A 144,179-nucleotide genomic window follows, 5' to 3' on the forward strand; every position below is an offset into this window, starting at 1 on the left:
CAAAAACTTGAAAAATTGAAAACGTAAGTCAATGACCTGTTAAGGTCACTAGAGGCCAGATAAAAATAGTCTCCGTGTCTATAATTAAACCTTAAAGTATGAGGATTATATGCTGAAACTTTCATGCATTAGTCATAAAATGCACAATTGTTTTGCCTATCTGTCGCACCACCATGTTACAAATCTAGCTTGTCAACATATAATGTTACAGATGTTAGCTTTTTATCTTCTGTATTAAAAGCACTAACTGTAGTGTGTCTTATAGCCGGTGTCATATAATGTCATCCAAAGTCGTGAATGTTTCTTAATACTGATGTGTTTCTTCATCTTATTTCTACTCCTCACAGGTGATGACCTCTCCTGGCGATGCGTCCAGTCTGTCCCACCAACCGAAGTCTTACTGTGCTAGGTAAGATTTTTATTAAGTTCTTTGAAAATCCACAGACCAAGCCAATTTAGTCAGCTCTTGTGGCAGTTGTGCTTGTTATACTCTGTGCCTGTTTTTAGACATGCTATATTAATTATTCTATATAAGGAGTATACTATACTATATTAGGAGTAAATTACATTGCTGGAGTTGGTTCAAAAGATATTGTTCATGAGTATTCTTACATCACATACTATCACTATTATTACATACTATTACATTACATTATATTCACATTAGTTTGACTTTTACTTCTCAATGATTGCCAAGATTACTATTAAGATGTCTTTAAAAGTTTGTTACAATAGGTAATTAAAATCTCATTAGGTGAAATCTATCTTACAAAAGCTCACTTGTATGTTTGATGGGTTTGATCATAGGTCACACTGACAGTAATTGTAAAATGTTGTTTTTCTATCATCTATAGTAGCTGTCATATTTTGCTGAAGAACACAAAGAAGCACTAGAAGATCAAACTGAAACCCACCTGCTGACCTACAAGGATCCAAAGCCTTTTGGCCCAGCAGACTTGTGTTGCAAAGTGGACAGACGTGGGCTTTTGGACTCTTTACAGACAAGTAAACATGCACAAACACCATTTTAAAGACTCTAAGGAAACCTGCTGACATTTCCCACAGTTGAATATCCATGTTTGAATTACCCAAGTGTTTCAGGAAGTTACAGTGTCTAGCATATTGTGAAGCTCAATGATTTGATTTTCTTTTTTACTTGTATTGGGTTTAAAGGACCAGTGTATAGGATTTCGAGGGATCTATCGGCAGAAGTGGAATATAGTAGTCATAATTATGTTTTCATTAGTGTATAATCACCTAAAACTAAGAATTGTTTAGTTTTTGTTAGCTTAGAGTGAGCCCTTTATATCTACATCAAGCCCGGAGGCCACAATGTTGCACTGCCATGTTTCTACAGTAGACGCACTGGCTCTAGACAGGGCCTTTCACATTTTTACATTGAAGTGTCAACCACCGTAGCTTCTCCTACACTCTTGGGAGGAGAGGGGAGGGGGGAGGGGGGTATGGGGGTATCCAGTTCGTTGCAATCTGCAATCTCATCACTAGATGCCATTAAATCCTACAGGTTGGTCCTTTAAGAAAAGGTGTCAGTATTTTTTGTGAGGATTTTAATAACTGTGACTACAGATTTAGTCAAGCTTTTTACATGTTGGATTTTGAATGCTGTCTTTGTACTACTACTACTTTTACTGAGTTACAGAAGGATTTTTACAGGACAAAAAGGTGTACATGGTCCCTGTTTCTTTTAGGGCTAGAGAAGACAGAGGAGAGGTTTAAAAAACGATGATAAGAACTAGAAGCACTCTGAAAAGAAAACGGTCTTATTTACTGTGTTGAATTGATGCCCATGCAGTCCACACATTTCCTGCTGTTGCTACTTCACATTAACAACTTCTCACTGGTGTACAACTGTGTGGCTTTTATTATGAAGCATGAAACAGGAAATTGACTGAACTTGTGCTATTGGTCAGTGAATATTGGTCTATAAGAATGTGTTGTCCTGTTTGTTTAGCAGATCAGATGTATATATATTTCAGGGGAGGATTGGTAAAAGAGGAAACAGCCCCAGTGACCTGTCAGAAGAAGAGCTGCAGGCTACAGGCTCTTTTACTGCAGTTTGTAAGATAAGATAAGATAAGATAAGATAAACTTTGTTAGTCCCCTAAGGGAAATTTGTTATGGGCACATAGTGCTACATGGTTGCATAGCAATGTACACTATTACAATTACACAGATACATACTGGTAGACAACACAAGACAGAATTACATCAGTTACATGAAGCCAGTCGTATGATGATTATAAGACTTCTGGACAAAGTATACTGACAGTGAGACTGAGACTGAGACCCAGAATATAACTAAGATAGATATTGTGTCAACCAGTGCACATCTAATATGTGATGAATGGTAAACAACTTATTTTGTTCCGCTGTCCCATCCGAGAGAAAACCATTTGCACTGTGCATTGCAGACATAATTCTGTCATATGGAAGAAGGCCACTAGATTACTGTAAATATGGTGCACAATGAAAATAAGTAAATACGTTTTTTAATGTTCAACAGTTAGTAATAAACAATTGTCATTTAAAGAGTTGGTTCTGTACTCATTTACTGAACTATAAGTGTTATTTGAAAGTTTAAAGCAATACATGAATAACTAATCTAATTTACGGCAAAATTCTGGTGCTTGTAATTCAATAAACAGTAACATAAGATTATAACACTGTATATTACTTACAGTTGTGTATGGCCAATGTAAATGTAGATACAGTATCATTATATCATTGTTTCATTTTCTAGTTACAATTGCAACTAAATATAAAAACGGGGTCACATTTCAGATTACGTATTGTTAACAGTTCTATCAAATAGTGATTTTTCCCTTTAAACTTTTTGCATGGTTTTACTCAAGAAATGTTCAAATGATCCAATATTTCACCAAAGATCAAGGATTTGATGAAAAATCCTAAACCTAAAAACAAATTTGTGCATCATAACTTTGTTTTTTTCTTTTTTACTCTTCCATTGATCATCTCTTGACCCCTCTGATTTATCTTTTGGGGTCAGGGGTGCCTGACCCTTTGGCTGGGAACCAGAGGACTAAACTAGCTAATTTAATATAAAGTCACTGTGACTTTCAAACTTGCTCCAACTCCAGCATCTACAACAGCAACATGCTTATTACACACTGTGCTTGAGTATGTAATGATGCCATTTATGCGAATAGCCTATACCTTAATATAACCTATTTAAGTATTAGCTGCGAATATTCATGTCTTTCTTAAGTAGGATTTTTCGTGCTTGTAATGGAGTATTTTTGCATTGCTATATTGGCACTTACTGAAGTAAAGGATCTGAACAGTTCTTCCACTTTCACTGACTGTAACTTATTTTAAATGAATTGCATTTTTCTGGCATTCAAATGAAAATGTTTCTGGTCTCATCCATTACAATCCATTAGATGTCCCTCGGCTGGTAGTAAAGCAAAGACAGACATGTGGTGCATCAGTATGACCCGGGACAGTGTGTGCTGACTCCTGCAGCATCTCCCGTTGTGTGGGACCATCATGTCACTGTGCGGCGGAGGGATACAATAACCAATGTCATCGTGGTGCTGAGGCTTCTGCACAGCAAAAATGTCTGCCTAAGGGAGACTCGTAACTGATATATAGAGGATATTTTCCCAGGTATAGCCGCTTAAACACACACTTTCACGTGTTTTGAGGCGCATTTCAAGAAAGCGAGTCTTCACCAGATCACCCTAGTCGGGATTTTAATCGGGAAAAAAGGTAAAATATCAATGTGAGTTTGGCCAAAGCTTTCGGACCTGTGAAAGAAGTTGGGAGTTGAGAAAGACCATCATTGCGTTTTGTGTGCCGGAGCTGCTTTATTTTTGGCTTTCTTACTAATGTGCAGTCAGTGTGCACTTTGTGGTTCTCTAGTTAGAAGGACACGGTCTTCCCTGTACTAAGTACAAGCTATTTTCAACCCATATTAGCAGAAACTGCAGCTAGTGATAGCCAGCTAGCTAATGACGTTAGGTGCCTCAGCTAACAGCAAACCATGGTAATCTATTCTTGGAAAATGTGCAACCACTGACAGCCTCTTTAGTGTGTTACATACATGTCTTTACAGCAGTATGCGGTGTTATTACAGAGAAACTGCAGCAATGCGATGCTGTGCCATCCATTCAGAGTGGTCCTACCTCTCTCTCTGTGTCTTTTAAAATCAGCGGATAAAACTAAACGTGCGCACAAAATGTTTGCACCATCTCATCAATTATAACATGTCAGGGTCTATTTGATGCAGCGCTGGCAGCCAACTTTACTCCTCAGTGATGGTCTATTATTTTGCATCCATAACAAATGCTTCTCGTGGCAGTCTGTCATTTCCTGTGGCACTCATCCGGCCGCTGTTAGATAAACCAGCCTGAGATGTGACCTGATGGACTGTGTGCTCTCTCCAGGTTTCTAAGATCGTCAGGATGAATCCTCAGCAGCGGATTGCCGCTCTCGGAACAGACAAGGAATTAAGTGACCTGCTGGATTTTAGTGCGGTAGGTTTTCTTTTTTCTGTTTTTTTTCCTCCTCCAGTGTCACCTCTTTAGTACCATGCAGCTCCCAGAGGTGTTTAATAGGCTACAACATGTCTAATTGATGATCAGTTCTTATTAGTGTTGACTGATATGATTTTACATGTGATTTTTTTCATTTCTGAAAATCATGCTTTCATGAATCATCCCTTATATACTACAGCTGAAACATTAGTCGATTAGTTGTCAGCTATTAAATGGATTGATGATCAATTAATTGCTGTAAGTCATTTTTAAGAAGAAGAATGTCTAAATGTTGTAAATTCCAGCTTCTCAAATTTGACTATCCTTTAGTTTCTTCAGTTGTCTTTGAGTAAACTGTATATTTTTGGATTATTTTTTGAGACAAACAAGACAGCTGATCGTCATGTTTCACCATTTTCATACAATCAATGACTGCGTCTAATGATTATTTTCTTGTTAATGAAAATAATGGTTAGGTGCAGCCCTAAAATGATCTCTCATTATTAAAAATCATGAGCTGCTTTTGAAAAAAACAGTATATATTGCTTCTCTACTATTTATTAGTTGCTCTAATGCTCTGAGTCTGTTCATATTCATCCTTTCAGATGTTCTCTCCACCTGTAAGCGGAGCGAAAAACAGGCCCACAACACTTGGAAGCAGCCAGTTCAGTGCATCAGGTAGGAACTGATCCCTCAAACATATATCTCAGTAAACCCTTTGAAATTACGTGTCTTTGTACCTGCTTGCATGACTCATAAATCTGCACCTCAAAATCAGTGGTTTAACTACTTCTGCCCTTGTTTAAATGAGGTCTGGATTTATTTATAAATGGAAGATGAAGGAAAAGAGTTGTAGCGTTTAGTCTTGCATGATATTTTTTTTTCCACCTCTGTGTGACGCTTGTGTGCGCCGTTCACATCTGGAACTAGAAACATGAGCTCTCCACCTGGAAGTGTAGTGGAGTTAGGATGTAGACCAAAGCACAGTGCAGGCCATAGACATATGTAAATGTTTTATTGATCTGATTACCATCACGCTGTAATTCAGTACTCATGTTTTACCTGCTTGTTAGAGGCATAAATCAAACATAGTGTATTTGCTTTGATTGAGGTGTATTGTCAAGTGTCTGTGCAGCAAGTGCTCATGGACACAATACATCTTTGTTCTTATCAGAGACTGATGTGCGTTGGAGGCAAATTTATGATCAGGTTAAAATCTGTGAAAGACTCGCTGTTAATCTTTCTAAATGTTAGTAGTTCATTGGGATTATGAGACATCCTCTCCTTGAGTTATTCTAAATATTGTGCAGTAATTTTTGTTTTCTTTGTCCATGCAGAAGCTTGATAATGGCTCAACCCCCATATGTACACAAACCTAATGGTCTAATTATTCTATTTTATCATTATTATCTTTGAGTGTCTCCATTGACAAACAGTGTGTGTGTATGGTTTGAGTTTGGCTGTTACAACCAGAGGTCAGATTCCCTGTCTCTGGACTGCTTCCTGACTATAGATGCTACAGGACATTAATCCGAAGCACATCTATTGTCTGATGTGCTACTAGAGAAAGTCAACAAACAAGCATTATGTTTCTGAAAGCACGTTTTGTGTGCATCCACAATGCCTCATTGTCCTCAGTTATCTATGAAACCAAAGACACAAGAACAGAGCTGTCGTACATGAACTATGGAGTTGGGAGTATGAGTTTTCAACACCTAATCCCTCCTCAGTAAAGTAAATGCTGAGGAGGAGTGATCAAGCCGCACCTTCGCACAAATATGTTAATTTCTGCATTAGTGGCACAAAGGTCTGGACTGTAATTCTCCTGCATTTTTCTCTCGCATTTAGAAAAGCTTCACAAATATACATATTTGAATGTTTTTATTATTCATTGGGCAAGATATTCTATAACATAAGAATTTGTTATACAATATTAAATGACTATAGCCTCCAAACTTACTGTACGCTTAAGTCAACTCTCAGACACAGTGTCAGCAAAAAGAAACTACTTCCAGAAACTTTTCAAATATTGGATTTTTTTTACTGATTTTGTACAGGTGTAATAAACTGGTAACCAGTGTATATTTTCTAATTGTGGATAATGACACGGCCAGGTTACTGTGTCAAAGCTAAAACACATCCATGCTACATGATGAAATGTTTGATTCTTGATGGTTTGAAGGTCTAAAGTGATTTAAAAAAACAGATACCAGTAAAATAGTGATATATGAAAACAGTCATACTGAAGAACTGAATAGAGATGGCTTTGTTGTGTGCATTATGATTTAATCTAGTGTGATGTGGACATCCTGTGGACAGCCACCTTTAGGCTGGGCTGTGCACTCTGTGACTTCCAAAATAGACCAGCATCAGCATGGTGCTTTTTGTGTGCAACAGAAAAGAAATGGAGACTGTCAGGAGAATAATGTGTTACAGCCAGAGCTCATTGTCATTGCTGTGTGTTGTCTGGTCACCAGCTTTGTCCTTTACAAATGAAAAAACAAAAACTGTAAATGTGTTAAACTGCTTTTTCTTTTAAAAGTATTTGAAGATTAGAAATGTACAACTACCCTGTCACCTTTGATTATAAAGTTTACCTTTAAACTGTAAAATATATTGGCATATTATTGTTTGTAACAACTGTTTATAATCTATGTTCATTTAACTATCAGCCAATACACTGTGTAAATATCTGATATTATTCAAATACCAATTGTCTGTAAATGCATCAAAAAACCAAATGTGTCCGGCTCCATCGTTTCTTTCTAGTTTTTAGAAGGCTGCCATAATAATCTTGACAATGTTTCGTAACACTTTTATCTCTTTCTTGCATATATGATGTTTGTATGATGGTGTATATGATCGTATATATATACTGTAGATAACACTGATGAACAAGATACACTTTACATGTGCATTTTTGAAGCCAATCACAACCTAATATGAAATAACTGAGAGGCAATAACAGTTAAAAGCTTTGACCTGTGGTAGCAGTGCTTTCAGCCTAGGATGTGCGCTAAATGGTTCTTTTATTAATACAGAATTCAGATATTAGTATGAAAGATGTATTGGTATCTTCTGTATTGGATTTATGGTTTTTTTCTGTTGTGGTGGTCAGAAAATGTATCAAGGGGTATCAAGGTAAGTAAAGAGAATGATCTTTTTTTTTTTTTCTGTTTTATTGCTTCATCCTGTAATCAATCAGCTGCCGTCGACATACTGGACCTTTGACTCTGAAGTGGATTATAGTGTAGATTTAAAACTTTGTTTGCCACTTTAAATTTTGATGGTGATAATGTGTTATTGAAGCGCTCACACCAATATGTCATTTATATTATGATAAATGTTTCAAAACTGAATTATGCAAAATGAACCCTTTATCATATAGGTTATAATGATGTGTTGAAGCCTTAAATGTATTGTGGGTAAAGCCCTCCTCCCCCCAGCCTGCAGCATGTCCTCCTGTGTCTCTGATCCTCAGGCAGGGGAAGAAGCACCTCCATAAGTGATTGTGAACATAAGGCAAGTGAGTGTGCAGACAGAAGTGTGAAAATTGCAGGGAATGAGAGTTTGGATTATTGCATCTCAGCTGGGCATAGCCAGATAATTGAGGCAGAGTGGGACTGGCAAGACCCTTCAAAAGTGTGCCAGAAAGATGGATTGGAAAAAATAGCCAAAGTGGCTCTGACAGAGATTCATCATCTCTCCCTTCCAGCTGTGTTGATAATGCAAATTTGATGAGACCATTGACTCGTCAGTGTAGTGGGGCAGTGGATGGCTGCTGGTAAATGGGTGAGTGTCCTTTAGTGGTGTGTAGTGTAGTGGTTAACTGACTGCTTGTTAGCTGCAACCAGTAGCTGGTATTTGTTTGGTTTGTCACTCAGTTGGTTTCCACAGTTATAAAGATACTCGACTACAACAACACTGCTGTCTCTGTTCAGCTTGGTGGGTAAATCAAGACTGTTCACACCAGAGACTCTGAGTTCATATTTATCCAATCATTAATTAACAGACCTATATCTGTATTTTTATGATCTTACTTGACTGATCAACATTTTCCATGTAAAATAAAGCAGTTTAATCCATTACAGTGAAGATAAAAGCCCTAAGACAACACGAGATAAATAACATTGTTCTCCCGCACTAAATATTTGAAAAAATGATGCTGACAAATCTTTTTCTAAGTTTGTATTAGATTGTCTTGTGTGTTTGTTTCTTAGGCAGTGCTGTGATTAGGCCATCTTCAGCTACACCAAGGGGCTGTCTCTTTCACTCACTGTGTCTCAGATTCTTTGGAAATGCCTCCTCATTTAAGAATTTAGGACCCAGTACAGAATCTAGCTCAAATTGACAAGCATGTTAGTGTAATTTAAACAGAGTAATGGAGGACTGTCTGACCTCATGTCCTAGTGAAAAGTGTTTGGTTCCTCTCAGTCCAGCTTTTACATCACATTCATTATTTGTACACAGGCACTTCATGCAGTCATTGGGTTTACCATTAGCACTGCTGTCAGTTCATTTATACAAGAAACCATTATGCCAAGTAGAGCCGAGGGCTCTCTGTAAGTCAACAAAACAAATGTGGATTTGTTTACATTAACATGCATATCAATTAAACTTAGCCGCATGTGAATGTTACATTATGTTGTTTTAGGAGGCAGGTCTTCAACTAATTACACTACAGTGTATATATAGCCCAAATACATAAATCTCAACATACATCAATCATAATCCTCAATATTTTTGGGAGAGAGATAAAATCTGTCCCTACAAATAAACTGTGCTGGGAATCAGGTCAAATAGTTTTTAAGTGACTGACATTTCTTTTTTTTTATTCAAGATGCCACTGGGATCAGACGTTTTTTAATTTTTTTATACCCCTTCAGGGCTGTGGTTTTGCTACAGGCTGTTGTTAAGTGATGGGAGGTGTGCAATCCCAGGGTTAATTGTATTTTATAGATTCTTCAATTTAAGATTTTTTTTTGTTGTATACCCATGTTGTCAGGACCAGTATTTGTAAGTAACTTAAAAGTACTGTAGAATTGTTCCAGATATGTTTATTCATGTTCATTGAGCCATGCGTGTGATCATTTACAGGAGCTTTTGACACCACAAGGACTCTAGAGACCCAGATAGCTGCAATCGTAATAACTGTCAAAGAATTAAATGCCCTAGTTTCTAACCCTAGATAATGTGATGTTATTTATATATTTTCACATCATTTTGGACCTACAATATTTAAAAAAAAAACCTCAAAACAACACTGGTTGTATTTTCTCACAGTATGAAGAAAAGTGAAACAAATATGCTCACTGATTAAATATGTGCTATGTCCTCAAGTAATCCTAATTCAGAACAGGATTAGTATTGATTTCTATTTTAAATAAACTACTAAATATTGTTTCAAGAGCAGCAACAGTAATGTTTACAGCAGCAAGGCCACTCAATAATATCTCACTGGAAACAATACGTCCATAATAATAATAATATTTCTGACAGGAAAAGACAGAGTTAAGTTTAGAGTTGAGTTTTTACTCTCCACATCGACTGTTAACCTGCATGCAATCAAAGCTCAAACGTGATTGGTCAATACGACTCGGACTACAAATGGAAACCAGAATGTTTCCGTTACCAAAATCTTGTCCCTCTGACTGCAGATTCTACATTCATATGCAGATCTTTGTTTGTAGAGATTACACATCAGATCATCTGATCACAAATAGATTGCTCTAAGTGCAGCTGGGAATGCACCTTTAGGACACATCGAGATCTGGTCCCTCAGACCAGACTCAGAAGTGGTCTGGGACACATATGGCCACATTCTTCTAGCAGTGTGTACATGAATGTGTCCCACATTGAAGGACAGCCTACTCAGCTGATGTCCTTCACATGACAACGGTGTCACTTAATAGTATGAAGCAAGAAGAAGAAGAAGCCACAACAACAGGCAAAATGGATTCTGGCAATATTTTGAAATCTCTGGCGGGCTAGGCACAAGAAGTGTATTGCTGCATTAAAAACAGCAACGTATTTGGTCTTTGGCGGTAGAAGTGAGATCCAGTCACACGTGGCAACGCCAAGCTAATGCCAGGTGTCAACTGATGTACTTACAGCTGTCCACTTGTGATAGGATCACCTCAGGCGCATGTTAAATCCAGAAGTTATGATAGTGAGGCTGTATGCATGTACTGCCCTCCACCACCACTCTTACCACAGGTTTACAAGAAGTCTTTAGTGGATAAGGATAGCATCATTATGAACATGTTACATGATGTATTTCACCTGTGTATCAAGGTCACTCGTCTAGGTTATGCTTCTGCATATGAACTGCAGATAAGCCACAGATTAGGAGACATGCTTCCCTCAGCAGACAAGGTTTATATTTTTATATACTTTATATATTTTGTATAGAATTGATGTAAAGTACAGATTTAATTCATCACACTTAAGGTTTTTGTGTGTGTGCTGAATCCTGAAATCTGGTTGTTACACCTCTACTCTAAAATTTGTCAGGGTCAGCATACTTTCCGGACATTCAAGGATACACAAACCACCATCTGGCCTGTAATAATAATAACATAAAATAAAAAAAAAATAAAAAATGTAATTTAATCTTAGTTTTAATAGGCCGGCACTCTGCAAGACCAGTTGTAAGTTTCATCACAAACTTGAAAGCTGCTGTAATACATTTTTACATATTTTAAATATCTCTATATTAATAAAAACGTATGTATAAATGTATAAATTGAGAGGTATCACTCATAGTGATGAACCTTATCACCCAACTTGCCAAAAAATATAACCTTGATGAAGGTGGACTGCATTGATTTTAAGAGCATGTGTCTCTGTTGTAGAAATTAGTCCATGTTTGTCACAGAACACCTAAGAGCAGCAGCGGCTCCCCCAATTCATTAGATGTATGTAACGTTGTAGCCTGTGTGTGTGTGTTATTGTGTGTGTATGTGTGTGTTTTGTTTTGCCCCTTGTGTCTCTGAGTAATCCTATTGTCCTGGCTGTCTGTGTAAAGGGAAGAGAGCGACCCTTGAGCCCTGGTAGGAGATGGTAATCAGATGAGATGACAGCCAGTGGCCCAGAGAGCAAACACTGACTATTGTTACTTCCAGTGTGTAAACGCTCTCAGTTGAGACACAATGTGTCACATTTGGATCTTCACATTACCAAAATTGGGACTTTGGATGAGCTATTAGGAAAACAAGTAGTAGTTAGCAGCCGTAGATAAATTAGTGTCACAGTTAAGAAAGTGATCAATAACTCAGATAAATGAACAAGACAATTTCAGTGTATTTTTTTATTCCATGAAACCACAGAAGAAGAGGAAATTAATCTTCTGTGTGCTAGCAACAAAACATGTTTTTACCACGATGACTCTGCTCACTGGAGCGTGATTTCTGGTTAGAAAAATGTCACCATATGTAAGTAGTATATAGTAAGTATATTATAAAATGTTCCATGATGCAAGTTTCTAAGACTTTGTTTTCATCATAAAAGTTAAAAATTGATTTGCAATACCAAAAAAAAGAACTGCAGTGTAATTGATCATATGTCATATTGGGTTTTGTTTCATTTCCTCAGATGGGTAACTTAAAACCATTGTCTGTGTTACTGAAGTGCACTGTGGTGTAAGAAGCATCACTATTGAACTCGGTGAAGTGAAGTGAGCTACACCTAAACTTTGTGAATCAGAGAAGTGCTCCACATATTTTGATCTGTGATTACAGGCTTGTTTTTTTGTCGTGCAGAATCCACTTCTGCTTTCAGGAGTTGTGTTATTTCAGTCATGTCTGATGTTGGCATGCCTAACTGCTGCATGGAGGGAGGTTCATGTCATTTGTTCAATTTTGAAAAGTTGTGTTGTCTTGCTATGTTATTATTTTTCTGAGCATACACACATTTCTAGAAATCAGATATTTTTTATTTGAAGTTGAAAATGAAGCAATGGTATTACATTTTACTGAGACAGATGAAATTATCACAGGGATGATCAATAACGTGGAGAAAGTTGATGCTTTACACGCTCTGCAATTACGTTTTGTTTTGTGGGCACTTTGGCTGTGACTGCAACACAATATTGTTTCAAACAGCAAGAACCATTGAGGCATCACATATTTTTACAGACCAGATCACATAAATGTAATTTTTAAAGATCAGATATTATATTTTTCAACATATGCCAGATGGTCCGGCTTTGCGGTTTGACTGGAGTTATTGATTTTATTTGTTTATCTGTTTGACTTTTGAAACATAGAGGTTTTCTTCTATTTGAAAATGAGTTTTATCACGTTTTTGTGCTCAGCTGTTTAGAAGTAGCTTGACATACATCAATGCCAAATCATAAAGTTGTTTTTTGGCACATGAAGAAAATACAGGAATGGTTATTTTTCTTCATGATTTATGTAAAGCAGATGAAAAATAGGTTTTGTGTCATGAAGTTTAAAGTTTTGAAAGGATTAGTCACTTTTCTCATTAATTCCAAATGGTATAAACATAGCTAATAGTGTTAAATGATATTTGTATCTTGCCAGACAAGCTTTGCATTATCAGTGAATCTACTGATGGTCTTCTTGTCAATGAAAGGTCATAAAAAAATGGAAAATGCCTTTTGTAGAGCCCAAGTTGACACCTTCAAATTAAATATTTTGTCAGACCAACAGTCTAAAATCCAAAGATATTCAGTTTACTGATATATAACAAAGCAAAGTGAAAAACCACTGAAATATTTGATGTGTTATTGGTAGTTGTCAACTAAGAGAAATCAACTAGCCTAATTGTCTCAGGTCCATTTGTAGATATAACATAAGGCTTTTATTTATCTGCAGCAATGCCAACATGTATGCACACTCTGATGAGAGCAAGTCGACTTCAGGATTTCTTTTACTGACTGTGTTTGTGATTCATACACAAGTGTTCAATACTGTCTGCATAGCTTTACTTCAGTTAAAGTTATGTGCTGAGCTGCTGGGTGTGTATCCCCAGCCTGATATATAGAACAGTATGTACAAAAACTATTAAAAACACATCAGTGCGTCACACCGTTGCACTGGGTGATATGTTTCTTCGCCCTGACGCTAATGGTTGCTGTTGCTTGTTTGGAATGGCTCCCCATGCTTTTAAAAGTTTTTTTAGATATTAACGGAGGTCTACAGAACAGAGAAATATGTTATATCCAACTCATACTTGCCTGTTTAAGGAACGTGTGGGTAACATTTCTTTGTTTGAAGTGTATCCACTTTGGAAAGTAACTATAACAGCAGACTATTTTACATTTATATCTATAGTTTTAAACAAAGGACTCAGACATTCTGTTAAATGCAATCATATGGTGAACAGTGTTGTTATTGTCATTGTAATTCCTATGTATTTGTGTGTGTGTGTATGTGTGTTAGTGGGGAAGACTGAATCTAGACGTAATATGTACATTGGACTGTGTGAGTAATCTTGACTTGCTGACTGAGTTGTGCATCTCTTCCTCTGACAGGTATGGATGAGCGGACCAACCAAGCATCCTGGGCCCCAGGTGGCGAGTCCAGTCCTTCCTATGAGTCCTCCAGGGTAAGATGACCCACACCTTAGCACCTCTGAATGGCCTTTCTGCTCCACAGCACTTCATTTAACACTCATTACATCAAAGTGGTACATTCACCAGGTTTTGGTCTCACCTTAGCCCGAGTATGATCTGCAGTAGACAAACTGTGTTTCTCTGACAGTAGGAGTTGGTTCATATTCTGATGAGTGGTGGAATAGATTTTATTAAAATCAAGTGATTATTTGCATATGCTATGCAGTTGTAAGGGAACCAATTACTGAAATCTGATGTTATGGTGGAACTGAGCTGTTTTTTAGTAAAAGTCTGTTTAAATATGGCAGCTCAAAATATAAAAAAAGGTGAACACTATGAATATATATTTTTTTACCATTAAAGTATTTTATTTATTTTATTTTATTTACTCTAGAGGAGTTTTTTCATCAGTGTGGTTTGTGTGAGAACAGTTGTTTATGTGGCAATAACTTGCTCTCAATCATTACAACTTAAACCAGTGGCTCTGTGTCCTAATAACGGTGAATAAGAGATAAACTAAAAACTAATGTGAAGATGCAGCTCTAATCTTTTTTCAGTTTCAAACATCAACAGTGAGTATAGAAGAAGGTTTGGGACTCATGGGTGCAGTTGTGTGATTTTTATGAATAAAGTGGGAAACATTGTTCTTCATTGTGTCCTAAAAGCAATGAAACAACTTATTAACGGCCATGTTTTCAAAGGTACTTAAAAACATAGTAGAAACATCCAGTAGAAACTCACTAAACCTAACCCAAATCACTTGATTCAATACTTAAAATTATATTATTCTTTTGTCCATGATCTACACAAAAGAAAAAACTATTAATTTGATACTGAAAATTGTCTCTAGTCCCCTAGAAGCATTGACATTGTCATACAAATTCATTAGATGCTGCCTTTTTTGAATTAATAATCAGTTTGAGCTAATTGCTGTTTCCATGGGGAACTCTTACCTTCAAAATATCTTCAAATGTTTAATGTAGCGCTGCAACATTTAAACTATTAATTCAACTATTAAATTAATCACCAAGTAATTTGATAAGATACTAAAAAAATTGAGTCATTTTTAAAGAAAAGTTAGAAGATTTGTATGGTTGCAGCTTCAAATGTGAATATGTTCTGGGTTGTTTGGTCCTCTATGACAGTATACTGGGTATTTTTGGGTTGTGGACTGTTGGTGAAAACAAGACATTTGACCTCACCTCAGGTTTTGGGAAACAGTGTGAAGATTTGATGCTTTTCTGTGCCATACACGATTGTAAACTGAACAACTTTGGTTATTTATTTGTTTTGTTGATCAAACTAAACAAAATATTTGAGAGTGTCACCATGCTCTCTAAGAAATTACAGCAGGCATTTCTGACATTTGAAAGACCAAACAACTTATTAATTGTGATGATATAATATACAATAATTGATGAATGATTGTTAGTTGCAGCCCTAGTATGATAATATAGAAGAAACTGTGGCAGTTAAATGCATGTTTAGACTGTATCTGTATTGTTTAATTTAAGTGAGAACACCTCACTGTTTGTGTGAGGAAGTGTGAAGAGCTCTCTCCTGTTTGTTTGTCCCTCACACATTGGTTGTTCTAGATGCCCTGTATGAATTTCATTTAATGTCAATCTCCTGTCACTTTCTATTACAATTCAGCTAAATGTCAGAGCCACTCGGGCTGCGTTACCTTGTTTATTTCTCTGTGCCCTTCCCGAATGAACATCTACAGGCTATGGTAACATAGGCAACTTGATTTGAATTATAAGACAGAGACGCTTGAGATATCTTTGCTCCAGGTGCATATAAATGAGTGTTTCTGACATTGCAAGGCACAGCATCAGCCAGCAGACAGCTGTTTACACCTCCATAAGACGTCCATGTGAACACTCACACACACAGCTGCATACACACACCTTATATTGATACAGACTTGATTTATATAGCCTATAAAGCATTATGTACCATATTCTGGTTTAAGAAGGGAGAAGCGTTTCTTACCAACCTCAGTTGTCTACTGTTTAAATTCTTTTCTTTTTTTTTTTCTTGGAAAATGCATTTTCTTTGGCTGTATTTTATAATTCATGCCACAGTTATGACAGAATCAAGAACAGATAGATCACATATATATATTAACTACTAATAACCAGATTGCCCCAGGGTTGCGTCCTCTCGCCTCTTTTATTTGTCTTGTACACTAATGAGTGCCAGAGCCAATTTGTGCAGTGCCGAATCATTAAGTTCGCAGATGACTCTGTCATCGTGTCTCTTCTCAGCAGTCATGACCCTGATCGTGGCCCTGTAGTGGCAGAATTAGTACAAGTCATTTTTCTTGGACACCAATGTGTTGAAAACCAAAGAGATGACACTACATTTTTAGTAAGAATCATACGTTATACAGTAATCTGTCCTGTGGTGATTAATGATCAAACTGTGGAGTTTGTGCAGCAGTACTAATATCTTGGCACTGTAATTGATGACAAGCTGACCTTTTAGGCTCATGTGGATGCTGTGTGGAAAAGCCCACCAGCATGTGTACTTTTAATTTAAGTTTTAATGTAGACAACATGAAAATATTTTATTCTTGTTGTACTGAATCAGATTATCCTTTGTCAGCTGGTTCGGGTCACTTACCCTCAGAAACAGAAACAGATTGCAGTGTATCATCAAAGCGTGTAGTTAAAGTGCAGGTATGACCTTGAATGACCTTTCTCATCTGTACAAAGTTAAGACTTTGAAGAAGACTCAACTGATCCTACTCAACTGATCCTACCCCTGTTCAAGGAGTTTAAGTTGCGTCTGTCTGTCCGCAGATGCAAACTACCAAGGACCAATATTTAAGAGCTCATTTGTCTCTGCTTTTGGACTATTTATTATCTCCTGATGGATTTGTGTTACTGTTGTACAACAAATTGGTGCTCAGGGAGACTAAAGATGTCGTTGATCCTGATGTGCAAAGTTCGAAAATGGAGCTGACTTGTGTCTATTGTAGATAAGATGTTAGGAGTGTTTGCTGTAATATTGTGTTTAAAGCTGGATTAGCTGACAAAAATGACAGATTGTGAGCAGTCCCATGGTACATGTGTTAGTGTTGACGTATTATCCTGGACTTGTCGTGACTCTGAGAGGTCTTTGCCTGGGGAACAGAGCACAACAATAAATAAGGCAGTGTAAAATAAAGTGGTCCCATTAAAAGTTAGATTTTAAATTTCCTCTCCCAGACTTTGCCAGAAAAAACATTTAATAAAAAGTGTATAGCAGCACATTTTTTCCTAAGGTTTATTTGAAATCGGTGTTAACACTGTCAATGAAAATTTTGATGAGAATTTTTCATTGTCAACCTTTTATTTCATGACTAAATTGTAGTAACAGTGTAAATTAAACAATATTTACAACACAATGAGATGATATAGCTGGTCCTATTTAGGCGGGTAACCTAGATCACAGTAGCCATCTCAGAGGATTGGCTGTTGGCCATAATTTATCTGCCCTGCAGTAGTTTCACGCTGGCGTTCCCCCACCCACATGGAAAGAATACTTTCAAGACACACACACACTCCAGCATATAACTGACACGTAAGTTTAACCCCACTTCCACCCATCTATATAATCGACCGCTTAACAGGAGAGGGGAATAAAACAACTTAACTGTAATTAGTTTGTCTTTTTATACTGTTATATGTATTTTCTATTTTTGAAGTAGGGTTGGAAAAGAGTAAAGGTTTGAAAAATACATATGTGAAGGAAATATGATTGTACTGACCTTTTTTTTATATGGAGTACTGTAAGTCAGTAACATATTCTCAGCCTAGATAACTAAACACATATTTCAAGGTATTCTTACTTCTCAAATCAATTTCTACATCCAGGAGAAATATAATTCAGCAATATCCATTACATTATCATGAAACTGAAAATGATGACTAAAACATTGCCTAAAATTAGACTAAAATTAAAACTGAGTGCCACTAACGAAATCCTGATTTAAATAATACAAAACAAAACAGACTAAGATGGGACTTCAAACAGTCTACAATTTTCAGTAAGCCACTGAGACTAAAACAAAATTTTAAATTCTTGTCAAAATTAACACTGTTTCAAATACATACATTTTCTTAACCACTTATGTTTGGGGTCCTGTGTGTCTGGAGCTAATTACTGCACACCCTGAGCATGAAGTCACAAACACACTTGTAATAGTAACGTAACAGAACAAATGGATGTCTTATTTCTAGGTGGGAAATGCTGCCCATACAAATAAAATGGTTAATTATTAGTTCTGTTCACTTATTAAATTAAACTCAAATAATAGATTATAAAAAGAGGACCATTTTCTTCAAAAACAATGCTCATTCCCAATATCTGTCTTCCACTGATCTCTCAGAAGAAATCCTCAGTGCTTTGTCTTTCAGTCTGTTACAAAGGGAATTCAGTCTTGTCCCGGAGCTTGTTTGAGCTGGTGAGCTACGAGTATGTGATCAGTCGACTGTGAACAGTCCCGAGCCCTGCCGTGCTGACCTTGGCTCCCAGCCAGCCGCTGTATCCTGGGCAGCTGTGGCTGTAGGCTGGCGGTCTGACAGTCAGGGCTGTGCCCACCGCCACCGAACGACAACCCCCACTTCCCCAGTGCCCTGCCCCAACTTGATACTCGACCCCACACACATCCATCATGACCATATCATCGCTTCCCAAGCTGCCACATGCAGCCACACGTTCACCTGGGATGCAGCACTGAGTGTGGAAAAGATAACTTCTTAAACACTGCAGCGAGTGATTGGGGGACGAGGCGTGAGCTCAAGCCTACCCGCCGCTACAGTGATCTGACAGTTATTTAGCCAGTAGTGCTAACGTAGCCCTGTGGCAGCGATGACAGCATGTGTTAGTGTCTTGGATAGATGTAGGCCACCAGTGTTTGGGAATGATGAAGGATCTGTGATTGATGATCTAACGGTCCCAGAGGAGCAAACACTGTGTAGTTGCATTAAGACACACACACACACACACACACACACACACACAGGATTGACCATTATCCCCCTACCTCTTTTTTCTTTCCCTTCTCTACCAGGCTAGCCTTTTCCTGCTCCACAGTGGCAATCATAACAATCAAAAAATAATTGTTTGTGAAGAATTGCTTGAGACTGAAGAGAGGAAGTATTTTTTCTCACTTAGCTGCTTATGTGTAAGTCTGTATTTGTGTGTATGTGTGTGTTTGTGTGTGTTTGTGTGTGTGTGTGTGTGTGTGTGTGTTAGGGTCTTTTCATAACTGAAGGTCTGAACCAATGTTCATGTTTTTGTAACACTATATGTTTGATCCATTTAGTTTTGGTTTCACATTACAAAATGCGAGCGCACTAAAGAACCTTACATACCATACCTTCATCCTGTCATCATCACCTGCGTGGGCGGCATTTCTCCATACTTGACATTGATGTACTTGTCTGATGCTGGTGTGTTGTCAATTTGGTGACTAGCCTTCTTTTGCCATGGAAAAAATGAATGTCATTATAATAACACTATAATAAAAATATTATTGAGGCATTACTTTATCTTCAGGTGGCATTGCTCTCACAACCTCTCATATCCTTTCTCTCATCCTCTCCAAAAATACCGGGAAAGTCTCAGCTTATTTTTTTCCAGTTGACTTTTTATAACGCTGTCTGACCATATTTCATTTAAAAACTTGGTGTCCTTCTCTTCCCGTGTGCCACCGTGGCTCATTTTTTATTTTCCCAGTTCTGACGATATCCTGCTGGAATTTCCTCTAATGGATACAAAAGTTTGAACCATCCAGAAAATGTTTTCACACTAGAAATAAATCTAACCATAGTTCAGTTTGATCTGCCCAAGACCGCCTCGTTTCGTCCGACCAAAGTTCGGCTGTTTGGTCCGGGCCTTTAATTTTGGTTTGGATCAAACTGAAAAAGTTTGAAAGTCCAGACCAGAGGAGGTTGGTGTGAAAGGGCCCCCCGTTTGCTCGAGGCTCTCATGAAGCTGTTGTTGTTATTGAGTCTGTTCATGGTGTGAGGAACAGTGTGTGCGGCCTGGCAGGAGCACAATAGGGAATCTCTGAGGATTCCCTCAACACAGCGCAATACTCCACTGCCTTTGAAATTACTCCATCACCATCCACTCACAAAAAAAAAGATGGATAATAAGATTTACTTTTTTTTTAATGTATGTTGAATGCAAAGGGTACGAGTTGGTGAAAATAGCTCTATAGAAATGCAAGCCCGCTGCTGCTCAGTCCCTCTGGTGTGAGTTAATGTAGTTTGGGGAGATGTATTTGACTGGAGCACAGGAGGATTTTCACAGGGCTTGGGATTAGCACTGTAACGGAGTATCTTTTATTACATGGGACCCCGAGTTTTCAAAAACCATACTGTGACCGATATTTAGACCTAAGCCCCTGAAGCTGATAACTGTCATGAAAAGGCACTGTTAAGCTGCAGGAGAAAAAGGCAATTTTTTAAAGCTGCAGGTACCTGGGAATGATGTAGGATTGCATCTCTCTGTTTTTTCTTCTTCTATTAAACAACACCTTCTCCTGAAGTGCAGGCATGAAATGTTATATAAACCTGTTATCACCTAGATAAAGAAGTAGAATTAAAAAGAAAACTCAAAAAATAGGCATAAAGAAATAGATGTTGTTTAAGGTTAGGGTGAAAGTGAAAGTTCATTTCCGTATGTAACCCTATTTTGAATGACTGAAATACACAGTTTTGTTGTTTTTTTGGTAACGAAGATAAAGCAAATACACATGTTAAAATGTGGTTGTCCTATGAGAGCAGAAGCAATCTTTTTCATTGGCACCCTGACAAAAATGTAAAAATGTCAACAATTAAAATTTAGAATTCAAAAAAGAGACATAGATCCAGCAGTAAATACAATTTAATGCAACAATAACCTCAATTAGATCTGATTGTAAAAGGTATGAGTGTAGTCAGTGGTGGACTTGAATAAAACTTTAAAATCAGTCAAATAAATCAGTTGATCCAGTTTCAAATCCTGTCAGTCTATCTTTTCATACTAGCCATTAAGAGATTTCTTCATAAAGCCCTCATAATGAGGCTCCAACTATCCAAATTAGTAAAATAAAGTAAATATATTTAAAAATAGTCATTTTACTGACAAATTGTTGCTGTTCTCCTTCTACAGCTGAACAGGAAAATACTGCAGACACACAATGAGGGATTTCTTTTAACAATAAAGACTAACTGTGGAAGATACAACGCAGACTGCTAAAACCTCATATTATAATAATACAGTAAGCAAAACCCTTTTTTAATACAACATCTGTGGGCAGCTCATATGGGCACCTGACTATTGTTTTGAGACAGACTTAAATAAATTATAAACCTATTCCTTTGAATCTACAGCATAAAATAACTTGATCAGCAATAAGCCCGTTTTTTACTGTCTCAAGAGCCCAGTAAAAAAACAAAAAGACAAGTAATGTGAGTTTTGCAACAAATGACAACTTATTGTCAATAAGCATTTTAGTACTTATACAGCAGTTGTAAAATTTGACCTAAAAGCAGCCTCATGAAGGTATAAAAATATTGTTTTCTTTTAACATGCAAAGGATGAAACATTTGATGTTACTGAGTTAAGTCAAGTGGATTAAAGACACTCAGGTTTGTTTGAGGATATGATGGATGAAAGAAATAAAAAGACATATAAAGGGAGTAGTTTTCACATCAACAACTCATGACTGATGTTTAATGAGGAAAAAGAATGCAAACCGCATCAGCTTTTCTTTTCATCCTTTCTCATTTTTTCCCCCATGCACAAGAGAGTGGACGGTTTATTTGCATAACTGACCAGTTTTGCTCTTTCCCTCCTCGTTAGTAGTACGCCAGAACACTCAATCTGTGAAGTTGCCCAATAACATGCTTAATATTCTGATCTCTTCCCCCAGGGTTTTGCAGACAGCCCTCATTACGGCGATCATTTGAGTGACAGTCGATTAGTGTCCCATGAAGGATTGTCCCCAACACCTTTTGTGAACTCGAACATAATGGGTAAGTAAGTGATTCTCTTCAACTCACTCCTTACATGCCCTTTGGTCGTGGAAAGACATCCTGTAAAAAAAATTGCCTGATTGAGGTTAAGGCATCTGGAGGTAGCAGCACTGCCAGGCTACAGGCCTATTTTTTCCATCTCCTGCTGTCTTTATTTCCTCCTTTAATCCCCCTCCCCTTTCTGTATCTTCCTTTTCCTCCTCCTGTGATGACCCTCCCCCAGGCTAGAAGTCACGCCATCAGTATAGCTTTCCATCATAAGAAGCTGTCTCCTAACCGTCACAACCACCCTCAGCAACTTACGCTGGCAGCAGGGTGGAGGGTTAAACACACAGTTGAATCAAAGATCATCTCGCAGATGTATCAAAAATTTTGAATTTATTGTCTATTTTTTGGGTTTGTCAAATATAGAGCTGCAATCAATTATTCTATCAACAGAAAATTAATCATCATCTGTTTTGAGTCATTTAAAAAAAAGAAAAAAAGAAAAAGTCTTTTGTTTCAGATGTTTAAATGTGAATATTTACTGGTTTCTTTGTCTTGCAGGGTTATGGACTTTTGATTGAGATAAAACAATTTTAACGACTTAATTTGGAGCTTTGAGAAACCATGATCTAGATTTTTTTTACCATTGTCTGACATAATCAAGAAAATAATCAACATATTAATCTGTAATGAAAATAATCTTTTTGTTGTTGCCCAAGTTGAATCATTGCTCCCTTGATTGAATCACCATGCAGTTTTTTGATTTATGGCTGGCAAATCGAACAACCTTTTTAGGTAAAGATAAAAATATAACATATATAATCACTATGAAATATACCCTTTTCAAACACACACTGTATTATTGACTTATGATATGTCGATCCATTATAAAAATGAAAAGCTGTGTGTAATCCAGCACTTTGGCCTGGCATCGATGTGATGTGTAACCACTCGACAGTTTTATGACTAACTACATCTTAGCTCATTATGTAATAGCCCTGGAGACTGGTTTCCAAACAAAGTGATTAGTTCACAAATGGTTGCTGCTGAATTGAAACAAAATGTTATCCTTGTAATTGATCACATGACTGTTCCATACATACAGAGTATCTATTCCCCGTTTCGACTGCGTCTGTAATTATGTGCACAAGCTGCAGAATATTAATGTGATCAGCTGGAGTGATATGTCTGATTTAGACAGAATGATTGTAAACTTGGAATTGCCTATGCTTATCTCGGGCTGGGAATGCAAGATGAGTATGGTCTTATTAAATTGTTTTTTTCACAATAATATCTGGGATTTACATGGATTTATGGAATTTTCAGCATCCCCATTAAATCGTGTCTGCAGGTTTTATTTCTCATCAATAAACAAGATAGAAAAACCACACAGTGAAATATACAGTCGTGATTTTAGGCAAAGGTATAACTTTGGTTTGAGAAGTCGAGGGGCACAAAACAAAGGGTCTGGGGGGTCCTCTGCCATAGAAATGTTTTCGATTTGAATTCCATTTCCTGTATTTCTATATATATTTAGGTACCATGGTGATATAAAATCCAGGAAATAGTGAAAGTGGTCAAAATGATATATTCTACCAGAAAGTATAGTACTAAAATATGTACACTTTCTGTAGTTTTTAATTGAGGGACTGATAGCCAGGACTTGAGAGAATAATTTTATTTATATGCTGTTTATAAGTTTTATCGAGAGGCCAAAGTCTCTTTTAAGCACAGTTTCAGAATTGTAAAAGCTTTATTCTATTTGTGAAAATACAGTAAAGGCAGATTTCACTGTTTTTTTTCATATGTATAAACTTTAGACCATGCAGGAATAGATGAAAAAACTGTGAAATCTGCCTTTATTGCATTTTCATAACTAGAATAAAGCTTTCACAAATCTGAAACTGTGCTTTAGATTTCGGCCTCTTTGAGATAATCCAGTCCAGATTTAGGTATAGTGGCTTTATTTCTGGACCTGGTCTAATGTTGTCTACATATGAAAAAAAAAGAAAAGTGAAATCTGCCCTAATAGGTAAAAGCTTTCCCTTTGTTATTTTGTCACAAATTAAATAAAGCTTTTACAAATGTGAAAGTGTTTTCTCAGAAAACAGTACGGCTCTACCTAATGACTAACACGCTATTGTAACAGTAAGAAGTGGAAAAAACGGAGGACCAGTCACTCAACAATTTAAGTTCAGGTTCCCTTAAATTTCCATCTGCTGATGCTGTTGGTGTTTCATTTTTATTTTTTTGAAGTGCTGCCTGACTTCAAGGATTTTTTCGTGTTCCTGAACTTCTGAGTTGACCAAATAATCAGTCTTTCATTGAGTGTATGAAATTCTTAGGTGAGATGTTGGGAAAACGGTTAGACTAAGGCAGCGTTCAGACCAGTAAAGCACTGTGTGGATAACAAAACTAGATCACTGTGTAACATGAATGCTGTAATTGTTTACTTCACAATCATCTCCAAGGAGGATAAAATGATTGTTGGCTTATGGAAAAAGAAAAACAAGACAGATGCTAAAATTAAAGACAAGATGGGTAAAAGAAGTTAAAAAAGCTTTATCTCACTGACGTCCTCCACCACTAAGTTGGACAGAATGGTACCGATAAGGATACATATCCGTCTAAAGCAAACTTTGTGTTATAATCGGCTTCAAGATGGTCAACAAAATAAAGCTAGTCAACGGTCAGCTCGGTGTGTCAGCGTCCTTAGGAACTCTAAATGTTTCCTGCCTCTGATTCAATGTATTGTTCCTGATGGGAAGTGCCCAATTCATAACCCTAATGACATACAGTACTTTCCATGTTTACATGGATATGTTTATCACAGTAGATCTAAAACCTGCTTTGTATAAAAATGCTGCACTATTAAGAAATTTCCTCTTGGAAAAATACTGACTAAAATCTTTTCTTTTGCTGACTGGAGTTGGGAGGTGATAACATGACATGCCAGATGGTTTGTTACACAGAACCATCTGAGAAGTTGTCCTTGGAAACTGTTTGGAAAAGGACATTCACTCTCAAAAAATACTTGGCAGGTGATTGGATAAACCATCTGTCACCATCTAACATTGCGAAGCAGTCCGATTTGTGAGATCACAAGATCAGGTGAGAATCCTAACAGGATGCTGATTGGTCCAAAGCACCGGTGGTTAGGACACAAGCGCACGACTTGAAGCCTGACAAGATGGATTCTTGCATGATCTTGTGATCTTGTGGCTTTGTGAATCCAGCTGCCTTGCAAGGTAAGGGAGGTGATATTTCCATCTGAAAAATCTCTCCTGTTCATCAAATAATCCTTCTCCTCTCAGCAACTCAGCAGGCAGTCATACGACTATTTTCATCAGGATCTGATTTATTTTCATTTAAGGTTGTTTAGAGTTTGAACATAGTGGACAAAGTCAACCTGGTAGTCTGGTAAAAAAAGGTCAAGACGTTAAATTGATTCTTAAGAATTCAATTAGAAAAATAAACCACTCCATGTTGATACCAGAGATCATTCAACTGCAACACTGTGGAGAGTAAGCAGCAGCTGCCTTCAGCATGTGTCCACCAAATGTCAAAATAGTAATAATGCAGATCAAAGAAACCAAAGGCAACCAGTAACTAATTTCATATTTTATTGTGTTATTACTTTGTACATTATGATTAGCATATGTTGATCCGCATGTGCTCAGAATATGGTGCAATAAGAACTGACATGGACTGATTCACATCATGAACAAGTAAAAAACAACTTTATGAGCTTTTTAAATGTAGTTATCTCATTCACATACATTTATAGTTTATAGTTTCTACTTCAGAATGAAGTTGTTGTTTAACCTCCAGCTCACCCTCAGAAATGTAAACATATTAATGTCTGGACGTCTGTGCTGCTAAAACATTCCTATGAGGGCCACTGCTCAACAACTGGAATAACAGATGTAACTGTACCCGTTTATAAAAACACTGGAAAAAATGCATACTCTGTGTAGTTTTGTGCTAATGCACAACTAATTCTATGTGATTTGAGGTGCAGTCTATTCTCATATGCATTAATAAACATGAACGGCGTGACTGTGACCAGTAATCCCTTTTACGCTGCGTGATATTGAAAAGCATTAATCATGTCAGTTTGTATGTAGCTATAGTGTAAATATTTAACTGTTAAGATACATTTTGATTAGAAAAGGCCAGCTATTGGTTTTGTGGATTTCAAGGAGTGAGTTATTTGGCGTTTATAAACAAAGATTATACAGTCATGGTAGGTATTAGATGGTTGGAGAGGACGGTTTGTTCTGTTTTATTTATATATTTGGTAAATCACTACATGTGAATAACATATTGCGGTATTGTTAGAAGTCCTTTTTTTACTCATAACTTGCAGTTATAACAACTGAGTAGTTAGCTGATTTACAGGTTTTTATTATGTAAACATAAGCCACATTTTCTTTGCTCAGTAACACAAACCATGCCTCTAATAATTGATTTAAAAACAGAGATGGAGTAGACTGTTTCCACTGAACTTTTGCTACGCTCTCAAAGGACGAGTGTATGTGTTTGACGCTGAAGAATGGGAGTCTGGATGAATGCCGGAGAGCCACTGACTGCTTAACGATGACAATGTTTTCCCCAGGGGGGCGACTCCCATGTTATTACAGACAATGGATCAGCTGCTCCGGACCTCACGTGCATTTAAGCCCCACCCTCTTGTGCTGCAATCCTCTTACTAACCTGCACGTCACCCGCTGCATGCTGCCTGACAGGTGGCAGCCACATTGTTCGTGCTCACAACACTATAGACAAACTTTTTCAGTCTGAGCCATGTGAATCCCTCTGACTCAACTCATCTCATCACATGCACTCCAAGAGGCTGCAGTCGTAGAGTCTACTGACATATCATTTGAGGAGATTAGCAGTTATACAGTTGTAGTTTCCTATGGCTGAACTTGTCTCACCTCTAGTATTGATTGTCACCCAGATGTACTGCACATCTGCTGAACACTGAATTACGATGGATGGAAAAATGTGACCGTGTGATGAATGCAGCTTTCAGCATAAGATATATTATCATACCCTGGTGTATATAAGTCTGCTCACACATAGCTACAAAAACACTTTGCTACTTGCACTCATGCAGTCATATATTCTTTGCGCCACTCTTCCCTCTGAACACTTCAAAAGCACTATTTTACAAAGGAGTACATGTACGTGTGCATACAGATAGGTTTCAGGTTTTTACTGATGTTTTAGCCTGTAGACATTACAGATTAGCCAGCAACTCAAAATTGTCATTTTATTGCTCCTAATGACAAAATGTTCGCTAATTACTTGAAACCATGATCGGATTAGACTCCATCACAAAATAATAAATGAATGTAAAAAAAGGTACATATTTGTTATTACTGACACTCTCATGGTCATCCGCAGCTGATGAGGTCACTGAACCTCACTTCCTGCTCTGTATGTAGAAATGCTTGACTTGAGGTCTTCTGCGGGTCTCGTAGTGGAGGGCTCTCTTTGCTTTGCTCTAATTGTTTAGCCACAGGGATAGCCAACAGTTCATAGCCCTCACAAGGAATGGTTAGATCTAATTACCTGCTGAGATTTTTTCTTGTGTCAGCTAAATGAGGGGAAGTCAGTGGGGGAGGTTGATTTCAAGCAATCTGGGCAATTACCACAGGCGATGAGCTACAACTGAAAGAGCTGCACACTGCTCCCTCTTTTCACGTGAATTTGTGATTGGATGTGTTTATTTGTGTGTATACGCTGCTTAATGTTTGCTTTTTGTCATTATTTACTTAATGGACTGATCTTGTTTTTCACTGAGTGTAAAAGCTTTTTGATTGACCTCAGATGATATTTTATAGCTCTTGTGCTAATTTGAGTTGATGAAGCTCGTCACAGCAGTCATCGGTCATAATATATGGCCCTTCATTAGAATAAAGAAAGTTAGCAGATATTACCTTACAGAGGTATAATTGAGATAAGAAATGATAAGAAATGACTCCTGACTGTTACTGTTTCATTTATTGTTAAGTCTAAAATTAAATGTTAATGCATATATGTTTCAATTCCATCTTTGATTATAGGCATACCCTCTGTGTAGTAATCTAACCTTCATTGGACAACTCAAAAATGGAAATTAGGTGATTTATCTTCGTGTTAAGAATGGAACTGAGGCTTAAACTGGATTTATACAGTGCTTGTATATTAAGGAGTTACACCTTACCTGCTTAGAGGTACAACGTAGCTGATGTGGGTCTCCTCAAAAATGTAACTGATGTCCTTGGACATTATTGAGAGTGAAGACAGACTTTGTCATCTTTAGACATACATGTTACACTGTAAACCCTCCATTCACCACGATCGCTACATTGTATGAATGAAAGAATGTAAACACAGTGATTGCACGGCGGTAGTCTCTGATCTAGTAATGAGACATGCGTGTAAAGCCAGTTCTGTAAGTATCTGTGTTACCCAGAAGCACTCTGTATACATAGTAAAAATGTAAACATGGAAACTCTGGGGGGTTTATAATTGAATTGAATTGAATACCTGTATTGTCATTGCACGACAGTACAATGAAATTGAAGTGCTCGTTCCCTTTGCAGCAGGGGAAAACATAAAAAAAAAAAAATTAAAACAACAACGATTGTCCATTTAAAAAAAAAAAAAAAAAAAGTGTGTTCATTTAATATTATATAATTAAAACATGAAACAGCCTGATCATGTATGTGATGCCAACAGGTGAAATCTGACATTTAACTGTAGGAACAAAATCTGCGTTGTAGGCGTCTAATGTAGAGCACCCCCCCCCCCACCCACCCAATCTGTGTTGGTTTTGCTGTCTCTGTCCCATCACGTATAAATACCAACATACATTATTCAAGTCCTCACCAAGAGCTTAAACCACTCTCCTGTCTGCATCATGCATTATTATGCCTGTGATTATTGAGATGAAGCATAATTGCTTGTACATTACTCAGTACCTCTGTATACCCTTTAAAAACATTTTTATTTGTTTAAAAAATATAAGCAGGTAATGTTTCCCTTTAGATTTGTATTAAAACAAAGTTAGGTTTCACGTTGGCTCTCATTGTGTAACTGTGTTGATGACTGATTTTGCATCAGTTCTTTCCGGCCATGTGCCTTAGAGTGTGAGGTCACTGCTGAATTGTAAATTTCATACTCACGTTTCTCCGGTGTGCATCATACATATTACACGTACAGCTTTGGCTTTGCATAAAAACTAATCAGCTTAATTCTGTCATCGACACACGCAGACAACCACATGCATCCTGTTCCAACGTGTGACCTTAATGTTACTACCTGAGTGTGAGTGTGTGTAGATTTTGTCTGACAGACCTGTGTACATCATCGCCAGCATCCTCCCACTGCAGGCAGCAGCTGAATTTCAATGTGCAGGTGCCTGTCACTCATGGCTGACAGTGGAGACTATCCCTGCATTAAATCCTTTTTAAGATTACATGTTTATTATACAGAAAGTAATGATAGACTATTATTATTTTGTTATTTACATATTAAAGCTATTATATATATATATAGCTATATATTCTTATTTTTCAGGTGAAATTTTCAGTTGCGTTTTTCCTTTCCTCTTGTGAGGTTATTTCACTGATATTACAGTTTAAAGATACAAAAACTATTTCACTATTTTCATTTGTGATTGGCCTTGAATGCTTTTTCTGAAGTGCCAACGTCACACTGTCATCCCCGGTGTGTTTTTAGTGGGGCAGGTGTCATGTGCTAATGCTGATTCCCTTGGGAGACCCTCCTCAGACCCTGGCTGTGATTGTGGCCAGGTGCTGTTCAAGTGTGCGCTCAGTTTCCACTTCGGTGTGGGTCACAGGTGTTGCCGGTGCTTCTCCCTCTCCCCACTCATACATACACACACACATACTGTACACATACTACTAAAGACAATTTAACTCATGTTTGTTTTTGCAGGAATCACTATCAGAAGTGATAACTGCAAAATATATATAGCTGTGGTGGCTTCTGGTCTAAGCTTTCAAAATAAAATCTTTGTTATTGTGCTCTTCTTATTATCATTAACAAACAAAGTTGGGGCTGTAGATTACGGGAGATTCCCGGGAGAAAAGAGAGCCGCGGGAGATGAGTCTAAAATATGGGAGAAACCTGGGAAAAATGGGAGTGTTGGCAGCTATGATATTACTACTAGTGTGGAATTCTACAATATTCACTCATCATGACAGATAGTCCATCCTAAGTCAATCTACTGCAGTAGATTACTAGTTTCTCTCTCCACCAGTAGAAGATGTTGTGAACACCTGATTATGCATTAAAAAAAACAAAAAACGCCATATACCGTGAAACCGTTAGAATTTTGAAAAATACCGCGATATACATTTTTGGTCATACCACCCAGCACTAAGAGCAGGGAAGGGAAGATGAGATGTTGTGCACTACAGTTTATCGGATGTAGCCGGTCATTATGCAGAGCTGCAGGGTGTGCTTATCTATTACTGCGGTCAGTGGAGCATGAAGAGCTGAAGACGAGCTGAAAGGGTGCAAATCCTTTTTCTCCATCTCCATGCCGCCCACTTCTCCCCACCTTAGCCCTCCCCGCCCCCCCATGCTTCTCTCAGCTCATCTTGGCCAGACCCAGCCCCTGCCATGCTTTCCTTAGGCCCTGGTTCCCAGCATGCGGCTGGCATGGCTGCCCAGCTGCATAGGATCAGCTGTAGTCTCAGTAGGCCTAAAGGGCTGTCTCTCTAAAGAGGAAAGAAGAGCTGGGGTACGACCAAGGTATGATGACATAACAAGGCTTGAGGAAGCAGCTGCAGGGGTCAGAGTGCCACAATTGTATTTATAATCAGTGCAAAGGTGCCATGTAGACCATTTCAGTCACTTCACTGCATTTTATATGAGAGAAAGCTTGTATGTTAAAGTGGCACAGACATTTTGTTTGGTATAAGCCAAGGATACTTTTGCATAATTGCTTACATGTGTCAGAAGATGTTTGCACAACAAAAAGAGTCAAGTGTTGTCTTTAAAATACTTTTTTCTGGTTAAAATACAGTTTTTAAATAGTGGTTAAATAGACATTTTGATAAAACCAAATTCTATCACTAAGATCCAGTGTGCTTGCTGACCTTCTTGTTTATCACAGATATCTGTCTTCCTTTCTCTCTCCTCCCCTTCCCCCATTCTGTAATTTCTCTCGCCTCACGCTGCCTGCAGCAGATGCCAAGAAGAATGTTAGAGATTATTGAATACAAGTGCAAAGCTAAAAAGGAAATGATTCATTCAGAAGAATTACTGTTAGTGGAACAATTAAAGTCTCCTGACTTCAGTACGTGGTGTTTCCATTGCCAACAGTATTAAACATCTTATTGTGTAGCTTTGATATACACCAAAACAAGCCAGTGACCATGGAGTCTTTTTATCTAGTGGCTGCTCTACAATACAGAAACCTTTATTTATTGTAACTGTGCCAGATCAAGAACTGTATAAAGTATACAAACCTTGTTCTGTATGCAACTCAGTGTTGAATTGGATGGCTCGACACATTTTCCAGACACGCGTTCCACATATAGCAAACATATGTTTAACTGATATATACACAGTTTTTTTTTTTTGTTTTTTTACTTTTTCTGCTACTTTTTAGATTTACTATGTTGTCTTGAGAGCATTAGAGCTAAGCTACAATTGTATCTAAATGAGACCAACTTGAAAAAATAGTTCACTGCTCATAATCTAATGTGTCATTTGGGCATTCATATCCTTCTCAAGAAAAAATGTGTTGGTTTTTGTGTAATTGAAAAAAACTGTGATGCAGAAAATGATCATTTCAGAAATCACACCACCCACCAACCCAAGGTATTGAAGTGGAAGAGATGTATGAATACAAACTTACTTTTAATTATTAAATAAAAGTTACTGGGGTTGAGTAGATGTGGAACATGAATGGTTCCCAGATATATTGATTAACCCATTATGTGCCCATTCTTTCCCAGGCAAGACATTGTATGAGGTTTTTTTAAATAGTGAGGAAAGAAGAGCATGTTTGATTATGAAAATGTGTAATATATGGAGATGTGAGATGGTTGTGTTGGACCTAAACTTAGTGTATGGATTAAGAAAGTAGGGGTCTGCTCTCTCTGCTTGGTGGTTTACTCTACCACTACAAAATGGAAAATGCATGAAATTGCCAATTCCTGCACACACTTATCACCTCTGCACTGATTTATTAAAAAGTGTCACAAGGACCTTTCTCAAGACATCTGTCTGAGCCTTTCTCAACACATCTCTTTTGAGAAAGGTCCTTCTGATCAAGACATTGATGCTTTTTAATAAATCAGTGCAGAGGTGATAAGTGTGTGTGCGAATTGACTTTTTTGCTTTGGAAGTGGATCTTCGTGTGTAATGATTCCCGGCACCACAGGAAAGACCAAGTGAATGTGTTACCTTCTACTCTGTCGCATGAAATTGACCTGATTCCTGCACATCAGTCACTAGAACATTGCCAGGTTTTAGGTGAACATTATAAAGTTTTCCTCACTTAAAACAGCTAATTTTAAAATACATCATAGGTTGAGTCCTTGTTGAGATGAACTAAGCAATCCTGACTCACTGTTCATGACCTCCGTAGCCAACATATTTTGACGGAAACAGTACATGTTGACCTAGTGGCCAAACTGTGGAATTACAACTTCCAGTTCAGAAACAGGCCCAAAAAGCATGTTTCCCACACACAATCATGGCTGTAAAATGGTGTATGCTTTGTTTTACTATCAGAATTTGATCCATTCATGTCATTCACGTCGACAACTGTTTTACCCCATTCAAGTTAGTATTTTGTATTTATGTGCCGTTGAGCTACTTTTATAGGCATGAACGGGGCTCCACCTTTGAATCTGTATCCAGTTTTCTTTATACACCCATGTGCCAGGCATATAAATTCGAAAGTTCATGACTGACTGAGTGATGAAGTTACACCATTGGTTCGCCGAATGCCACGTGACTAAATGATGAATTGCTACCACTTCCAGTATCCGTTTCAGATTGAAAACCCTCTAGCCTTTCATAAACGGTCCAGCCATATTCAAGGCTTTGAACTAGTCTTGTTTCCACAGTCACAACTGCTTGCCCAGGCGTCCTGTGTCCATGCTGGGTGTGCTGGCAAACAAAACACTAGATAATGCTACACCACTCTCTTGTTGGACTGTAGTGGATTGTGACTGGCTGATAAAATGCAAACATTTGTTTCGCCTTTACTCCAACTTGCCACAATGCCTGACATTTTCTCCTGCGCTGGCAGAACCCCGAGAGTGTGAAGTGTGGGAAGTGTGGAGAGAATCATTCTCCATGGAACTTTTTCTTTATTGCCAGGAACATGGGGGTGGGACGGGTAACTTAAAATAATTTTTTTTAAATCAACAAAACTCATTGAAGGACTGCTATAGTTTTTGCCTATAATGCCATACACACGGAGAGCGCTCATCAAAAGATGTACGCCCTTCAGGCTGGGTTTTTGTTTTATTTAATGCAAGCTTGTGTTCTTAAACTGAAGACTGCTCAGGGTTTGCAGGGGTTTTCTGTGTAAGGAAATATGCCCACAGTGCTTGGAGCTGGATCAGCATTCCTAACCCATGTGTGTATCCTTCCTTGTCCTTCACCTCGGCTCTCTGTTGTTTCACTGTTCAACAGTTGTTTGGCATCTAATACCAAACATTGACACATACTTTGATGTTTCACATTGTCTTAATTCAAATATCCAACTGGGGCACATTTCTTCAGCTTGTTAAATGTGTTCTTGTTTCCCAGGACGGCCCTCTCTCACCCTGACGGGGAGCTCATATATGAATGTGTCATGCAGAGGAACATGTTAGTGTCCCTGTCGAAGCAGCTTCCATTACAGTGTTGGTGTTCACATGGTGGGAGATGTTATTAGGGAGCTCATCGCCTCTCTCCTCTGAGAGAATGGATGTGTGATTATGAAGTCATCAGCCATGAACCAGTGAGGCTGCGGAGAAGCACCCCTCCTCATGGGTCCTCAGGGTGCCATTGATTGGTGACCATGTGTTTGTGCCTGATAGACTGTGAAATGGTGTGTTGCTGCACGGCTGTGTCACACCTGCGTCCCACCAAGGTGATTGATTGGTTTGGTCATGTGGAATGTTCCCATCTGGTCCGCAGTAATGCATTTTTTTCCTCATTTGTGAATTACAAGCACTGGCAGGAGAATAGTTGGGCTTGGAAAAAAGGCAAAGGCCAAGCGAAAACATTTTCCCCTTTCCACCTCCCCTTTTTCCTTTTTACCCAGTTTGAAAAAATTCAAATACACCGAGCGTTGGCACCTGATTATCCCAGGAGGGGATAAATACAATCAGGAAATCCACATCTCTTCGCTCACACAGAGATGGATTTTAAGTAGAAAATAAACTGTTTTGCTAGTGCGAAGGGCAGCAGCTCCTGATTTAAAAAATGCAGTAAAATGAGGGGAGGGATATCTTTGATCTTGCTGAGAATTTAGACACATTTCGTTGATTAGCAACCATTTCTGGATTTCTGGCCTAATCTAGAAGCCATGGCATTAAGCTTTTATTTCCCCAAGCCTAATGTGCTATTTTGTTTCTCATTCCTGCATCCCTCCTGGTTTGATTTCTCTTAATCCCAGTCCCTCTCCTTTAATTGATCTATTCATTCCACCTAATGGCTAATTACACATCAGGCTGCATGAGCAGATGCATTTATCATCATAGTACGTTATAATCAGTGACATTTCAACAAAGAAAAAAATAAATATGCAAATAAGGACTCATTAACATTTGCTCTTGCTGTTTTGAATAATGCCACTGCTGACAAGGCTGTATGCAGAAATTGATGTTGAGCTCAGGGCAAGGGAGACATGTTTCCTGAGTGTTTTGTGGCTCTACCGTGTTTTCTGCTAGCGTCCTACTGTTGTTGCTGATGCTAGGCTGCACATAATCTTCCTCTCAGCCAGGGAGGAAGCTGATTTGGTACTCTTCCTCCCCTCCCTGTTTCCTAACCTGTAACCCAGCCAGCTTTTATTTACTGTCAAATAGAACCTGGTGGAAGCATCAAACAGAGAGCAACAAAAAGAGGCATTTTAAAAGATATTAGGGATTTAAGAGAGCCCAGTATTTATATTTTTTAAGGCAACAAAATTGTTTGCATTTATATTTGAATGGTAGTGGAAACAGGTGTAACAATCATTTTTATGTTTTTATCACACTTCTAATTTTAGGATATTAAAGTGTTGAAATATGTGTTATTCAATAAACTGTAGTAATTAGGGAGGGTCCCCATACAGTCTACTAGAGCATGGACGACTGCACTGACCGCTCAGCCAAAGGGCTCAGCTCTGCCAGACACACAGACCTGCAGCTATTTATACACCCGTGACACAGAGACAGACAGCAGAGCGGCGCTGAGAGACAGAGACAGCGATGTAGCCTTGCTACGCTACAAGTCCAGACCCGTATGCTGTTATTTGACTTGACCCCCCCCCCCCCCCCAAAAAAAAAAAAGCATATCATTTTTTAAATATTTGTACGAAATAAATATTTGTAAAAACCTACCATTTTTGCCTTTTCGAATACTATATCCGGATTTGTCCTTATCTCGTCTCTTGTTGCCAGTAGAACATATAAGGAACCACAAAGCCTGATTAACTTAGATTCAAAGGCACCCAGAGAGGCCAGAACTCACTACAGACTACAGTTATTTTCGTATTCATATAATGTCGCAGAATCAGGTTTTTATGCTTTACTCCTTTTCTTGGAAATCAAAATAAACAAACAGTATTTAGATCTTCATAAAAGTTCATAAAAACGTTGTTTATGCCGTGATTTTGTCCTGCCATGGGTCCAACATTTAGAAATGGTCTATTAACTTGATAGGAGTGTTTTGTGGTTTTGTGCCATGGAAGTCATCACATGGGAATATGAGCATGGACACAAAGACACCAACAGCAAACACATGTGTGCTCCAAGTGAGCTGGCGTGTGATAACTTCATTTGGTTTCTGCATTAACAACATTTCCTCATCCTGTATTATGTGTTTGTTTTCACGGTCTTGGCTTTCCTCGGAGCAAGGAAAATGGACTTGTTTTCTGGACAAGAAAAAAAAGGCCCTTGGAATGCATCTGAGAGGCAGTGAAGCACGCTCACTAATTGGCTGTTTTTGTGGCAAGGGTTTTTGAATTGATCCCCAGAGACACTTAGGTCACTACCTCTCACATTATCAAAATAAGGGGCTCAACACAGAGCCACACTGTGCTGTACTGCAGCCCTTTGATCAATAAGGAGGCTCACTATCAACGACTGCCCGGCTTGCCTTTCCCTTTTGTAGGATTTCATCACCTGATGTTGTTCATTTGCCCCTCCACTCAATGTCTAAGTAAAGTCAGTGTGTCGGGTTAGACAGTTTTAGTCAATTAAAAAAAAAAAGTTTTAGTTTTAGTCACTTTTGCAAATTGATCAAATAATTTGGTTAATTCAATGAAATATTTTTAACAATTAAAAAATATGTTGTGTACCCTGTCTAATAGACTAAAGAAATAGAGTGACCTCCCTGATTCATATCTTACTTGTTAGTTAGCTAAACAAATGTTGCTTTTTAACTAATTTACCCAATTAGTTCACGACAGTTATTTTTTTTAGAGGGATGATATTTCCAAAGTGTACCAGTGCTTTTTGGGTGTTTGGTGGATGGGTGTGTGGGTTGTTTTGTATATTTTAATTGAGTAAAACGATGCTATTACTTAGTTGAACCTATCAGCAAAGTGTGTTGATTACACAGTGTTGTTGAGAAGATGATCACTGAAGCGGTCTGAAATTCAATACAATAATAAAAATACAATACAGTTAAGAGCAGTCCAAGAATCAAGCTTTTATCTGTAAGGTTGCTGGTTTAAATCATGTAATAGCAGGAACAGCTGGGTAAAGAAAGTAGAAAAGAAACAGCCCTTATGTTTTAAAATAAGGAATTTAAAGTCTGCTTCAGTAAAATGCCTAACTCCCATTTTATGGATTGTCGCTGAGTATGTAATGGCCAACCGTGTAAAGGAGACCAATAACCTAAATGAATACTGACAAAACTATGCTCTTTCTTGGCTGCAATGGGAGACCTTGCCAGAAGAACAAGATATCAGTGTAACACTTGTAAAGTTTGGACTGTATGGCAGAAAGGGTGGAAACAAGCTACTCCTGATAAAAGACACATGACAGTAGCTTCGAGCGTGGAAAATAACAACAAAGAGACTGAAAGCAAAGATTCTGGGGTCTGGCGAAACAATAGTTGAACTTTAATACAAAGTGCTATATTTAGTAGAGACATGGGCACAGCTCATCATTGCTGCAAACTGTGACAGTACTATAGCAGATACTGGCAATTTATTAAGGATATCCTGCTTCATAATGACAAGCTAACCTACAGTTAAATCCCGACTGGAGTGCCTTCACAACAAGTATGTGAAAGTCTTTGAGTTACAGCAATTCTTGAATACCTTTAAAATCAGTTGAATTATCATGATAGCTGTTCAAAGGTACTCAACATCCAGTTCGACCTACTCAGTGCATTTCTACTAGTTACAGTGGGAGATAATACTTAAATGTGCAAAGCTGGTACAGATGTAGAGAACAGAACACCCAAAGCTATGACTGCTGTCAGAAGTGTTTTTACAATGTGTGGACTTGGAGTATTTCAGGCTTTTAATAAGATCTATCTACTGTGTTGAAAAAATGGTGAGGAATTCAAAGACATTTGTGTTTTATATTGATGTTGCATTTAGGGACATAGCGTGACGTTCTTTGCACAACTTTTATTATGTGAATCCAGTTGGCAAATTCTAAGCGGTTACAAGGCTGCAGGATTTGATGTTTTGACTGTTATAAACTGTTAATGAGCAGTTAGTCCATCTGATAAACAGTCTCAGTTTAAGAATAACAAAAATACCGCGCTGAAATGACTTGAGAGCTGATGAGGAACAGTAACTGTGGACATAACTGAAACCAAATAATGTAACTGAATACATATTGATAAAGCAAAGCAGGGCTGTCAGTATTTCTTTTTTGCCCGTGTTAACATGGCTGCAAGGAAACATTTTGTTCAGTATAGATTCTCCTTCGCAGTAAAATGCTTCAACAGCCATTGTCACACCTTCGCACCTCAGTTATATTCTAGATTTTTCATTGCATTAGTGAATTCATGGCAGGCTGTATACTTAAATTTGTATTATTGATGGTGATGGCAGTAATTAGAACATCTTTACTCACTGCATTTTGCATTTAGTATCTCTTGCATCTGTGCTGTTTTAAGGCACAGAATTACTTTCACTTCCTATCAGTCACTGCTCTTTAGACTCATTAGTTGGCCTGTAACACACACACACACACACACACACACACACACACACACACACACACACACACACACAAAATCACATGCTTAGTCCCATGTAGTCCTGTGCAGAAAAAATGTGCCTATTCAAGAAATAATAACAATATTACTACTTGTGAGGCTATGATCACTCAGGTTTGTCCAGGAAGGGAAAACAAAGCCCGTTTAATAACAGGATTAGAACTCATCTGTCTTTGATTGATAAATCTTGTTTCAAACTTGAGTAGTTCATTCAGGGAGCTCAAATGTAACATTGTGTTCTGTTTATTTATTGGGAAAGAGTTTTGGTAGAGTGGCCTGTTTTCCTCAGAGTGAGTTACAGCACACAGCATGTGTGTGTGACACAGGAGATTGTGTCACTGCATGATAAGCGTGCATTTTATTCAGCTAATTTAGGCTCCTGGCTTTGGAGCTGGCCAACCCAGCAATATTTAACACTTCATATATCACTTTGTTCTACTTTACTTCAGCATCATAAATATGCAGTCTACTGAAATGTAAACTGCAATTCAGCCACATAGTTATAAACTGTAAATGTTAGTGAATTTTCATCAGCAAGGCTTGTTTTTGAGTTGTTGCTCCATTTTACGAAGAGAAATTCCTCAAGAAGCTGCACAGGAATTTAAACTGTGTCTCTGTTATTGAAGCTCTAAAGTGATGATCATATTTTTGTCAGATTGTTTCTCTAATCTTTGTTCTACCTGCTAAAGAGAGGAAAACACCTACTGGTAGTTTCTAGTTGGTATGCAGAGGAAAATGGAGGAAATCAGACGAGTTACTGATCAAGGCAGCGGACTAGATATCACAGGTCCAAGAGCAGAGATGAAATACAGGTCAGGTATCCAGATAAGTGGTCAGTGACTTCATCTTCGGTCGGCCAGTCTAAACGAACTAAGAGACCTGTTCATCTGTGACCTCTATGCACGGTACTGAAGTTAATCCCCTTGGGTCCCCTGAGCGCTGCTGCATCCTTCTCCTCTTGCTATTGATTTGTCATGGGAGGTATGGGGGGGAGCAGGGGGGCAGGGCTGAAATGACTACACTGAATTGACTACATTACCTTTAGCTTCTGTTCCTCAATTATAATTTGAGTTGATTTGTTATTTCTGCCTCCAGAATCAATTCATTCTCATTTCAATAGACATGTTTTAATATCACCACCTTAGTTTTACTTTTTCAACACTAGTGTATTTTAAGTCTTCAGTTTTACCTACATCGGTGCTGATTAAGTCTCTTTTTCACACTGTATACTGTATATCCCTTATGTGTGTGTATATATATATAGTTTATGTTTCACTGTTGGTTGAGCTGAGGATCCATAGCATCGTAGTAGACTCTCTGTTGCCTGGCTCTGAAGTATCTGGGGAGCTGTGTGGTTACTTCTCCATGTCTAAGCGTGGACTGACAGCGTGTATTCACAAACATATCTGTCTGCCCTGATGGGGCCTGAAACTACAACACTGACCATCAATTATTCACATCAGACACAGTGTGCGTGACAAAACACATGCTGCCAATAAATATTTTACTGTTAACTTGACCAGAGCTTTTCCTCAGAAGACATTTTAGAAATGATAATGCATTTCCTTAAAACCCCCGTTAGTCATTTAGACAGGTAACTGAAAATAAAGAAATAAAAATTCTGTGTGAAAAGAGATGTTTCATCATCCTCCCGTGATAGTAAATGTCGGTGGTAACCGACAACTTAATCCTATTTCTTTTTGCAAGAGCGATGGCTCAGAACTGTATCACATCATTGTTACAAGAGAAGCAGCTTTGCCTGTTAAACCATTTTCCCTGATTTCCTCAGCTCTCTTAGTCTCTGGAGACAGTCTGCACAGATGCAGTACAACCGTCTCCTGCAGGAGTGCTCAGATAAGCACCAGCGAATTCTCTTAGATGTGCCTCCGTTCACCTGTGCTTGTGAAAGCAATGTTCAGATCAGTCATTGTGTAACAAAAGATCCAGGCTATGCAAGTTTTAAACAAACAAAAAAAATCACTGTTTCCCCAGAGTGAACAGAATTTAGTTCCAGCGCTTGTGTCTGTGCTCATAATATTTGGACGTCTGACAAAAATAATGTATGATGCTGTTAAAGTTATTCATCATTCTCCCCAAGGAGCTCTCATTTGTTTGTTTGTTTGTTTGTTTTTCCAGGAGAGTGAAACTGCTGAGTGTGGATATTGTGATGTGTGTGATTCATGTGTGTTGTGTGTGCTGTAAGTTTTATCTCTCCCCTGATGGTTGCTAGGGAGCCTTACCTTGAGGTGTGCACACTGGAAGTGACACTGATAGAAAGACTCTTGCTTACAATTATTACTCTATCAGTAAAAACATATGCTTTGCATACACACAAGTGACTTTGCAGTCTTTCAGGGTTTGTCTTTGTCTTTTAAGGGTTTTATCCCTGCAAAGAACTGTTACAGCTCACTGCTACAGTTGTGAGAACTATGAAAGTCCCATTTGTCTAAATTACCAAATGTCTGTTCAATAATTTCATATATTTATTTATATGTATCATATTGTAACAGGACCTAATGGAGCTCCATTGATATGAGTTCATCGGTATAACTGTTAATAGAAAATTGACAAATCTATAGGCATGTCAGTGTACTACAACATGTAGTAGTAAGTATTAGTAGTAATAAGAATTTGAAACATTCATTACAGTTTACACTGGTTTAGATCATTGTTTAAAGTAATTTAATTGTATTGTGAACATAAAGTAGTATACAACTCAAACCATCTTAAGGTCCTGCTCAATATTCAGCACCTTATGACTTGGTTGTGTAATTCTTAGTTTTTTTCTTAAAAAAAAAAAATCCATGTTAAATTATATCAATACATACAGTTGTTCTTAACGTGTGATCATGTAGACATCATACTGGCTGCCGTAGACTAGATTTTAGAGAAGTAGAGTTGTGATTATAAGACTGGTGACTTCAATCACTAAATTGTCAGGTACAGCATGTGGAAAAGCAACTTGTAACTGTCTCCACGTTCAGCAACTGCTGGGATCGATCGGCTGTAAAAGTGTTGATGTGGTTTTACAGTGTGATGGTTTGGTACTAATGTTACAATGATTCTCCATAACTTTTGCATTGCAGTGATTCTGATAATAAACCAAATTGGAGCAACTGCATACAACTCATTGTCAGTTAAGAACATATTAGTTTCCAGGTTTCATTAAAAATAACAACTACTCTTTGTTTTTCCAGGTAAATCAGAGAGAGCTTCATTTCAAGGCTATGGGAGGGATCCTGCGGCACCTGGCTGCCAGGTGAGTTTCTTATCAGCTGTTGATGCTCAACAGATTTCTATCAAATTAGAGACAGATACTCTGACTTAAAGCGATGGTTCGGCGTAATTTTGACCTAGTGTCATATGCACCATTACATCTATCTTAACAGCCCCTCACCCCTTTTTTTCATTTGGTTGCAAACTGGTGGAGTTAGTCATCAGCCGAATGACTTAGTACAGGCGCTAATGGGACCAAAAGTGTATCTCGTAAATGACCCCACTAATAATGCCTGGATTGTTATCAAACTTCTACAGTAGTACAAATAGGGTCTTTACTCATAAATCGATGCATTTGAAAGTTTGTAAGTACACCAGCAGTTTATTAAACCCTAACCCTGATGGCTTTTACTCTGCGGCTACTGCTAAAGCTGTAAACATTGTCGAAATCTTGCGCAATCACTGAAATACCGTGTGGTCGCACGAGATCCCGCACAGAGCACATCTGTTGCCAGAAAAGACCAGTAGTAGTAATAGTGAAGAAGGAGCAAGAAGCGAGAGTACAGCAGAAGACATGAACGACATGGCGTTGGTTGAGGTTACTACCGAACGTGTATTCAGGCTCAAATAGGTACGGGTGACCTTTGACATTGAGCCACTCATCTTCACATTCGATGTGCTCTGTGCGGGATGTTGGTCCCATTAGTGCCTGTACTGAGCCCTTCGGCTGATAGCTCTAACTCCACCAATTTGCGACCAAATGAAAAAAAGGGGTGAGGGGGTGTTTAGATAGACGTAATGGTGCATATGATGCTAGGTCAAAATTACGCCAAACCATCGCTTTAAGTCAGCCTCTATATTCACTAGTTCCAGTAAAACCATATACCATGAAAAAAGTGAGATGACAGTGTCTGAATGGCTGTTGGTAATCTTATTCATGCAGAAATGTATCAGAAAGGAGACGAAACAAGGTTGACTGCTTCGGGCTGGCGAGGGTGAGAGGTTTAGGCCAACCCATTATCGCTAACTTTGCTGCTAACCCCGTTCACTTTTCCAGCGGTTGGGGAAACGTCAGATTGGACTTTTCTTGGTCTCGCGAGGCTGCAGCATTTATTAGCTGACACTGTAGCCTATACTGTACATTTACTACCAGATTGAAAACTTGCAGCTATCCATTCCCTCTGCTCTGCTCGCATTCACCATCACTTCTCTGCTGCACACTCTCTGCTCTCGCTCAATCACACACTTGCTACGCACACACATTACACACTGCCCTATTCCCTAAAGCTGCTATGCTACTCTTGTAACAGTATCTTTCGTTAAGATGTAATTTTAAGAATAAGTAGACGGAGGATTCTAGGATTTGATGCTCAAGCTGATGACTGTAAACAGTTCCCCTGTAATGTTACATACAGTGACAATCATTACTAGCCCATTTATATTAATGATTTTGTGAAATTTTAGCAGCTCCTAATTCTGCAGTGGTAAACCTCCACATGAATACAGGGTAAAAACACTTAATTAAAGACATTTTAGAGTTAAGATGATGAAACCATGTGCAGACCTGCAGCTGTAGAGACATTTTTCACAATTGATGGATACTCTTTGGTAAAAGAAAACAGACAGAAAGATTAAAAAGCCATATATTTCCTCAGGAAATCTATCAACATCATATCATGAGTTTTTAATAACCATTGGAGCGCTAACAAGACATGTATGTTGAATATTTTTTTTATGTTTTAATGTTAGAATTCACAGCCCTAAATATGAGCCTTTCAGCTGTTGTTTTGTCAACTGGTTAATCCATATAATTAAATAAGATATTTGATCTCATGATCTACTTGCCACATGGCTACTTGGCACTTGCTCGATATGGCACGTGACCTCTGAGGCTCAGAAAAGAGCCCTGCTGTGATTCAGACTTTTTTGTTAATTTTGCCTGTGAGTTCTGCCTCTCAGAGCTTGGGTGCAAATACTTTTGGTCACATTGCGAACCAGAATTTTTGAACATTTGTGGATGACACACAGTTATACTGTATGACCCTCTTCAATCCAACTACACCAGCAGTCCCGATAATCTGTTTGCCTGCTTCAGTGATATTAAATATGGAGTAATTTTTGATGCTTAAATGAAAAATGTTGACCAGTTGTGCTTCATTGAACAAAAACAAAGACTGGTGAATCTTGTTTCTCACTGATCTACATAATATTCATACATGCATTTTTTTCCTTCCTGGACCAGCATCAGTCAGAGCTCACTTTACCGACTCCTACTAGTACAGAGCGCTGCTTCCCGGATCTTAACTGGCACTAAAAGATACAAATATATTACTCCTGTACTTGCCAACTTACACTGGCTGCCTGCTCTGTTCTGTATTGATTTGACTTATTGACTCCCTATGCACCTGGGTGTTCATTTACAGTAGATCATTGGATAGGGCTCGACTGGTTATTCCCAGATCTCACCTAGTGACCAATGGTGACCAGTCCTTCGCTGTTAGAGCCATGCTGCCTATTGGGATCAGAGAGGCGACATCTGTAATATCTTTTAAATCTCTTAAAACATTTTTGTGTAGCTTAGTACTTTAATTGCATAATCATATATATTCTCTTATCAATTGTGAGAGCAAAAGCACCATTGATTACTGAGTAAATGAAACTAATTCAGAGGTGTGCGTGGGTCAGAAATTATTTAAAGTATTCAAATGTACATGACTTGTTAGTGGTTCTTCCTGAGAGCAAGTGGAAAAGAGGCCAGACTGCTGCAGGTATTCAGTATCATCGAACAAAGACAGAAGCAGAGGTGCATCTGCTGTCAGCGCTGTGGCATCTGTGACAGATTGTCATTTTACAGAACCTGTTTTTTTCTTTTTGGATTACGAGTGTGCCATGTTGTCTCTGGCAGTTTTGCTGACCTACTTTTTAAGTCAGAGAAATTATTTATATTTTCTTTTAAACTACCTTTCACATATATAAAATACAGCAATATCTGCACTATCTTCAGTTTATTTTGAGTTGTTTCCAGTTTGGTAGCACCAGTTGTCAATCACAATCAAAGGTACATTTTAAACATGTGTTAGAAAGGTTACAGTGGTCACTGTGTCAATCCTCAGCCTGCAGAAGGGATTCCAGCAGGCACATGATTCAAGTTTACAAGCCAACTACTACACATAGCTCTGAGTTGTACTCGCTCACGTGACTCCTGCCCTGCTGTGTTTAAGGTCTGCAGCCTATTACTCTAATTAGACCAAGCTCTTAATTGGTCTCTTAACCCAGTTTGTTGGGGTGGAAGAGGTCAAAAAGATATTGGTGATAGGATGACATGGTGAGCTCTCAAACGTTAACACAATGACACAGAATAAACAGGAGTTAAAACCGGTGTTAACCCCGTTAACTTCAGCTGGGTGATGAACAAGACACGGAAGCTTAAATTGGGTCTTGAGGAGTTGTAGTATGTACCCACTGACAAATAATCTAAACAGTACACGCTGTTTGCAGCTATACTTCTAAATTCATACTATCTACTACTCTGATCATCACAGCCTCACCTTCTCACACACACTCTCTCCCTCTCTCTCTCTCAACCGCACACTCAAACTGAGCTATTCCTCAAAGGAGCTACGCTACTTGTATACCGCGTTTTAGTTTAGAAAACATCTTAATATACATTTTAAAAATTCCTAGATGCTTAGGTCAGGCATGGGGGTCAAAAAGACTGAAGAATACAGAGGTGGAAATAGTCTTTTAACCATTTTCAGAGGTCGACATTGAATTTTCACAAAATCCTGGTCTTCAATTCAACATGTAGTTTTTAAATCATTTTCATGATCTTCACGATTTAGGTGAAGCAAGTTAAATGTTTGCATGCTTCTGCTAATGTTTTATTTAGGAAAGCTTAAGCTAAATGTGGATTGTATAATAAAAACAGAGACACATTAAAAAAAAGAATTCATGAGACATGAAATGAAATTGCTTGCTGACTTGAAGATTATTTTACTACAAACAGCTCAAGTAAACACACAATCACCTCTGACAATGAAAAGCTGCTATTTGCCTTTTAAGTTTTAAGCATCTGTGTGTTTGTTTTGTCTTTCAGTCTTCTCTGAGGTCAGACATCGCGTTGTCTAGTCCTAGTTCAGTGACTGCGTCGGGGAAGTCAGCTGCTCCTTTTTACTCCTTCACTGCAGCCAATCCCAGAAGACGTCCTCTACAAGATACTCCGCCCATTGGTCAGTGCCATCTCAATCATTATTTGAAAAGTGCCATAAAATGATTCTTAAAACGTTTTTTCTTTTACTCAGGTATAGTTGTCGCTACAATATTTAAAATAATGACAACCTTAAAATAGAGTCCATATGAACAATCCAGCTTTCAAAGTGGACATATAATACACATTTCTTGGTTTATATTTTTTATTCTGGGGCTCCTTATCTATTTTTATTCTAGTCCTTTTTGCAGTCCCTCAGTTCATCTCTGTCTGAAACAGGCAGTTTTACCTTTTATCTCTTTAAGCGCCTCTGCACTGAGCCCACTCCGTTCTGATTGGTTAGCTTCAGAAAACTGCGCCTTGCAGACTTCTGGTGGCTCGAACGGTGACAAAACCAAACAGTTATTGTAGGATTTTACTTCTTATTTTCATTTATTACTTATGATGTAAAGTTAGGAACTTTGACCATCTTCAACATAGAAATATGCAGTTGAAACTGTATATAAATGGCAGAAAATTACAAAATGCATGTTTGGTCCCCTTTAAAAATGTTGGTTTTGACCACACATCAGTTTACCACTATCAGTACATCACTATGCGGTGAAGGCAGATATCATTTTGTAGAATGATGTCATTTATGTCAGGAAACCACTGTTAGTACAGTATAACTAAAATAGAAAGTTGAGTAAAGGTTTGTACATAAAACGGTTTATTTTATTGCTTCATTACAAAAAGATGATTTAAAGTAAACATATAATGATGTCATTTCCTTTTAAGGTTGTTTTTGTGGAAATCATAATTTATTCCCAAATACTACTCAACACAAAGCAATACCATAAAAAATAAATGTTGTTGGTGCACCGGAGTCTGTTCTCAGCACATTTATACTTGCCTCTTTTTTTCCTCTTTTTTTTTTGGCCTGTGAATGAATAGACGTGCTTTCATCTTTCCACAGATCCTCTACAAACAAAAAAGGTTCGCAAGGTCCCTCCTGGCCTGCCTTCATCTGTGAGTGGAAGATCATCTACCTCTCATATAAATAGATTTCACAGTGAGCTTACTTAAGCAGACACACACGCCCACCCTCTCAACACCTACACACAAAGAGTGCTCTCGACATCCCCGACACACTTCTTGGATGGGAATTCAGTTGTCTTGTCTTTGAAAGACAGTTTATTAACAAAGCAAAGTTGTGAATTTTCATATTTGTTTTTTTAATGTTAGTATGAAAACGTCTCTGCAGGCTATATCTTTGTGTCAGTTTTTAGTGCATATGTGTGAGTGTGTATCTGTGTACATGCATGAATGTGTGTGCATGCGTGCGTGTGTGTGTGCATGCGTGCGTGCGTGTGTGTGTGCATACACATGTGTACCTCGAGGTGATTGATTTTCAGTGCTGCCCTGTCACAGTCTAGCCTCCTCACAGCCTCTCCTGGGAGAAAGAGAGGCTGTCAGAGCGGATCCCCAGCTCTGCTCTTTTGATGTTTAATTAGTCATTACGTAGCCGAACAGGAGGACAGACAGAGATTAATAGCTCAGAATATCTGAAATTTCTATTGGTAATGATCCCGGTGGAGCAGAAACCATTAGGATGCAGAGAAGTGTGGAGCTCAGCTTGCATTCGCTTAGACAAGGGGGTGTTGGAGTTCATTAATATGCATAAATCAGTAAGTCAGATGTTCATTGTTAAAACCCTGGTGGATTGACAAAGGTTTTATTAAGCTTTGCCTTAAATTCCTAGAACTGGTACAAGACAATGATTTTTTCCCCTTCTCCTCTTAATAAGAAGCAACTGGTTTACCATATCCCTGCTTTTTCTTTTGTTAAACAATGAAAGGTTTCTGTTTTGTTTTTTTTTATTTGGTGAGGGAGTCTGAGACTGGATTTGCCTTTCAGAGCTTTGATAATCGTCACCTCTACTGCTGTTACTCTGAAATCAAATATGGAACAGGCTGTGGAACATAAAAGGCTGGCATGTGTTTTGTTTCTGGATTTGTATTTGAAAAGAAGTTTGTCAGAGCATGAGGGAGAGAAGCAGTCTTTGGCAGCGGCAGGAACGTGTGCCGCCTTCCTCTTAAGTAAGTGATATATCTGAGGTCTTGTCAGACGGAGGGAAGGAGGCAAAGAATGGTTCCCTCACGGGTTACATCTCTTTGTTGTGTAAATGGACGCTGGGCTTTTATTTGTCAGTACTTAACACATGGGCGCAGGTGTGGTTCTGTGACTCATAAGAGTACAATCAAGCAGTACAATGGTAGATGGGGAAAAACAGTGACAGAGCATGGGATAAAATACAGCTTCGTCTTGTCACTCAGTACTGCTCAGAAGATAAAGCCTGGAGCTTGGAGGAATTATCCCCGTTAGTCTTTGATCCCATTTGAAAGAATAAAGATGGCAGTGTTGAATAAAGGGCTATAGGTCTCTTATAAGTTGCTGACAGGGAAAGGAAAACATAAAGCCAGTTTTTGATAAGTGGTATATGTGGAATATGGTGAGTGGGAGGTTGTCTGGCAGCTTTTAGGAGGTGTTAGGATATTGGTATTGGACTAATAGGAAGCAAAGGTGAGGTACAGTGGCATCAACTATTTGATGGTTTAAACAGCTACTTGTGGCCCTTAAAAATGTATATAGTGACCGACGGGGGATGGTTATCAGCCAAGACCTGTGTTTGCGCTGCTGTAACCGACATTGGAAGGCTTGAGGGTGGTAGTGAGAAGTGCTGAGGGGAAGGTGCACCTGGAGTCAGAGCCACTTCGCCAGAGGCAGCTGTGTGAAGAGCCTGCAGCATACCTGTAAAGCTTGAATGCAGCTGCAGATGCCACTGAAAGCTTTTGCTTGTGTAAGCAAGTGCGAGAGCCTCACCAGAGACCTGAATAGCTGCTTGATTTAAAAAAAAAAAAAAAAAAACATCAACACAGTGCTTCCTATCATTATGTCTACTGCTGGGAATTTTCTTATTTATTTATTTCATTCTCAAATCCCCCTTTTTTCTCCTCCAGCTCGTATTCTCCCTCCTCAGTCTAAAAATAAATGTAGGAGTTTTAAATCAGATGGGCAATGTAAGTTGCAAGTCCAAGCATGATGTGTGTGTACACTACATGATGGAGCTGAATCAAAATATTTACCGGAGCACATCCTCTGTGCATTTAGGTTTTGACACTGCAGTGCACCAGGATGTGGAGGCTATCTAGACGGAGCAGCTGGTGATTGCAAACATTTAAATGTTTATAGGTCCTTTTCATCTTATATACAGACACCCTCCGCCCGCAGCCACACACATACTTCCCTCTGTGGTCTGCGAGATGTGTTTGCAGAGATGCAGTACTCTGAATGTGGTTGTAGTTGTGTGATTTGTAATGTCCACCGTTAGGTTAAGAAGCTGTTTAGTTTTTATGCAGAGTGACTTGAATATGTACAGTAGCTAAGAATGAAAATATAAAGTCTATGCTAACAAATTGGAATATATGTAAACTACAGACTTGTGTGACATAACATCTTTAAAGTGCTCAAACCGGCAACATGAAAGCTTCACTTTTTATTTTTCATAGTTAACACCTGGGCTGTAATTGGCTCAGTGCATTATTTGACTGTAGATGCTGAGTGCTGAGACCAAGGACAGAGCATGTTGTCATTGGACAGGCGGCTGTGCTGAGGGATGCTGATGGGCAGCTGCGTGGGCACCTGTCTGACAGGACAACTGGAGAGAGAGGGAGAAGGAGAGAGAGAGAGAGAGAGAAAGAGAGAGAGAGTTTTCTTTGGCTCGTGCGGCAAAGTTGCATCTTGTAGGATATTTATGGGAAGCTGCAAGGGCATAGTGTGTGTTTGTGTGTGTTAGTTTGTTTGTGTAAATAGTGTTTTTCCCCCCTACAAACCCTTGTCAGAGGCGCAGCGGCTTGATGTGACACTTCCTCCCTTGCTTTGGTGACGGTATGGCTGCAGGATGAGAGAAAGAAAGAGGCGGCTGAGATTCAGCTCCCCTCGGGGACTTTCGCAAGCGAGAACCCTGAGTGTGGATGACAAAAAAGATTGACATTTGCTTTTGACAGATCACTCAGACACCCTTGTTTCTGAGAGATTTGTACTGTGCGAGCTGTAAGAAAGGAAGTCTGCTCTAGGCTCTGAATCTTAAGACCCAGAAATGTTCCTTGCAGTGCTGTCTGGTGCATGACATTCAAAAGATATATTTTCTCTCTCCCTATCCATCTGTCTTCAACAGCTCAAAGACAAGAGATCATAATATTACACTACAACAGTAACCTAATGTTCCTGTTTCTGAGAGAGCAGCTCATTCTTGTTTCTCGCTCTGAACCACAGCAGGCCAGAACACAGTAATAGGTACAAACGTTAGATGAAATACATCTGTAAAGCCCTGTGTAAACAGCTAGGATCACCCCAGGCCTTTACCAGTCTCTAGGTAAAATTAGATTTGAGTGCCACCCAGCAGAATGGTTAAAATATCAACCTGTAAATTTGCTATTTCTGTCTTTTGTTGTTGTTATCACACAGGTGAATTTAACATTGATACTGGTAGGTATAAATAAACACATACATACACACACACTTAACCTGCTCATACGTTCATCTGTATTGTTGAGTATCCGCTCATGTTTTTTTACTGGTTATTATACATCAGAAGACACAGCTTATGGTGCAAATTTCCAAACACAAGCTTGATGAACTATGTAGTGTGAGGTAAGAAATAATAATGTCAGTAAAATGGAACTTTTACCTCCTCAAAAATGACCAAAAAAATTGTAGCACAATGGAGTAAAGATTAATTAGAGTACAAGATAATAAACAGTAAAACGTAGTTTTGAAAATTGAGTTTCAGTTTGTTTAAACCTAACTTACAATTTTCTATAAATTGAACATTGTCATTTCTAACAAATGTATCTAATTGTTACAGTTTTCTTTGAAACATCTTTTATTTGTTCCAGTAACTATGTTTTAAAAGTTAAAAAATTTAAAAATTGCAATTCAAAACAAGGCTACATCAAAGGTTAAAGTGCAATTTAAAGAGGAAGAAAAAGCTGTGAGACCAAACTTCACAATGCGATTATACTCCCAAGTGGAAACGTACTGGGACATATGCGGACACCACAGACACATAGTAGTTCTCTTTATAATACTCTCTGAAGTAGTTTAATCAGCATACACCCTCTGATGATGAAATATACATCACACGGACCCTAGCAGACCCTTGTGCACCAGCTTAACTCGCAGCTTTGTAAAACTGAAAATGTGTGAGTGTGTGTGTGTGTGTGTGTGTGTGTGTGTACAGAAGCTCAGCACATGTACTTGATAGAAACATTACATTGTTTATTACTGCTATAAATAATTTACCAATGTGTGATCAGTATTTTATAAATAGCTTATTTATCCAAAATGTTGTGTATGTGTCGTTTTAGCAGCAGAAATATAACTGAAGAGGAATTCAGTGTGTATTACAAACTGTGTCTGGTTCTGTATGTTGTTTGCAGCTGATACAATTGTTCAGCCTGAGCTACTGAAAGGAGACAATTTTTTAGGTTGTGACCTGACCCCAGTTAGTGAGCTCCCCAGAGATGGCCTCATCAGATGGCTGATTAGATAGATGTCCCTGGTTTGACTGGGATGATGCTGAACAGTCGCGGCCACCTCTGGGACCATGGGCTTTGTGTTTATCTTTGTTTGGGTTGCTGAAATTTACCACTGACATTAGAGGCTGGAGATAATGGAACAGGCAAACAAGCCAGAGCCCTGACCTCTTTCATCTGCAAGGAGAACAAGGAGTTAAAAGGACAAAGAGTACGAAAATAATGCACAGATTAAAGTCATTACTCAAATTCTGGCCTGTTGTAAATTATTCATGTAAGGCTTGCGTGAGTTTACAGCATTAATGCAAACCTTGATTTCGGATTGCTGACAGGCTCAAGAACACAGCCTGTCAACAATCACTAAGGTAGAGCGAGTTATTTAAAGACCATTGAAGCCTGCCTGCCGTGACCTGGAAAACACATCATTGAAGCACATGAAGCTCATGTTGTAGCTGAGCTTCTTGACTGGAGTTGTAGGTTAAAGGTTATTTTTTAATGTGATGTGAGGGCTAAAAACACACCAGTATAATGTAATGGTGCCAGTGGCTGAATTTTTTGTTCAGTGTCGGATGCGTCAGTTAGTTTGTTTCACCTAGTATAGCTTAGTGCTTTGTTTTGAAAATAGCTCAGTTGATCATTTCTATATAGTTTTATGGCACAAATAAATAAATACACTTCATAAAAACAGTGTTAGTGATGCTGATATGCTTAGAAATATGAACTAAAAATAAATTATAGTATATAGTATGCAGGCATTTTGGAAATATATCAATGTGTATATTTATGACTCCTATGTGTTTGTAACACAAGGGCAAAGTTATGATGAGGATGAACAAGGACATAAAAGTGATGTTCCTGCTGGGAAAATAGATGTCATCAATTTGAACATTTGAACTGAAGATGATATAGTCATACGAATATAAAGATCTTGTACCTGTCTTGAACCTGTTTCAAGATGTATATAAATGACTCTACTTTGAATAAGAATTTGTGGCTCGCCTATAGTTAAATTTATTGTTAAAATCCTCAGAATTAGACGTGTTCCTTCTCCCCCACAGAATCTATACATTTTTTATTTAATTTTATTTAATATATTTTTCATTTAAAAAGTTGCTGGACACAAGATGACTCCTACTTCACTGTAAAGTCCATTCTCAGTGTTTGTGCTCTGGAGGCTTCAAGTTTCCACATCACACTTGTCTTAGTAGAATACTGGACCAGGATTGACCTCCAAACTAGTTAAAATTGGATTTTCATTGAGCGCATAGAAACGTTCCACTTGCAGCAGATGAATGTGAAAACTAACTCTACACAGTGAAACTCAAACATTCAACTGTAGGAACAACAAGAAAAAACATTTTTGAGTGGAGGGGAACTTAAAAACCTATAATATTGTGCTGTCTGGGGATTTGTCTTCAGCCTGCCTTTAGTCTCATCATTCCTGGCTCCCCAATGATGGAGTGACCTTCCCGATGAAGCTGGAACAGAAGAGTCAATCCCCCTCATTTGAAATCAGCTGAAACTAATCCTTAGAAGAATTACACCCTCACTTCTCACCACTGCTCTGAACCATAGCTTTCCATCGCTTTCTTTCACTTGTTAACATCTCTCATCTGCACTTCTTGTTTTCATTGTCACATTCACTCTTAAATATGAAACAATACAAATCTGTTTTTGTGTTCTCAGGAATGTAAACAAAATTAACTTTTGTCAAGAGAACTAATATTTTTAGTTTCAAGGTCTTTAGTTTTTTCAGCAAATGGTTCAGGACACATGTCCAACAACTGTGAGGAATGGATATAGTCAATAGCTTTGTAACATATGTTTGCTGCCATCAGACTTTTAGAGCAAGTTTTGAATAGCTGTTGTTTGAAGGCAGCCATGCCCAGTTATTAATCTGTGTGTAGCCTTCCTGCAGGCTTGTAAGCATGACTGAAAACACAAATGCGTGCAATGTATGAACAAAAGCAGGATTATAATGTGCAGCATTGGTTAAAACTCTGCTGCCTAATGATTGCTACCATCTGTGATGAAAGTGACATTTTTTTTATGACATTTTGTTCAAAACATTGATTTGTAGCAGTGCCTACCCAGTGTGTTTTAAAACAGCTATTTTTAAAATAAACTATTCGTAATTTTGCCACAAAACCCACAAAAAAAAAAAAATCAGTTCCCACAACGAAAACTGTCAGGCATACTTCAAAACACACAAAACAAGAAAATACTTTCTTGTAACATAAAAATAAATTCAACATTTAAATTTAGTTGGTAACATTTCTGTTTTTGTTATAAAATTGTTATATTGTTATATTGTATATTGTAATTTTTTATTTTAAAATACGTTAATTATTAATGCCAACAATAGGTCTACAGGTATATTCCATATTTTTTGTTTGTGTGTTTTATTGCTGGCTTTAATGTTTTTATTGTGTGGTGCACAGCCTCATGGGACAGATCCGCCTTATTATGCTGCAGACACAGCTGCTGTTACAGTCTCAGAATCTCAAGTAGGGGGCAGTCAGTCAGGTTTATTTGATTTTCAGATTTATCAGATTAAGTTCATGAACAAGCTCAGTATTTTCTTCGCGTGGCTTCTTACATGAGGAATTTTCTCTTGTCAAGACCTTGATAAAAGCACATCCCATAATCACACACTATGTCTTTGAGCTACAGTTGTAGCTACTGAGGATCTTGATCTTCATCATGGACAGAGAGAGGGCACAAGAAAAGTGCAGAGTCCTCCACAGTATTGTTGGCATCCTGTTGATCTCATTTAGTAGACGCAGTTGAATAGACCTGACCATGTTGTATAACTGTCAGGGAAACACAACCACTGTTGGTTATGAGGTTTTTGTTTTAGCGATGACTCATGTAAACAATTGTTGAACCAGTTCATTCTCATACAGCAGTGTGTGTACATTCAGATGTCTGGTGATGCCCTGTCTGCTTGTTGTTGCTATTCGGTCAGACAGGTTTCATTGCTTTTCCCTTCCATCAAAAACTATTTCTGCTGTCAGAGTGTGTCTGAGTCAGTTGTCATCATTGTGATATCGCATGTCTCCATTTTTTCCTAACGACAGTTTTACAGGTCCACTATGCTGACAGTTAGGTAGGGCAGGCAGTCTGATACTCAATATTTTTTCATACATTTGAACCTAAAAATGACTGTACAAAAGTCCTTATGGAAGAGATCTTCCCATTACTAATTTGATATTAATTCCAATGTGTTAACTTCCTCATGTCCCCACTGGATGAGAAGTAGAGTTTCATTTGGTGTTTGTTCGTCCCCGCCTCCTTTACATGCAGTGTTGTGATTGCCGAACGGCTTTTTGACTGAAGCAGAAGTAGCACAGTGCATGCAGAGCTCGAGAATAGAGCGCAAGACAGTCCAGGAGGACAAGAGGAAAGTTAGCATTTCTTGCACAATTGATAGTTTGCTATTCTGTCTTTCCTAGTTTTGTATCCCATCTGTGTGACTGCAGGGTTACTGTAGTTGCAAATCAGAAGTTCCTTTCATTTTCATAACTTGTATAGTGAAATAGAATTTAATTCATTTTCATGTAACTTTGTTGTTGATGTGGACATCAGAGCGGGATAGAAAAAGAAAGAGAGGGAGCCCAGGCCAGGCAGGTAATGAAAAGAGGACTGAACAGGTAATAATTTGCACTATGAGCTGTAATGATACCTCAGAGAGAGAGGGAGAGGGAGAGGGAGAGAGAGAGAGAGAGAGAGAGAGAGAGAGAGAGAGAGAGAGAGAGAGAGAGAGAGAGAGAGAGAGAGAGAGAGAGAGAGAGAGAGAGAGAGAGAGAGAGAGAGAGAGAGAGAGAGAGAGAGAGAGAGAGAGAGAGAGAGAGAGAGACTCAGTCCAGGCAGAAAGAGGAAAGAAATCTCACCTTTTTATGTTCAAGAAAGCGCTACAGTCATAATATACTGTGTAAAATTGCAGGAAGTCAATGGAAAATTCCTACATTTTCAATGAAAAATTCCTACATTTTCCATTGAATTCATTGCAGACCCCCTGTCAAATGTATGTCCCCACCACTTTCCAAATCAAACCTACACCCTTGGGGTCACAGTTTTACTTTTTGAAATAGTATCTGTTGTTTAGTTAAATATGCAAATAAAAGAATCTCTTAAATGGAAAAAACAGGAGTAAAGAATGGAGGAGTGAAAAATCTTAAATTTAAAGATAGACGGTATCTCTCCATCCTTTCTTTTCATTCTCCTCTCCTTTGCTCTACACTCCTCTCCCTCCTCCCACATGATAAAGGTAATGATGAGTTGTGTTGCTTGCAGTCACACTCTGTTATTAGATGCATAATGTTAATACTTTACAACAGTAATGATGAGCAGTTTGCTTTATCTTACCTTAAGTATTACTACACGTTTAACCCTCCTGTTGTCCTCGAGTCAAGGAAGGGAGGGAGGAAGGAAGGATGGAAGGGAGGAAGAAGGAAGAAAAGTAGGAAGGAAGGAGGGAAGGAAGGAAGGGAGGAAGGAAAGGAAGGGCGGAGGAAAGAAAGAAGGAGGGAAGGTAGGAGGGAGGGAGAAAAGAAGGAAGGAGGGAGGGAGGGAGAAAGGAAAAGAGGAAGGAAGGAAAGAAGGACAGAGGAAAGAAGGAAGGGAGGAAGGTAGGGGGGAGGAAAGGAAGGAAGGAAGGAAGGATGGAAGGGAGGAAGAAGGAAGAAAAGTAGGAAGGAAGGAAGGGAGGAAGGAAAGGAAAGGAAAGAAGGAAGGACGGAGGAAAGAAAAGAAGGAAGGGAGGGAGGAAAGGAAGGATGGAGGAAAGAAGGAAGGAGGGACGGTAGGAGGAAGGGAGGAAGGAAAGGAGGAAAGGGAAGAAGGAAGTGAGGAAGGAAAGGAAGGAAGGAAGGAAGGACGGAGGAAAGAAAAGAAGGAAGGGAGGAAGGAAAGGAAGGATGGAGGAAAGAAGGAAGGAAGGAAGGTAGGAGGAAGGAAAGAAGGAAGGAGGGAGGGAGAAAGTAAGAGAGGAAGGAAGAAAAGAAGGACAGAGGAAAGAAGGAAGGGAGGAAGGTAGGGGGGAGGAAAGAAAGAGAGAAGGAAGGAAGGAAGGAGGGAAGGAAGGAAGGAGGGAGGAAAGAAGGAAGGAAGGAAGGAAAGAAGGAACAGTCAAAACAGACGGGGTCAATTTGACCCGGGAGGACGACACGAAGGTTAAGAAAACAGTGGCGTTGTTTATAACCTTTGATACAGTGTCATCTTTCATTCATTGAGACATGTATCATACTATTAGCTGATGATGTGTTCAAAATGACCTCACTGGCTTACAATAGCCAACAAGCATTTATTTGAATGTTTGCTTTGACAGACGAATGTAGAATGATAAATGAACAGATTACAGTTTTAGTTGTGTTGTTGCAGCATGTTCAGTGATCAGGGAGCAAAAATAGCAATCGTGATGCATGTAGTAGTGATGAATTGATGGCCGACAAAGATGTCATCGAAGCTGACTTGTTTGGACGTGAAACAAGAAAAGAAGGGAAAAAAAACTGTCAACAATATTATGCAAAAGGAGAAACAGTTTAATTTGGACACGATTTCATAGCAGTTTTTTCATTGCCTAATTAGCCGAAATAATGAAAACATATAGGAAAGTAGTATTAAAATCATAGAGCCTGGAGTTTTGGAGGATGGTGGTCAGACCCCTTCTCACACCCCCCACTCTCTAAGTCAGCCCTCCTTAATTAGAGTGAGAGCTTCTTACAGGAAACATTCTTCCTGTCTGATGACATCATTGCTAAATCCATGCATGAGATGGGGATGACCTCAGCCTGTGGATGTGCACACTGTTTTTTTTAACACTGAAACAAACTCCAAGAAAAGCACCTTCTGATGCCTCGGGCGTCTTTAGAGAGGGACGTGTGAACAGGTGGGTGGAGCTAGGCCTTCACATCCCTGAAGGACTGACGGATTTTCACAACATCAAAACTGTGCTTCACTATTGTCAATTCATAAGGTCTAATGAAACAAAACTTTTCCATTACTTAAAATGTACAGTCATTCTCACTGTGTCTCCTGCAGAGTCATTATAAAAGAAATGCGCTGGCAGTGTCCTGACTCAGCCAGCACTGGGGTCATATGTGTGCACAATTCCCCAAATTAATGCCCATTTCCCTTTGCTTTCATGTGTTTTCCTCGCAACACTCTTTTCTGTGTCTGGACTTGTTTAAGACCATTCAAACACTTCTATCATGACCATTTTCCTTAGAGCATCAACTTGAAACAGCGCCAGATATAAAGCGGTAACAGCATGTAGAGCCAGTGTTTTGGAAGAGTTTAAAAGAGTCCTGAAGAAGAAAGGAGGGGGATAAATAATAACAGTACTAAAGGAAAGGCATAATAAAGACCTAGTTTTCTTAGGGAAGTGGAAGTCTTCATCAGTCTATAACAATAATGTTCTCAATGAATCTACAGGCCTGTGTTTAGTCCAGGAAGCTTAGAGTGGTAGACATGAAAGGCTCCAGTCAGACCAGGCTCTAAGTGGAATATGGTATCTATCCTCTCCTCCTCTCCTTTCTTCTCCTGTCCTTTGCTCTCCCCTCCTCTCCCTCCTCCCACATTATAAAGGTAATGGTGAGCTGTGTTGCTTGCAGTGACAGTAAACTGGAATAAAATGGCTGGCGATGCCACCACAACCACCCTCCCCACCCCCCACCCCGCCCGCCTTTTCTAAGGGCCCCCAGGGTTTAGGAAGTGGAGCATTATTTTCCTGTTCCAACGTCACCAGCCAGCCCCCTTTTGCAGCTGTTGCATGCTCTACATCTCAGTGCTTACAGGCACTTCTCAACTCAACATGTCATTCTGCCAACAGCATCTTTTACATTTCATGAATATCTTCCATCTACGCCCCCCCCCCCCAACACACACACACACACACACACACACATTACCTGGATTTGGATACATCCGTTTGGGCTGCTGTTTAGTGTTTTTTTTTTTCTTTCGTACATGTTGAGTGTTCACTTTCTCTCACTAATGACTCTTAATTGGTGTGCGAGCTGAGTGTGGGAACAGGTAAAATGTGTTGCCAGATGGTTGCATTTTTACAAAAGCCATATTCTCCCTCACTGCCTGTAGATGTGTTTAATCATTGCAGAAACAAAAAGATTAGACACTTGGGATTAAAACGTGCAGAAGAGAACAGGCACTTACTTCTTCTCATTAGGTCGCCTTTGAAATCATACATATGAACAAACTCCTGCTTAGAATTAAATTATAATAGTTTGAGTTTGTAGGGGTTGCCCTGCAGAAATCAGCATTTTTTTTATGCTGGGAATTTAACTTTTTTTTTTCTCTCTGTCTAAATCCGCTCACCGTTTGTTTTCTGTCCCACCCACTTCCCTTTATCTTCTCTATAACCCCCCCCCCCTACCCCCAATCTTTTCCTCTCTGCCTCAGCACTTAGAGGCTTAAGAGAGGGATGTACCATATGAGCCACTCCCTTCTGACAGCCACCCCCTTCCCTGAGTGGGGAATGGTACAATCCTGCTTTGCATAAGTTTCCTCTGAGTGGGTCGTGTGTGGAGGCCAGTACTGAAAGAATTATTAGTCTCTTTTGAACGGTTTGGATGTATGTCCAGAGAGAAAGCTAGTGTGCTGTTGTAGTATACCGTTATCACTTTAATTGTTAAAGCTATAATGTATTGCGCCTACCCTGTCCCTGGAATGGGCACTAACTCTTTAATGTATTACTACAACGGGAAATCGGTGAGTAATCTCTTTGGGAATGTGTGTGTGTGTATTAGACAGAGAAGAAGTGTGTGTGAGTGTATCCCACTGACTGTCGCTTTAGTCTGTCTGTCCATCTCTCCGTACTTGTCTCAGTGATTGTTGTATTTTATTTTTTAAGCTGCCTGCATGCATGTGAGTCCGAGGCTCCTCACTCTGATTTTCCATTACATCAGTTAAAGCTGTGTGACAGCACAATTAAATCCAACATTTCAAGTGCGTTATAAACTTATTTTAGCACACTTTTTAAAGCTGCTTTGAATCTCTGCTTTGTATGTTACTTTGTCTACAAATTCTAGGCAACATATAAGACAAGTTTTGTCATTTTAAAAACTTTTTCTCATAGACAGAATGAAAAAGTGTGGCAGAAAGAGCTTTTTTGCAGCCTTGAATTTATTTTTACTGGCTGGTTGCTTCAGTTCTGAGACTGGGTTGAAATAATAACAAGTGGGAGTCTGGGAATGATTAAGGGAAAGAGGCTGCCTGTTGAGGTTAGACTTTCCTGTTTGCAGATTGAGCTCCAAGCACCAGTGTTGCTGTTATTCCATCTGTTTTTAATCACAATGGCATTCTTGACGCCACAGGGAGCCTAATGTGATTTCTGAACTTCACTGTAATGACTTCTTTGATTTTTGTTACTCTGAAAGCTGTGTACGTAGTTTTTTTTTGTAAATACACGCATCATGGTATGTGTGTGTATGTGTTTGATTTACTTTGACTTGAAGGAGTTTCCACTGTTGTTTTGAGTAATGTAAGTGTGAGGCTTGGTTGTGCTTGTGTTGTTATCACAAAGTATTGTTTCTGTCTTCATGGTAAAAAAAAAAAAGAAATGGAAAAACTAATCTTATGGGCATACAAATCTGCTCAAGGACATAGATCTGACAATGGCTGAATGAGCTCTGTAGTGCCTTTCAATAATCCTTAAGTAATGATCCTGTCATAAGCAAATTACACAGGCAGATTTCCACCTGTCATTGCCTGTGCTCTGAAAGGGCACATGCATTTGAGGGAAAAATAAAGAGGTTAGCCTTTTTATGACATTGTATTAAAAAGGTCATCTTACTCAATCTTGCGTTTCAACTTTCCTTATAACCCATTACAGCATTTCCTCTTTGTTCCTGCTGCACAAAAGATGACTTTGATCTTTTTCATATTAAGTATTAACAGGCTTGTGTTACAGTTGGTGATGGGGAGAAAATTGATAGCATGTGGACTGAATGGGCAAACTTTATGATCAAAAGCACTTGTTAAATTACCAGCACCAATTTATTTTTGTTTTTCCTTGCAAGTAAAAAAAGAAAGATGGTGCTCATTCTTTGCATCAACTTGATCCACATTAATTTGTTATAAATGCAGAGTTGCAGAGCAGGCTCACCATCTGGAGCACTGGGAGAATTCACAGTGGGCCGTTGGCTTGTGAGCTGGTGGCAAGGAACCAATACAGATGGAGCAGCTCACTGATCTTTCTTCCGTCTCCTATTAGTGAAAAAGAACAAATTGAAGTGAAAGCCCTGCAGCCATTATTAGACCCTTCTTTTTTTTCTTACTCGTTTTGCGTTACAGATAGCTTCCTTCCACTAGTGGAATGTCATTAAATGATATCCACAAATAATAAAAGCATTAAAGAACCAGCTTGTGGTCTTTCAAGTGCGACGTGCCTGTTGTTGTTGTCTTGTAGTGCAACAGGTATCATGCTTTCTAAAGGTTAGCGCTCATCACCAGAAGCTAATCCTTACATCCCCCAAATGTGCACATGTGTTGCACATGCAGTGAAGTGTGCATGCTTGAGTGCATGTGAAACACAAAGTCAGAGCGTGGGTGGTGGTGTTTGTGTGCGTTTGTGTGCGTTTGTGTGCGTGTGTGTGTGTGTGTGTGTGTGTGTGTGTGTGTGTGTGTGTGTGTTGATCTGTCATATATACTGTACACACATTGCACACACACTCTGAGTAGTTAATGATGTTACATTTATGCCAAAACATGTGGCATTAACGACTGGTGGGTATCATTCTACATTGTGGTTACTGCTCTATTTTTAGAGAACCTGACTCTCAGTGGGCTGCTCAGCTGTCACAGTGTGCTGTTGGATAAAATATTTTACAGCTTTGACACATCAAGAAAAAAGAAAAATGCTGCCTCTTCAGTTACTTGCCTGGATCATAAGACAAAGTCATGCATCCAAATGCATATTGGAGTGCTTTGACAATAGTTAGTACTTATTGGTTAGTATATTTTAAGGTAGCTGAAAGGGATGATGGCACATCATATTATATTTGATTATTCTAATTTGTTCTGATTCCCACCTTTGTTCGAGCTTTTATAGCTGAGTATTGATGTGTTTATGCGTGAGAGCATTTACTTATTTATTTTCCAGTTTCATGTGAAAATATTTCATTCACTGTAAATATTTGGATTTTTAGGCACTCTGTGTTGCTGTATTAGATCTTTTCTTTCCTTTATAGCGCAATAAGAATTTCATCTGGAAGGATTTTTGAAACTTAACCAGATACGTGTGAAATGTTTCTGTGAAGTTCATAGTCTTGAAAACATCTACATTTCTCTTAAAACATTCCTGATGTCAACACATCTCTCTTTGTGAGTCTGTTCGTTTAATATCACAGTTTTATGCATGAAAGCACTGAGGACTTTATTTTCCAGAAAGCATTGACAGGTATCAGGCACAAATGCTGAACAACGCCCCTCCAAGCAGGCTGAGCACTCCTACAATTTGAAGAGGGATTGTGTCAGTCGTGCATACTTAAGCCCTTTATGTGTGCAAGATTTGGACTTGAAACAAAATGCCCTCGAGATATGGTTCGATTCCAAATAATGACATACAGCACAAAAACAGGACACTTCATTAAGAGTGTGTTTGAACTCTCCTTCCGCTTCTAGGCCATTAGCCTTATTTTTTTTATTTAAATTTCCTTTTCTTTCCTTTCCTGTTATTAAGCTCCATCCTTAGTGTGGATTGACAGCTTGTTTATTAATGGTTGATATTTTGATTGGTGTGGCAGCAACTTCAAAGGCAGGTACAGGCTTTTAGACACAGAGGAAGGTGTGCAGTGAAATGTTGTTGAAAGGCATTAAGTTAATACAGTATCTTTAATCTAAAGCAGTGTATTACTCACCAACAGCTCAAACTGTTCTGTCACTACCTTAAACCACAAGTGCTTTTCATTCACTTATGAGGATGTAAAATTATCTTTCATCTTGAAATTTTGGCCTCAGTTGTCTGTAGCTGCCGAATTGAAAACAAAAAAAAATATTATTGGTTACTCTTTATTGATTTTGTCGACTTTGATGTCGACTTTGATGTTGAAATAAAGATCGATTGATTGATTGATTGATTGACTGTTACTTTATGTGAGTATATGTTCATGAGTCTAAGCTTGTAATGTGTGAAAACTAAATACGATCTGAAAGATTTGGTACAGAGGGGCATTTTTTAATAACAAATAACCTCTGATGCTCAAACAACTGGTGTAGGTCTGTTGGTCTGCTGATCTGTTTGAGTGACGGCTTTTAATTAATGGCCTTGTAAAAGGAAACCCAGGCGGGCCTTCTCTTCCATAGGCTGGCAGAATGAGGCACCCAGTGTTTGGGATGGTTTATTAATGCTTTGACTGGTTAGCCCAGGGTAAAAAGGACAATTAGCATTATCCACTGCCATATGCTGCCCATTGAGCGCCTGACAGAGGCAAAAGACAAAAGCCCGGGCTCCTGTGCGAGGCTAACCTGAGCTCTCCATGGAACTACTATCAACCCTGGTCACATGTGTAAGCCAGAAGACCCATGAGAGCTCCACCCCTCCCACAGCACTTTAATTACACACCCAGACAACAACATGCTGCAGTCCTGCTCACTCAGCAAAGCCCCACAACCCTGAGTCTCACTTAAGCTGCGTTGTGCATTTATATCATGTTCACATGTGTGCAAGCGAGTGATTGAATTGGATTGATATTTTTCCCATTACCGCTGTGTCATAAACTAAAAAAAAACTACTTAAGCAAGTAAACACTGTTTATGGTCGTCATCACATCTGCAGGCATTAAAAAGACAATTTTTTAGAGGTGAGCTGTCTTAATGCCAACATCTGAGTGCGATGTGAGGCCATTAAAAACAGGAATTTATCTCACAAGTAAGCAGAGGATGGGACTAAGGCTGGAAATGTGCAGGTGGAATCTAGCTGGCAGGTCTGGCTCTGATTAGTGTTAAACGATGGAGGGGTCATCCAGTCTTGTCAGTGGGAGGGAGAATATGTCCAAACCTTTTCTCCCTTCCTCCCTTCCACTGTGCTCTGTCTTTCGCTCTCCCTCCATGTGGAGTGGATGAAGTCAGAGACCACATCACTGGTGTTTGGCCTCCACTCTCTTTGATCCTCTCGCCTAGCTTGGCACACACACAGCTGTACAACAGCATGCCCATTGTGCCTCTCCTTTCACTCTACCACCAGCTTCGCAGGTACAATTATAAAGAAAGCAAAGCAGGCTGTTTTTTTGTACCACTTATTTGATTCCTGCCTCTCTGGGAATGCTGTAATTTGCCAGGCATTTAGTCTATGCATGTAAGCGTGTATCATTATACTTCCATTAGAGGTTGAGTTGATCTGAAATGCAAATACCCCTGATAATCTACTCCTCCCTTGAGCTTGATTGCTTGCTAGTCATTAAAGTGTGTGTGCGTTTGTGGTGTTAGGGCCATATCTACACTACATGTGTTTTTACTTGTGCATGTGTATACATGCGTGAGATCTATAGACTGTAAAAAAAATTATGAATGTAGCCATCATAATGTCACCTATTAGTTTGTGTTGAGATCTTGGATTTTTGGAACCAGAAGTGACCATATTTGGATGAGAGGGTGCAGCTGAGCCGAATGCTAGCTGTGAGCTTACAGTAGTTAGCACAGTGCATTTAAAGTCTATGGTTATGGAGATAATGCTAATGCAAATTTTCTGGAGCAAAAGGCTTAAATCCATTCAAACATAATGTACTTATCAAATAAAATCTGACTCCTTAGAGAGAGTTCTTGTATGCTAAACAAGTCTTTTTTTTTGGCAACCAAATTACCTTTCAAGATCTAAAAGAACACTGAAATATATTTATACTCTGTGAATGTGGGGTTACAGCGTGGTTACATTACATAACAATGCTGTTGCCAGGGTAGCACTTTGCCTTTGCTTTAAAAATGAAATAGATGGACTATATAAAATTTCGCCCCTATACAGTTTTCATAAACGGGGAAAGTAGCTATAGACACTGAAACCGTCTTTTGTACCAGGCTGTAAACATTCTATTTCTTTTGTAAAGTTGGGCCTTTTAACTTGTGAGTCTATGGTGATTGACTTGCTTTTGGAGGTTGCCTCATGTGGCCATTTGAGGAACAGTGTTGGCTTAATTTTTCAGGTTGGCACTTGGTGGTATCAAATACTTTTATGGAACCACATGTGTGTAATTGTGACTGTACTTTGCATTTGTGTTGAAGGTGTTTACCTCAATTAAGATAAGAAGCCACATTTGATAGGTTTCAGTCATTATACTTTGTACTTACTTACTACAGTAAAGCATACCAAAGTGTTGTCTCTTTATTCTATACTTTGAATAAACAAAAATGTTTTACGGTATCTTGCAGTACTAATAACGTTCATGGTCTCATTGCAGGTGTACGCACCATCCCCAAACTCAGAGGACTTCAACAGAGATTCACCCTCTTACTCCTCTCCTAAGCCCTCCAGCAGTATGTTTGCAAGCACTTTCTTTGGTAAGGCAGACTTTCACGTCTACTCATGTCTATTTACTGGTGCCGCAGTTAAATTAAGTGACCGTCTTCTCACACCACATTTTTTGTTTTAAAATAATCTTCTTCTTCATGTTCATGTTCATTTCTGTCAGTACACTAAAGTGTGTCATTCAGGGCAAGACATCAAGTCCATACCTTCTTTTAAGCAGTTTTTATTTTCAGTTTTTGCTTTTAATAGTATCAGTTTGTAATTCATCATGTGGTCATTTGTGACAGTTAACACAATAAATTCAAGGCTATATTTTGATGCCCGACTGATTTAATTTTGCTAGCAGTACTTTACAATATTACAGTAAGTCTGTATTCAGTATTAATTAAATTGACTGACTCGCAGATCTAGACAGAAAAGCAGACCTCTCTGTTGGTTTTAGTTTCATGTTATCTCAGCTGTGTTCAGGACAAGGATCAGGTTTCAATTCCAAGAGCCAAAAAGAAAAAAAAAAGGTTACTCCTCTTGTGACCCCAAATTTTGAGCGTAGAGATGGGAGTTAGCCACTGTGTGGCTCTGTGTCAAATCTAAACTGCATGTTGTGGCCCCCAGTTTTGTAGAATAGTATGCTAAAACAATTTATTTATTATTATTATTAGATGGTACCCACAGTTCGACTGACCCATGGAACTCGTCCAATGGGATCAGTCAGCCCGGCTACGGTGGAATGCTCGCAGGAACTTCATCTCACATGCCACAGTCAGGGAACTACAGCAGCCTGCACTCACACGACCGTTTGGTAAGGAGATCACCTGGTAACCCCCAAATAAAAATATCTGTTACTGACTGCATATCGCCATCAAGAGATCTAATGTGCTGCTCTGAACGCTCAGCATGCCAATTATTTTCCAGCCCAGCACTCCCTCCGCATAGCTCCTGCAGTTGGAGTGGGTGTGTGCGTTGTAAGTTGTTGTCTGGTTATTATCAGTGAAGACACTGCTGACCCTCTTTGTGTCTGTGTTTGATCTGTTCTCATCCGCCTGCCTGTTTCAGCTGGCTGGGCATCACACAGAGTCTGCAGATGCTGCCAGCCCATTCTTTATCTCTGTTCCTCCTCCCAGTAACTTTTGCTTTGTTACAGCCTGGGAGATGTCAAAAGGGGAATATAGACTTGAGCTCTTTTTGTGACCCAAAATACAACGTTTTTGTTTTTTATCTTCCAGAACTACCCCGCACACTCAGTCTCCCCGGACATCAATGCCAGTCTTCCTCCCATGTCCAGCTTCCATCGAAGCAACACCAGCACTTCACCATTCGTCACTGCGGCTCACACTCCGTCCGTCAACACAGCCGATGGGGTCATGGGTACGTTCTCATGTTAACAGTTCAGCTACCTGCTCAAACAGCTGATTCAATGCAATAATTGCTGAACATACATTCTGTAAAGGTAGTCAGGCAGCTGCTTTGTGTACCGTGACTCTCTCTACATTTGTCTGAGTTTGCAATTACAAAGCCTCCCTCTGTGTTTTCTTAGCCGCTGCAAATCGGGGGAACGCCACTGGAAGCTCACAGACTGGAGATGCACTAGGCAAGGCTTTAGCCTCGGTGAGTTATAACTCCAGATTTAACCAGGAGTTCAGTTCATCTCATCACGTTTCGTATTAAATTGAATCACAAAAGATTTGTGTAAGTGAGTGATCATGTCTATGATATAAATGTATTCACTATCAAATTGTTTTCTTGGTAGCATCAATACAGCTTAAGCATTTAATTTCAGTTAAACAGAAATCTTTCTCCTCAAGTCGAACTTGTGTGCATCTATACACTCAAATAATTTTAGATTTTTCCGCACATCAAAATCACATAATGGTCAGCTTCTGTCTCTAAAGAAGATGACCTCAGTAATCATGCAGGGAATTAAGTGCTATACTGAATGCTGATTAAAAAAGCCCAGAGGACATGTTTGTAGTTGTTTTTGGGCTTAAGCCTGGATAATTGTGGGCTTAAAGTAAGAGTATTCAAGAAAAGGGAATTGTACATAAAAATACTCTTAAAGCCAGTGGATTACACTGCACTTTGGAATACCAGCTTTGGATATCTGTGACATCTTGTTATGTGTCACACAAACTATTTGATTATTTGTAGATCACAGACATTTTTTTCTTGTAGTTTGACTGATCATCACTGACTAATAGATTGTGTGTTGTTTTTAGATTCAGTTTAGAGTCTGTGTAAAGATGACCTAGGTCTGTCATAGCATATTGTTGTGAGCAAAAAAATCTGCTGTTCAATGGCCAAATGGATTATTTTTCTAACATAGATACAAAAATCGTTTCCCTCATGAAAATGAGACAATATAATAAAGAATACTGGAATAAATACTGTTATAAAATTGTGATACACAGTAAAGAGACAGGAAGAGGGATTAAATGTTTGAATAAAACATAAGTGACAAAATATTTGAATTCTACACAACTGTGAAAAGTGCACTTATCTAAAAGTTAACGTAACGTAATCACAATTTTTATTATCTAGTAGTACCTAACAGTTCCCAGTACTGTCCAGCTGGAGTAACATCCATTCTTAGGGACAATGTCAGGCTCTCTCAGGGCCTCTGTCTTAAATACTGCTTGTGATTTTAGAAGTCTAAGCTGCACAATTTCACCAAAATCTATCTAAGTGCTGTTTAACATGTTGCATAGACATAATATGTGTATTAATATATTAGATATAGAAAAAGTTTAATTTCACATATCCTTGCAAAAGCTGTAATTTTTGGAGGGATTTTTCTCACTAGTGTGAATCCAAAAAATGAGAGTTTAGTGATGGTAATAACAAATTAAGTCCTTTATATTTGCAGACTCAATTCTATTAGCATGACAAAGCTGGAAAGAAATGGACACGGTTGGACGGGGTGGGGGTGGGTGGATGGAGTGGGAGAGGGGACAGGGGCACAGGGGAGTTTATAACTGCTGTGGCTCAACTCCACGGGCCGCCCCTTTGTAGAGCTTTTGTTCTCCACCCTTTTAAATTGGCCGTGCTTATTGGCCCCATGCCGCCTGCGGGAGCGTAACTGATGATAAGGCGGAGCTTCATTTATTCCAGTAAAATGAGCCATGTTTCACTTTGAATGCAGCGTTAGTAGTCAGTGAGTGAAAAGAATAGAAAGTCATATATTACTGGGTCAGAAGTCACGCTTATAAGCAGATTGCTTTTGAGAAACTAAGAAATGTTTGGAGATTTGTTTTGAGCCTTTATTGGTTTCTGACACAGTGATGACCACAGTATTAATCCTCCTTAGTTTTTGACTGAGAGTGAAAATGCTGAGCAGAGAAAAACACTGAGCTCTCGGAGTATAGAAAAGCATAAAGAGGCATTCCTCCTCCTACATACTCAGTGACACAAGTTGATTGAAAAACTAAAGCCCATAGATCAAGATTGAATAAGGAGATTATTAATCATGAGTGCATTCTATCATCCCCGTAGAAGTCAAAAGGTTTCCTGCAGGCTCAATTTGATCGTAACTTGGAAGAGAAATCTCTGTGGATATGCTGGTTTTTTTTTCCTCTGCTAATTAGTCAGGATCCACCCCTAATACCCTGAGTTCTCTGAGACGTGTTCCATTATGGCAAAATATCCTCTTATTAAAGGGGGGGAAAATCAGTGTAGTGGTTGTGCTTTAATCCATCATTTGTTTAAACAAATGAAATCCCTGTGGAAGTCCAGAAGACGCAATCTCCCCGTTCCTTTGGGATTGACATGTCATACTAAAACTCAGTGACCTCAGTGTAACCCTGCATGAAATGCACCTACGCAATGAACTTACTGCAAGTTGTCTTATATTGTAGCAATGAAATCAAACTTGGCAACATGCAAAGCACCATAGCATTTGTCATAAAGACATTTCTATACAAAGTTTAGGAACATGCACAAATGTAACAATATAAACAAATGTAACAGTTGAATAATACCAGAATTTGATGTATACACTGGACTCTGGCTGCATGCTGAAATGCAGCCCTTGAGATTTACTGTTGTTGGCTTAACAGTGTTTCCAGGTTGGGCGTCTGCTCTTCTTGAGACCACAGAGGAATAATAACTAGAGTGAATAACAAACTCTGCTCCTGTAAAAAACTGCACGTTTTTACAAGTTTCTGTTTCGATATGTGTCATTTTTATTTCAAAATGTGCACTAACTAGCCAACCAAATGCACACTGGGGAAACAGAAAACTCACTTTGTAGTCTTGTAATATTTTAATTGGAACTTGTACAACAAATACACTCTATTGTACGTCATCATCAGAGTGTGACCATAACTTATGCATGCTTATTAAATAATTAAAATGTGTTGATCCTGGTATGATCATTGTGATAACTTTGCTATTTAACACTACTTAAAGCATTAACAAAATCATTTGTTATATATTGGTGCAGTTCTATTTATTCTGAGATTTATATTCTGAATTGCATTTTGGTCTTTTTCTAGTCGGCCAAAGACCTGCCATACCAACAGAAGCACGTTTACCTGATCATTAACTCAATGTTAGTGCCATATACTGACAGACGAGTCATGCATCCAAAACTACAGTTAGTTGGAGAGTTATTGAGTTAATGCTTTTTTATTAAGAGAGAAATTTGTAGAATTTATACAAAATAATCCAGCCTGTCTTTAATCCCTGTACATCAGTATATTTAGACAAAGGAGATTAAAAATAGTAAAAACAGAGATATTATTTTCCATTGTAGCACTGATGTTTTGTATCACATGTACAATACTGTTGAGTTAAAATAAGTATTACATATAAAACAAGAAAATACAGCTCCTGTTTTTACAATTCAAGTGCCCTGATTCAGCAACATAAATAAAAATAATTCAAAGTGCAAGTCAGATACATTTGTCTGGTGGCGTTAATCTTCATTCACTTCTGGCTGACTTGCGTGAGTGGATATAGAGCGAGACATGAGCACAGGACATCAAAGTGAATATTGTTTATGGTTCATTTTGTTAAGGCCGTGCTCTGAGCACAGATGACTGTTAACGGCTCATATGTATGCACTGAGCATCTGAGCAGTAAAATACCCATAATTGATGATACAGTTTTTGCTTGAAGATGGCAGCAGCTGTAAAAAAAAAAAAGAAAAAAAAGAAGAGAAACGGCAACATGCGATATATATTTTATTTTGATTTAGGACTGCTGATGGTGCATTAATGGTTAATCTTTCTTTCCGTCTCTTCTTCTCCCACACTCCTTCATGCATCTATTGCTTCCTCTTTTCTCCCACAGATTTACTCGCCTGACCACACTAGCAGTAGTTTTCCATCCAACCCGTCAACACCTGTGGGTTCTCCTTCACCTCTGACTGCCACAGCAGGTGCTGCCTCAGCAGGTACTGTGGTGACTGCTGCCGGCACCCCGTCTGGAAGGCCAGGTAGAACACCAATTTTGGATTTTAATCTCATACTCACCTCATATGCACCTAAACCACACATTGATTGTAGAATAGAGCATGTGCTTCTCTAAAACTACTTTTTAAGGGCTTTTTTATGTGCCAGGAGCCACTGACAGACAGACATCAGATTGTATTAGAATTAGGCCTTGACCTAGAATATGCAAGCTAATTAGGAGGATTTTGTGAATGTGGCGTTAATTAATTCATTTACTTTTACTATGTGGTGCATTTGTTGGATTAATCAAAGTCTATAAGCAGAGTGAAGTGTAAAAAGTTTCCCTAAAACTTTAATTTAATACCTCTTTTAGCTTTAGAGTCACTCTAATCACTCGCTACTCATTCTCAGTGCCTCCATACTTTATCTGTGACAGGGCAGTTAATGCCATTTTTACATTAATCCACTCTAAAAGAAAGCTTAGTTTAGTCTGGGATAAGGCTGCATGGCCATGGAAACATTGTCATTTGTATTTCATTAAATGTATTTGTCAGGGAACATGTACAACAAACATTAATCTCAAGCAAAGAGAAGAGAGGCTCTGAACCAGATTAAGCTGCTGGCTGCTTTTTATCTGCAGTACCTGAACACACACAATGTGATGTGAGTTATACTACAAGCCTGAAATCAGTGTTACAAGTTTCTGCTGAGTCTGAAAACATACCTGCTCCTTAAAAAAAATCCTGAGTCCTCACCATGGGCTTTATTTTCATGGCTTCTTCAGATAGACTTCTGGTGATGTCATGTTTTGGGGGGGGGGGGGGGGTTGTTCATCTACATAAATCTCGATGTAGCTGACAAGTGCTGTTGGAATAACATTTAGAAATTGCTTATATTTTTTTGGAGTGATGGAAATTAAAATGACAAGCCCTGGACTAACAGTTAATGAAAAGACCTGAGGTTGTGGCCTTTGGGCTGCTTACGGATTTAAACATTTTGTTTGAGGGGGTTTTGAATTACACTGCAGAGAAGCTTTTCATATTTAGTTTTTTGCAGAACTGTTATTGAAGTTTTTTTTGGCTTATAATAGTGGATTATTGCACTTCATTTGTAACAAGACACAATTTTAGGCAGTGGATTTAATGTTACACAAGCGATTTGCAGTTTGTGTTTTTTTTTTAATCATAGCCTGACTTTGAGAATAGACTGACTGCACTCTGCATTTTATTTATATTGTGCAACAAGAAGAAAAAGAAAGCAGCCAAATAATTCTGCATTACCCAAAAAGAAATATACTAATATAATAATATGTAATATACTAATATCCTTTTTTTAAAATACTGTAAAAAGAGATATGTACAAGATGAATGTGGAGGTTGTCAAATGTGTTGACAGAAGTGAAGGAGTCATGAAAAACGAAAGAGGGGAGACAGTGAGGGATGGCCCAGTGTGTTGTTTTAGCGGGCAGTTGTGTCATGTGTGGTAATGGAGTGGCGACAGCTGTCCCTACGTATGCCCCCCCCCCCCATCCACTGCTGTTGACCTGCCCCATGGACAGCTGTTCCCCCCCAACACACACTCAAACACACATACACACACACACAGACACACACACACACACACACACACACACAGACACACACACAGACAGACCAGACTGCAAAAGGTCTCGTTTATATGCCAGTCGGTGAAGGAGGGCGGCTGTGACTCAGCTGATGACAGACTCGCATAGGGATCCCCCTTCTTCACCTATTTACAGTACACCATGCCAATCACATTAATGACTAATTATAATGTAATATGAACAGAAATTGGAAGTGGATGCTATTAAACTGTGACACCACTACAATACTGTAATAGTGTGATGTTTATCTTAGTTTTTATGATGATAAAAATTCATTTAAACAAGTTGGCACAAAAGTTGGCTTGCTGTTGATGATAAGTACGTCATGCATTCATCATAAGGATTACACTGATATGCAGCACATTACTCAAGACTGGTTTGTTCAATTAGCTCTCTCTGGTGCACGTAGGGACCAGCCAGGCCCCAGGCAAATTTTTCATAGCCTCCTGACAGTAGAGGTTTTGCGTGGAGTTACTGTCTCACTCACCTGGGAGAAGCTGAGGCAGAACAGAGGCTTTTTCATTTCCTCTCCCAAAGTCACTTTTAGTAGGTGCTTATTTAAAGTCTGCCTTTTGTGTAGAGATATAGACTACAGATGTGCACTGGATGAAATGATGGAAAACCATGTTTTAAACCATTTCCTGGGCTTACTGAAGATATAATTTATGTGCTTGTCAAAAATATGTGTTAGTTTTATGTGGTATGTTGTTGGTGTTACACTCAGTGGTTTAGTATGTGTTTGATGTGAACACATTGGCCTTGTTTGTGAAAACAAACATTTAGGACTCAAAATAATACATCAGTCTGTTCACAGATGGGTCTCTGAATGTCATTCTGCACTTTGTAGCTTTTAAATTGCTCTTTAATTTAAGAGTGAATAAAATTTGATCCCAGTCAGTATTCCCCAGGCCCCTCTATAAGTGATTCCCCACAGCCTGGTCTGTATTTTTCATTGCCTTGTTATTATGAGAAGTGGAAAACAGCAGCTAAATGAGTTTTTAGGATCACCCTAAATGATAAATAACCAAAACAAAGTATCCATCTGTAAGTTGGGCTACAGCAGACTCCATTTACTAGGCTGTAGGCTGACTTTGGCAGCTTTCCACCTTAATAGACACCAGAAGAGCACTGAGAGCCCTGAACTGGAAAGTCTTGCAGACACCCTATACTGTAAATAACCTGGAAAGAGTCATTATTGTCAAAGTCCATTAAGGTTATTTGATTGTATAATGCAGTGCCTCCTGTTTCACGTGGCAGGCAGGTTACTTGGATGATTGTGCTCCAGAAAGAAATGTGGGACTGGAACTGAAAATGTGATGAGCAGATGTGGATTCCTCTTCCTCTGCACTAATTTACACCAGATCAAATCAGCTTGATTTGCTTTCCTGTACTGGCTTGTAGATTAACTTTTTGGCTCAGGCAAAATGTACAAAATCCACTATGGACGATGTTTGCTTGCCAAAGGTAAATCATAATCTCTCCTGTTGAGTATTGTAAATTTCTCCATATTTAGATTACGTGATTGGAATGCAAGATTTTTCATTTTGAAGGAAAAAGTACTGTTGTAGGGGGTCAGGGTTAGGAATTATTATGATTAAATATTAAAATGAAATAATGGTACTCAGATTTAAGAGAGACTGCCACTACATCACCAGTCAAATAGGTGTTTGGATGACACACAACTAATGAGAAAGATAACAAGGGAACACAAGCTGGAAGAGTATGAAGTTGATTGAGCACACATGGTTGGCGAGTTGCCTGCATCAAAAGCCCTGATGAAGGCCATGAGCCGAACACTGTTCAACCGCGCTGCATTTTTAATCACTCAGATGTGTTTCTAGAGAATTAACGTTTCCAGGAAAAAGGAAGTGTGCAGGAAAATCTGTCGGTGCTCATATTTTTGTGAGGCCTGTCCTAACGCTGCTTATTAATGTGCAGTTTCAGTGTGCATCTCAGGGTGGAAGTGGGCGTTAAGCGAACTCTCTGCTGGCTCATATGTCAGGATGCAGTCCAGACATCAGGAAGTAATGCAGTTGAGCCCTGAACGATAAAAATATCTCATATAGATCAACAAGACACCAGAAAATCAGGATGTCAGTATATTATGACTGCATGTTACGGTGTGTGTCAGTTCACCATTGTATAGGTGTACACAGTGAAGCAGGATGCAGCTATCAGCCATGTTAATATTAGGATTGTTAACACTGACCTATACTACATCTCTTTCTCTTTCATCAGGTACCAACCAGTGGCCCCGCGCTAGTGGACAGGCCCCCTCCTCTCCGAATTACGAGAACTCCCTTCACTCCCTGGTAAGCTCCCTGCCCGCCTCCGTCCTTCATTGAGCACAGAATATGATGGATGCTCACTTTAGATGAGTTCTCCATGAAGCTCTGATCTAGCATTACAGGCAGATTCCTGTCTGACAAATGTTTTGCTGAAGAAGGCGGGGGTCGAGGGATAACCAAACTGAACAATACCTGTCCCTTGGGTCTTGCCATCTGTCCTCTACTCCGTGGGCCAAGACAGAGATGACAGTTGGGGGATGGGTTTAGTTAAGGGGTTTGGTGTGGGGGTGGCAGCTGTTTGCTGAGCCACTTCCCCTGGATTCCTTAGCTACCATACGACCAGAGTCACAGATCAACTTTCATCCAGCCTACTACCTGATGCACATGTCAGCCATTTACATTTTCTGTTGGATAAAAATATTAAATTACAGAATATAGAACTGAAATACAAACAGCTTGAAATACAGACAGATACTGTAATACATAACAGTATTTGCACAAAACCATTCAAAAAATCTTAGTGTTCAGTTTCACATTTTCCCACTGCCATTATTGTCAGTTATTAACCCACAGACATGTTTGCTACAGTCAAAAGCTACTTGTTGTCTGGTCTGGTCTGGTCTGGTCTGGTCTGATCTTGGAAGCCATACTTTAGGATTTGCGAGAGTCTTGGACTTCTGCCAGAAACAGTAGACATGTAGAGGGTAGTAGCTTTTGACTGACATTGAAATACACTGGTAAGTTTGGTCTTTTAAGTGGTGATAGGAAAGATGTAAAGGGCAGATAGATTTGTCTAGCCTGATGTCATCTGGCAGGCTGTTTGAGAACCTAATGGGTATGATGGAAAAACTAAGTAACTTGTTACAATTGGTTGTTATTTAAAATGTTTCTTCTTTCACTTTCTGTTACTTGAAGCATTTTGTATTCTGCCTTGTTAACTGTATCTTCTTGTTGCAAAAATGATAATGTTTGGATGCGAGGGACATAAAATCTGCATATTTTCAGTGAAAAACTGTAAAAATGGAAAACAGCGAGCCTTAAGGATGCTCTAATGTCAAGCCATTGATGCTCATCAGTGGTTAAAAATTACAGTTTTTCCATTACAGTTTTAATGAAGACATTATTCCACTGGGAGTCAGTGAAGGAAAACTCCAATAATGACATATTCTCAGGATTTTGCCAAGAAATAAAAACATTGATCACAATTCCCAAGTAACTGCGTCAGCAACTACTTGGGACATCAGAAAGCCCCATGACTCTTACAAGCACTGATGAATAACTGTTTAAACATGCTAGTACTGTTAATGGATTGGGACAGTGATAGTTGTGGGACCAATCATGCAGCATTGATACTTATCGGGATTCATTTCTGAAAAACAGCCAGCTTTGATAATCCACAAACCATTCCTTTAAATGGCTTCATGTTAGTCAGGTTTACTGAAGAGCACAGCTGGATATAGTAAATGAAACAATGCAAAATAATTATATGCATGATAGTTCTCTCACGCAATGGCAGTATTGCAGTTGAGAGGTACAAAACTGTAGTGAATGTAATACAGAGGATGTAAACTTTGTGTAACACCTCCTGTAGTAGTAGTAGTAGTAGTAGTAGTAGTAGTAGTAGTAGTAGTAGTAGTAGTAGTAGTAGTAGTAGTAGTAGTAGTAGTGGTGGTAGTAGTAAAGTAGAAGAAACAACCAATACTAGTAGGAGGTATTAAAATGTGCAAACAAAACATTTTCATCCTTACAAAGTGACTGGTCAGCAGCTGTGTGCTTCCTTCTAAATCCTGCACTTTGTATATGTGTGTGTGCGTGTGTGTGCGTGGGTGTGTGTGTGTGTGTGTGTGTGTGTGCGTGTGCGTGTGCGTGTGTCTTTTCTAAATCAATCTATTATTCACTGTATATTTCTGGTATTCACAGATACAGATACTGATCTTTTTTCATAATCCTGTCTTATTCTTATTTGACGTTGCCAGAAAAACAGAGTTCATCAGCAGTTACATGAGCATCTTCAGGATGCCATGTCTTTCTTAAAGGATGTCTGCGAGGTACTCCTGCCCTTCAGATAGAGCTTGTATCCATTCCATACATCTTCACAATTTTCTTTTCTCTCACAAAAGCTTGACTCCTCACAGTGAAATGCAGCTTCATTTTTATTGCCTTTGTTACCATAATGTCATATTATGTTGTCTTAGCCATTTCAGCTTGCAGTAATCATCTTGGGTGCAGATGTTAAAGTCTAAATTAATTGTTCAAGCACTCCAAGTGACTCTAGTGAATCTGCCTACTATTCAGTTTAACACAAACAAGGCTGATTGTTGACTTTTACTACTCAAGCTGAAATGGCTTGATTGATCTTGCATTTGAATTGCCTTTATCTTATGTTTCAGATGTTTTTTTCCCCTTTCTTTTCAAGTCCACACCATACAATCAGTGTTTTAAATTTTTGTCCTAATGTGCTTATACTAAGCTGCTCTCCCTTTCTTTTCTTCTCTTCTCCCACTCCATAACCCTTCACTCCACAATCCCTCTGGTGCTCCCAGTCTCGGATGGAGGATCGTCTGGACAGACTGGATGATGCAATCCTTGTTCTGAGGAACCATGCCGTGGGCTCCACTGCCAGTCTGCCCAGCGACATACACAGTCTGCTGGGACAGGCACAAAATGGGCCAATAGCAGCCATTGGAGCAAACTTCGCTGCCTCTGCATTGGTTCCAAGTCGGACAGCAGCGATGGTATGAGTACTTCACAGAAGTGTTTTCTATGTACTCAGGATTGCATGAAGTGTTTGGATTTGAGGAGGGAGGAAACATATTTATTTGGTGTATTCCTATAAGAAGTTTACAACACACAACGGCTCAACCACCTGTTCAAAGTGGATCCACTGCCATGTAAAAACTAGACATTTTCCTCACAGAACTGTTGAATTTACCCTGACATATTTTCCATAAGTGTAATGGCTGGCGTAAGACTCACCCTCCTCTAGAGAACAACTCTATACACAAGGGTGAAAGAGAAAAGAGAAAAACAGGCGTAATGGAAGTTGTGCCTCGGTGTAGGAAGTGTTTGTGTGTTGCACTCTTTTTAGAGTTAAAGTCTCAGCCTCTGGAGAAACAGGGGAATGCAGGTCTCAGTATAAATCATGATGTGTTCACCCATACTCCTTCCGACATATTCCATTTTCAAGAGCCAAGAGATTTGAACACATCTGCAGTGGAAATTAAAAAATTGGGCGACTTGTCCAACTGTAAGCCATAGGTGTTTGGAAATTATTTGGGTCACACCCAATAAAAAAAACCAACCAACAATGCTGAATCAGCTCTATTATTCCTCAGAGGACAGATCACTTGTTTTGGAAAGATACAGTAAGCCAATAATGGTAGGAAAAGTCAGACATTGACACATAGAGTCATTTAACAAATGTGTTATTGATTGATTTATTTAATGTCATGGTTCTGTGATGGAAATTATATTTGGCTGTAATTAACATGTAATTAGATATTAACTTTAGATCGAGGCCAGATATCTACCTGGTTTCCCAGAAGTAAAGCCATAAAGCCAGTAAATGCATCTTAACGTTTTTAAGAGATAAAGACACAAATGTAGCTTCAGTTGTTCATTCAAGACACAAAACAATTCCAATAAATATCCAATTTTTATTAAATATCCAGCACAATACAACATATAACAGCACAAATAAACATTTCCCTTTTTCTAAAAAGTATTTTTCCTCTGACATCCAGCTGACAAAAAACACAGACATGCAAGTAACTTGTACCCACATATGTAAACATGCATTAAATAAACATTTATTTCTGTCCAGTTGAAATGTAGTGCAACAGAAAGTGAGCATGTTTTGAAGGACTGATTTCCTTCATAAATTAGGTTTCTCTTTATTAGAGAAAATACTTTAGCATTATTTTGTATGTACCAGCTATCAGGAATTGTTACATCCCTCTTTTGATGTAAAATATTGTGTTTTCTGTCATATGGTAGTTTTATACTGGTGCTGTAGTTGTTGGGTTTGCAGAGTAGGTTTTTTGTCCCTAAACAAGAATCTTTTGTGGTTGTCAGAAGAGCTCAGTTTGATGTATTTGTTACAGAGAGCTGGGTTGTGGCAGTGATGTTGACCGACTGCGACTGTGAGATAGAACATACTGTGTCTGCACTAACACAGCACTTCCTGTGTGGGAAGAGACAGGGCTCACCAGCCTCGGCACGGCACAGCCACAGGCTTTTTACTCTGGCTGACACCCCACCCTCTACCCCCTTCCACCCCTTTTCATCACTTCTTTTTAACAACCCAGGAAATCTGAATAGTTGGAAACGTGTGTCTGAACCAGCGGCCTCCACCCAAATAGAGGTCCTCAGCTGTATGGTAATCAGGCCCAGCCATGAAAATGGCAGCGTTCTTTTCTCGCCAGAGCCCCAGCTTCCCTCCTCCTCCTCCGGACAAAGACTTGTTTGGACACCTGTTGAGAGCACAGCAAAGATTAGCGTAGCGCTGAGGAAGGGGAGGGTCCCGGGGTAGCAGGGTTAACAGAGGCCAACAGTGACTGAGGATCACATTCCATAAGAAAAGGGGTACATACCCTCCACCCTCAGTGACGCTTTCCCTGCCCTTCCCTGCTTCTCAGAAGGGAAATCAAATAGCTCAAGAACATGTGGTAAACCTCAGGAAGGAGGGACTTTGTGGTACAACATGGTGGGAGTTTTCGGTTATGAATGTGGACATAAAAACAAGGAAATGTCCAAATGTGGAGAGGGTTCAGTTTGACATCTTTTGAAACTGAACATGGTCTCATTTTAGTCATGACAAAAAGTTGTGTTCTTAGTTGTGGTAAAAGATATCTTAGCTGGAGAATGTCACAACAGAGAGTAGAGAGCGTATTGTTACATAAACAGGGACAAATAAAGATGTTTTCATGATGTGCCTTTTTTGAAAACAGGTGTCTCTTATTTCCTACTCTTGGTTGTACACTACTGTGACACATATAACCAAAGCACCACCCAGTGTTTGGAGGGACAGACGTGAATGACTCATTAGACCTTGAACTTGTCCTGCGCCCTGTTTACAAGAAATAGCTTTTAATGTGAATAGATAAATCTCTAAATGTACATGCTGTCAGAAAGTATGCAATCTGAATTTCATCTATCTAAATCTCTTAGTTTGTTTTCACAGTTTCACAATTTTCACAAACAATTTTTAAAAACATTTGATCTCTGGATCGACAGTTCTCTCTGAAAATTTCTCGTCATGGACTATGAAGGTTACTCTTTCTGTTTAGAAAGACTAATTTGTTTCGTTTTAGGCTCTGAACATGTCTCGCTCTAAAGTATTGTTTTATGTACCATCTCAAGAGAATGTCTGCTTCCTTTCCTGACAATGTCCTTCCTGTCTGTGTTGCAGCAGGGTGGTGCCCACGCTGATGATGCTGCCAGTCTGAACAGCAGCCATGGAGGCCTGCAGAGTGCTGGCTCTACATCCAGCGCAGAACTGAACCACCAAGTGGAAGCATTCAGAGGTGTGATGCTCCCCACAGTTGTATGAACTCTATTATACATTTATCATGGCGTGATATGGCCATGTATCTGTTTATGTGTGGTATCTGACCTCTGTGTTTACGTTTTGTACAACAGGTCTTGCTTCAGGCCTAGTTGGGCAGGTGGCTGCTGCACTGGAGCTGAAGATGGAGAAACATGACAAGGATGACATGAATGATAACCTCTCCATTGATGGCAAGTCAGATGATGAAAGTGACAAAAGAGACATGAAGACACCTCGGACCGGCACACGCACAAGGTAAAGAACATGTTGATACAGGTTTAGAATAATATTTCCTTCAATTGATGTTTTGGTTCAGTACAATAATTATTTGAAAGTTCTCTGAACCTAAATCTTGAGTATGTAGGTTAAACTTTTAGAAATGAGCTTTGATGTTCTAAAGACTTACCATCATTAGAGATGACTTATCAGTGGTATACATTTGTGCAGATTGCACAAAATTATGTTACAGTTTCAAATTATAGAGTGGTTATATGTTGATTTTTATGCAACTTTAACTACCATTACATGATTAACATTAATTAACATTAACGTGATATTACCATGAAACACGACTCAAAAGTTTTACACCATGATGGATTTTCATCAGTGACAGATCTGACAAATAAAAAAGAAAATGACAGTGAGAAAAATTAATAAAGAAAATAACTCACAGTTAACAATTATAATTTTTAATTGGAGAAGGTACATGAAGGATGGTTACCGTTTCTTTGTGCTTGTATATCTTAATAAACTGACTTTATTGATTAATGCATTTAATTCATTTTGGTTCATTCGATTGACACAATTAACATTTTTACAAAGTGAAGCTGTTGTTTATACCATACTTTGCCACCTACAGTAATGAGTTCACATAATTACATATCAGTTGTTAATTGTGAGCTGAGAACCATGACATTGTTTCAGAGAACAATAAGAAATTAAAAGAATAATTTTATGTAGGTAGTGGGTTCATAACGAGCGAGGGTATGATATCATACAGTATAATTGTGATTGTGATTTTACTTTCTATTTTAATTGTGAGTCAGAATGACAGTAACAAGTGTTTTTCTTCTACTGCTGCGAAAACAGTTCTATCTCTCACAGTATCACCGAAGACGAAGACCTGAACCCAGAGCAGAAGGCCGAGCGTGAGCGTGAGAGGAGGATGGCCAACAATGCTCGTGAACGCCTGAGGGTGCGAGACATCAACGAGGCCTTCAAAGAGCTGGGTCGCATGTGCCAGCTGCACCTGAAGAGCGAGAAGCCACAGACTAAACTGCTCATCCTCCATCAGGCCGTGGCCGTCATACTCAGCTTGGAACAGCAAGTTAGAGGTCAGACAACGTTGTTGTAAACAACAATGTTTAATATTGGTCATAATATATATAGGCTTGTTTGTGTGTGTGTGTGTGTGTGTGTGAGAAAAAGTGCTGTAGAGAAGCTGCTTGGATGCTGTCCATGTATATTGTTTTAATACACTGGCTCATGATATTGTCATTTACTATCATTTTAATCTTTGCCTCATGATGTTGTTTGATAAAATGGAAATGAACAGATCTAAGCTGTCATTGGTTTTGTTCAAAGAAATGAGAGAAATCTGTCTGAACCCACAGAGCGGAATCTGAACCCCAAAGCAGCCTGCCTTAAGAGAAGGGAGGAGGAAAAGGTGTCCGGGGGCTCCGATGAAGCCCAACAAGGCCACACAGGGGTCCATCCAGGCCTGACTGACACATCCAACCCCATGGGCCACCTCTGAGTGGACAACAGGTACACTCATCTCCAGTGATACTGACCATTATTGTATTTATCAAGTTAAATGTTAAAAGGATTATTTACTCAACTGTTCATTGTTTGGTCATTAAAATACAGGACAAAACCCAAATATATAATAAATAAAATGACAATAAATAGCAGCAAATCTTCACATTGGAGAAGTCAGAATAGAACCAGGCAATGTTTGGGATTTTTTATCATTGAATGACTTCATTAATTAAATCGGATTAGGGTTATCAAAATAGTTGCTGATTATTTTTCTATTGATAGAAAAATAACCTCTATTGACCATTGGATTAATCAATTAATTGTTTGAGCCTCGCCCACCTTCATGGAATGAGGAGAATTTTCCTTAAAGATGTAAATAAATGAAAACAATGCTTTAAAATGAATCTTTTGTTATTATCTTGAGCTGAAAATATAGATTTTATATGGAAATTAATCTCAGATTCATTTTATATCTTGTGTGATTATTAATCTCCACCTCTGATGTATCTCTCTTCTTCTCTCCAGATCAAAGTGATCCCAGATCATATCTGTCCCGTTTGAGTCGGTGACCTTGCTTCCCAGTGACAGACAGGACTCACAGTTTGTGTCACCAATTGGAGGAGACAGACCACTTGAAGCGAAAACCACAAGACTAACACAATCCAATCCTAAGATTGAAGAGGAGCCCAACGTCCAGCTCTCTGTGTCCAGTTACCATCTGCAAATTTCTCCCACACAAAGAAAAAAAACCTTCAGCACATATCACTGTCTGCAAGAAGTGTGTTGCTTCTGAACAATCAGAGACTTCGCAATCTCCTCCAATTGTATGAGGAAATTGCCTCGTGCCTAAACTGAATTGACGAATGCATTGTAACAGCGATTGTTTTTGTTTGTCTGTTTCTTTTTTTTTCTATTTATTATGTTAATGAGCTATAAAGTGTATGTCTAAAGGGAAAGTTAAGCAATTTTCAAAGAGAAGTATGCAGCTTTTCAGTCAATCTATAGTTTGCCAGTGTCACCATTAAAACTAAGCACTTCACCCTGGTAAATCTATGGCGAGTCCAAGATTAGGGGAAAAACATTTTGGCACTGAGAGGGATTGAGAAGATTGAGATTCATTTATTGGCCAGTTTAGAAAGATATTTATACCCAACTGAAATTAGCATGAGCTGTTGGAACTGAAGACTAAAGTACCCCATTTAAAAAAAGAGGATATATTATTTATATTTATATTTTATTAATTCTGCCACTGGCCACATCTGTAACCAAAACTACCTATGCTTTGTTTTATGTGTAATTTAGATTTGTTTCTGTGCTACTGACCAGCAGAATAATAGGCCCGACTGTATTAGCCTCAACATTAATGTCTACGAAGGTGACAGATGAATGGCAAACTCTAGTTTTACTGAAAGCTCCAATTCAGTTGTGTTTTTTTCCACGGTAGTGAGCAGTGAAAATACAGAGAGCAAACTATTTGCAAACCTTAGCATTCCCTGCATATTTTTAGTGTCTTAACTAAAGGAAAAGGGGACGTCATTGCCCTGCGGCTCCTTTGCCATATAGTGTTAAATGTAAGCAGTGACATATTTTTGCAGATTCTTGTCTTTGTTTAGCCTGATAGTTACACGCTCCTGACATCAGCACAGAAGTGACTTGTTTTTTGTCCCCCCCCCCCCCCCCCCCCCCGCGCCATCAGCTAATCTGAAATTGCTTCATGAAATAGTTTTAAAAAATAGAAAGAAAAAAAAGAAAAAACGACGACCACACTTTCTCCTGGCCTGATGAACATATCACTTCATTTTCTTTATGTTAATATCTCAAGACATCAAATTTCAAAAAGCAGTTATTATTCTGAGTAATGTTTTGTTATGCTTATTTGTGTTGTAACAAGTCATTTCTTTTAGGCTTCCGGCATTATCATGTCCAGTTTCAAATAGCAGCGAGGTCTTCTAAGTTATTATCAATCATGTTTTGATATACTCCATACAATAAGCCAGACTAGATTTTTCATGGATTTAGCTGAATATCAAAATATAGTCAGTTTCATAGAACTGTAGTACAAATATGAACAAAAGCAGTTTACAGGATTTCCTTTTATGTTTCAAGACATTGGTCATGGCTTTATTTTATTTTATTTTTTGTTTGTTTTCCCTATCAGTGTGCATGCTTTACATTTCTCCTTTATGAAGTCTTTGGTCTTTTGGCTTTATATTCCATTTATTTCTTTGTATATTGTCTTCTATCATTATCTACACCTTAAACAAGGCTGCCACATTCAGAATGAGTATTCTGTGCAAAAAAGGGACTTAAATTACAATAAAGGATGCCACACCAATAAAAAAAAAAGTTTACAATAAGAATTTAACAACTTTTTATTAGTTTTTAAAAGACTTATTTTTTGTGTATTCTCTGTCTGAATGTGGCCTTGTTCTTCATTTCAGTATTCATGTTGGCAGACTTTGATTGAGGGTATAATGTTTGTCATTTCCTGCTCTCTTTCCTTCATTTTTAAAAAAATGTTCCTGTTCTTCCTATATTTCTTTGCTCTTCTGTTTGCCAAGTTAGACTTTGCTGTATTCCGAGATGCTCTCCCTTGTATAATATATGAAAAAAAGAAAATCAAAAGGAAAAAAAAAAACATTTGGCTTATTTTTCACTGTAGTTAGTCTTTTATACAATAATACTGTAAGAATATTTCTTGAATTCTAAATATTACTCTTTCTAGATTTTTGAAAGCAAAAGTTTTGAGTAAAAAGTTTCTTACTTTATTTTACTATATTAGATAGTAAAATGTACGGTTATTTACCATAGCCTGTCCATTATTACCAGAAATTTCAAAAAGGCATCTGATGAACATACAGTAGCTGAATTGTGGCTCATACTGTAGTCTAGTACTTCAAAAAGGCTTTGTACAAGCTCCAGATTCCTAAAAGTGCGACCTCCATTTTATTCTCCATTGTTGATTGATAAAAGATTTGTGTCAAATGAAAAGGTATTGTCGATGCACATCAACGCAACAAAAAAGAAAAGAAATGCGGCAATGAGAATTTGAATTTTCTGTCTTTTTTCAACAGAAAAACACAATGTATATAACATTTATGTTGCAATAAATGTGCCATCTTTTTTTAAACTCAATTGTATGTGCATTTATTTCTCTCACAGAGCAAACACATCTGTTTATGTTTCTGTTTCTTCTCCATGTTTACATTTTCTCCTCCATGCAGTTTTGTTTTATAAAAAGGTGCAGGGAAGGTCAAGTGGGATAAACTCAGAAACACAAGGGTTAATTCTCCTTTTTTCCTGTCTTTTTTTGTTTGTTTAGTCAGCTCTACAGTGGATTTAGGCCAGATGAGTGTTTTATAGTATGTAACTCATTTTGAAAATAATACCAGTGGACCATTGTAGTCTGTATGAAAAGTACTATGAATATATGTTTCTATTTTTAATAAAGTGTGATAGCAGCGTACTGTACATATGCTGTGGTCCTACTTCTTTTTGACAGATTTTACATAAAAGAAAAAGAGATAGACAGGTTCTCTATGAAACTATTCCAGGAAAAAGGGAATGCATGAATGTAGAAAATATATTAATGTAATGTGATTTCATAAATTCACTAAATATTTTCTTTTCCTGGGGGTATAATTTGATTCTGTTGTTCTTGATTGGCATGCATCATGTAAACAAATAAAGTAAATCAATAAAATGGGTGAACTGAGAAAAGGTAGCAGGAATGAAATTGTGAAAGTAAACACAACACAAACAGTGTTTTCTATTAAATGTTTGTGGTGGAGGCGGCTGTCTGTCAACTGCAGAACTACTCAGTCTGCTACTTGTGCTGTGACTGAATCTTAAAAGCATTGTGAAAATACTGCTCTAGACCTGAAAGACTGCTGCACCGTAAATCTCAGAACCAGCACATCTGCCTTGAATTATCCCTGTACAGATGAGAGCACTCATCACATCCTGAGAGGTCTGATCCCACTTGAGCTTTCTGACAGAGGTGACACTCTGAGGAAAACTGCTGATGGCTGCTTGGTCTGTGGTGAGCTCGGTGATGCAGCGTAAATCATGACTGTGACATTTCAATATTTTCTTGCAGGGAATAAGTGAACATGTGATGGTGGGTGTTCATGTTTTCTGTAGGAGTATGGGACCACCATGTCTGAAAGATGACTTCCTTTCATGGCTGCTGGGCCAGCCAACAGAAAGTTCTTGGCTCACATCCTTGAAGCCCGACCAAAGAGCCTGCTGCTCCTCCGGCTCTGAACACTCGGATCATCCGCCTCTCTGCTCAGACTTAATGTCGTACGACACACTGTTTTTTCTTCTTTCCCCTCTGCTGTTTCAGTTTCTAACTTCAGATATTCAAGAATCAATACTTAACTGCCATTTCAGTATGCTGTAGTAAATGGTAAATGGATGTACTGTACCCCTTTCTAGTCTTTACGACCTCTTGAAGCACTTTACATTACAACTCATTCACCCATTAATACACTGATAGTAGGGGCTACCATGCAGGGTGCCAACCTGCTCATCAGGGGGAATTTAGCCATTCATTCTCATTCATACACCGTTGGCACAGCAACAGGAGCAATTTGGGGTTAAGTGTCTTGCCCACATCGACATGTGGACTGGAGGAGCCTGGAATCGAACCGCCAATCATCCAATTGGTGGATGACCACTCTACCTCCTGAGCCACAGCCACCCCTGCAGTAAAGAGGTATTTGCTTTGGTGACATACAAGAACTATACTGAGATCTAAAATCATAAAATGACGACAGTTGACAATGAAAGAATAAATAACTAAACAGTAGTTCCCATGAGGATGCCATCAGCACCACAAACCATCTATGACATATACCACTGAATACATATCAGTACAGTGTCTAATGGACTGGAGACAGCAGCATGTTTTAGGATGTAAAACAGTTTTTGTTAGCTCTGACACTTTTCAGGCTTATAAGAAAAGAGAGGAAGTTAAAGAGTGAGGTGAGAGGAGTCTTGATGTGTTCCTTTATTCGGTGTGGTGTGTGTACATATATACAATACAGTATATGGTGTAAATATTAGTATGGCCTATGATGTTAAATTGCACAAAGGTTTCCTGTCCTGAGCTAAGGTGTAGTTATTGTGGAGGTGAAGAGGCGCCCCATACTAGCATATCATAAAATTGCATCATATCATCATCATCCTGTGATATGGAAGCATTTGTCTAATTTCAGTCTTTCTGAGCTTTTTTCAGTGGTGTTGTAGTGATGAGCTCTCATTTTATAGAAGAGAAGTTACATCCAAGAAACTGTAGCTCCACACCTGCTGTATATCCTGACCTGAAGCCATCTCATCAGACCTTCTCATGCAAATTAACAGAATGGGAAATATGTCATTTGTTCACCACATTATCTTCAGTGGTGGCTTTTTTCTGTCAAATTGATTGAGAGCCAATTCAGTACACAGATAAATGTTTCTGTGCGTCTCCTGTCAGAAATCACAACAGTGTAAAACACAAAATAAAATAAGCTACATACATGTGATGCTGTCACGTCTCTGCTACATGTCAGTGCAGTTGAGTTGCCTCTGGAGAGCCTGCAGTCATTCTTATAATCAGGATAAGACTGAGCTGCGCACCGGGCATGCCCAGAGGACCCAGCTGTGGCACCTCAGCGGAGAACAGAGCTTCCATTGTGTGCTGCTGTAACCCAACACAGTGACACAGAGCTCAGATTAATGGCTGTGGTGCAGCGCAGCCTTTCTGTGGACACAAATATAAACAGTGGGACACTCCACACACACAGGAGCAGCCCGGCCTCCTGTTTAATGAAGTTTATGATGCAGTGGAGATGTTTATAAAAAGAACTTTGAACTTGTGATTTCTTGGAGAAACATTGTGTTATATGATTTTATTTCTGTCATTGTATACATGAAGTCTGAGCCTGAGATTATGAAATAAGTGAAACTGTAAAACTTTGACTAAATAAAACTTTCTAAAATTTAGATTTAAATCTGGAAGTATCTGAATTGTTTTATAGTAGGGAGTTCAGTCTTATAGCCTTGCTTGTGCTCAATAATATCTTAGTTGAATACATAACTGTCATTATCAATGACACAATTGTTTATATTTCCAAGTTACATAACTTTGCATTTATTGCGTATCCCAAAATGTTTTTAATTTTAACATGCACATTTTCCCAAAATGACTACAATTTGTGACATTATCAAAAACACCAGTGTGATTTCCTTCTGTACATCCGCCGACAGCACTGTTGTGATACCGTTTGTTTATTCTCTTTTAAATTTTAATGAGGTAGCAGGTTAGATTTTTCCATCCAAATTCCCCCATATTCTTGACTGTTTAGCAGTATGTTGTGTTTTGCACATGCTGACCCATTCTTCTGTTGTGATTTTGTCTCTGCGAGGTGTTTCTAAAATATTGTCCACCTTATATTTATATATTATGATCATTATTTATTATTATATCAAACTTTATTTATTCAGTAACTCTCATTGAGATCAAGAATTTTGTTACATACACAGGATCACAATGAGATGGTCCATTAACGTCACAAAAACATTCATCAGACACACTCAGAAACACTCCTTAAAACAAACATTATTAAAAATATCAGCTAGTAAAAAAGGTCTCTCTAACTTTAAGCTGTATTGAGGAGCAAAAATATGAGAAACAAACAAACTTATAATATTATGTAATTTAATACAACTCCACAAAGTACAAGCAAGACATTTATCATATCAACAGCTCTTTCATCGCTTTTTACAAACACTGGTGAACTGCATTATACTGCACAGGTTCCTTACACTCACATTTAATGAGAAGGTTTAGTGTCAAAAGCATTTATCATTTATCATTTATCTATTTTGTAATAAAGTTTCTGTAATATACAGCGAAGTGTTAAACTTTATCATGTGTGCATGATCTTATTAGAACTGAAAATTAATAAATATTTGTACCATTAAATGTTTATGTGTGTATATAGACAGTGCTGTAGGTCTAACACTGCTACTGTCCTAGATATTATTAATCAGTGCTGTTTGCTCAGTCCTGCACCTACAATTCCATCACACACATTTCACAAAAATATCTTTCCAGAAAACCCACAATATTGTTTCATCCCACTCAGCATTATAACTACCTCATGCTATGTTAAATGTAGTAATAGACACTCCATCCCTGTGCACCATACAACATTGCTGCAGATTATTCTTGTACAGTGATGCGTTCACTGACCTGTCTGTGTGAGTTAAACGCCTGCACAGGGTCTCATTAACTAACTGCATTCAGGTCAGCTCACGATCCACTAGATGACGCTCTCGGTTTTTAAAGACATGCAGCCGCAAATTGCATGTATGGAAAGAGAGCAAATCATTCCAACAAAGTTATATTCTAGGAACATTTAAATCATTAGTTTGTTTATTCCTTTTAGGGATAACAGTGACTAACTTATTTTATCACCTGATATTCCTGACATATTCAATCAGGATGTTTTTAAGGGATCTATTATATTTCATCACAGGATAATTACTATTTACCCATGTAGTTTTTCTCAAAGCATTTTAGTGAGTCATAACTAAACTTGTGTTTGAGAAGGAGATTATTATATATTATATAAGATTTTTCTATTTGTTGTTTTGGTTTATAATCAAAAAAAAGTGTGAAGTGCAGCTCATATTTGAGTTTTACAATGAGGTAACATGACGATGAATGAACACAGTTAATTGTCAGACTGCACTTCTAACTCACTATGTGTCCCACTAGTTCTGTACCCTCTCACAGCCTATGGATTGATCCAGCTGGACTGAGCTGACCCGGGGTCAGTGTAGCAGAGGTTCCAGCACCGCTGCAGGGAGCGTTTGGTCTGTGAAATCTGTCCCGGGGTCAGCCGCCTGCTTTTTTGGGTGGGTGGGCGGGTTTGTGCGCTTGTTTGAGGAGGCGGAGCGGCCCGGAGGGTCGGGCGTCCTTCTGATACTCTCGCTCTTAGAAAACAGCACAGGACTAAATAAGTTAGAAAAGTGTCGCTTGGGCGCTTTGCTCAACTGCAAATCTTTTTAAAAAACTGCGTAAATAACCTGCGATAAGTGACCGAGAGACAGAGAAACGACGCACGGTGAGTAGCAAGCTATCAGTTTTTCATTGTAGCTGTGTAGTGTTGTGAGAGCGTTAACGGGGGGTGGGGGGTATTTAACAACCAAAATGACAATTAAACTTGCTGTTAGCTCGATATAAGTCAAGTCACTTAATGACGTGAGAAAGATATGAGGGAAATGTCACTTTTTAAAGCAGCTAAATCTGAGGCTGGTGGTGTGTTTGATGCCACCTGTTGCTCTGAGCTGCGATGAGAAATGTCCACAAACTGCTGCTGCTGTTTAATTCACTTTAGCTACTTTCATGTTACTACAGTGCTCTGTCTGTCCTTTTTAACCAGCACGTCTGAGGTAGGATTTAATTTGTGTTTACAGTTTATTTATTTTAATGTAGGCTACGCTCTACAATAGTGAACGTCCATTACTTTATTTCCCAGTGTAAATCTCCACTGGCCTCACTTCACTTCTCCACTTCTCCTTTTACATTCATTCTCTCAAGGTGCTCTTCACTGATTTGTTTTCTTTGTGTGGTCATGTGAGTCACTGCGGCTCAGTCAGTGTCAGGACCTCTCTTTGACTCAGGAAACTAACCAGTTCACATGAGGAGATAAAAATCTGCCTCGTTAAACTTACTTTGCAGATCAAGGCCAGGAGCTTGACATCCTGTGCTCAGTGCTGCTGACCTCTGCTCTGCAGGACAGGGGTTAGTGAAGGCACCACAGCCTCGATACAGGACAGTGGGCCACCTCTGGAGGGTAGGGAGGAAGACAGGAAGAAAACAAAGTTGCACAGTTGTTGGAGCCCTTGTGTTCCGGATACATGTGACACTAAGCATGAAAGAGTCTATTGTGTCGTCTTTAGCTTTAATCTGTCTTCGGCAGCACTCTTCCTCCTGGACAGGACACTTAAAGTCAGCTTTCTTCTTTTCTCCCTCCTGTGCAGACTGCACAGGGTGAAGCTGACTAATTCTGACTAATTGCAGCACCAGGGTCCACCAGTCTCTGCACTCACTGGGCTGTCGAAACCAACCTGAATTGAGTTATTTTCATGTGGTGCTGGGAGTGGGAGAAATGAATCCTTTGAAAGGTTTCTCACAGTGTTTCATTGCTGAAGTGAACCACCTCAACTGAAACAAATCCACCTCTGCTACCGTCATATAAAGTTAATACACCTTCATGAAGCAGAGGTGCTGTTTCATGCAGCAAATGTGATTTATGTATTGAGTGTGGCTGTAGCTTAGGCCTTCATTTACTGACTAAATTGATCAGGAGACAAGATTCTTCAAGTTATAAGTGGTGTGCCACCCCCTGCTAAACAGTTACCTCCATCAGGGTAACTTTCATTTTATATCCTGATATCAGGCTACACCCTAATATGGTACATTTCCTGGAAAAGTAAGGAGAAACTGAACCAAACAGGAATATCTGTTTTGGCTTATCCAGAATATTATTTATCTGACAAATTAAGATCCTTCATCACATTAATGCAAAACAAATCTTAAATTGCCATAAATCTTGCAACATTGCCCACAATAGCTTCATACAAACAGATAATAAAACAATAGTTACCATGACAGACACAGTGTGGAAAACAGTAAATATCGGCCTATCACCCAGCTCAACATGGCGCCCTTTTTTTTCAAAGGGTGTCGGTTTTCCATAGGTCTGTCTTCACCTATTAAATGCTAATGTGATATATCCTGCTTTGGCCTTTGTTGTCAGTCTTATCAGTGTCCTTCTTCCAGGCCTTTTTCAGTCAGTCTCTATACGGTTACCTCAGGTAGAATGGGACCCTATCAGCAAGACAAACAGGAACCTGTTGAAAGCCCATTGTCCAGAGTAACACATGCTGGCTGCTGATGGCTTTGTCTTCACCAGCTTCCCCGGCATAAATATTTCTGAAGAGCACTGAGAAGCTTACTTTAATATTTGTGTCCAGTCTGATATTTATTGCCAGCTGCGTTCTCACGATGGTGCTGCAAATGTGTCAACTTTGACAACCTAGCAGTTATTATAAATGTGACAAAATTGATCTGTGATAGATTTTGTTGCCCTCTTTAGCATTTCTCATGAACAAAGGCTGCAAATTACAGTGTCATTTACAAGTATCCACTGTGCTGTGCTGTGTATGAAAACACACACACACACACACACACACACACACACCGATCACACACAAACACACACACACACACACACAGACAGTTAATGTGGAGATGACGGAGCTCTGGCATTACTCCCAGAGTGACTCGTGCTGGAGTGTTATTACCCTGCTAATACTTTTTCTTTAACCGGTTTAACTTATATTCTTTACACCTACAGTAAACAGTCATTTTGTTATACCATACCTGTTAGTCACTCACCCGTAAGGCCTTTCTAAATAGTACCTGGGGATATTTGCTGTTAAGAAATAAAGTGGCTCATGTTGAGTCATTTTTCAGAGAGAATATGTCCATGGAGAGATAACAGCACATTAATAATGAAAAAGAAAGAGAAGAAAACGAAAGCAGACGGCATGATTAAATGCAGTGAGGCTCTATTATTTAATTAGTGTGAAACTGGGACACATTTGTTGATATTACTGAACTCTGTAGTGTCTGATTTCTAACTTATTCAGCCTGTCTGAATATGTGCTTACAGAGGCGGGCCACCTGATCCAGGGAGAGGGAGTTATTTTCCTTCTGCATTCCTGATGGAGTCGTACAGAGTGACTGGCATTCCGAACAGTGGACGACAGCAGGGCTTCACTCAACCATCCCGCTCCTCCAGGCCCCACAGTAATGGAGCTGGTACATACGGTCTCAGCATCCGAGTCCAGGGTATAGATGGACACCCCTATGTTGTTCTGAACAACCAGGACAGGGGTCCTCAACCCTATATCCACCCCAACAGTAATGGGTACATTGAAACAGAAGGGTCTTTTATTGAGAACTACCAGGAGTATGATTTTGGAGGGCGCAAGGAGTCTGGATCCAACAGTCCCTTCATGGAGTACAGGTCTCAGAAGATGATGCATTCTACTGACCCTCAAAATGGCGTTGCAGATTCACAAGGAAAGAAACCATCCACGCTTCTGAACTTTCAGAAGCATCCTGAGATACTGCAACCGTATGATCCAGAGACCAACTCCTTGAACATTGAAGGGGTCCACAGTCCGCCTTCAAGGCCCGTGTCTCTGGCTGGGACTGGAAACAAACCCCAGAGTTCCTCTTCCACACCGACAGTATCTCCTCTGCCCCATGTCAGGTCATCAAGCCTGAACAAGGATAAAGCTGCTTCACAGCCAGACAAAAGGCAATCTCCCTTCCAGATCCAGACCGACACAGCCCATCCTAAACCCAAGACACAGCCTGAGTCTTTGCCACCAGTCCAGCTCGCTGAGCCTCAAACCAAGTCTCAACCCCAAGTGGCTCAGCCGCAGTCCAAACCTCGCTTCACAAACCTGAATCCACCTCAGTCCAAGACGACCTCTAAAACTCAGCCTCCCCACCAACCAGTGCCTTCAGCCCAGCCTCAGCCCTCAAACGTGTCAAGTCCCTCATGTGAGCAAAACAAGACCCCGTGCAGATCCCCCAGTTCTATGAGCAGTGCCAACTCCAGCCTCGAGCGCACCCGCCGTGAGCCTGATGTCCTTCCTCTACGGAGGACCGACTCCAGTGGACCTGTTCTTCAGTCCTCTTCTCGCTCCCGCCACTCTTCTTCATCTTCCACCTCGAAGGTCCTTCAGGATGAACAGATGGAGGCCCTGTATGCAGACACCATCAACCGCCACGAGAACCGGCGCTACATCCCTTTCCTCCCTGGTTCGGGCAGGGACATCGACACAGGCTCTATACCTGGTGTTGATGAGCTGATTGAGAAGTTTGATGGCAAAGATGGTAGCCAACAGCGGAGGGGCAGAGCGGGACGCAGAAACAGAATCAATCCAGAGGACAGGAAGCGCTCACGCAGTGTAGACAGTGCCTTCGGCCTGCGAGAAGGCTCTAGCTTTTTAGATGAGTCAAGCCGGCACCGGGGCACATCAATGGAGCATGTGCTTCGTCCTTCACAGCTACGACTGCAGAAGACAGCCGGCGGTCAAGACTCCTTGCTCACGGCTGTCGATAGCAGGGCCGAGTCCAGGGCTCCATCTCGTGTCACCAGTGCGCCCGGCTCCCCACAAAGCACCATCTCTAAAGGTGTTGGTTACATCCAGGGATACAAAAAGCCACAGACACGCTCCTCTTCTCTGCCATTCAAGAGTAAAGAGGGCGAAGACAGCACCTCTTTAGCTGGAAAGGTTTCGACAGCATCACTGTCAACGTCGCTATCAAAGCCGTCTTCCAGTGCAGACAAAAAGGCCAGCACAGAGGCAGATGTACAGGTAAAAAAAATCCAAGATCTGTGGTGCATCTACTTTTAAGTAGCATTGATATGACTTAAATTTCTGTCTTAATTGGTGGCTTTTTATTTAAAACACCAGCCCTTTGTCCAGCAGGCTCTGTGAGAAAGTGACAGAAAACGTCTTATGATCTCTCTCATTAAGCTCTCTCTCTCTTATTTCTTGTCCTATGAAGGCGACACCTGATCTTCTGAAAGGCCAGCAGGAGCTTTCACAACAAACACATGAAGAGACAGCGAAACAAATTTTGTTTAATTACCTCAAGGACGGGTGAGTTATTATCATTATTTTGAAGTCTGCTCTTTCTGTAGTTGACGTGACATGTGGTTGTTTGATTAAAACATGTTGTAAAAGAATTCTATCCTTTGCTGTTTGTTGAATCATGGCTCGAGCATATTCCCTCCATAGCCCACAACCAACATATTGCACCATAAGTTAATGCATCACAAAAGGAAGAAACTGTGCTGTGGGAGAGCATAAATGGTTTTTATCAGGGCTGGACTGTTTGTGATAAAAGTGAAGGAATGTGCTCTTCCTACCCTCCCAACCAGGCTGTGAATGATCCAGCTGTCTGGAGTTTATTTTCTCGCAGAATCCCACTTTCTCTCACTGCTTTCTCTTTGCTGCGGTGTGGAATGAGTGCAGAACCTTCTGTGTGTTTTTGAAATCAGACACTGACTGACAGTCAGTGAAAGGCATGCTGGGTTAAAAGGTTAAATGGAGTAAATGGAGGCAAATATTACAGTTTAAGTGTGCTTTGCAGCCTGTCAATTATTTAGCAAGTCCGTGTCAGGAATTGTTGTGGAGAAAGTATAAATTAAACATTAAGGTAGACTATCGCCTGCAGTACGTTGCTTTAGTTGTTACACTGAGAAACAGTTTGCAGGTTCCTACAGTTCCTGAATGTTGTACAGACTTGGGGATTGTAGAAAAAGAGAACAGGAAACGGTTTGGGTGTGTCGGGCCACAGGTCAGGAGTCACAGGACAAAGGAAAGGAAACACAGATGGAAGTGCTGGGGCTGAAACTGAGCTACATTCCCAAGGCCCAGAAGACAAACATTCACCAGCAGGGGTTATAAAGGTTTAATGAAAATCATCTGTATGAGGAGAAGGGAGGTTGGGAGACTGCTTTCTGTGTCAGCCTTGTGATTTATTGAAATAATATATTACTGTTGTCATGTGAAAGTGGTGCAACTTTAGTTTAGTTGATTCTGAAGGATTTTTTTTAGATGTTCTGTGTGTTCCTCCCATCTTTGGCTTTCAAAAGTCTGTCAGACAAACCCAGAAATGCTTGTTGAATGCCAGAGACAAAGCTGCTTTTCTTGGTACTCTGGAAACATTTATGTGTTCAAAATGTACGAAATGTGTTCAAAATTGCAATACTGTTATTTCTTGCTCACCATCCCACTTCATTTTTTAAATAAATATAATCCATAAACTATGTCACAATAAGAAAGAAAAAATTGTGGTGTGGGTGTGGCTGCTTCTGTGGCCAAATTCTGTGAATCGAGAGCTATTATTCATATCAACAAAACTACAATTTGAATGCAAAAGTGAAGGCATTATGGTTGAATATGACTTAGACAACCTTTCTTTGGCTTAATCGGTTACTTTTCAACCATATATTTATCCAGCATTGTCTGGGAGAGAGCCTTTTAGATTATATTACTGTATAATTTGTATTATAATATCCAAATACCAGATGTAGGCAATAATTAGCATGTCTTTAAGCTGTTTGCATTTAAAACCCTTGGGAACTTCTTAATTTCATAACCCTCACATGGCTGCTGGGACGTTTGTAGCACTGGTTCCCACTAACTTTACCAGGTGATGAAATGGGGCTCTGCGACTCCCATTCTTCAGTCCATAGGTTTGATTCTTCTGCTTCTGTGCCTCATGAGTTAGTTGGTGGGTGTAATGAAGCTGCTTGTGCTCTGAGTTGACACATCAAAGCAGCGTGATCCCTCCTGACCCTTTCTAAGCTGGGAATGAGTTACTCTGTTCTCAGTTCTCTGTTCAACAGTCAGGAATTAATCCTGATCCCCAAAACATAGAGAAATGTTTTTTTTTTAACCTTTTAATAACTAGAGTCTGTTAACTTACCTGTGTGTGTGTGTGTGTGTGTGTGTGTGTGTGTGTGTGTGTGTGTGCGTGTGTGCGTTTGGGCGTGTGCGTTTGTGCAGAAGCAACGATAATGATGAAACAACTAAGAGAAAGGTCAACCTCGTCTTTGAGAAGATTCAGACCTTGAAGTCTCGGGCCACAGCGAGTGCACAAGGCGACAACAAAGTGAGACATTGTTATAAAATTATAAACCTGCTTCACAAATAGTTGAAGGTCCCATGAAATTGTGTTGTTGTGTCCACTGGCATATTTTTCTGCTGTCTGTACACATATACCAGCTGCAGGTCATTCAGCTTTCCAAAGTGAAGCCCAGCTGGCTCAAATGCAATCATTTCATTCAAGTTGGTGCATATGAGAGCTCAGCTGGTCCATGTAACTCGTTTGTTCTAACATGAATTTTCAAATCAAATGTTAAATTTTGCCTTAACCTTATATTTGATTCAAATGATCTCAAAGCCATTTCATGGGACCCTTTTGAATCTGTGTGCTTATTGTTTCTGGCTCTTTAGCTATTTAGTTAGCATAGCAGGCCATGTCAGCTATTGAATGTTTAAAAATGAATAAAGAAGCTCAGTTCAGACATTCATTTTGTATTTTTATTTATAATTGATCTATAACCCATTCTGAAACATTTGTTTTCTGCTGTCAGTCCTTGAACCTCACTGCACAGACCAAAGCCCTCCAGGACCAATATGCTGAGCTGGAGAAAGAAACGGCTCAACTGAAAAGACAACTTGAGGAACAAAGCACGGTACCCATCTTACTACTGAGCTTCTGTGGCCAGCCCGTTATTTTGGCATGTCAATTTGTTACTGAACTTGTTGTTTGAGGCTATCCTTTAATCAGGGTTTTGGTTGGAAATGAGATTTGAGCGATTAGTGTTCAACTTGTTAAATTAAATATTTTAGGATTTGTTGGATATATAATTGACTAAGCTCAGCACAAAGGCACATTTTCATGATAAAATAATACAATAAATAGAGTACTAGAGGTTACTTCTTGACCTCTTGATAACCTGTTGCTGCTGTATTGTGAGTGTTTTACTGTAATACATACAAAAAGCTATTGTTTGCAGTAAAAGTTAAATTAAAACTGGGTCACTGTCAGGAATTTTTATTGAGCAATGAGTTAGTATGATCCATTCAATCCAAACTCCAAAAGCCTAATGCAGGAGAAGATTAAATGTGTTATTCTGGATGGAAATGTTTTCACTGATATATTTTTTGCATCACTATCAGAAGACTCAGGCTGACAAGAAGGTAGCTGCAGGTTTGAAGGAGCTGCAGGAGGAGCTGGAGCGGAGTGCAGAGGAGTGCAAACGTCTGAAGGAAAAACTGGACAAAACAGAAGCCGAGCTTCAGACCACAGTTGAAGAGTAAGTGCAGAGTAATGATGATGCTGATGATAATAAGCAGTGTAGATTCCTCAACCGGCTTTCCTTTATTTATCATTTCCAGAATGTTTCTTCATTGCCACTGGTCATATTTTATGTTTATTACTTAAAGTGGGGTGCACAGGTGGTCCAGTACAGGGGGAAAACACAATTGCAGACACCTTGGTTTAGTTCCCGGTAGTCTTTGTTAGACGCAATAAACACTACATTTATATATCTTTAACGACTTTGTTCCAGTTCCGTACAGAACAACTCTGACCTCCCTTTTCACTGCGACACCATAACATAACACAAAAAGGGAAAATACAAGTTAACAATCACCCTATCCTTTTTATGTGACATAATGGAGCTGGTTGCATGTGAAGAGGTTGTAGATTATCAATGTAACTGTGTTGATGTACCAGAACTACACCATCAACAGTAGCAAAATCCATCCCCACTTAGCTGAAATGCTCATGCTCCTCGCGTCCTACATGGAACGCAGACTTCAGTAGGGGAATCACATTTGTTGAAAAGTTTTGCGAGCCTGCCCAAAGAAAATCATCTACATGGCATGCAAATGCTCCAGTAACCTTAAACTGCTTGTCTAACCAATAAAATACTGCTGGATCCACCTGCGACATTTTACCACCTGTGCTCAGCATGATTTTTTTCACTTTGTTATACCAATATAGAGATGCATCAGCAAGACCATATACACATTTCTTTAGTTTCCATAGAACATTTTCACTGCCTGCCTCAGGAGGGGGCCGGATATAAATATCCCTGGACAGCTCCATGCCCTGCAAGAATCAGATTTGATGTACATAGAATGGACTTGCCACTGGTTTTGACAGATTACTGATAACAATAGCCTAAGAGATTCTGAGGCACAGGTTGGATAATCTTTCTGTAACTCTTGCATATTAAGCTCTTCAAAACCTCTTGTCCCTCACTGCCATCAGATTCAAGATGTTGTAGGTTATACCAGTTTTTGTGCTTTCCTGTGGCATTTCCTGCTCTGCCTAAAACTCTGACTGTATGTTGGATGCCGTCATCTCTGCTCACAAATGTTACAGTCTGACCTGTTCTTAACTCTACACCTGTCAGGGATACCACAGGCCCTGTGTTCTGTGTCAGTTTGTGTCTCATTATTTTGTGTCAGGGATGGGTTGCAACACTTCTCCTGTATTCACCTCGTATTCACGTGTACATGCGTTCCCAGCGTTCCCAGCGTTCCCAGCGTCAAAGGGTAAACACAAAGAGGTAAAATACAAGTTTAGGGGGGGGGGGAGTGAACTGAGAGCCATAGCTTGAACTTTTTGCACTTAGCATCCTTCTGGTGAGCGTTTGTGCTTGCAGGTGTAAAAAAAAAAGCTGCAGTGAATCACCAGAATTACGTGGCTTTTAAAACCCACCTCAGGTCATATCATAATTAGCAATGATAATAATAATAATTAGCTTAATGTGTTCATCATCAGCTGTGGTGTTGAATTGAAAGTTGCTTTCACCTTGACATTTTCATGTACTGTGATGCTAATACCAGTGTAGAATGTCTGTTGATGAAACCACACAGATTGTTGATAGTTACTAAAGAGATAAGCTGTCAGTACCTCTGTCTTATTATACAGTCCTTTGTGTAGCGTTGATCTTTCCACCACACACAAAGGGCTATGTGCCTGGTAACTGATTTACTGATTATTATTCTGACAGCACGAACCCTCTAGCTTCATTGTCTCCAGTTCACATATCATACATTACAGTAGGTTACTTTACTGATCTCAGTCTGGTTCTCATAGTCCTTCAAGTGCAGCCAGTTGCCATTATTAAAGGTTGCTGGGTGTGTTTGTGGAGGAAAATGTTGGCTTTGAGTTTTTATACCTCAATGGAAATTCAGGGGGATTCATTCTTTGAACTTTTTTATGTCTTCTTTGTTCTGTGTTCAGTCTTTGTTGTCAATGTATTTTTGTCTTCTCTTTGAATCTTTGAAGTTAGTTAGAACTTAAATGCATTTCCTTCACGGCCTTTGAGAAACCTGCAGTCAAACTAAATGCACTTGTTGTGTGGTAGCCTCACATCACTTATCACCCTCCCCTCACTGTTACAGCATGGGGGCAGTTCAGATATTATTGGTTTGCCAGCCTTCAGATATTGGTTTTAACCTCTAACATACTCAGACCCTGCACAGGTGCTTCTATTCGTATGTGTGAATTAAGATGCAGGTGCGTGAGTGTGTGTAAAGCATGTCAGGAAACCTGTTCTGTGTTGTGACATGTTGTGTGGTCTGTCAGGTTGTTCCAAGTGAAGATGGAGAGGGAGCAATATCAGACACAGATCAGAGACCTGCAGGACCAGCTGTCAGAGATGCACGATGAGCTGGACTCAGCCAAGAAGTCAGCTGCTGATGGAGAGAAAGACATGATCATGGCGGTAAAGCACAGTATTCATTCACACAGTTTACTGCAGAAGAAAGAATTTTTGTTTTGCTCAAACTGTCTCAGCTTAGAGAACATGTGGCTGATGGAAACTAATTTGTTTTCACCTCTTGCTGTTTGCCTTTCTGCTCACTAAAACTACATTACCGTGAAAGAAATACGTTTTTATATTCTTCCTCTTGAATTACAAGCTGTTTCTACACAAAACAGCATTGTGAGTTTAGGAACAAGTTAATTTTACGCTTGCAATTATACAATATGTTAGAAGCTATAAAACAGTACAACAAAACTTTTTATGCGATAGGCAATAACAACTTACGGCTTCATAAGGAAAGATTTTCCTCTGGAGACACTACAGAAGAAACTGTTTTAATAAACTAGCAGGCAAGCATACACAGTATTTACACTGTATATCTGAAATATTAATTAATTAATTTAAATTGTTTATTAAACATATTTGCAGTGAAAAATAAAACGGTCACGGTTAAACTTTGTACGTCAGCTACAGCATGAGTCTGCATATTCTGAGGTGATGAAAAATATGTCAAACTCATTTTCCGCAGGACATGATGCAACTGAAGGTCGAAATGCAGGAAGCACTCTTGGCCAAGGAGGATCAGGAGGAGGTGCTGAGGAGGCGAGAGAGGGAGCTGACGGCCCTGAAAGGAGCCCTGAAGGAGGAAGTGGCCGCTCACGATCAGGAGGTGGACAAGATGAGGGAGCAGTATGAGAAGGAGATAAGCAAGCTGCAAGCGTCTTTGGAGGAGGCCAAGCAGGTACTCAACCCCCCTCTTTGTCTCCCTTCCCCTCCCTCCCTCTCATTTCCTTCACTCTCGCCCTCCCTCAATCCAGAAACACCCCCATCAGAGAGGAGTGTATAGATAAGCACCACATCAGGGGAGCTGTAAGTGTGTGTGTGTTTTGCATTGCAAGTTGTGCCATATGTTGGTCATCATAGGTGCTGCTTTGAAGTAGCATTATTTACACCTTTTCACAAGCTTCACAGCTTCACAACAGGAGTATCAAAATATTCAGACGCTGTTTTTTAAACAGGCAGAATATATCCAGGATGAGCTTGTCCTCTTAAATCACTGCAGTGTTCCTGTGAATAGAAAGACAGGCAAACAGTGATAAAAAAACAGTGCTTTCAAAAATCCCAATAGTAGCAAACCTGAATTGTTAACATTAAAATGTAAAATGTTATAATGTACAGATCATTATAACAAGATAATTTCACAGATCTAGACATTGCATATTCCGTATTGAATAGTTTTGCCACCAGATTTGAAGCCTCACTAGTAACACCACAGTCTTCAGTCCAGGCTGAAGACCAGTTACTAGCTGACATTTCACTATTTGCACTGAGTTCCTCCCATGTTGTTAACCCTTTAAATCCCAGCTCCCTAGTTGTACATATATAGATTTCATAATCTGATATAAACAGATGGTTTTGTTCATATCTGCTGTGTTAGTCATAACACGGATTCCCTTATTGATAATCAGAAACACTGGTGTTACTGTTTTGCCTGTTTTGTTTAAATATGGTGATCACTACAGGTCTGCTACTACAATCATCAGATATATAATAGAATAAGATTGGATATTCATCTACACTTGACACGTGACCAAGTTGTTTTGCCCTTCTTTTTTTTAAATGACACATGGAAATTATGTTGCTTCCTTTCACACAGTTGTCTACGTCAACAGGACAAACTGATAATGAAAATGAAACAACAATCTAGCATCATTTTTTATGGGAATTTATTCAGCCAGTCATGCCTGCATGTATTTTTTTTTATCTCAGCTTATTTCTGTTGGGAGGAACATTTTATTAGAAGGATGATGTTTGACAATGACATTTGAAGACATTTACGCTACTTTTACTTTGTAGCAAGTCTCAATTGAAGGTCACAATATACTCTGAAATGGACTGGACACAGTTCTGTTTTTATTTCTTTGGCAAGATATCAATTTCTGAAAGTTTGTACATCAAAATTTAGCAATCTCTTCTGAGCCTCCACCATATTACTTCTGCACCACGAGGGAAAAGGGCACCAGTGATAAAACAGCCATTATTTAAAAGCAGATGATTTGACGTGAGTCTCTTTAGAGCAGATGTTCATCTTATGAACTGTTGCACCAAAACGCAGGAAGGTGAGTTAAGATGAGATGAGCAGCCGTTTATGGAAGGGTTAGGCGCACTGTGGGGACTGATGACACATTGTTTTCAGTAGGTCGCCGTGTGACTCACGTGTGTCCTGTTTGTCTCAAAGAGTGGAAGTTGTCCTTGTTCTCGGCTTCCTGCAAGCATGGTGGGGGTCTACAGCAGCACAGCACTCTTTTAAGAGTCTATGACAACATTTCTTTTTGTCAAACAGAGGTACTGCTCCCCCGAGGGACTATGGCATGAGGAGTTTATCCTCAGTGCTTTGTTATCACTTGGAAAGATGAAGTCATTGTTTATTCCTCTTGTAAGATTTAAGAGTTTCTTCCTCATTAGAGCCCTTTCCTTGAATTAATGTTGTGTGTCTTGGAGTTACACTTTGTGAGACATTTATAGATTAAATTGGCTGTAACTATTCATTATCATGCAGAAACATTAACTCAGATTTATACAGTGGGTCCATTTATGTTTTACATAATATGCCATTTATATAAACTCTTTTTATCGGGGCAATGTGCAAATGGCTTAAAAGATTGATAAATCGGCATGTAAAAGACATAAGTTAAGTAATTTTGTAGCCTTAGCTAGAAAATAAGTAATTAAATTAAATTAAAACCTGTAGAGTTTGGTTTAGATCCTGCTCTATGTGTAAAGTGCCTTGAGATGACTTTGTTGTGATTTGGCGCTATACAAATAAAGATTGATTGATTATAAGAATGTAGGTAATAAATTCTCTGTAAGTTTGGTTATTACAACAAATCTCTTAAAAAATGAGGGTAAATGTCATAAAACTCAAAGCCTATTGAGCAAGAGGTTAATGAGAAAGTCTGACATTAAAAGTGAAAATTACTTATCTCATGTACATTTTGCAGTGTGAGGTGCTGAACAGAGTAAAGAGAGTCAGAGGGAACTGTGCATCTTTTTATTATTTTTTTCCCATATCCAGCCAAAGTGAAACCCTCCTCCCCCCTTTGTGGCTCTGATGTTTGCGGTGACCAGTGTGTCCCATGCAGAGAAGAATGCTGGAAACTGGAGCACTAAATTGTTCCGTATACTGGTTAATTGCAGTGGCAAGCCATCACTAATCTAATGAGCTGCTGTCCCTGAGTTACGTCGTGTCCCCTCTTCTTTCTGTGCCCTGAAAGAGCGGGGGTAATTGTGGACCTCAGTTGAAAATGAATGATGAGTTTGTTTCACACAATAATAGCAGCGGGGGTTGGGACATGTTGAATAAGTGGGTCAGTATGCTGTAAAGAAGGGGATGCATGGCCGACCCCCTGAAAGGAACGGGGGTGGGGGGGGTGTCTGTTTTGTGTCTTCAATTGAAAGCTGCGTTGTGTTTTTAGTGAGCTGAAATTTGAGGAATTTGATCAAAGTTAAAAAATTGTTGTCAAAACTTTCTAGAGGGAGAGAGAGAGCAAGAGAGATAGACTATGAATTTGCTTATTTAGTGTTACCAACCTGAGTTCTCAGTGTTCTGTAACCAAAGACATCTGCACATTTGAAACTGGTTTGATTTGGTTTCATGTCTGCATTGTTGGTATGCAAAAAATGTGGAAAGATGAGGTGCAGCGAGTAGAGAGGAGGGTTTGTTTCCAAGAATGCTAGGGTCAAAGTGGAGAATGTGCACCCTGCAGACCTTCTTCACTCAGCTCCAACTCTGTTACAGTGCACCCACCCACGACCTGCGGGAGAGGCTCAGATCTTTTCATTTGTGCCTCTTCAGGGTGCTGCAGTTGCATCTCCATCGCTGCAATGCTCCACACTGTGTTAGAGGCTTTAATAGGTCTCAGCCCATCCTAACTGTAAAGACAGAGCCTTGTGCTTATCACACCATTTCCAGCTCTTGTTATGTTTCACCCACAGCCCCGAGCCACAGTGTGTAACACGGTCACATTGTTATCATGCTCTTATCTGTTACCTCAATCCACAAACACTATATTTTTCATTTCCTAACTCCACAGTTTACACACAAGACTCCACAGTAATCTCCCACTCACCTAAATGCAGTTCATTTTCTAGACGGTGCCATCCACGCGCTCGTATCTCAACCTGCCTCTTGAGTAATCTCTGCCAGTGTGTAAACTGAAGTCTCACTGTCTGATCATCAGACTGACGTAGCCCAGAGAAGAGTCCCCCCTCAGGCTTGTTTTGAAAGTAAAGACTCCTGCATGAGTCTGTGTGTTTGATGATAGCACTATATTTTCCAGCGTAGCTTTAGGAGCTGATTTAGCAGGTGGCTGGAAAGAGGAAGACACAGATGCAGGGCAGCGAGGGAGGAAGAAAATGATGGACAGAGTTTCTGGGTCTTGACAGAGACGGCAAGGAGTTAGCTGTTTATACTCGTAGGAATATTACATCTTCCAGGGCTTCAAAGAACGGTTATGATAGCTGTATATATTTGATGACATTAACACTTTAAAAAACGCAGACTAAATGTTCAGTAGCTCAGTCAGAAAAGGTGTAGTTCAGAAAAATATTGCTGCCTGGCCATATGAGGGTCACACCCCTGTGAAACCAGGCCTGGATTTGGTGTTTATTGTTACTCGCTGCCTGAGCCTGAACGTTTATGTTGTGGGAGCCTAATCAGAACAACATGCTGGAGTGGACATGCACATCTCTTATTGAGATGAACCACAAGATTTGAGACTAGTGGTCAAAAGCTTGACGTTCATCAAGCTGTGCATTTTATGGCAGTTTATGTGAAATAGTAGGACATTTTAAAAATGTTTTTAATGAAATAATGAATCAGAGTCTGATGTTCTATCAGTGGGCCGAGCAGTTAGTGTGATTGTTGTGGGATGTGGATTTTGGCATTCCTTCTGTGGCTCACAGGTTTATTCAAACTTTGTCTTCTTTGGTCTTTGGCCTGGAAAACTGGCACGTAGAGTCTTTCTGGTGAGTCTTAACTGAGCCTTTGAGTTTTGGCCAGAATGGTGGTGCACGATTTAAATTGGCATCAAGGGGCCTATAAGTCAAACTCTGAACCACACTCAGCTCACTCTCTTGATTTGACAAATTCCCTGTAATTACTGCAAGTATTTTTAAGAACTGGTTCTTCACAGCTTCACATTGCATGACTTTACATTTTACATATTAATAGATTTACAGACTTTTTGAATATTGTACAAAAATGCTGTAGATCAGATACTCTCTCTGTTTTTAATGTCCAGAAACCTGTGGAGAGCATGAGATCACGGAACCAAGTGTGATCAAATCTGCTCACAAGAGACACAAAAAGTAAATGTTCGCCTTAGATAGGTCTGTATTGACCCACAGAGGGTCTTTTGGTTGAAGCAGTGAGTGACTGGGAGTGAAATATTAGTAAAGAATAAACTAGGCAGCCTTGTGGTCATCACAGATGGTGAGATAGGGTATGTTCACTTTTCTGATGAATTTGTAGTTTTACTAATCTTGCAAGTTAGGTGAAACATAATGAAGGCACTTCAAAACGTTTTAATGTCGTAAAGCTCTGCCTGTTTATGTGATAACTGCAGTTGGTCTCAGTTGTCAGCAGATAGTGTTTATTGTGTCAACAACCAAATTTCAAGAGTCATATTTGTCACTTTTGGCAGGATTGAGGACATTTAATCAAAAATCTATTTAGGAAACAACTTTCTCAAATGCTCTTTTATTCATTTTATTTTAAACCAGAGAAACATCCGTGTCTCTGAGAGCGTTTGTATTTCCACAATCTCACTAGGATCTGTAATCCCATTTTATACCCCAAAACCCCTGCATGCCTGCAGTTTGGCTCAGCACAGACACTCCTTTTAAAGGAGGTTTGTGTTTCCAGGACAAGACCAGATTTGATTACTTTCCTCTTTTGACCAGAGAGATGCCAGTGCTTCTCAGCTGTCACATTTTAATTTCTACTTCAATCCTCCCTTTCAGTTCACGACAGACCCTCTGTTCCAGTTAACCTCAGGTCTGGGGGCCTTTTTTTAATAATGGAAACTGCTGTGTTTGTAACACATACTTGCTGGCAAAGCAAATCAAGGTGTCTGCATCGTCAGTAGAGTTGTGTTACTTTTTTTCTTGATAGGAGAGTTAAGTACAGATAATGTGATACAGGAAATGACCTGTACTCTGACTGACCTTGGTCAGTTTTATGCTACATTTACTATGGCATGTTTGCACATGTAGCCACATTTCTCTCTTTATTCTTTGCTTTCTTGGCTTTAAAATGTATAAAACAAAGGAAATTTTTCTCTCTTTACATCACTTCAGCTGTCACAAACCTGCGATAAGGAAAAGCAGGATTGATGACCTAATTTTCTCTTGTGCCACCCAGACAGACAGCAAGCAGCTGACTGACCAATAAACAAAAAGGACATGTCTACAACACTCACTGTTTTGTTATGTTATACTCTGTCTGAAGATCACAACACTTTGAAATCAACATCCATCCTCTGATTGGTTCATATAACGTAGAAAGGAATTGAAATAAACACAAATGGTTGTAAGAAATTTGTGACTGTTTGACAGTACATGAAAGTGGAGTAAACATGTGAGAGGCAGTAAACATATGAGTAAAGACAACAGGAAGAGCAGGAAACAAAGAGAAATAATTCAACAGCAGCAGAAAAGGAAATGTGAGATAAATTTTCTTTATTCTGGATCTGTTGCACAAGCGTCATTTTGTTTCTGTTGTTGCGTCTATTTGTAAAGGTAAAATCAGTTAGCATGTTTTTGCAGCCGCAGCAGAAAGAAGGAAATCATGGGTTTGAGTGCATCCTGATTTGGACTACCTCCAGCTGAGTGCACACGTGAAAGAAAACGGAAATAGCTTGTCATCATTTGGCAAATAAACTATTTACCAGGGAGCGTAAAGCATTTTTACATAGTAGTAGTAGTAGTAGTAGTAGTAATTAAGTAAATTGTTGTAATTGGTGTTGTAATAGTTTGTGATATACATGACAAGATTTGTTTAATGGCCTTGTGGTGGCTTCATCAAAATACTTTCCTGACAGTGCAAATCAAATTAAAATGGTAAACATATTACATCACGCCTTACATTTTTTCAATATTATATTATTTCAACATTAATAAATTTGAAATCATGTCATGAATTTAACAAGTATAAACAAAACACAAAAGGAATATTATCAATCTCCGTTCTGTTGGGTTTTCAGTCTACCAGATGGTGTGAAAATATAAGGAAAAAATACCTCTGTGTTTGTCTTCCAAAAAAAGAAAACAAAAGACATGCATAGCAATGTCAGGAAGGGCGCGGGGAAAGAAATGACAATATGTTAGCAGCTGACTTTATGGAAAATGACTTAATTTGGGAAAACCAGTTTGTTAGAAATGATGAAAGTACTGTATATATTCAGTTGTTACATGTAGTTAGCTACTTACCAGGTTACATGATGATGGCTTGTTTACAGTGTATGATGTTTTGAAATTGACTTTGTTCTCACTGAGTGATTAATGGTGCCAAAGTAACTGTTCAGAGAAATATGGCATGAAGAAACACAGGAAAATGACCAACACTCTGCTTGGTTGTGGGTTACTGTTGCAGCTGTGTTTATTTTTGGACTATCGGCTCTTTTGTTACGGTGAAAGCTGATTTGGTGGGAATAACTGAAAGCTAGGATTTCACTACAGCACACGACCTGCAACACTTGCTTCACTTCAGCATTTGTGCTGTGCTTCAAAGGCTGCACAAAGTTAGTTAATGTGCAACTTAATACAAACAGTTTGAGCACACAAGTCAAACTTTGAGTTAGCTTAGAGAAGAAAACGAGTCATATTCCTCTATGATATTATACCAATACACTCAAGTCAGCTTGTGTTGTCAGCTTCTTTGTTAAATTTGTATTTAAAGAGCTGATATTGTATTAATAAATGGATACATCAAATTAATCTAAATAGCAAATAAACTGTCTGTTATATTAGTACTAATCCTTCAGTGATTGTTAGCTAATCTTTAATAATGTTTTAACACTTAATGAATTATTAACTTTTCATTGTAGTGGCTAAGAAAAGAATCAAACTTGTGAAGCCTAATAAGAAATAAATAAACAATAATAAGACATTAGTTGGCTAATGGGTAATAGTAATGGTTCTTATGGGCCTAATCCTAACATTAGAGGTGACATTTTTTGTCTTACAGTTTAAGAAAAGGTAATCTTTCCACAGGCTTCCACAAACGTCACTGCATCCCTCCTGCTTCCTCTCACAGACAGCAGACGTCTCCCTGGCTCGGTAGCTTTGCCATGTTTTTAACTGAAATGACCCAGTGTGGGAAGTGAGAAAGGCGGAGAGGTGTGATGGCTGAACTTGTTGTGTATGTTGTGAAAAGGGAACGCTGACAACACATATTATCAAAGCTTTATTATTGTAGCGAAAACTGTGTTTTGCCCCCCTCCTCACTCATCCTGTCCAAATTTCCATTCCGAGGCTTCCACCCTCAACACAATCATAACGCAACCAATAACAAGTGTGTGGATTACCAGTACCTGATATTCTTAGAAGTAGAAAAAAGAATGTAACTCGATCACAATCACAAACAGGTGTGCAGAGTTTGGTCAGATCAAGGTCAGTTAGAAGCATCGATCAGCTATAAAATACATAATATATTTGTATATACATCACATTTCATCTCTGTAGCAATTTGACATATTCATTCTCATTAGTATGGTTGATCTTGAGAGCTGAAACAGTGTTATCTCTGAGTCTCTCAGTATGAGTCTGTAATGCTGTGGCTAAACTAAATTAACCACTGAAGCAGAGATGAGGGCAGCTCTGTGCTGACAGGGGAAACAGGTCTGACTGGCCTGCCAGCACTAAAGCAGGGAGGGACTCGTCACCTTTCTAGCACAGGAGGTGCCTCTATTCCAGACAGTGACAGCAAGATGAGCTGACCAATGAGGCCTTTCACCTTTGTCACAAATTGTATTAATGATTGAGGAGGAGTTGTAGACTTTGGGTCCCAGCAGAAGCTAATTTTGAATTTCTAAATAAGTTACCACCTTTCAAACTATAATGCCCAGTAACACTAGCTAAACTGACAAAACTATTATCTGTTGTAACCCATGTATTTTTTCTGATATTATTGTCATTTAAACCTATATTTTGTTGATTAGGATGTAATTCAGCAGGAAGATGTCCACTGTCAGGATTTTTGGCAGCACTTCAGAAGTCTTCTGTTGGAGAGTAACAAACCAGTTTTTCATGCCAGTGCCACCTTTCATCAGTGTGTCACCCACTGTGGTACAACTCAATCAGTCAGCTCTTCAAGGCAGCAGGGTGTGTGTGAATGAGTGCGTACTTATGTGCGTACACACGTGCAGTGACTCACTTGGATGTCACCACTGTGTGTGATGAATAGCATATAGTAACCTGCCAATGCAGGAGGAAAGCATTAACCTTTATTAACTTTTAAACACATTTTCACACCTTAAGTGTTCAGTTTATTCAATACATTTTCTCACCAGTTTCCTTTATGTAGTGAAACAATAGCTGTAGATTTTGTAGATATCTGTTGCAGGTTTGCGACCGCCGATGAACAGGAAACTGTCAAACCTGTTTTCTGACATACCACACAAAAAAAATTTGTTTCTAAACAAACTTTTGTCATGTCTGCTGCCTAACTGACGCTGTCACTCAGCGCAGGGTTGTCAACACAACTGAAACCTGTTGCACTGATTGAGTCATGTGGTTGTTGTCAGTTTTCTTTGTCTTTGTCTTGTTCTCTGGCACACTTATTTCCTTCTGTCTCTCAGTCCTTCTGTTTTCACAACACCCCATCTTGAAATGTCAGAGCCAAATCAGACTCTTCATATATAAATCTGGGCACAGGGAGAGCTAAGAGGGCCCCCTAATGCATTGAAATTGCAGCTGTAGGAGGGAATCTCTTACTATTTCTAACAGGTACTGTTGACAGTACAGTGCAGTCTAGAAATGTCAAGTTGAAAAACTGCTTTGCGCTGCCCTTTGTCTGCCCTGTCTTGGCCCTCTATCAGCGGAGGTGAATGAAAGCTCAGATCTAGTTGCCTTCAATTGAGGTTTATTATGAAGTGTGAAAGAATTACAGGAGGACATTGTTATTCTGCATCTCCACAGCAGAAAAGACTCAGTGAGAAGCTGAGCGTTACAAATAGCTTTTTTTGCATGAGGCATTTCAGGGAGTCTCAAATGTTCCATCATGCATCATTGTTCCACTTTCTGTTGAGTGTCACAGACTCCTGGTTCCTTTGTGCTGAAGACTCATGTCTTATTCTGATCTTCAGAGCAGTGCAGCCGCTGTCCGTGAGAAGACTGAAGTGGAGGCAGCCAAGGGTGCGGCAGAGGGCCAAGCAGGACGGCTGACCCTAGAGACTGAGCGGCTTCGCAGGCGGGCACAGGAGCTGGAAAATGAGGTGGCCAAACTCAACCGTATCATCGATGAGGCCAAACTACAGGAGAGCAGGCTGGGAGACAGAGTTGGCCGACTGGAGGTGAGGTGTCAAGGAGTAAAAAGAGGAAGTCTGAATCAGTCCCAGAAGTGCACTGATGCTGTTTTTGATGAGTTACTGGTTCTGAGCAGCATATTGTATGGAAGTCTTATGTATCATAATTTGCACTTTAACAGAGAGATAAGAAGCAACTGGAAGAGTCTTTGGCTGAAATTAAGGAGCAAGAAGAGGAGATGTCTCGTGCCAACCGAGCATTAACCATCCGGCTGGAGGATGTGCAGGTGAGCTCGTTACACATTATGTGAAAAAGAAAATCTGGATTCCTACCACAAGTACAATTAAACATATTTACCACTGTGTCCCCTCTATAGAGGAACTTTGCCAAACTGAGCAGTGAACACAAGGAGTTGGAGGAGAGGTTACAAGAAGAGAAGGTTCAGAAGGAGCAGTTCAAGAACATGAAGAATGATATCGAAGACGAGAGGAGGCTGCTGGACCGTACCATAGACAAACTTCAGAGGGAGGTGAGCGTACTTGAGTCTGCACTACAGTAACATCACTTTCAGCAATTACCTCACAAGGAGACTTGGACTGTTATTGCTGATTTCAGTTGGGATCAAGTTGATTAAATGTTTTTGGTCATTGATCTTTAATACTTATAAATACCTTATCAGATTTTTTTTTAATTTTAAGATTTGAGTGATTGTTTGTAAATTTAGTTTTAAAAAAAAGTGCCCACTCAGTTTCACATGCAGTCCAGGTAAGCTTAGGGGGCTCTTGAAGATGGAAATCTGTTCCTCAGGCAAGGTAAAAACATATATGTATATAAAAACCTATCTACTCTAGTCAGAGATATTGGTTTAAAACATTGACCTGTTTGTAGCCTCAGAGCAGAAATACAGTAAAAGTAAGAGTGCCTTCTTTTCCATGACCAATAAATTATTTAACTTTTGTAATTAAAATTTAAGGGTTTCAAAATGTTCAGGTTCAGTATTCAGATTTTATTGCAACATTCATTCCGTAAACCTAAATTTAGTTCTCACATTTCCTTTTTATGGCCTGTACTCTCACTGTGGCTGCAGATGAATGATATTGTGGAGGCGTCACAGTCGTCCACTCGGGAGCTGCAGGAGCAGATTGATATTTATAAGGAGAAGAACCGTCGGGAGCTGGCCGAGCTGCAAAAGCTTCTGAAAGAGCGAGGACAGGAGCTTGACAAGTATCTACTGGCCAACAAAACTCTGCAAGAAGAGGTACAGTAAGCTTTGAATGCTGACACTGCTTTCAAGGCCATCATTAGACAGGCTGACTGGGCCTACCATTGTTCTGACTCAGCCAGTTCAAAATCATCTTCTCCTTTCAGTGGGCGATGTCATCACTTAGGTATTTTTGCTCCCCCTCTCAAACCCAAAACGTAGTATTATATTGAAGTAGTCACGTCAAGTCAGAGAACATTTTTTATACTTATTTATACTTATACTTATTAAAATTGATGTTTACGCTCAGTGTTAGAATTAAAAGGGGAATGTGGTGAATTCCTTTATATTTCTTTGATATGTGCTCATTTAATACCATGGTAGTGAAACTTCCCAACCCCTGACCACCCTGCATTGTTTGCACTTAAGCAATTTATCCTTGTCGTCATTTGGGAATGTTAGGAATGTTTTTGTTGAATGTGGAAATAGACGAATGTGAATAATTTGTGTTGGTAAGTGGATGGCTCATATTGTTTTATGTATTTATCAAACATTTACTTAAAGAGGAAGGGCATATTTACAGTGACCAGCCAGAAATAGTTAGTGTTACAGTTTACAATACAGTTCAGTGAAAATAGAAATGTTTAGGGACCATGTGTGATATACAGTGCATCTGGAAAGTATTCACAACCCTTCACCTTCCCCACATTTTGTTATGTTTCAGCCTTAAATTCCTTTTCAATCTCCACATAAATACCTTATAATGAGAAAGCGAAAAGGGTTTTTTAGACATTTTTGCAAGAATTTCAGCAGTAAAAAGTTACTGAGATGTAATTTACTGTCCTTTTTTTCACTCATTTCAGTTTCAGAGGCAGCAAAGTGCATAATAATAATTTAATTTGGTCAGGTTTTTTAGGTTATAAACCGATGTGATATTGTCCTTCCATGGATTTGTAGCAGGAATATATTGTTTTTTCCCAAAGCTGTAGCTAATATGAATCTGACGCTTTCTGTTTCACTGAGTTCAAATATCCAGTGTTGAAGTTTGATGTGGTTACATAAGAAGAAGAGAGAGCAACAAAACAAAGAATGTCTAAAATGAACAGGCTCCCTGTGGAGATTTTGACCACTAGTGGGGCGAGTCCCTGAATTGTTTGTGTCTTGTGTACTGAAAGCACGACACAAGAACAAAACGCACACCATGAGCTCAGGGGGATACACATTTCTGCTGACTGCAGAGGGAGGTAACTGTTAGAAGTGTTATGTGTCATACAAGGGAGTGATGTGCCAGAAAAGGAGGAGAAGAACGAGACTGTAAGCTGTTGTAAACAAAGTAGATTTCAAAACATTTTAAAAAAACACGTTGCAATGTTTGTTAGGCCTTAAGGACACACACACAATGTACCCTAACACTAACACAGTAAACAAACTCTGTTTGTTTATATGAAAACTCCCCTGGGTACCTTTTTTAATAGAGGTTTTGGCAGGTTTACGCTTTGAAGCAACATGCAACAACATGCTTTAAAAACATATTTTCTTCTCTGGTTATGTCCTGTAGAAATGAGCTGCAGCCTTTACTTGACATCCTAACTGTCAATTTTACAGATGAATTGATTTGGATGTTCCTGACTGATGAGTGTTTAATGTAAGGACCAGGTCAGCGTACAGGTTCTTCCTTTTTTGCTGTCTACATCCAAGCTGATGTATCACTGTCCAGCTGCCTCACAGGATGAGGAGGATGTCAGTGTTGTGATATCATTGTTGTGAAAGCTGTGCTGGCTGGATTCACATCCTCCTCCTCCACCTCTCCTGAGAAACTGATTGCTCTGGACTGAACACAGTGAACACACTTTTCCAGCTGTTCTGCAATGACCCGCCAGTCTCTCCACCCATTTGAACTTGGCAGACCATCACTAAAATTACCAGCGTAGGCCACATATATATGTCTTTTCCCCTTTTATTTAACCACGCTTAAGTCATTCCCTCATTAATAAAGCAGTTCATTAATTTCCAAATTTGCTCAGAGGTATTCAGGGCCTGAGAGAGGATGGACAATTATCTCATTATTACACTTAATATGTCTTTGTATACCCAGCTTTAGTTTTATGATTTACAGTAGGTCTAACTGAAGTATTTTCACGATGAAATATGGAATAATTCTGCACTAATGGCCAAATATTTGTTTCAGATGAGAAATAAGGGCAGATGATGATTTTTCATTGTCGTAGCATTAAGCAGTGGGGGCAGTTGTGGGCGTCACTGCTGCTGGATGAACAACTATCTGTGCTGGCCTCATTAGTCACTCACGGGAACCATATAATAATTTTCCTAAGAAGCGACTAAATTGCTGGTCATTGCTATGAGACTGATACTTTGATAAGAAGCAGGGTGACATGTTGGACACGGAGATGGACTTTCAGCAGGAGAGCTGGGTTCAAGCCACTTTTCCTGCTGAAGTATTTATAGCATACAGAGGGTCCTTTAATGAGATACTGAACCCCTGCTAGACCAGTTTCACTGATCCTCGGGTATCCTCTGGTGTCATTATTTATGCAGGGCGCTTAAATGTTTTAGCAATAAAAAGCAATGATGGTTTCAGTAATTTTATAGTGGTTGAAGTATGTTCATGTATTAAAGTGTTTTTTGCCCACGATGTAGCTTTCACGACGGGAGGAGGACCTGCGGCAGTGTCAACAGGAGCAAGACGAGGCTGTGCACAGGGAGAGGATGTTGGACAAAAAGGTTCAAGATCTGGAGGCGGAGGCACAGACAAACGCCCACACTAAAGAAGATAAATCTCGACATTTGAAACTCATGGAGGTATATTATGGTGTCAAATAAAGGCAACGTTAAAGGTTTCGTCATTAGCATAAGTGGATTAACAGAAACACATTCAGATAGAAATACTTAATGACCACACAGATGTGAATTTTGTGTTCTGCAGGAAAGGATTGCTCAGCTGGAGTTGGACCTGGATGAGGAGCGCCAGAGTGGAGACCAGCTGATGGACAGGATAGACCGAGGAAGAGAGCAGGTACAACACACACTCAACACATTCTCATTATCAATGCTCAAATGTGTCAGTGACCTGCCGTCCATGTTCACTTTAGTTCACACAGACTTGTCTCTATTCCATCTCAACCTGTAAATGATATCCAGATCTCCTGTTGCTTTGTCTTCCACCCCTAACATCATGACTACAGCCACTAATCTCTGAATGAACACCATCATGTGACCCACACAAAACAGTTTCAGGCCTCAAATATAGTCCTATATGATTAAAATGTAGGTTGAAGGTTTATATCAGTGCTTTTATGCACACTCGGGTGTCTGTACACACAGATTCTGCACTCCAAAAATGTCCTGTTTATTCGTGTTCTGAATTAAGTGGGCAGGTTATTGCTTTGTAAGATGATCTTACATAATCATTCAGGTTGGCAGATTGGAAGCCTGCCAGCGTGGTGTACGAACGTCTATCCAATTTTCATGCACCAGTCACAAAAGGCCCCTCTTAATGCAGAGCCCGAGCCAAAATATGCAAGCTGCCAAATGTCTCAAGTTTTCAGGTTGTGGAGTTCACTTGGAAATTACGCTCTGTAAGTTCATCTTTTCAGAACAAATCCAGTTCTTGGTTCTTGTGCTTGATCGCAGTTTTTATATCCTCACAAGAAAATGCTCCAGTTTTCCTTCCTCTGTGATAAAGCTGCTGACAGAAGCAGTGTGAACTGACATTTAGATAAAGTAACTGTGCTGTTAGGTTTGTTGTTTGTTCATGGGAGAGTGCTTAGTAATCAGAGAGAGGATGTTAGCTCTGGATTTTTTTTTTAAATAACACTGTAATACAGCAACCCAAATGTTTTTGTAGTTAATGTATGTATCTTGTGTTACACATGGTCCAGTCATTTGCAACTCCATTACGTTAATTATAAAGATATGAACTCTAAATGCAGGCCTGTAAGATTTGGCTTGGTTACAGTTTCCCCTCAGTCTGGAGCTGACACATATTCACAGGTACTGATCAAAATTTTAAATAAAGTGCGTAGCGACATCAAGAGAGGCTTAGCGTGGTTGAGTATAGTATTTAAATCTCCTTAAATGGTTTCCCTTTTTAAAAAATCCTGGCAGAGAGAAAAGAGTGGCATTGTGACAAAGTGGCATTGGTTCAGCATGAGGCTGAGGTCTGTTGTCAAGGCAACACTCGAGCTTTGTGCAGTCAGAGTGGAGTAGGTTGAGTGGTCGTGGTGTGTGTTTGCCTGTGTGCGGGTAGCGGGCATGTGTGCTCTAATGTCTGTGGGGAGGAGAGGGGGATGTATGGCTATGGGGTGGTGGGGTTGCAGCAGAGGCAGCAGGAAGAACACCTGCGTCTCTCCTGGCACCAGGTGCTCCTCTCCTGTCTAAATGAGAGTAATCTCCCCTCTCCTCTCCTGCCGTCTCTCACAAAGCAGATTAGTTTCGCTGTATGTTCCAGTCTGCTGATTCAGCTCCCTCAAGCACTGTGCTGGGTGCACCAGTTATAGGGGCCATCGTTCATCAGAGCAGCCCACTGTCACCCACTAATTGGCATAAAATATCACCAATTCTAAGCTCCTCTCACAAAGAAAGAACCATCACCGCTGTATCGATTAGTTTTCATCCTCTCTCTCTTTTGAAGTAGGCTGAACAGTCATATTCGTACAATCTCTGCATTCATTAAGTTTCTTATCCTCAGTCTGCAGTGAGTTGATGCACAATAACATCAGGCTGATATTAAAGGAATAGTTTGACATTTTGGAAAAATATGCTATTTTTTAAGGCTAATATGCAGTTAGCTTAGCGTAGCCTCACTCTTTATGAAAGTAAACACATACAGTAATTAGTAGTAATAGTAATAGTTTCCCCTGTTTCCATTCTTTATGCCAAGCTAAGCTATTTGTCTGCTAGCTGTAGTTTCACATTTAGCAAACAGTAATTAATGTGGTATTAATTTCTTTTATCGAACTCAGCAGGAAAGAATAAACATATTTTTCAAAATGTTGAACTGTTTCTTTAATGTTTTTTATGCACTACACACAGAAGTCTTGCCAAGATTAAAAACTGAAACAGTTTGTATAGCCTGGAAGCCAACAGCAGTATATTCTCTGCAGAAACTACTGTAATAACCCCCCCCCCCCCCCCCCCCACCTTGTGTCACTGAGACGTGACATTAAGAACTCAACAAAAGGTGGAATGCTGCCAAACTAGAAAATCCAGCTCAACAATTAACTATAGCCCTTTCAGCATTAACTCTTCCATTGTTTTGCATTTTGACTCACTGAGTGTCAGAGTGGGTTTTTGTTGTGAGTGAGACTCAGGCAGTGTCTGATAATAATTGTCACCAGACTGTGTGGGACCACATAGATGACAGTGTCTGGGCTCGGCTTGACAGGTGGAGCAGATGAGGAATGAACTCCTGCAGGAGAGGGCTAGCAGACAGGACCTGGAGTGTGACAAGATGGCTCTGGAGAGACAGGTACACACCCTCCTGTCTGGAGGAAACCACAAATACACACAGTGTTACTCTCCAAACTCAAACCAAAGCACCAGTTCATTTCATTCATACGTCTTCTCATTATCATTCTGTTTCTTAATCGATCTGATCCATTCCCACATCAGTTTCCACTTGTATGTATTAATTATATAAACAGACATTTGTCCAGTCAAGCACCTCACTACTTTTAATCTTTCTGACTTACTCCAGAACAAAGACCTGAAAAGCAGAGTGTCTCATCTAGAGGGCTCCCAGAAGTCCAACAAAGAGGGTCTGGTTACTCAGCTGGAGAATCGTGTACAGGAGCTGGAGGAGAGGCTCGAGGGGGAGGAAAGGTGAGGTGAAAACCTGGATTGGGAATAGAGCTGATTAAAATGATGGAAGAGGAAAGATTTAAGTGGACGTTTGAAAAGGTTCATTAGGCTGGGTATGACAGCTAAATAGCGACAGAAGTTCATACTTAGACACTGATGGATTTAAGTTACAAAGTTGAAGCTAATATGGAATAAGAGGCACTGTAAATATCACAACTGGATAAAGGATTAAGTTGAGATCTATTGGTTTTGTGGCTATATTGTGACTTTTTAATCATTTTCTGATTTAGAGGAACCATCTGTTTCTCTCGTTATTCAAGTCTTGTAGAGAATCTCTAATTTTTTTGTGTTTGAAGTCAGTATTATGTGCTGTATGACATCGTGGTGCATGTGTTGTAGGGAGCGTGCCAATCTGCAGCTGGTGAACCGCAGACTAGAGAGGAAGGTAAAAGAGATGATGATGCAAGTGGAGGAAGAGCATCACTCAATGCAAGATCAAAAGGACCAAGTACGTAATACACACTCTCACACTCATAATAACACTCATTCAGTTCACTGAATGGAATAATAGAGCCTTTTATCCACCTTTTATCTGTTTGTTCATCTTGAAGACCTTTAATCCACTGTGTGTTGTTTCCTTCTTGAAGTTGAATTTACGTCTGAAGGCCCTGAAGAGGCAGATGGATGAGGCTGAGGAGGAGATTGACCGACTGGAGCACGGCAAGAAGAAGCTGCAGAGAGACCTGGACGAGCAACAAGAAGCCAATGAGCAGCTCCAGAGTCAGCTCAAAGCTCTGCGAAATGAAATCAGGTAAAAACACAAAGAAAACAGGACAGAAGAAGATCCTAAAAATAATATACAGATATTCTATTAACTTAATGTGTACACTGTCTCTCACAGGCGTAAGAGTACCTCTGCTCCACTCCTCAACAACCTGGACGACGATGACGACGATGACATCAGCACTGATGGGGAGACATACTTCAGCTCATCTTCAGGGTACAAACGCTCTTCTAGTCAGGACAATATGTTGTCCACCTTCACTCTGTAAATGAACCCTGAGGCCGAGGATGAAACTGCTTTCTATGCATCACTGTCGGACCAAATGGCTCGAGATTCCCTCTGAAATCAACTTATCTGTTCCACAAGCTTTTGGAAAGACTGTAGATATTACATTGAAACAACATTGTGAGAATTAAGAGACTCTTCATCCTAATGGTTTTGAATATTTTTTGAGTTTTTAAGTTCACATAATTATCCTGGATGTCTTAGTCCAAATTCTGTGTCAATTTAATTCACTCAGTATTATTTGAGATTATTGGAGCATATCCTAAAAGTTAGTTTAACCCGTCCCATACAAATAACATGTAAATACTGTTTAACTGGATATGTCTACATTTCTACAGACTTACCTGAAAGTCTGTCAACCTGTTCTGTGTGGATTTTCCTTTGTTAACAAATGGATTACACATGCTTGTTAATGATTATTCTAGCATTAGTAAACTTGAAGACGCACTCTTTAATGCACTGTAAAGCAACAAAACCAGTACTGCCTTTGTGAACACTATGAGGTTATTAACTCTACGTTTTTATGCCTATCAAATATCAACTATCTGAATATTAACTTTTGTATCATTCATTTAAATGAAATATATTTACCTTTTTTTAAATGAATGAAGATCAAATCCGAATATATGAAGTAAGCAGAGCCAGGGTGTTTTTTTTTATTTATTCATGGTTGAATATACAAAATCCTGGCTCAGTGAGGTTTTTAGGGAACAATAAATGAGGGACTTTGCATTTTTATACTGTTTTATATCAATGAATGATGGCAATACATCCACTGAATTGTTATCTACTGTAATTTTATCACGTTACTCCTAATAATAGTGACATTACAGTATTGCTTAAATATCTGCTGGGAGGCTGTATGTTTCATGCCATCATGTAGTGATGCCTTAATTAACTATGTCTCTGTCTTTTTCTTTATGTGATTATTGATTCTGAATCAGACTTCTGATCAGTTGCAGTTACATCCCTGAACAAAGCAGCAGACAATACCATTTCATCTCAGAAGACGTTTTTGTACAGGAAACACTTTGATTTAATTTCTATCTGGTGATTTTTTTTTTCTCCTGAATGGGGCGGTGTTAATACTAAACATGCTGAGAGTTGGTTTTTTTTGTGTATTTGAATTGTACCACTGTGTACATAGGACCACGTTTGGGCCTCCTTTTAATGTTTCTTTTAACTGAATGAGGGAATTACTTCAGATCAATTGACAATCGATGTTTTGCTACGCTGTGATGATTTGCACTCTCTCACTAAATATGCCCCAGTCTGATGCCTGTGGAGGGAGAGTGGATTAAGACAAATTGCTGCCACTACCTCTCTGTACACATTTGTATGTTCATAAATCCTGCTGAAACTGAAATAAAGTTACTTCCAGTTAATCTCATACCTGTATGCCTTTTCTTTTGCTGAACTGTGCCTGATAACCGACTTTGAACATTTAGTAGTCACCCATCCAGTCAAAATATGTTTTTCTTCTTGTGCCTTCAGTTGGATGTTTGAGCTTCACTGTACAGAATGATGTATGTGCAAAGTTTGATAGAAGGTTGTTTACACATTCAGCTGCTGATAGTGGAAAGTTTCTCTGTGCTCGTCGGAAAGTTTAAGGCTCAAATCATATCTACGAGCAAGATTTATGACATCACAACTAGTTCGGAAGTGTGATATGGAGATGTGAAGCCTCCAGTGCACACTGCTAACACTGCTAATGGACTTTATAATGAAGTAGGAGACATCTTTTGAAATGAAAAATATTTGCATGTTCGTAGACTCTTGATTTTTAATGAGGTAGAAGGAATAGATATAAATTTAAGAATTTCTTAACAGGTCATTGAAATATTTATGGAAAGTTTCACAGTAGTTTTATTTATCTTAAAAAATGTCTGGAGATCTTAACTTGTGTATATATAAAGCTGATAAAAGGGTGACTCAAGTGTCTGACATCTTCTGTATGGTCAATCCAGCTGTGTCAATAGCAGTCCTTTATCAGTAATGTGTGTGAGTCAGTTTTCCCTGCTGGAACATATGAAGCATCCTGTGTTTTGGGTCTTATCACCTCACAGCAGAGAGCTTTGACCCCCTTCAGTCCATGAGGTTAAACAAAAATGGTGTCCTGGTATAGAGCACAGGCCCATTCAGATCTACATCACTTTTTATATTTCAGTCTCTGTGACAGAAAATCTACTTTGATTCAATAATGTAAAACAATAAAATACGATCTTCTAAGGTGGGTTGAGCACTTTTTTTAAATAGAGGCTGTATGTTTCACTGGAGACTGGAGACATTCATTACAGACAAATCCACCGCTAGAAAAGAGGTGAATAGATTGAGCATTCTTATTCTCACTGACTGACTGGCTTTCGTTGGCAGGGCATGACCTTCATTTGTTGCTATTCTGTGTGGAACAAACAAATCAACCTTTCAAGTGCCACAGTATTATCTCTCTCTCTCTCTGTCCCTCTCTCTCTCTATTCTGTGTCAAACCAAGCAGTAAACTAATAGGGGCTGCAGGCTGGAGGGCTTAAAAGGGGAAAAGAAAGTTGTGTATGCTTAACAAGGTGATCATTCTTGGGATTCCTTTATGTGCTTGAGTGACTTCAGCCAAAGTGACTGCTGGGAAATAAAAAAAAGTACACAGCTGAGAGAGTTGTCTTGGAGGGGATTCTGGGTTTTTCCTGATGTGAAGAGGACAGATTTTTTGACAAGCTGCTGGTTTTCACACGGAACTCCGTATCTCACAGTGCTACACAGAAAACATTCAAGTTTTACAAGTTTTACAGGGATCTAGAAACAACTCAAGCTGTTCAGAGTAGTAGACATAACCCCCCCCCCCCCCCCCCCAAAAAAAAACAACAACTTGGGAACACTTTCGTGAAAATGTCACAGTGCTATGCTGCCCCCTAGCTGTAAGAGATGATAAAAGATCAAAAAATAACAAAGTTAATGTTTATAAAATATAATATGATTTTGTTATTAAACCCAGATACTAATTGTGATTTGTAGATTTTGTGAGTAAATTGTAAATTGGTGCACAAAAGTGATCATTGTTAATACAAAGGCTTTCATTTTGAAGAGGTAAGCGCATTAACAATGAAGTGGTTCACACTTAATGGATCGTAAGTGGGACTGATGCCTGGTCTTCATCACCAAACTGTCAGACCTCTGCAGACTCAAGACAAAAAGTCTCCCACTGCAGTAACTCGTCTAGCTCATATCCAGCTCAATGTTCTCTTTTATGGAAATGAATATCTGACCTAGTTGAGTCCTTCGGTCTGACCTATTGTCTGAGTTGAGTGATCACAGCCTTAAAGAGTATTTTCAGGCCAACACCAACCAATTTTATTGTTCTTATGTTTTAAGTAATACTAATGACATCACTCAGGTTAAGTACAGAAACACCAAGCGAAATGTGCAGTAGACGCCTTGAGTGTTTAATCTTTTCAGTATAGCAGGACAAACCTGCTTTTAAGGGTTGTGCATTTGGAGTCTCCACCATGTAACTCAACTTCATTGTAACATTCAACTTTCTCTAAAAGTAATAAAGCAAGATTATTTCCAGAGCTGCAATCAATTATAAGAGGGACTTTTTAACGGTATATCTCCACCAGAAATCACAGTCAATCCTTCCACCCAAACAAATTGATACATGGATTCAGATCAAACAAACTGATGATCAGATTAGTGTCATATTAGTCTACTGTGCTTTTTTATTATAACATTTTATTGCATTGTAAAACTGCTTATCATAACAGCATTATCGCAATATCAATCATTGTAAGTCTGAGCTGCAACAGAGAGGTGAAAAGAAAGAAAAAAACAGTGACGAACTAAAGGACTTATATCTTAAAAACAAGGTTAGGGTTGGGTTATACATAGAAAAGTCAGAAACCTCCAAATTTCTACAAATCAAATGATTTTTCGGGGGCTGTCATACAACACTTTTCCATTATAACACTATTGTATCCAAGTCTATGCTCATATGTACATTATGTGCAAAGAACGGATTGCTTTGATTATTCCTCTGGTTCATACAGGCTACAAAGAGATTCCTTGTATGTAATCCAATATCCACAGTCCTCATTGTGCAAAAATTAATTCAACAGTTCAGCCAAAGACAATAAGGCTTCAGCAGTGTGGTTTAGACAAATAAAGAGGGTATCTTCCAAAGTTAGTGTGTTTTTAGTAACAAATCCCCTCTTTGTGTCACTATCCTCCCATCAGTGCTCAGTGTCCTCAGTGAACACTGATCACTGAGCAAGGTGGTACTGTAAGTGGATATTTTACAAAATCAAGATTATAACTTTGGAAGGTACCCTCTTGATTTTTCTCACTTAAGCTGCTCAAGTCTCATATTAACTTCATCTTAAGTTCATAATTTTTTTTTACACAGAATGAGGAATGTGGATTTTGTCCCAGAAATGGTTTAAAAAGGGATCTCTTTGTGAAAAGTATGGAAAAGAAGCACAGTTGTAGTCATCAATAATACTTTCAAAGTGCATATGTGCATTGTTTAAAGAAATACCTAATAAGATGTGAACCAATCCTTTAGTTTAGCAGTTTATTTGTTCAAGGTTCGTCCAACCCCCAAAGCAATGCATATACATTTGAACTGTCAATTGCTTTTTAAGTTTGCCACTCACTTCTCAAAACAGTGCAATATTGTGATACAGTGTCATTTCATCACAGACTGCACATTCATCTGTCAACAATTGTAATGATGCTCTTCTGTCAAGCAATAATTCAAACATAAATCAACATAAATTCCAAAGCTGCAGAGATGCTGCACATACAGCAGCTATTGTTGTTGGTTTCAACAGATAAAGCAAGCAACTGCTCCCACACAGGGGAGAGGATCAAACACCTGAACTGTGCTGTACTGTACTGTAAGCTCCCTGCAGCGACAAACAATACATCAAACTTATTACAAGCACAAAATGAACTCCTATAAATGTTTTCATCTGGCAGCTGTGTACATGTTCTCATCAGCTTGTTGGTGTATAGGAGCTCTGCTAAGGAACAAACTGAATGAGTGCAATATTTTGCTCTTTTTCCAAAATGTAAATTGAGCGTTACAAATGTAACAAAGGTTCACTGAACTCTGGAACTCCACCAGACAGTACAAAATACTTGGATATGCATCACCTGGGTGACACAGCAAAGTGAACTCTGGCACTCATCCAGAATTCATAAACCTCAAAATCAGTATCCAGGTATGAAATACCAACAAGGTCACAAAGAATCTGTATTCACCAAGTCTTAGTTGCATACTGAAGGAGCAGACAAGACCACTGTTGCTACAGGATGGGGGCCAGCCAAATAAACTCTGTAAAAGGGTGCAAAACTACAGGAAGAAAGCCAAGCAGCCCTTAACCAGCATTATTTGCAAGTATTTGAGCAATACAGGCATAGAGCAACGCTCCAGGTCCATGTTTTGATCCCTGTACTAACTGAAAGAGAGTTTCCAACTGTTGGCATACAGTGCTGTGATTTAGGATGCATGATTATGGTCTGGTGTTTCAATGTTTCTGAAGCAAATAGGATGATGTCCACTCTGCTGTACCTCTCCCAGCTTATCAGAACCACCATCAGTTTCATTCTTGCCCAGAGGGTTTTTTTTGGCGGCTTTGTTCTTCTAACCTGGCAAAAGCGTTGCACTGAATCTGGCTAGGCAAGGTGAGGCCCACTGAAGGAGCCTTTGAGCCTCACACAGAGTGGTTCACATGATAAACTGTTGAAATGTTGTCTGAACAACTACATGCTTCCCTCCCAAGAAAGGAAGAAAATGTCTGAGGGCTAAGTGTACCACATGCAGCTCTAGCACATTTATGTACTGATCTGCAAGGGGTACAATGAAAGGAGCCCTATAGGGATGACTTTCGCTTCTGTCAGTTCACACAGCAGCCAGAGCAATAGGCTGTATGTTCTCCATGTTGCTCTTCAAAAATGAGAGATGAGGTTGAGGATGTTGTCCACCCTCTGCAAAGGGGGAGATACCCTCACTAACAATGAATTGAGGGGCACCACCAATTAACATGACTCACTGACTAGGAACAAAAGAGCTCCTGAGGAGAAAGTGCTGTTGCAAAGTGCCAGGTAAAGATCCAAGGGGTGAGAGAGAGCCCACCTGTCCCTTGAAGGCCAAAACTAAGAAACTGCCTATGGTGGGGTGCCACTGGACCATGGAAATAAGCATCTTTCAGATCAAGTCGATGTCTTTTTTCTGAGACATACTGGAGAACATCTGCTGTGCAAAGAATGTGAAAGCAAAGATCCTTCACGAACTGGTTTGATATTAAGGATCAAGCAAAAGCCACCATTCTTCTTTGGAACAAGAAAATAAATTGATTTGAACTTTTTTAATTAAACCAAACTTTCTACATATTTGATTTCACCTTTCTATAGAAGCTCCAAAATGTGATGCTTGAGAGCCAGAGACCTCAGAGGGTTGTTGACAACAGTCATTCTCACCCCAATGAAATTAGGGGGTGATGTCTGAAGTTTGTCAGAGTTTACAACCTCCAAGGGTCTGAAATTAAACCCTCCCTGTGGCTGAGATGTTGCGGGGAGAAATGGATGGCACCTGGAATTTCGAAATAAGGCTTGATACAGTCAAAATTCAAAAAGTAAATGTCACATTAATCTGTTTTTTGTGTAGAATAATTGAGCTTGATATGTGTGTCAAATTTCAAGTCAATTAGTCAATTAGACTCACTGTATGGGTGTGCCGGCTTTTTACATTTTTTTGGGGGGGTGTGAATTATAGCTCCACCATCTGGCCGATTTAACTTATATTTTTTATTTATATTATGCAATTATTTCCACTTATTGGACCAAGTTTCATGTCTCTAACTCATTCCAGCTCACAGCTATTTGAGCCACAGTAGAATAAAACAAATAGTAATAATAAACTGGCACAAGCTCAGTAGGATTGTACCTCTTTGGGGATTGAACCCTGAAGAATACAAACAGTGCATATTCACATGGGTTTCTAAATGACATTAGATTTGTACAGAGGCCTGCCAGAGTGACCGGCAGGAGAGAAACACCATTTGTTTGATGTCTGGTTACTAATTAACTTCCCAGCCCTGTAGAAAATACCTCTTACATTGAACTGAGAACTCCAATATTTACTGAAATGTCTGTTAAAAACCCAGAAATGTTTTGGTGCTTTGCTGATGACAGAATGGACTGGTTGTTTAACTCTAATGTTTTTAAGTTGGCTAAATATGTATCTGAAGCTTGGAAAAAGCGTCAGGACGGTCTATATGTTTAGTCTAATGCCCGTTATCTCGTTATCTGGTTTTCATTTGTTATTATCTGTTCTTTTCTTCTTTTGTTTCGGTGTCTTGTAAGCCCATTTGGGCTGGGCACTTTTGGTGCATGACACGTTAATAAAAAAAATAAAAAAATAAAAAAATATATATTGGACTGAGGTTATTTTCATATTTTGACTTTACATTAGCTAACAGCCTGTCCTTGTTGAAATATAATGCACAGCTCAACAAGGTATTGCCAGGTGACTTGAGCCTGTATTCCTTTGAGTCTCTAGTTTCTATTAAAAGGGAGTGACTGCCGGCCATTCATACAAGGAATGTGATCTGGCTGTCAGGATGAATGTGTGTCTGTTCCTTACAGATATTTGACAGATAAGTTGGTGTGTTCAGTAAAAACCGATGAGGATAAATTCATTGTGTGAAGGTATAGCTGTGTGGCAGTAGGTGACAGTAACATTAAAAAATAATGTTTGTTGTGCTGTCTTCCTTTTCATCCCTATCCACTATCAACTGTATCAATAATTTATTGACTATAGCAGCTCCTACATGAAGTAAGTCACCTCATGTTTCTTTAGTATCAAGTTGTTTTTGGCTTTCTTTCATTTTAAAAACACCTTTTTCTTACAGTGGTTGACCAAGCTCTTGATAAAACAGAAAGCATATTTAAAAGTCAATCTTTCTTATGAATGCAGTAAAATGTGTCAATATTTGTAGTAAAATAAATATTCTGTTGTTATTAGATTGTTATTAAGACTTTTCATATATAGCCAAAACTGGAAGATATTTACTGTAAAGTGAGCTTTAGGCTACCAGCCCCTCCTATTTGCCACTCCTGTTGATAAGAGGTGCTCCACCTGTCCCTGTTAGGATCCGCCCTGTGAATGTCTTGCTCGCAGGGCACAAGGAAGAGACCAGCGAGGCAGGTAAAATGTGGCCAGACAGGTCTGATGGGAATGCAGAGAGACAGAGAGAGCCAGAGAGAGAGGCTTGTTGGTTGCTGAGTGACTGACAAACCTTTCAGCCAGGTGTGTTAAGGAGCAGTAAGGCGTAATTAAACAATGACATAGTTGTATTTGAGTGTGGAACAGGTTTGCACCTGGTCATTCTCTGACAGAGAGAGGAACCTCGGACCCTGTGGAATCCCACCACCTCCACCACTTGACAGAGTGGAATTTCCCTCCTCTTCCCTGGCTGGGGCCGGGGGCAGATGGTCGCTCTGAGAGTTTGAGCAGAACTCAGGAAGGAGAGTGAGAGGAAGGGTGGGAGGGGGACAGACAGAGAGGGAGAGGAAGAGAGCCGAGGAGTGGACAGAAGAGTAGACATGCTTCGCTACAGTTCAGGACGAACTGTTTCCACCACCACAACAGAGGACTCTCCAGAGTCTTCAAGTGAGGTAAGAAGTCCCAGAGAACAGTAAGGACGCTGAGACTCTGCCTCTGTCTCTCCTCTTCTCTCTCTCACATCTCCTCTGTGTTTTGTAAACAGCCCATTGTGTTTTCCCCTGCCTCTTCTATTTTCCTTGTTGCTCTCAACTCTGCAGCAGCCACTTCGTCTCAATCTGTATGTACACTGAGATCAATTTTCTCTGTGTGTATATGCCAGCTACCATTTTCTGTTCCTAGTTCTGCTGAAAGTTCTTGTTTTTTTAGGATGTCTTCACTTACACGATCATGTAATGGGAACTGAATGTGCAGGATGCAGGGATGTCATGTTTATTTGAACAGCTCTCTGATAAAACAGGCCTTTGTACTAAACTGGCCTTTTAAGTTAAGTTATTCCCATTGTTTGATAATGAAAAAAGGCCCCATTATTATTTAGAAGACTGAGTGTGTGATATGAATGAATAAATTACTGCAGCCACTACAGTGAAAATGAAAACACATTTGCGTAGAAGACAACCAAACAAGACAACCACTGTACTGTAAACATGAGAACGGACGTATCCATAGCACACTTTCAGAGCATTTACATAAACTTTGTTTACTGCTCTGTTGCAAAAAAAAACCTGATGTAGGACTGTTAAGGTGTGTGAGTTTCTATGCTTCAGTGTAAATGACATGTCCCTGTGAACTCTAATGCAAAATGTGGGTTTGGTTGCATAACATCAGTAATTTGCCTTTTATCTGTTTGTATTTCTCAGAGGAGTATCAGACGCCTCAGGTTAACTCTCCATGCAGGAGATGATGGAAACAAGGAGCCCAAAACTGCAAACACAGTAAGCTGAATATCTCCCTCATTCAGATTCTACAATTAGCCATGGTATACCACCACCTACCTATAAGTCTTGCCTGACAGCCCCATTTAGATAGGTAAAGGTTTAATGAATGAGTTCAACTGGACTGAATTTCCTCAAGTTGAACTGAATTTGACTCAACAAACCAACTGAAGCCGTGTGTGTCTCTACAACAGCACAAACAAAAATAGTAACGTGGGATAATCCATCATATTATACAAATTCCTAGTAAGAGAGATGTTGGAGCCATTGAGATTTATGGCTTTTATCAGCTGGAGTGGTTACACAATCATGACAGCAGGGTGTGTGTGTGTGTGAGCTAATGCATTCACAGATGTTACACATTTACTTCAAAGCTCAACACCGGCTGTATTGTTAATCTATTCCATACTGTACTTTTTACATACTGAACAGAGAGTATATTATTCTCCACTTTTGATTTCTTAGATACATCCGAGAGTTTAGTTGACACAGCACTGAGACAAACACTGCTAACTAAACAAATAGTGACTGAAGAGCAGAACTACTCTCATTACAGTATCCAAGTTTATTTCGGTGTATTGTCACCATGTGATTTATGATTGTGCGTACATGCTGCGGGCTGTGTGGGTGTTTGCTGTAGTTGCCTGTGCCCCGGCCTTTGTTTGTGTTCAGGATCTGTGGTGCAGAGGCTGTGGCTAGTGTGAAAACTGAGTACAATTCTTTAGTCCTTGTTGGCACTGGGGAAGTGTTTGGTCCAGATGCATTGTGGTGTGTTTTTGTATGGACCTTAGCGCTGGGAGTGCTGTGTTCGACCAAACTTCCAAAAACTCAGCTGATAGCAGGCTGCTGTAATCTCTGAATGTGTTTCCCTTTGGGAGGGCGTGGCCATGACTATTGGAACTGATGTCAGAGGACAGTCTGGTCAAGAGTTAACACACATGGAGTAACACATGTTTTCAGTGATGATGTGTACTTCAGTGTGTGTTTAGCGAGGACATAACAGAGCTATTTATTTCTCCCTGACATACATCTCCAGCTCTAACACCAGAGTGACCAGTAAACTGTATGATCAGTTTGTATAGCTGATCATGTACCTCAAGTGTTATAAAAATATATCATAACATATAGTGCATTAAAACTAAATGGAAAAGCTTTGTGGAAAAAATACTGACCTATCTGGGATGATTGATACAAATGCTTGTGTTTGTCAAACTGTCAGAATAGTACTTTAAATAATAGTAAAGAAGAAGAAAATAAAAAAGTACAACAACAATTAGAAAGTCTCATTCAGAGTAACAATGCAGCAGTGCAGGTTTATGTAAATTAATTGAAATGCTAAAACAAGCTGATAGTTTTGCATGTGAGTGATATTTATTTATACAATATAGGTAAACATAACTTCAAAGGTACTTCCGGAGTTGAACTGAAGGGGAACGTCAGGGTTCAAGAGGTTTAAAAAAAAATAAAAATGCTGTGACACGTAACTATTGTTGTTGCAGCAACACTCACTTGAAATGCCTGCACAACGTCAAGAAAGGACACAGTTTTGATAAGGCTTGAGACGTCTTTATTTTAGCCTCAATCACTTTTCCACTGATCAATCTTTGATCTCAAACGTAATCAAGAGAGGATTTCAAATATGGGTTTGGTCACTTGCATTTCGTGTGATTTTTGTGATGGAAAAAGCAAAAAAGGGAAGATGTGAAGTTAATCAAGGAGGAAGGAAATGACAAAAACATCCTCTTCCAGAGATATCCAGAGATAATTTGGTTTCAGTTGAAACCCTGGTTCAAATAGTTATTCCCTATAAAATTAGAAAGGGTGTGACCTGCAACCTGACACATTATGGACACAATCCAACCAGTGACTGTGACCCAGATGCGACATAATACCTGTGCACCATGACACACAGACACAGAGTTGTTACATATAGATATTTCTACACCTACAGCATTGGATTTCAACATCACAATGGCCAAAAGTCTCTTCAAAGTGAACTCGATTCAGCCCAGTCTTTGTGCCATGACTTCAAATACAACTATCATGTTTGTGTCGGAAATAAGGAGTTAATCCAATCAATTGAGTCCTTCACAATACAGTTACATGATAGAGCAATCAGTTCATGAGCTATAAACAAGTGACAAGTAAAAAGCTTGACACTACACTGATATGTCATCATTTCAAAGAGGCTTTGTTCAGTAGTTTTTACACGTTTACATAATCCAGGGAGTCACTGACATCTATGGGCAGGTCAAGCTCCTCATGGAAACAAAACAAAGGGAAGTCTGTATGCTCTGTACATAGTTCCTTCCACCAAAATTACATAGCTTCAGTTTTAACAGGTAAACGAAGGCATTGTGAAATTCAAAGCTGACAGCACAAAGAGCATTGTGATGATGAGATCTAGAGAAGCAGTCTGTAGTTTTGTTAAAACATAGATGGCTGTCCTTCCCTCCCTTCTGTAGGAATTCACATCCGTCTATTAGCAGGCCTTCGGCATTTCTCAACACCAATGTCCTCTGTAGATTAAGTGGTGGAGAAATGTGAGGCTCGGCTCTGTCCACGAGACAACACTGGCGTCTTTGTTCTCTTGTCTCTGGTAGGAGTGGAGACTGATGTCTTCTTCTCTGAGTAACAGGTCCTGGAAGAATGTTTAGTTTGAGCAAAAGCTTTTAAAATATGTTTGAACATCACATCTATCTGTCCATCTATCTGTCTGCGTATCTTAAACAAAAATGTAGTTTGTTTGTTGCATTCATGGTCAATTGAAAGAACATATTTTCTGCATGTAACCAGAAACAATGACAGACCAGAGCACATTATTCCCATAGACACTATGCTAATTAGAAGGTACCGGTGTTGTGGAATGATGGCACAAAATAATAACACTTATTTTAAAATTTTTTGAAGTGTCCACACATGGAATAAAGCAAATCATCCACAACAGCTGCCTTGAATATGAGTTGTTTTTTTTCTCTGCAGGATGAAAAAGAAAAAGATGCGAAAAAGATGTGGAAGAAGAAAAATGGGCTGATCCAAAGAGAGAGGCCAGCTGGCAGGGAGTCACCTCAGCAGGTAGACAGCCACATCCACCACATGAATAATAGGCATGACAGTACAACGCATGTACTGCTTTCGCATGTGTGTCGCTGGCATCCGTCTGTAAAACACCTTCCTGCACACTCTCAGGCTGTCATCAATAATGTATTCATGGATATTCAACATGAGCAGATGCTTGTTGATGACTGCAACAAATTCAATGTCTCAAGTGTATCTGAAGAAGAGAAATGCTGTAGATTCATCCTAACTGGTTTGGTAAAATGTTTTATTATTCTCTGTGTGATGTGAAAATATGGAACAATGACAACAAGATTTTCAGGACAATTGGGGATTGTAAATATCCAGAAGAGCTGAAATGATCAGTCAATCTATTAGTTAGTCTGATAAGAAATATTGTTTTCCATGATAGTAAAATTGATATGGATAAAATCGATTGATTAATTGAATACTTGCTCTTAATAATGTCCAAACAAAACATTTGACTCTTGCTATAGATCTGAAATATTCATAGAAATTGAAGCTAAGTTGCCTGTGAATATTACAACCATTTGTTATTTTGTTGTCTAAACTTTTTGAAGTGCTGCACTGCTCTTGTGCTGGTGTGCATCTCTTTTCATTGGTTGCCCGGCTGTTGGAGGCACAATAGGCAGGAACAGCAGCTCACGTACCGGGTTGCAGAAACATGACACCTCCAGTGGACCTTGCATTTTTTTAGCCATCAGTTCCCAACCTTCTGTTTCCAGTGCTCAGCAGCAGTAACGCTGGAAATACCTGATCAAGTGCACATGTGCAAGGATGTGCATTCACACACAAAAACACATTGTAAAGTACAACTGCAAGTGTGAACGTGCACACAAGGAGGCACAGAAAAACGCAAACACAATGACTAAGTCAGCCTCAGTTGGAGGGTGGCTACAGAAACCTGACCGGTATGATCCTGTCTCCCTCAGCACCTCAGAGACATGACCAATGGGGTGCCAGAGACCTTGCTGCAGCATCATGGGCCCAAAGTGTACGGAGTAGTGCGGAGGACAGGCTCGGACAGACAGCAGGAAGTGATGGCGCGAGAGTGGACGGTCAATCACCTTCATGATGAGATGAAGTACATCAGGGAGGTGAGTGGAGACAACAATAAAATATGAGATAAACAAGCAGCCATCAGTTTACAGTGACCAGATGTTTCGACCATTTCATCTGTGCAGGCTTGTGCAGGATGGGTCGCTGTGTATATAATCTCTGTATGGTCTCTGTATCTGCGTACAGGTGAGAGATTCTCTGGAGAAGGTGAGAGAGCGTATGTATGGGCAATTTGGAGGAATGCAGCAATCAATGCAGAAGCTTTCACAGGAAATCAGGGTAAAGAATTACAGTATGTAACAACATGTGGCCTCTCAGAGCTGCTTAATCAAACTCCACACTATGAAGCTGTGACTAAATCTAAAAATGCAGTGTATCATGTGTGTTTCTGCAGGCTGCCAATTCACATCGGAGGAGCCTGGAGTCAGAGGTGAAGGTCCGAACAGCAGCCATGGAGAGCTTTGATCAGATGAACAGCTCCCTTATATCTGCTAACATTGGCCTTCAGGTAACAAATCAAAGAAACTGAAACTGTGAAGACCTTCTTCACGTTAGCTGCATGCAATTACAGAAAGAGTTAGATTGCTGAAACAAGTTTGCTTTGCAGAAATCCGTTCTAGAGAACTGTCAGAACAGAGTGGACATGAGGGAGGAGGTGAAGAGTTTGCGCAGTACCTGTGAGAAAACACAAGAGAAACTCAGAGATAAGGAGAGGGAGCTGGCTGCTGCCCAGGCTGAAAACCAGACTTTGAGACTCCAGGTAAACAAGCAGTGTAAGCACACTCACACGGTCATTCATACAAACCCACATGCATCTGCATATTTCAAAAACATTAGCGTGGAAGTACCTTAGCTGACAATTTCTCTGAGATAGTGTTCAACCAGCTGGTGTGACAAGTGGGTGCTCATATGGCCTGCTGCTTAATGATCTGATGAGTCAGTAAGAGACTGAGATGGACAAGTTATGCAGGATTGTATGAACAAAGATAAGGCTTTACATACAACAATTATTCTTTATAATGTGTGTTTATGTGTGTCATCATCTATTTTTTCTATTATATAACTACTGTACCAGATAGTTTTCCACTCTCAGTAATTCTTCTCTAACAGTGTTTGCAGTAGGTTACAGTGAAAATATATATATATATCATTAAAATAGCCCGGCTTCATTCAGAACTGGGTATAACCAGGTATTGTATCTTATTTTCTTTTGAACTGACTAAGAAATACAATATGAGGAATAATAGATAAAGCACTGTGTTCTCATCCAGAAGATTGTATAATAGATGATCCTACTGCAGAATAAAAACACATCAGCTGCATCTGCATTTTGTACTCTGTGTCAATATGGAATAATCAGCTCAGCAGAGTTATAATTTTTGCTGCGCTGTGAATTGTGCAGGTGGAGTCTTCACAGGAGGCCCACAGTCAGGCGCTGCAGGAACTCTCAGCAACACTTCAGAGGGAGTATGAAGAAAAGCTGCTGGAGGAGCAACTGAAACACAGGGAGGAGATTGAAAACCTACAGGTCCGCATTCTTTACCTCTTTGTTTATTAAGTCTCACAATGGTACATTCCATATAGTTTGAATGCCAATAGAAACCACACATCATACAGTATATCACAGGAACCAGATACTTATGTGACAATTACTCAAAACACCTCAGATGATTTTGATTTTAAGACATTTTACAAGTATTATAAAGCAGTTTTGTCTAATGAAAATTACAACAATGAGGTCATTTAATGAGCAGCTTCTATATCTGAACCAAAATGTATTTTTGCTTACACAGGCTCAACTTGATGAGTACATCAGGCGGCTGGAGGAAGCAGAGAGGAATATGAGGAGTGCAGAGACCAAGATATCCGAGAGGGATCAGAGGATCAGTGAACTTGAGCGTCTACTAGACTGTATGGGAAAAGTAAGGGAAGATTTAAATGAGAGGTCCTAATTTTTGAAATTATAATTCATATTCCCTTACGTACATTGAAACATTTTTTATAGATACCCACTTGATTTGTAAGAGCTATCTTACATTAGCATTGGAGTGCGTTTTTGCACAGAATGAGGACTCTGGATTTTGACCTCCATCACTAACATTGATACCATATTAGGAAGGGATCTATTTGGGGCTTACATGGAGAGGAGGAATTATTGCAGATACCAAAAACTATTTTTTTGAACTTATGGACATGTGTGTGTAAGACAAACTGAAAAATGTGAGCCCAGCCTATAGTTGCCTTTACCTCTTGCACATAATAACCAGCTTGCAATCATTTCATAGGAAAAGACTCAACTTCAAAGGAAACTGCAAGAATGTGAACAGCATCTACGCTTGATGGAGTTGGAAGACAGAACTGATTCAACTGTAGCCCAAAGGTACAAAATAAATTAATACAAAATAAAAATAAATTGTCAAGTTTGACAAAACAATCCCAACTAAAGGTCCAATAGCTTTTACCTGGGATTTTAACCATTTCACACAGTCCTAATGAGTGGATGGAGTTTTCTCAGTTGGATCTTAAGTTCAAGTTTTTTTTGTGAGCTGAACGAGTAATAAACTACAGAAGAAGATTATAAGTGCACCTTGACTAAAGGTTGTTTTGTCTACAACTAATTTTCAAAGTTAAGAATATATTCTTATGGCTCCGAAAAAGTTTTGTTTTGGCAGAGGCGTAGTACAGACACCAGAGCGCTGAGTTTATTTGTGAGAATAAATGGTCACTGGTCATCTTTAGGTCCAAAGTGCTGCAAAGTGAAGCTGTGGATCTCCGCGAGAGAATCAAACATTTGAACGACATGGTGTTCTGCCAGCAGAGGAAAGTCAAAGGAATGATCGAGGAGGTGAGGTGACTGTAGTTATCTCTGTGGGAGTATTTTGGTTTTGTGTTCATATTTGTTTTGATAATGGGTGTGGATGAGATATATACATATGTCAGCTTAAGTAGCTTGATTAATTAAGTGCACAAAAGATACTTAAAACCTGACCTGAGTACATAAAGGGTGTGGCATCCTGGTGGAAATTAGTGGTTAAGATCCAGAAAGTATTCACACCCCTTCACTTGCCCCACATTTTGTCATGTTACAGCCTTATTCCAAAATGGATTAAATTCCTTTTTTTCTCATCAATCTTCACACAATACCCCATAATGATGAAGCGAAAAAGGTTTTTTAAGAAATGTTTGAAAATGTATTAGAAATAAAAAAAAAACTGAAATATCGTATGTACATAAGTATTCACACCATTTTCTAAAATTGAGCTCAGGTGTATCCTACTTCCACTGATCATCCTTGAGATGTTTCTGCAACTTGATTGGAGTCCACCATTAGTAAATTCAATTGATTGGACATGATTTGGAAAGGCACACACCTGTCTATATAAGGTGGAGGAAGTGGAGAGAGGAGAACCTGGAAGAGCTAAGGGAAGCTGGCCTGTAAACTACTTGCTTTTAGGCTGGAACAAACTGCACACACTCAATCACAATCATTCACTCAGCCAGTCAGAAATGCTCATCTGAAGCCCATCACAGAAAGCCACCACTGCAAGTTCACCAGAGGAAAGCATACAAGTCTATAAAAATACATAAACAATAAATGAATTGTAAATTGGGTTTATACTGAGCTTTTCCTTCCATTCAATTAGCACTAAATTACTTACATAGTTATTTCCAGGAAACTTTCAATTGAATTACTGGGAAATTACAGATGTGTAAAATAAAGCATCAATGCCAACAATCTATACAAGATCATAATGTTGAATCAAATAAACTGTGGAGAGAAACGATCAGACTGAAAATACTGTTATAAATATCTGTTTGCTAATAAGTGTTGTCTTTTTGAAATTGTGAAGGTTGAAACACTTCGAGCTCAAGTTGCTCAGAAAGATATGTTCATCTCAGAGCTTCTGGACAGAATTGCAATAGTGGAGTGTGAGGTGAGACAACAGTACAACAACTGTGTGTTTGTTGCATGTTTTGGTTACGGTGTGGTGTGGTTAAGTTCTGCATGATATCAGATGGTTTCCTGGGCTGCTGTGTGCTGTGTATGTCCTGAACTTTCAGCAATGTGTGTTTTTCATTACTCCTGTCAAGTCACTTTCACACGTGAAGTCCTTTGCATGTATCTGACCTGACAGTGTTGTTTCCTCTTTTCCTTTTCCTAGAATAATGAATTAGAAGACAAGCTGAAGTATTTTATGTCTACACAGACTAATAGGCCACGAGAGGTTTTGGAAACCAGGGAGATAGGAGTGGGCTGCGATCTGCTCCACAGGTAAGAGGCAAAGTTGAAGAAACATGCTGAGTAGAATAAGGTGTGTTTGGTGCTTCATTTGGAGGTAGCTTCTCACTCTGATGTCTGACTATGCATCCACAGAGGTGAAGCAAAAAGGCATGATGTTGAAACTCCTGTTCAGTGTGAATCATCTCATCTCCGTCTCATACAACATCCACCACCTGTTCAACATCCGTCTCCTGTACAACCTTTGTGCCCTGTACAACCTTCATCACCCATGCAACCTTCATCACCCATACAACCTCCATGCCCATTACAATCTTCCTTCTCTACACAACCTCCATCTCCCATGCAACTTTCACCCCCCACATCTCCCATTCAACATCCATCTTTCTATCGAACAACGCTGACACCATCAAGGACTTTCATATCTAACAACCCTCCGCCCAGCAGGCTGGAATCCAGTTTACTTCGATACACTCCTGTTGAGTACAGCCGCTTCCTGCAGTCCCACCCGTCAGTACCCAGTGGATCCTTCCCCTACATCCGTCCATCTGAATCTGAACCTCCTGTGAGCAGCAGAGACGAGGCTAACGCTGAAACAAACTTGGACATAAGCTCAAGTCCAGAAGAATCCACTTCGCCACCGTCCAATTCTCGAGCAAGATCAAGACCATCTCAAGTTTATACACCGTTCATGAAACTGATGGAAGTAACAGCAAAGATAAATATAGAGTGATGCGACAGGAAATCTGTTTGTTTGTTTTCTTGCCAAGATAGTTAAAGGTGCAGTGTTTAGTAGCATCTAGTGAAACAGACTTGGCAGAAGTTGGAATATAATACTCATGAATATATTTCAATTGAAAATAAGAATTGTTGTCTACATAGGGAGCAGGTCCTCTTCAATAGAGCCCACCATGTTGCACCACCATGTTTCTACAGTAGCCCAGAACAAACCAAACACTGGCTCTAGAGAGGGTCATTCATGTTTTTTGCAAGTTTCGTGGTTCTCCTACATGCTTGGAAGGGCAGAAGAAGGCGTATTAAGTTGGTTGCAATCTGTAACCTCACTGCTAGATGCCACTAAAATCCTCCACACTGGTCCTTTAAATAATAAGATAGATACATACCACTATACAAGCCTTGCTCTGGCTGCTTGTAGCCAGAGTAACATAGTGTTACTGGGGAGGTTTGCAAAGTTGTTTTACAGTTTGTCTTTTGTACAAATTAAACAAACAAGATATAACATGCTAATTAGCAAGCTTTAGATGTGCTGGTAGGTTTATATTTAAACAAGACGTGTTGATAGACATTGTTTGTACCTTTGGACAGGGCCAGGCTAGCTCTTTCCACCTGTTTCCAGTTTTTTGCTATGCTAGGCTAATCCATTGTTGGTGGTTTTCATCTTCTCAACTAACTCTTGGCAAGAAAGCAAATCCAATTCCTCTGAAACAGTTTTATTTCCATTGTTTATTATTATTTTAAAAATCACCATATGTGACACAGAAGATATTTCTTTAAAGGCCTAAGTTAATAGACTATTTGTCACTTCTCTGTTACATATGGTGAAAAAATGAATCTGGTTGGTGTTGTAAAAAGTCTTGTAGGTTTTCAGCCTATGTTTGCACACGGCACTCTACTGTTGTTATGGGACATCCAATAACAGTATAAACAAACGGATGCTCTATAAATATATTTTGTAAATAATGTGCTGCGGTAAATGTAGCTCACTTATTTTGCTCACTGATATGAGCATTAAAATGTGCATGAAGGTCGACATGGTTTATGTGTGTATTTTCCTATAATTTTCTATCAGTTCTGTACAAATTAAATGAATGTTATTGTATAAAATATTTATTAACATGCAGTGTGCCTTTGTGAATAGCCTACGGTCAGATACTGGTGGTAGGGATGATTAATGAATATCTCAAAATTGTCAACAGGGTATGTTTTAAAGTACATTTCTGTGCTAATGATAAAACTGTTAAATCTCCTTTAGTATGATGACTTTACTAAGATTACTGCCATTCCTGAGCCAAAGGCACAAGTGTTATCCAGATCTTGTCTGCACTGCCAGAACTGTGTAAAGAAGAAAAAGCTTTATGGTGTACCTTTTCCTTAATGATACATATCATACTGAGACTAATGATGAGAGGCCAGCATATGTTTGAATAATAAAGACTATATTGTTTTATAAGTAAACAGATATCTTGATTGTATCAATGGACACCCACACTTACCTGTCTGAATTCTCTTTCTAATGATTACATTTGACACTTTTATAAAAATATCACACACAATCACATGCATGAACACTGACCTCAAGGTGAATTTAACTTTGTAAAAGGCCAAGTTAGTGAATACAGCACTGTGAAGACACTTTAGGCCCTAAACTAAAGTGAGGATGCTTTAAAAATAACTCCATGAATAGTTTTTATTTAGCAGTTAACATCATACAAAGTTCAGTAAACAGAAGAAATCTAAATCAAATTAATATTTAGTGTGACCACATTTTGCCTTTAAAACAGCAGCAGTTCTCCTTGGTAAACACAGTTTTTCAGGTAGACTGTTAGAAGTCTGGCTCTGTGGGGGCCAAACCATCTGTTGGAGGACTCCTTGCTATTCTTGTTGCTGAGGACAGTTCTTTATGACCCTGGCTGTATGTTTGGGGTTATTGTCATGTCACAGAACAAACTTGGGAGTGATCAGATGCCTCCCTGATAGTGTTGTATAATGGATAACGATCTAGACATCTAAAGTGCCTAAAAGTTTTACACAGTACTTTTTGTCTGTTTGGGGAACTCTGAGTATGCAGATAGTGCAGTGTGTATTTGTAGACATTTAAATTATGCATACACATTTCTTAAGGAAACGTTTTAGTTACCAGGTAAAACCCTAAATAAATTATTGAATGAATTGAGTCAGTAAAGTCAAAAGTAAATAAAAATGTTTATAAGCTGTAGGGTAAGAAATGGTTTTACATTCACAAAAAACTTTTCAACTTCAAGATGTACTTGGGACAAAAGACTAAAACTGTGGACAGGGTTAGAAATGTGTCAATGATATGATATTAAAAAGAAAGCAAATGAGCTGAATTGCTGAATGTAAAAAAGCTATTAATACTTATATCTGGTATGATATGAATTAGTAAACAGGATACAGACCCATAATACATGCTTTGAAAAAGAGGAAGTTGCAGCACAATAAAAAAAAATCATAACTTTGTGGAAAAACAATTAGACAAAAGTAAACAAAGGTTTTCTTCCAACAGTATGGCCACAGTTGAACTTCTGAACAGACTTTGAACCCTGATCAGGGACAGAGAGGACACAGCTGTAACCTCTTGTTTGACTGACTGGGTCATTGTTCGATGAACTGTGTAAGAAATGGGCTGGCACTGGCTGGGAAACATCTGGATGGGAAATGCAGCTGTGGAAAATCAGAGTTGGTGAAGTCTGTTGAGACATATCACACAGAAGGGAGAAACCCGTCACAGTGCTCTCTAGCAGTCCTTCTCGTCCTCCTTGGTGTTGATTGCCACATTTGACCTCCAGAGGGCAGCAACACATCTTCACTGAAGAGCTGCACTATATTGTCCTGAGCACTTTGGGGCGCTACAGCTGCACTGCCCGTGTTTGATTTCGCCTCACGAAGAAGAATAAGAACAAGAAATAGGAAAAAGAAGAAGAAGAAGAAGAAGAAACACATTTTTGAAATGTTGTTCTGTAATAGTTAAGATGCCGAAGAAGAGAAACTGCTACTAAAAGAGGTTTATGGCGCTTTCTCACAACAAAAAGCCCATTTTAATTTAATGTATAAGTGGGAGGTTTTATGATGAATGTTAAACTGAGTCGTTAAGTTACTTCTTAGTGTTTGTTGATGGCTGAAGCTAGCTGCTGTAGTAGCTAACAGTGATGTCTTCGTCGTGGACAGAGCGCCAGGGACAGGTGGGAGACCTGAGACACCAGAGCCGAGAAGAGCTCCAAGAACTGCTGCTCCGACAGGACAAGATCCTCTCCAACAAGTAAATATCAGTTTGGTCCTCACATTATGATGAGCACACGATGAAGTTAAAGCATGAAAACATAAAACCCCACTTAAAGTAGCTCTTATACAGTTTGATAATATAGTTTGACAAAATATACATGACGCACACAAAATAGTTTGAGTACTTCTAATGGAGCATTTCCCACGTTATCAGTATTTCTGTTGTTCCTCCTCAACAGTGTAGTAAGTTTTACAGACGTTTTAGTGAGCACGGTTGATCTAATATATTAATATAATAAAGGTTCAAGACTCCAGCAACAAGTAATGTAAAAAAAAACAACCCAACAACCCTAAAACAAATAAAACATTATTGTGACTCAAATAGGTTTCTGCTTCTGGGCTTCATCGAGATAATAATAACAACAATGATGATGATAATAATATTAATGATACAGTAATACTAGTAATAATAATAGTAATGATAACAATAAACATAATGTGATGTATGATGACCCTGGCCATGGTCTAACAATAACGTTTCAATTTCTTCAATGCTTTTGAACCCTTCAGAGAAAGGAAGCGACAACTTCATTATTTTCATGACTTAATGCCAGACATGCGATGCTGCAAAATTATTACAACACATTTTTGATCATCCGGAGTTTTGCGAATTGTCCTATACAATTTATTTGAATCTGTAAAAATGCTTTATTTAAATATATAATATAAATGTCGGCATCCATTCCAGTTTCAAAAGTGGTTTATATATCAAATACAGACTGTGGTTAGAATGAGTATGAATGTAAAATAATGGCTTTGTGTTGTACACAGAAGATTATTACAGACTCTTCCTGACAAAGGGAAAAAGATACGAGAATTTGCAGAGAGGGTGCGCCTTGCCATTGAACATCACGATGAAGAAGAGAAGAAACAACATTTGGTGTCTGATGCCAGGACAGAGCTACAGTCCAAGTACCAGCAGGCTTTCACTATGCAACAACGTGCTGTCCAGAATACTCCAGGCAGCACGGTACAGGAGAAGGAGACATCACCTGTCTCAACTCAAGTGCAGAAAAACCACACTTTGGACCAGCAACAAGAGCAGTTTGTCTCCAGAGCAGCTGCTGTTGAAACCATGGAGACGGTTGCTGCTGGGGCCTCTCTGAACTCGGATGGGACAATACAGGGTGACCTTGTGGAGGCCTTAGAAAGGGTCACACTGTCTGAAACTGCTAGGACTGGTGAGACCACAGACCCGTTAAAGAGTACAGCAAGAGACAGTGACACTCTCAGAAAGCAGGTGTCAAAAAAACCTCACTATGTCACCGTCCTGGAAAAATCAGAGAAGATTTCAGCCTCTGGGAAGCAAAAATTCAAACTAAATGTGTGAGTAGTGTATTGACTATTTACAATAATCTTAAACCAAACAAATTTAGTAGATGTCTTCCAATAACATTGTCTGTCATTGTGGTTATGCTGCATTCCTGAATTTCTGATAATTTTTATATGATTGGAAGTCTTCTCAACATGTTACTCTGTGGCAACTCTGTTGTTGTTTCCAGGCTGCCCCACAGAAGTGACAACTCTCCTTCAGGATCCTCGTCACCCAGCCAGTCTTCTGCGGGCTCATCACCGCTTTCCGCACAGGCCAGGTTGGAGCGGGACAAAAAACATCTGGATGACATCACTGCTGCAAGACTCCCTCCTCTCCACCATAGCCCAGCTCAGCTTCTGTCTCTGCAAGAGTCGGCCATCCTCCTAAAAGAGCAGACAAAGAAACAGCAGGTTAGTGTGTAGATGGATGGAGCTGTGTACAGGCTGAACTCTCCAGACTCTTGTCTAATACATGCAGTGTATATATTACACTACATTACACATTATAGACATTACAGAGTTAGAAGGAAAGTCATTACAGGTGCATTCTTCAGGTGCACACAACCCCAGCTCCAAACGAATGCGAATATAATCTCATCAATTTTATGAATTGATAATATGTCAGTGTTCTCTAAACAGCTTGCTGTACTGGCCCCCGAAATGGCCAACAAAATCAATTGTTGCACATTTAACTTTATACATTAAACAAAATAGCTTGAAGTATGCAGAGGATTATTTAGTTCTGTGAAAAAAATCTAACATTTATTATTGTGACCAGTAATAAATATTACTTTTAGTCGCCAGGTCTTTTTTATTCATCCCAGCAGCTACTGACAAGGTTATTTTGAACACTTTGTAGAAGATACTTAGTTAAATTAAAGATAAAAGGTGTAGTGTTAAAGATCAAAAAGGCAGCTCTCAGTTACTATTGTAACATAATATTCACAAACTAGTTTATTCTGTTATAGTGAGTTTAGTGTTGTATCTGGATGCTTAATTTCAAAACATAACTTTATGCATGTTTTAGCATACAATACAACACTGACTTATCTTTACATGGGAACATCTTATTTAATGATGAGGGAATTAATTAATAATGAATCCAACTAGTGTGAATCGTCTGTATCAGATCTCTCTAACAACTCTAGAGGGCAGCATTTAGGTTGTGTCAGTTGTATCACTTCACATCCAAAGTAAGGAATGTAGAGCCAAATGTCAATGTGCTGCTGTCAACTTGCAGAAGTCTGTAAAGCTTATGACCAGTCCTACTTTTGTTGGTGGTTTAAAGACTGTGGCTGTGCTTCTTTATGATAATGCACTTGTTTTCTGTTTACAAGCCTATTCATGTCAACTTTTTCCTCTTTGTTGTGTTTAATTTCAGGAGTTGCAGGCCAAGCTGGCAGCCCAGAATCTGTCTGAGGGATTGAAGATCTCTGTGGGAAGCTACACTCCTGACGGTGGCCCCATGGCTGCCTACAGAGAGGTTCACGATGAAGGAGCCCAGCTCTCCTCAGAGGAAGACTGATCCTGGAAGGCCAGAGCTGGGGAAACCAGTGTGACCTTGGCCTCTTGGTTAAGCAGGCTTTGGACCTCATGATCAGGGCCCATCAAACAGGATTTTCACTCCAAGGACAGGATTTCTTAAGAGTGGAAAAGGGTCTTTGCCTGGTGTGAAGGCGTAGTTGGAATCCCAGACTCAGCTCAGGGAATTGAATGGCAGGTTGAAAAACTAGCTTTCTTAATTGTCAGTCAGTTTGTTTCAGGTTCAGTTGTTTCTTGCATGTTTGCTACCTGCAGTTGAGTTAACACTCTTGGATGCTAAATTTTAAATTAGCATCATGAAGGAAATGCTCCTTATCCTATACTGAAACTGATGATATTGCAGCTTTCTTGGCCTGAGAGTATTGTATGTTGAAATTCTTATTTCAGTGTGTTAATAATAAAATGCACTTAAAACTCATCAGCCGGTGGGTTAGACTGTTTTGGCACAATGGCGACTGTTCACAGCTTTGTCTAAAGAATAGACATGAACCAGCAGACATCTAAATATTACATGATGTACAACAGAACTGAATAAATGCATCTGATTTCTCAAATGATTGTGTTTGTCTTAAGTTTGGTGGAAATCCAGTTTTGAATCATGGACACTGAAGTACTTCATCAACTGTTCTGTAAGAGATTTAACTTTAATTTCTCGGGACCGGTATGAAACTCATCACTGATCAAGTTGTCAGGAAAAAAGATTTCTTGTCTTGTCAGTTTTCAATTTATTTGATGATCTAGTTTATGTAGTACCAA

At 39.2% G+C, this 144,179-nt stretch overlaps 3 protein-coding genes across 5 annotated transcripts; all 3 read left to right on the plus strand.

Annotated features, from left to right (window-relative positions):
* The first annotated feature begins 3,643 nt into the window (after positions 1-3,643).
* On the plus strand, positions 3,644-82,324 carry tcf12 (transcription factor 12). Its single transcript, XM_053336414.1, has 21 exons — positions 3,644-3,750; positions 4,428-4,517; positions 5,123-5,195; positions 14,014-14,087; positions 22,010-22,112; positions 41,711-41,772; positions 45,826-45,958; positions 46,892-46,944; positions 64,922-65,021; positions 65,649-65,788; positions 66,213-66,366; positions 66,524-66,594; positions 70,276-70,363; positions 74,239-74,312; positions 76,265-76,336; positions 76,832-77,023; positions 79,702-79,813; positions 79,929-80,091; positions 80,926-81,170; positions 81,450-81,603; positions 82,123-82,324. The coding sequence occupies exons 2-20, from the start codon at positions 4,446-4,448 to the stop codon at positions 81,590-81,592; spliced, it is 2,124 nt and encodes a 707-aa protein (XP_053192389.1). The 5' UTR covers positions 3,644-3,750; positions 4,428-4,445; the 3' UTR covers positions 81,593-81,603; positions 82,123-82,324.
* Positions 82,325-89,570: 7,246 nt separating this feature from the next.
* Positions 89,571-120,035, plus strand: cgnl1 (cingulin-like 1). 3 transcript variants are annotated; one of them, XM_053318133.1, is made up of 19 exons: positions 89,571-89,717; positions 92,334-94,056; positions 94,250-94,344; positions 96,259-96,364; positions 96,849-96,950; positions 97,438-97,574; positions 99,863-100,001; positions 100,570-100,782; positions 110,408-110,614; positions 110,749-110,853; positions 110,944-111,096; positions 111,655-111,825; positions 114,427-114,588; positions 114,713-114,802; positions 117,173-117,256; positions 117,485-117,609; positions 117,988-118,096; positions 118,236-118,399; positions 118,490-120,035. In XM_053318133.1, the coding sequence occupies exons 2-19, from the start codon at positions 92,386-92,388 to the stop codon at positions 118,638-118,640; spliced, it is 3,984 nt and encodes a 1,327-aa protein (XP_053174108.1). In that variant the 5' UTR covers positions 89,571-89,717; positions 92,334-92,385; the 3' UTR covers positions 118,641-120,035. The 3 variants fall into 3 exon arrangements, with proteins under 3 accessions (XP_053174108.1, XP_053174116.1, XP_053174124.1); XM_053318141.1 differs by having other exon boundaries at positions 97,441-97,574; XM_053318149.1 differs by having other exon boundaries at positions 96,262-96,364.
* A 6,788-nt stretch (positions 120,036-126,823) lies between these two features.
* On the plus strand, positions 126,824-143,977 carry polr2m (RNA polymerase II subunit M). The gene is made up of 19 exons (XM_053319072.1): positions 126,824-127,327; positions 128,075-128,149; positions 131,132-131,224; positions 132,160-132,324; positions 132,473-132,565; positions 132,681-132,794; positions 132,894-133,046; positions 133,689-133,814; positions 134,080-134,208; positions 134,572-134,666; positions 135,026-135,131; positions 136,138-136,221; positions 136,450-136,559; positions 136,662-137,255; positions 140,075-140,153; positions 140,426-140,544; positions 141,339-141,893; positions 142,070-142,292; positions 143,263-143,977. Exons 1-19 carry the CDS (start codon positions 127,256-127,258, stop codon positions 143,404-143,406), a joined length of 3,129 nt encoding a protein of 1,042 aa, XP_053175047.1. The 5' UTR covers positions 126,824-127,255; the 3' UTR covers positions 143,407-143,977.
* Positions 143,978-144,179: the final 202 nt, after the last annotated feature.

This window comes from Scomber japonicus, chromosome 1, assembly GCF_027409825.1.
Source record: "Scomber japonicus isolate fScoJap1 chromosome 1, fScoJap1.pri, whole genome shotgun sequence".
In the NCBI taxonomy this organism is placed as follows: domain Eukaryota; kingdom Metazoa; phylum Chordata; class Actinopteri; order Scombriformes; family Scombridae; genus Scomber; species Scomber japonicus.

What these genes read in the sequence shown, in the direction of transcription:
- tcf12 (XM_053336414.1), top strand. Translation starts at nt 4,446, where the DNA reads ATGAATCCTCAGCAGCGGATTGCCGCTCTCGGAACAGACAAGGAATTA. An exon ending in GTTTGCAAGCACTTTCTTTG is followed by an intron (nt 65,022 to 65,648) that starts GTAAGGCAGACT and finishes TATTATTATTAG; the next exon opens with ATGGTACCCACAGTTCGACT. An exon ending in TCTTAAAGGATGTCTGCGAG is followed by an intron (nt 76,337 to 76,831) that starts GTACTCCTGCCC and finishes TGGTGCTCCCAG; the next exon opens with TCTCGGATGGAGGATCGTCT.
- cgnl1 (XM_053318133.1), top strand. Translation starts at nt 92,386, where the DNA reads ATGGAGTCGTACAGAGTGACTGGCATTCCGAACAGTGGACGACAGCAG. An exon ending in GTGCACAAGGCGACAACAAA is followed by an intron (nt 96,365 to 96,848) that starts GTGAGACATTGT and finishes TTCTGCTGTCAG; the next exon opens with TCCTTGAACCTCACTGCACA. An exon ending in ACAGAGTTGGCCGACTGGAG is followed by an intron (nt 110,615 to 110,748) that starts GTGAGGTGTCAA and finishes GCACTTTAACAG; the next exon opens with AGAGATAAGAAGCAACTGGA.
- polr2m (XM_053319072.1), top strand. Translation starts at nt 127,256, where the DNA reads ATGCTTCGCTACAGTTCAGGACGAACTGTTTCCACCACCACAACAGAG. An exon ending in AGCCCAAAACTGCAAACACA is followed by an intron (nt 128,150 to 131,131) that starts GTAAGCTGAATA and finishes TTTTCTCTGCAG; the next exon opens with GATGAAAAAGAAAAAGATGC. An exon ending in GACAAGATCCTCTCCAACAA is followed by an intron (nt 140,545 to 141,338) that starts GTAAATATCAGT and finishes TGTTGTACACAG; the next exon opens with AAGATTATTACAGACTCTTC.